The 137760-nt window shown below is 48.1% G+C and overlaps 10 protein-coding genes and 1 long non-coding RNA gene across 51 annotated transcripts; 7 read left to right on the top strand and 4 right to left on the bottom strand.

Annotated features, from left to right (window-relative positions):
- Nucleotides 1-22840: 22840 nt before the first annotated feature.
- LOC120646816 (glutamine synthetase root isozyme 5-like) lies at nucleotides 22841-26052 on the bottom strand. Its single transcript, XM_039923305.1, has 11 exons — nucleotides 25773-26052; nucleotides 25496-25535; nucleotides 25261-25364; nucleotides 25102-25150; nucleotides 24747-24853; nucleotides 24359-24446; nucleotides 23976-24104; nucleotides 23763-23837; nucleotides 23626-23679; nucleotides 23334-23531; nucleotides 22841-23248 (listed from the first exon to the last, which is right to left on the bottom strand). Exons 1-11 carry the CDS (start codon nucleotides 25844-25846, stop codon nucleotides 23093-23095), a joined length of 1074 nt encoding a protein of 357 aa, XP_039779239.1. The 5' UTR covers nucleotides 25847-26052; the 3' UTR covers nucleotides 22841-23092.
- A 3848-nt stretch (nucleotides 26053-29900) lies between these two features.
- Nucleotides 29901-43645, bottom strand: LOC120646815 (protein VAC14 homolog). Of its 4 annotated transcripts, none has more exons than XM_039923304.1 (20): nucleotides 43230-43645; nucleotides 43024-43137; nucleotides 42875-42940; nucleotides 41828-41917; nucleotides 41637-41756; nucleotides 41516-41544; nucleotides 41273-41415; nucleotides 41097-41191; nucleotides 40826-40912; nucleotides 40616-40723; nucleotides 40399-40490; nucleotides 40156-40237; nucleotides 39896-39961; nucleotides 33616-33731; nucleotides 33383-33503; nucleotides 33142-33303; nucleotides 32937-33065; nucleotides 32435-32503; nucleotides 31390-31656; nucleotides 29901-30382 (listed from the first exon to the last, which is right to left on the bottom strand). In XM_039923304.1, exons 1-20 carry the CDS (start codon nucleotides 43320-43322, stop codon nucleotides 30296-30298), a joined length of 2136 nt encoding a protein of 711 aa, XP_039779238.1. In that variant the 5' UTR covers nucleotides 43323-43645; the 3' UTR covers nucleotides 29901-30295. The 4 variants fall into 4 exon arrangements, with proteins under 4 accessions (XP_039779238.1, XP_039779237.1, XP_039779234.1 ...); XM_039923303.1 differs by having other exon boundaries at nucleotides 42875-42943; nucleotides 43230-43640; XM_039923300.1 differs by having other exon boundaries at nucleotides 41097-41415; nucleotides 42875-42943; nucleotides 43230-43641.
- A 1753-nt stretch (nucleotides 43646-45398) lies between these two features.
- Nucleotides 45399-48485, top strand: LOC120646814. Of its 6 annotated transcripts, none has more exons than XR_005664617.1 (4): nucleotides 45503-45908; nucleotides 46027-47482; nucleotides 47518-47947; nucleotides 48088-48485. It is a non-coding gene; the product is annotated as an uncharacterized LOC120646814 (long non-coding RNA). The 6 variants fall into 6 exon arrangements; XR_005664616.1 differs by having other exon boundaries at nucleotides 45512-45908; nucleotides 46027-46238; nucleotides 46799-47947; XR_005664613.1 differs by having other exon boundaries at nucleotides 45513-45908; nucleotides 46027-46254; nucleotides 46799-47947.
- A 2584-nt stretch (nucleotides 48486-51069) lies between these two features.
- Nucleotides 51070-54636, bottom strand: LOC120648211. Its single transcript, XM_039924948.1, has 5 exons — nucleotides 54544-54636; nucleotides 53162-54449; nucleotides 51808-51836; nucleotides 51260-51389; nucleotides 51070-51200 (listed from the first exon to the last, which is right to left on the bottom strand). The coding sequence occupies exons 1-5, from the start codon at nucleotides 54634-54636 to the stop codon at nucleotides 51070-51072; spliced, it is 1671 nt and encodes a 556-aa protein (XP_039780882.1).
- A 4891-nt stretch (nucleotides 54637-59527) lies between these two features.
- LOC120646813 (phosphoinositide phosphatase SAC7-like) lies at nucleotides 59528-68557 on the top strand. 5 transcript variants are annotated; one of them, XM_039923298.1, is made up of 19 exons: nucleotides 59528-59836; nucleotides 61101-61474; nucleotides 61555-61646; nucleotides 61829-61886; nucleotides 62329-62385; nucleotides 62582-62615; nucleotides 62748-62828; nucleotides 62992-63098; nucleotides 63237-63323; nucleotides 63443-63520; nucleotides 63918-63988; nucleotides 64078-64176; nucleotides 64918-65017; nucleotides 65573-65681; nucleotides 65780-65852; nucleotides 66396-66489; nucleotides 67087-67179; nucleotides 67352-67418; nucleotides 68143-68557. In XM_039923298.1, exons 2-19 carry the CDS (start codon nucleotides 61112-61114, stop codon nucleotides 68271-68273), a joined length of 1794 nt encoding a protein of 597 aa, XP_039779232.1. In that variant the 5' UTR covers nucleotides 59528-59836; nucleotides 61101-61111; the 3' UTR covers nucleotides 68274-68557. The 5 variants fall into 5 exon arrangements, 4 of the variants coding, with proteins under 4 accessions (XP_039779232.1, XP_039779231.1, XP_039779233.1 ...); XM_039923297.1 differs by lacking the exon at nucleotides 59528-59836 and adding an exon at nucleotides 59881-60158; XM_039923296.1 differs by lacking the exon at nucleotides 59528-59836 and adding an exon at nucleotides 60181-60801.
- A 1054-nt stretch (nucleotides 68558-69611) lies between these two features.
- LOC120646812 lies at nucleotides 69612-70768 on the top strand. The gene has a single exon (XM_039923294.1). It carries the CDS (start codon nucleotides 69750-69752, stop codon nucleotides 70413-70415), a length of 666 nt encoding a protein of 221 aa, XP_039779228.1. The 5' UTR covers nucleotides 69612-69749; the 3' UTR covers nucleotides 70416-70768.
- A 3412-nt stretch (nucleotides 70769-74180) lies between these two features.
- Nucleotides 74181-101987, top strand: LOC120646811 (nuclear pore complex protein NUP155-like). Of its 3 annotated transcripts, none has more exons than XM_039923291.1 (13): nucleotides 74181-74445; nucleotides 75487-75656; nucleotides 76240-76366; nucleotides 95324-95586; nucleotides 95671-97300; nucleotides 97387-97599; nucleotides 97733-97980; nucleotides 98095-98506; nucleotides 99162-99367; nucleotides 99447-99795; nucleotides 100417-100635; nucleotides 100734-101062; nucleotides 101293-101987. In XM_039923291.1, the coding sequence occupies exons 1-13, from the start codon at nucleotides 74284-74286 to the stop codon at nucleotides 101393-101395; spliced, it is 4431 nt and encodes a 1476-aa protein (XP_039779225.1). In that variant the 5' UTR covers nucleotides 74181-74283; the 3' UTR covers nucleotides 101396-101987. The 3 variants fall into 3 exon arrangements, with proteins under 3 accessions (XP_039779225.1, XP_039779226.1, XP_039779227.1); XM_039923292.1 differs by lacking the exon at nucleotides 74181-74445 and adding an exon at nucleotides 75934-76019 and having other exon boundaries at nucleotides 75510-75656; XM_039923293.1 differs by lacking the exon at nucleotides 74181-74445 and adding an exon at nucleotides 75934-76038 and having other exon boundaries at nucleotides 75510-75656.
- Nucleotides 101988-103752: 1765 nt separating this feature from the next.
- LOC120646810 (probable UDP-3-O-acyl-N-acetylglucosamine deacetylase 1, mitochondrial) lies at nucleotides 103753-111340 on the top strand. 4 transcript variants are annotated; one of them, XM_039923288.1, is made up of 7 exons: nucleotides 103753-103991; nucleotides 104068-104361; nucleotides 104543-104749; nucleotides 105206-105304; nucleotides 105773-105837; nucleotides 109864-110008; nucleotides 110991-111340. In XM_039923288.1, the coding sequence occupies exons 1-7, from the start codon at nucleotides 103929-103931 to the stop codon at nucleotides 111075-111077; spliced, it is 960 nt and encodes a 319-aa protein (XP_039779222.1). In that variant the 5' UTR covers nucleotides 103753-103928; the 3' UTR covers nucleotides 111078-111340. The 4 variants fall into 4 exon arrangements, with proteins under 4 accessions (XP_039779222.1, XP_039779221.1, XP_039779224.1 ...); XM_039923287.1 differs by having other exon boundaries at nucleotides 103756-103991; nucleotides 104068-104379; XM_039923290.1 differs by having other exon boundaries at nucleotides 103757-103991; nucleotides 104678-104749.
- Nucleotides 111341-118308: 6968 nt separating this feature from the next.
- On the top strand, nucleotides 118309-123578 carry LOC120646809 (two-component response regulator ORR21-like). 2 transcript variants are annotated; one of them, XM_039923284.1, is made up of 6 exons: nucleotides 118351-118754; nucleotides 120123-120275; nucleotides 120370-120768; nucleotides 120922-120998; nucleotides 121575-122908; nucleotides 123318-123578. In XM_039923284.1, the coding sequence occupies exons 1-5, from the start codon at nucleotides 118631-118633 to the stop codon at nucleotides 122883-122885; spliced, it is 2064 nt and encodes a 687-aa protein (XP_039779218.1). In that variant the 5' UTR covers nucleotides 118351-118630; the 3' UTR covers nucleotides 122886-122908; nucleotides 123318-123578. The 2 variants fall into 2 exon arrangements, with proteins under 2 accessions (XP_039779219.1, XP_039779218.1); XM_039923285.1 differs by lacking the exon at nucleotides 121575-122908 and having other exon boundaries at nucleotides 118309-118754.
- A 944-nt stretch (nucleotides 123579-124522) lies between these two features.
- LOC120646808 (glycerol-3-phosphate acyltransferase, chloroplastic-like) lies at nucleotides 124523-130625 on the top strand. 23 transcript variants are annotated; one of them, XR_005664601.1, is made up of 10 exons: nucleotides 124524-125040; nucleotides 125175-125186; nucleotides 125673-125753; nucleotides 125918-126950; nucleotides 127391-127468; nucleotides 127676-127744; nucleotides 127843-128072; nucleotides 128469-128547; nucleotides 128790-128909; nucleotides 129006-129411. XR_005664601.1 is itself a non-coding variant. In XM_039923281.1 (6 exons), exons 2-6 carry the CDS (start codon nucleotides 126943-126945, stop codon nucleotides 129023-129025), a joined length of 300 nt encoding a protein of 99 aa, XP_039779215.1. In that variant the 5' UTR covers nucleotides 124528-125040; nucleotides 125673-126942; the 3' UTR covers nucleotides 129026-129411. The 23 variants fall into 23 exon arrangements, 2 of the variants coding, with proteins under 2 accessions (XP_039779216.1, XP_039779215.1); XR_005664603.1 differs by having other exon boundaries at nucleotides 124525-125040; nucleotides 126376-126950; XR_005664595.1 differs by lacking the exon at nucleotides 125175-125186 and adding an exon at nucleotides 129886-130625 and having other exon boundaries at nucleotides 124525-125040; nucleotides 125673-126950; nucleotides 129006-129121.
- Nucleotides 130626-133525: 2900 nt separating this feature from the next.
- LOC120646807 lies at nucleotides 133526-135669 on the bottom strand. Its single transcript, XM_039923280.1, has 3 exons — nucleotides 135231-135669; nucleotides 134416-135146; nucleotides 133526-134317 (listed from the first exon to the last, which is right to left on the bottom strand). Exons 1-3 carry the CDS (start codon nucleotides 135522-135524, stop codon nucleotides 133897-133899), a joined length of 1446 nt encoding a protein of 481 aa, XP_039779214.1. The 5' UTR covers nucleotides 135525-135669; the 3' UTR covers nucleotides 133526-133896.
- Nucleotides 135670-137760: the final 2091 nt, after the last annotated feature.

Raw genomic sequence — 137760 nt, 5'->3', positions numbered from 1 at the left:
ATATTCATATAGTCCATATCTGGTAGAGAAAGCAGTCTTTGGAATATCACAAGGCTTGATCTTTATTTGATGGTAGCCAGAACGAAGATCAATCTTAGAGAAAACCTTAGCTCCAGCTAACTGATCAAACAGAATATCAATGCGGGGAAGAGGATACTTGTTTTTAATAGTGACCGCATTGAGTGGTCGATAATCAACACATAGCCTCAAACTATTGTCTTTCTTCTTCACAAACAGGGCTGGACATCCCCAGGGTGAAGAACTTGGACGTATAAAACCTTTGTCAAGAAGGTCTTGGAGTTGGACTTTCAATTCTGCTAATTCATTTGGAGGCATTCGGTACGACCTCTTAGAAATAGGGGCGGTACCGGGTTGAAGTTCGATAACAAACTCGATGTCTCTATCAGGAGGCATTCCAGGTAAATCATCTGGAAATACATCCGCATACTCCCACACAATAGGGATATCTTCAAGTTTAATTTCTTTTGCGGCATAAGCACAAGAGTTAATGTACTCTCGTTGTGGTAGATAGAGTATGGTGGCTCCTTGATGTGGTGAATCTATCTCGATAGCTCGGGAAGAGATATCTAACAGTACTTTATGTTTAGTCATCCAATCCATGCCCAGAATAACATCCATGCCTTCTAAATTCATTAAGATTAAATCTGTCTTGATCAATTTACTACCCAGATTAATTGGCACATGTCTAGTGATTTGATTGGAAGCTATCTTCCCACCAGGAGTTGTTATCATAAAAGATCCCTTAGTATGACAAAAGTCCAATCCTACTCTTGCTCCAAATTTTGCACTTATAAAACTATGAGTTGCCCCAGAATCAAATAATATTACTGCGGGTTTATTGTGGATAGAGAAAGTACCCGTCATTACTGGTGCTCCTGCTGGAAGGTCTGCAAGAGTAGTGAAATTAACTCGCCCTTGCCGGACTTGCACCATTTGTCTCTTGCCCTTGCTCTTGTTGTTGTTGTTGTTGTTGTTGTTGTTGTTCTGATTAGAGTTTTGCCCTGGATTATTCCTTCTGGGTTGTGGACAATTCTTGGCAAAATGAGAAGCACTGCCGCAGTTGAAACATCGATTATTACTATTCCCACTATTGAACTGTGGGACATTCGGCCTTGGGCTAAATTGCTGCTGTTGCTGTTGCTGAGGCACTGGAGGTCTGAATCCTCCTTGTTGCTGAGGTGGCCTAAAGACAAACCTACCCACTGGGGCATTTCTTTGTGGAGGCCTAGGTGGAGTATTTTGCACCAGGCGATACCTCGGTGGCTGGGCACTCGAGGGTCCCGTTGGTGCCTTCCGCTTTTTCTCAGCACGATGTGCAGCAATACAATCTTCCTGTGTAATGGCCATATTAACCAGCTCATTATAGGTATTAGGCTGAACCAAGTTTAAACGTTCCTTGAGCTTAGTATTGAGGCCACGACGGAAACGATCACGTTTCTTGGCATCAGTATCAGCATGATGGCCCGCATACTGGCACAGATGATTGAAGGTCTGTGCATATTGAAGAACAGTGCGGGTTCCCTGATCTAGAGCCAAGAATTCATTCAACTTTCTTTCAATTAGTCCATCCGGAATATGATGTGATCTGAATGCAGTTCTGAATTCCTCCCAAGATATGATATGTTCAGCAGGCTGCATTGCACAATAATTATCCCACCATATACGTGCAGGACCACGCAGCTGTTGGGCGGCAAAGGGGGCCTTGTTTGCATCAATACATGGTACCGCTAACAAAGCAAACTTGGAATTGATGGTACGAAGCCAAGCATCGGCATCCAATGGGTCATCAGCTTTGCTAAAAAGCGGAGGTTGGGTACCAAAGAATTCCTGGTAACCCGCTGGTTGTGCCTCCCTTCCTCCATACTGTTGGCGTGGCTGATTTTGTTGCCCTTGGACTAGCTGGCGAAGCAACTCTGTTTGCATGGCCATTAACTCGGCCAGATTCGACGGGGGGTGGCGGTGGTTGCTGAGATCCACTGCCAGTTTCATAACCAAAGCCATCAGGCGTTCCGCGTGTATGACCAACCATCTGTAATCATGGAAGACATCCATTAGATACTTATTTCTCGCTTCCAAAATCAATGGTACGTGCAATGATCATACATAGGATAAAACAAAATCAGCAAAATTTAACTAGATGCGGCGTAGCACAATATGCACAGCACATAACTGTGCAACCCACAAAAATCAAAACTGGTTAGCTGTTAGATAGCTTCATGCTCCATCGTATAGAGACTCAATGCTGAGAGCAAAGGGTAAAGAAAATAATCTATCAATTCGCTCTTCATCGCTATGTGCTATGTTGCTAACAACAAAGATCATAGAAGGGGTTGGACTAAAATTTAGTCTCACAGATTCAACATGCTAACATTTGATGAGCACATATGCCACAAAATTTGCAACATCTTTAGTATTCATCAAACGGCGTGAAAATACACAAATGAAGAGATTTGCTAAATAAGAAGATTATGATTTCCAAACTGGTAGACGCTACTTATATTACATCCAAAGCAGCATTTTTCTTACAACCTAACATCACTCACCCTTACCACATATAATACAACAAGTGGTACTCCTCCCTAGGGCTATCTTACAACATTTCTTTCCTACGTGCAAGCTACAACAAGATAAAACACGAACTTTCTAGGACTAGTCTAAGGCGCCTAGAAGTCGTCGAGGTTGCCCACAGAAGAGGCACTGCCGGAAGAAGAGTCATCCGGCTGAGGGTTAGGCTCAGCAAGTGCGTGCTCTGAATCTAAGTCAGATACTCCCTCAATCTCCTCTGGGTCCTCCTCTGCTGCTGCAGGCTCGGCTGGGGCATCTAGTTGCTCCTGGAGCATACCAACATGTGCTAAAGCATCAGCCCAATCTGCTTGAAGCTCATTCACCTGCCCCTGAAGAAAACCAATAACTATGTTGCGCTGCTCTATCTCAGCACCAAGCTCCATAGCCTGATGCTCAAACTGTGCAATGGCCAGATCCCTCCCAGCAACGGCATCCTGAAGTCCCTGAATCTGAGTATCCCTCAAACGAAGGCCTCGCTGAAAACTCTGGGCCAAGTCTATCACCTGGTCCATGTGTCGCTGCTGAAGTATCTGGTAGTGCGACTGAGCATTCATATATCTGACTACTGCCTCGATAGTCTCATCCGCTACATCTCCAATCAAGTGCCCAAAGTGTGTGACCCTGAACAGCCACTCTGCATTGCCAGCACTGACTGCTGGAAACAAACCAATAGGATATGCTGCTACCTCCTCGGGATGGTGCTCACAAAAAGTGGTGATAGCGTTGAGAGCTGCTTTCTCAAATGCATCCACAAGACGGTACCCAATCACCTCGATCTCAATCGGTGGCCACTCCAAAGTGGGGTGCTGAGGAATGGTCATTTTAACTCTGTTCTTTTTAATTCCATCCTCCGAAAACTGACGTCCCGTGTACTGGGGTGGATCTGGGTAGTGGAAGATACGAAGTGAATCCCAAAGAATCCTCGGAAAACCCTCCCAGTACAGACAATCGGTATGAGCATTTCCCTCCTCATCCCAAAAGATCTGGGAACAAGTCGCCATCTGAATCAAAAAGGATTCAAATGTGAGTAATACAATTATCTCAAGACTTCTCAAATAAAGCTTTAAGAAGACTGCGGTAAAACAAAAGTGATTCTAATTCACAAGATGATATGATTCCAAACTCAAAGAATAATAAACCACAATTGGTACTGGTTCATCATTTGAGATTCTAAGGAATGAAAAGATCCTTATAACAACAAGATGGGGCTTAGGAGGAAGGCATAACTCGAAACCATATTTTTCATCCAAGGAAACCTAAGCATTTTAACAAGCATGCTACTAAAATCAGAGTTTCACTCACTCATGTTTTAAGCACACTAACACTTATCTTATAAGGATTCATACTAGAAATTCCTTAACAAGCTCATGTAGCAACTTCAACTATTATGAACCAATCAAACATCAACCAAAAATGCATGCACGTCCTGACCGTCCTCACAAGATAAACAATTGCCAACTATGGTTGGGCTTACGTGGTTAGCACGGTGGTATACATAAATACGGCTCTCCCTATATAGCTAGTCGATACATTCTAACCGTTCTTATCTTATCGAATCGTGGTTAGTGTACCTGCATAAGATTGACAGAACATATATATATATATATATATCCAATGAACCTTTCATGCCAGCACTCATGAAAGCGTTCCCAAACATTACCGCTCACTATAGAAGCGGCAGCCATACAATTTCCGCCGTATGGCCAACGTTAACATACGCTACCCAGAGGCGTATTTACAAGTTCCTTTACTCCCAATATAGTCGACCGAGATCGATATATTGGCAGCAGCTCAAGTAGGCCACTGCTTGAGCACAGCGTTCGGTTCGCATCGCCGACGGGAAGGTCAGACTCTCTCAGCTGACTGAGTACACTTTACTTCCAATATAGTCAACTAACAGTCGGTATATTGGAAGCACCTCAAGTAAGCCACTGCTTGAGGGCAGCGTTCGGCTCGCATCACCGACGGGAAGGTCAGACTCCCTCAGCTGACTGAGGATCCTTACCATCTTACCTCAACGTAGGTGCGTCGTTACAGGAATTAAGAGTTGCTTGTGAGTATGGTTTGACAAAAAGTAAAGTGCTGGAAGTCAGATAACATAAACCATACAGAAATAACCACCTAGTAATTCCCATAAATTCCCTAGGACTTTACGTTCTATGCACAACCCTTAACGAATCCAACGTAATTTTTCGAAATACCCTGTTGTTCCAATTTTATACGGAAAGCGATTTTTAAGGTTCCAACACCTCTGATGTACGCTTGCAACTCTGATACCAGCTGTGGCAGAACCGCCTAAATTATCCCGGCTCAAGTGCGTAAACCATCACCATAAAGGCAACATTAGCTTAACCGCACTTCAAACGGAACAATTTTTGGTCTGTCGGGTAACGTCCCGATACAACCACCGATTCTCGGATCGAACAAGCATACCCCGCACGAAGGCGAGTTCAGAGATATTACAACCACAATTTTACAACTCAGGCATAATAACGATTACAAACCAGTTAAAAACCTTATTACAAAGCCAACTTAAATAAAACAGTTATACAAGCTATGATTATAAGTTCAGAGTCTAAACAGCGGAAGATGAAACACGATGACTACAACACGTCGCAAAAGTATACCAAGCTAGCCCAAGCATGGTATCACTCGTCATAGTCATTGCCGGCCGAAGACGTATCCCACTCTACGGACCAGCCAGGAGGCAACGAGCAAGGATAGGTCAAGCTAGCGATCTGATCCTCAAAACTCATACCTGAAAAAGGGTTTCAACAGCAAGGCTGAGTATTCTAATACTCAGCAAGACTTAACCGACAACGGGTATAAGTAACCCACCTTAGCTAGACTATGCAAGGCTTTGTGAGGCTCTGGTTTTCCTTTGCTGAAAAGCAATAAAGAGTAGGTCCTTACTTTCAAGTTTTAGCTTTCAAGATTTTAGTTGATTAACCATTCTATGTAAGCAACTACTATCCAATCAGGGTGGAACTTCTAAGCAAACATCAAGATTAATAAGAATATTGTTGCTCTTATTACTCTGTGTGGCAGATCAATTAAGCAGTCTCATTTCATCGTGAGAGGCGGACGATTCTGAATCGAAATTCAACCTTGCAAGGACAACCTAACACACACGTCTGGAACACCGTCGGGTCATTCCCAAACAACCGTTGACCTTTCTTTCCGGCTTGTGGATAGGGTCACTCTCCCCGACTACAGGGCTCCAAGGCCGAACCTTGTCCCTTGAAGTCGTAGTGTTGCGCAACATAAAATAAAACCTATCCCTACTGAGAGAGTGAAAGGTATATCCACTCCCCGGTCCAATCGGCTACTAGGCTTGCCGCGTACCATATTTACGGCATGTGGCTAGTACTTTCAAAAACTTAACCGGCACTACCACACACCGCGACCTTAGCAAGTTCATCAACACAGATGGGGTCTCACATAAGGTCATGATATCGAACACGACCCCGTCCGTCGTCCTTATATTGATAACAGAAAGTAAACATGCAATTCCTATAAAGCTCGCGAGTGACAGGCAATCACTCGACTTTTACCGGTCCTATAAGCTTAGCAATTATTCGAACTCAGGTCTAGTGTTCAGTACATAGGTTCCTAGGATCATGCATCTAGGGTTTCAATTCAACTCCTATGAACTGTAAATGCACAAGTAAAATAATACAGTAAATGATATTAATTTGAAGTATAGGTTATGTCCGGGGCTTGCCTTCTCGGTAGTTGCTAACTATTTCAGCGCTAGGCTCTTCCGAACTTTGGTTCGGGGCTTCAGTTAGTTCCGCAGTGTTTACTTGAGCGTCGAGATCACCTCCGTCAGATTCCGGGATTAGCTCGTACGTCCCGTCCGATAAGGCAGTCGTGTCTATATGTAATGCAAGAACATCATTATAAACAAACATGGGCAATCGTTTATAGAGTAGTTAAATAACAAATTTAACTACACAAGGCATCATGATCAACAGCACAAAAGAAGTTAACTAACTTCATAAAATGAGTGGTGGTGATTTCCTATACGATTAAATCATGGTTTGTAAATAAAACAACAACTCAGAGTACAAATAGTAATAAAATCTACCAAAATTACACTAAACAGAACATGAACAAAGTAATCTACCCTACAAAAATCATATCAAGACATGTAACCATTTAATCACAATAAATCATTTATGCAGGCAACACCTAGTACAAGCTTGAATTATACAGATCAAAATAGATCAAAACAGAAGCTCAAAATTTAACAGGAGATCTACACAAGTATGATTCATCTACTGTGAATTTTTCATGACTTTATCTACACAGAATTAATTCGGAGAAAATAAACAAAATAGACATCAGTTTAGTAAGATTCAATTTTAGCTCCCGTTCTAGTCATGAACTAAAGCTCAAACTTCCTGATCAAACTAATATACTCCATATGAACACTCAGGAATATTTTCAGGATTTAACAAGAACAGAAACTATTTATCATAAATAAAGTATACTAAACAAGGATTAAATCAAATAAATAGCTACAACAAGTAAATGATCATGAAATTTTTATAGAAAAGCTAGTATAACAAGAGTAAACTACCATCAAAATTTCAGCGCAATACCAGCTTTCAAGCATCAGATAAGAAAAAGATTAAATAACTAGTATTTATAAACCTAGTAACACAAATCAAAATCTACAGCAAAAACTTGCAACTAAAGCCTAACATATTATGGTTCTACTGCATAGAGCTCTTCAAGAGGATTCCAAAACATCAAGATTTGCTATTTTACGAATTTTCTATGAATTGATATTGAATTTCAAAGATCACAGCAAACTATTACAAACAAGTCCTTAGTGCACTATTCACATGAGTTTAGGTCTATTCAAATAACACCCTGAAGTTTTGTTTCTTCCACCCCGAGGTCCCTGGGCCGGGTCAGAGAGAGGGGGCGGCGGTTGACCGGCGGTTTCCCGGCGAGGGGCTCACCGGCGGCGAGGGTAGAGAGGTGTGTGAGCTTCACGGGTCCACGACGCACCTCTAGGTGGTCTAGGGTTGCGGGGAGGGGCTCGGAGGCGGCGGCTCGACGGAGCAGGGCGGCTTGGCGGCGGAGGCAAGCGACGGCGAGGTAGCTCCGGCGAGGTTTGGGCGATGGGAAGCGGCCTGGGAGCTGCGCGAGGTCGAGGCGCGACTAAAGGTGGGGGCTATTGGGGTGGAGCGGGCTTGTGGTGGCGGCTCCGCGGCGGGGTGAGCTCGCCGGCGTTCCAGCGGGGCGGCGGCGGTGTTCTGCGGTGTGGGAGCGAGGAGAGCGAAAAAGGGCGGTAGGAATTGGTTTCTGGGGTATTTGTAGGGCCCGGTCGCTCGCTAGAAGGGGACGGCGGCCACTGCAGCGGGCTCTCCACCGCGACGGCGAGGTGGCGGCAGCGCGGGCGCTTCTGGACTCGGCGGCGCGCGTGGCACGGCCAGGGAGCTCCAGCGCGAGGCAACAGGAGGGGGAGGAGGTCGTCCGCGACGCGTGGGTGCCAGCGCACGGCGAAGTAATGGCCGGGAAAGCCGGGAAGGCGTCGGCGGCGACGCTGTCGGTGGCGTCGGCGGCGAGAAGCAGAGCAGGGAGGGGAAGAAGGGGATAAGGGCGATTTTGAAATTTCCAAAAGTTCCAGGGACCCCACTGTAAAACAGCGATAACTTTTAAACCAAAGCTCAAATGAAAAAGCGCCCAACATGAAAGTTGTTCAATTTTTCAAGAGCTACAACTTTGATGTTGTGCAAAAAATTTATTTGACCAAAGGACAGAGAGCTAAATTTGAAAATACAAGAGGGATTTTAAATTCTAGGAAATTTGTCTTTTTCAATGCAAATTCACTTCAAAATTAGACTTAAGAACAAAATTGGATGCCATGCAATAAATGCACTGAAATTTTGCACAAACACCCTCCATAAAAGCTATAAACACAAATAACTTTATAAAGGACCTCACATAAAATCATAATTACACATATAACCTTTCATAATTACAAAAAGATCCTTTTTAAGCATTTCAAGCACAAGATGCATATCAACAAACACAATTACTGTGCAGACACCTATTTAAATTACTGTGCAAACACCCGGGGTGTTACAACAGCCACCCATGGTTGTAATCTAGTGACCCACATTGTCGAGAAAGGATGTCCAGCCCTTGATAAACTGCACGTTAAATAGAAATTAGTTTCATGTTATTAGTACATGGGTGCTCATAAATTTTTGTTACCTATGATCGTGGCGCTGAACACGATCCAACGCTGAAGGCACAGGGAAAGACTGGCGTCGACCGAACTGCCTCATGACTCTATCCGTGCCGTGGGCCTCAACTACAATGTCGTACACCAAAGCTGCAGTAGTCATCCATAGGCCCTGCTCCTGTGTGCACACCGAAGATATCCCAAGCGGTGCACGTGCGGCTATAGCCGAAGTACGGTATGGCTCCCACTCAATGTCTTCTGGGGCGAATCGATCAAATTCGGCAACAAACTCAGGATAAGACCGCCGGGTCTGTACATGTGCCCATGTTTTCTGTAAAAATAAAAATTATGTGTCCATAAGAAAGGTATTGAGGGAACAATGTATGACCATAGTATGCATAGAATATAAACTTTTATTGGGTCCATACCTGTCGAGAGTACCAGAGAGTCCCCATGGTGGGTCTGTCGTCCTCCGTGTCACCGTACATATCCGGCGTGTACGGTGACTGGTCAATCATGGGACGACCGATAGCAATCCTCTCGTAAGACCAAAGCTGTAGTAGAAATTGGGCACCCCGTTAGGATAACATTCCTATCATTCTGTCGTGATGCCTTGCAGAGCCCACGATATGTGCATGCAAGAACCGCTGAACCCCAACTATATAAGGGTATGACATCCTCATCTGCATTGGCGATCTCCTGTGCGTAGGGCAGAAGCACCCTATCTGCACAGTGCCCGTGTGAGTTGTTGAACATGATGTACCCAAATAACCACAGTAGGTATGCCTCGAGTGATCTAGTCACGCTGTAGTCATCAGCATCGGCTGCCAACAGATCCGGCTGCAATGAAGTACGAACATTGAGAATAAGAAACACATGAGTTATTTCAAAGCCATAAAATATATCAACAAATCGTTATGCACGAAATTGTACCTGAAACTGTAGGAGCCATGACTTGGAAGGGCCTTTCGACTGTGGGTGTTCATTGAAATCTTCAGGATCAAACATGGTGGCAACACCTGCAAAACGTTCCTCAAGATCCTCCAGCCACGTAGAAGGTACCACGCGGGGCCCGACAGCATCTCCGGTGATAGAAAGACCAAGCAGCATTGCAACGTCCTGCATGGTCGGTGCCATCTCCCCACAAGGGAGGTGGAACGTGTGTGTCTCAGGTCTCCATCTGTCAACGAGAGCTGAAAGTAGAGACCTGTCTAGCTTCACCAAAGCACTCTCAGCAAGACGAGCCACAGGGAGAAGACCTGCCTCGCTTAGCCTGCATCATACAGTGCTCAAATGTTAATACATTATATAACGAAATGTATAACGGATAAAAACAGAAAATAGAGAAAAAAAATTCCCTCCTCATTCCCTCATTGCATGTGTTAAATGTGTTAATACATTATATAACGAAATGTCATACAGTGCTTCACCAAATGCATGTGTTCTACCTCATTCCCTCCTCATTTGAGCCCAAAAATTCCACCAAAAATCCAGAAAAAAAAGAGAGAGGTGAGGAGAAGAAAAAAAGAGCCGTTTTTCTTCTCCTCACCTCTCTCTTTTTTTCTGGATTTTTGGTGGAATTTTTGGGCTCAAATGAGGAGGGAATGGGGTAGAACACACGCTGAGGGATTGATCCGAGAGTGCACGGGTGATTAACAAAGCGAATTAGTTTGGTAATCCTCTATAAATTGCTTTTACAATGCATACACGAGACACAAAAGATTAGGACTAATATAGCACAAAGATATATAGTACTACAGTACTGGATAGCCACTCTGCGTACTCTAGGGACCAAAGCTGCAAGCTAGGGCCCTGTCCTGTCGAGAACAGGCAACAGGACACGCACAGAGGACACGACACGAACAAGGGACATGGGTTGCAGGGCACCTGGACACAAAAAATTTAACAGACAACGAATGCACGCACACGGACCCCGGGCTGTCGCCCGCCCCTCGGGCGACAGGCCCGCGCCTGTGGGTGGGGCCCCCGGTCGCCCGAGGGGAGGGCGACAGGCCCCCTGTCGCCCGTGGGGTGGGCGACAGGCCCTCCTCCCTCCCGCGCGCCTCCGATCAGGGATCTCGTTGCAAATTTGAAGAAAATAAAAATTACATTTAAGGCCTGTCGCCCTCCCATAGGGCGACCGGGGTATATTTTTGAAATTTTTCCAAACGAACATATATTTTTGAAATTTTGATTTTTTTAAATATAAAAAAGAAAAAGACGCTGCGGAGAGGGCGTCAGCAGCAGAAGGTCTATCGGCCCAGTAGCAGCACGCGGCCCAGCGCGGCGGCAGTCATGATCGGCCCAGCGTTCACGCGTTTAGCAGAGCTCCAAACTAATTCTGCGCTGAATCTAGCAGGAGTTCTGTTAAACAGTTTTTTTAGAGAAATGATTCTCGGTTGATTTTGTAAAGTGATTCTATAAAATAAACTAAGAGGCTGTAAGTTGAAAAAAGTAGCTTTCTTTTTTATTCTGTGGAGTGATTCTCCATCCTAATTTTAAGAGGTAAGAGCTTGTACTAGATAATAGAATCACTTTTAGCCACAAAATCACTTGTCTCAGAGACCTCGCTCCCATAGAGAATCGGAATAAGATGAAAGTCTACCAAACATACCCTTACTCAGGTAGCCAGCAATAGCAGCTAAGGTGACTTAATCGTGATGTTGCTTTCATGTTACAGGAACAATGACTAGGCCATCATCGCTTGTTGAATTAGTTATTACATAAGCTTTGCATGTTTCTTATAGCTTTCTGCACCCAAGCATAATTCTTTTTGCTCTCACGGTGTCCATGCTATCCGAGTGCTCCCTTTCAAGTGTTTTTGGAACTATAGTGAAGTAGCGATGCAACTGTTAGCTCCTTTGTTCATTACTTGCTCGTACTAGTATCTTGTGGAAATTTACTTGCTCACTAAAGAGGTTTTAGTCCTTACATGCCTAGTAAAGTAAGCTCTTTTGCGAATCTGATTCGAAAAGCTTTTTCCGTACTTTGATATATAGATCGGTACTTCCGCTTCGTGCTATGTTTTGCTCAAGTATATTGTTTTTCGCTTGCTTTCGCTTTGCGTCGAACTTTACGAACTGTTCCTAGGGTAGGGTGAACTTGTCACCAGACACCAGTTGACTCGTTTCATCCTAACGGTGTAGACACATACTTTACAATGCTGAGGATACAATTGAAAAATGACTAATAAGGAGAGAGTAATTTGTCCTCAAGTTCACAGAAACAACGGCAGACGTTCTCCTTTTGTTTTTGCGGAAGCTTTAATCGCCTCACCGCAGCCATATACCTGAAGTTGCAATACAGTGCAACAGTGTGGTCAAATACATCTGTGAAGTGGCAGCATGGTTCACACAACAAAAGCAGTAAAACAATGGAATAATGCAAATGAGCTATTTTAAGGGTCTTTGGGTAAGTTTAAAACATTTAAACCCGAAACACCCTAGTAAGTGAAATAATGCAGTTGAAACAAAAAATGTGAATATAACTGCAATTCATACATAAACATACATGTTCGCCAAACACAATATTTTGTCTCTCGTGCACCTCGATTTGCAGTTTTTGTTTGGTTCAGCGAAAATGTTCGATAAAAAAAGAATGAAGCCTCAGCACTTGAGGTGCCTGGCGAAAACCTTCAACCCCCCTCCCCTCCCCCGCCATTCTTGTTGGCGACTCGGGGGCGTCCTGTGCCACCGCCCAACAACCCACCCAGGGCCACCTCCGGTGGTTGTCGCCGCTGTCCGGGCGGCTGTGGCAGCCCGTTGCCCGCACCACCACGTCTCTCTCTCTCTCTCTCTCTCACACACACACACACACCTCCTCCTCCTCCTCCCGGCCTACAACCTCATCGTTCGCCGCTGTCACCGGCCGCCGGGGCCGGATCTGGCATCCTCTGGGCCCCCATGGCCAGATCTGCCATCAGGCTTGGGTGTGGGCGCGCCACCGCCGCCTCGGGTGGCTGGGGCCACCTGGCTACGCCACTACCGCTAGTTCGGCTGGGGGCACGCTACGGCTGCCTCTGCCACCCTTGGGCCCTTGGCTTCTCACCCTCGGGTGGCCGGGAGCCCTTGGTCGCGCTGCCGGCACCTTGGGTTGCCGGGGCCTCCTGGCTGCGCCACCGCCACCGGTTTGGGTGGCGGCACGCTACGGCCGCCTCTGTAGCGCTTGGCCCCTTGGCTGCTCACCCTTGGGTGGCCGGGAACCCTTGTTCGAGCCGCTGCCGCCGCCTCGGGAGGCCGGGGCCTCCTAGCTGCGCCGCCGCCGCCGCATCGTCTGACCGAGGGGGCTGCGGCCGCGCCGCTGCTTACCTAGGGCGGGCCTCTTCTCGCGCCGCTCCCCGGGGCAGGCCTCATCTTGCGCCGCCCTCGTGGGGGTTGGTTGCCGGCCACCGGCCTCTAGCTTGGTGGCCTCCATTCGCCTGTTTGCTTTGGGTGGCTTGTGTCTCGCTGGACACCCTGGTTGTTGTGCCGGTGGGCTCTCCCTCCCCTGTGCAGCGGCGTCTGCTGCCTTCGGCTCTGGGTTGGGAATGGGGTGAAGGCAAAAGTCTTGATCCACTTGCGGGCTGGTGACGGTGACGCCCAAGGGCGCCGCTTACCTTCTTGAAGGTGTCGCTCTTTCCCCCTATTCTCTCCTCTTCGGTGAGCTTTCCAGGTGAAAACCTAGACCATGATGGTCCGACGACGACGGCACCCATTGCGCCGCTCTCTCCCTGGAGGCATCGTCTTGGAAGCTCTAGCCAATGGTGGTCGACTGCTCTTCTCGGGGAGGTTCCACTTCTGTGCCCGTCTTCACTTAGTTTCCTCTACATTGCTCAGGTTACGTTGGCCTTCAGTTGGCGGATGCATGCTTTGCCGCCTCTGTCTTCGTTGGCGGATACTTTGCCGCTGTGCAGCCCTGGCGGATACTTTACCGCTGTGTTGCTCTGGCGGATGCTTTGCCGCTGCCGTCGTTGGTTGGAGTTCACTCCGAGTTGATGCTTTACCGCCGTTGTTGGTCAGTCAGGTGGATGTTTTGCCACATTATTTGTGTTGTCGATCGTCGCACCTTTGGTGTAGTTTCTTTTAGCAGGTTAAGTGGTGTGTGGTTTTGGCTAGGTTCATGAGTCAGAGTGTGTTTGATACTAATTAGAAGTATTAAACCTAGTCAGTGATAAAATTACTATTTAACCCCTAGGCTAATGCGTGAGATTAATCTATTAAGTCTAATTAGTTGATGATTATTTGATAATATGATGCTACAGTAAACATATACTAATAATGAATTAACTAGATTTAGTAGATTTGACTTACGAATTAGTATAAGATTATACAATTAATTTTATAATTAGTTCATATTTAGTCCTAATTAATATCCAAACGTCGCATGCTAAACTTTAGCGATTAATGTAGCCCTCTAGTACTTTAATGTAGCCGCCCACGCCGGTCACAGTCAGCTGCTAGGGAATCGGGATCCCGCACTAGCCAATCGATGAGCGGATCAAGTTCAGACGAGGTTTCAAATTTCAATGCAAGCCACGGTGGACCTCGCTCTCCCCCTTCCTTGCCAATAGGGATGGCAACGGGTACAAACCCGTCGGGTATCACTAACCCAAACCTGCACCCGCCAGAATAAAATCGTACTCGTTAAAAAACCCATACCATCGCAGGTATGATTTCATGCCCCGTACCCGTACCCGTGCGGGGTTTTTGTACCCGCGGGTTTCCCGTACCCGATAGAAGAAGCAACAAAATTTAATAGAAAACATAAACAAATACACAATGCATTATAACCAAATGAGTCTATGAATAGGTAATCATTGATGAGAATGGAAGTACATGAGCCTAAGTCTCTCTTAGCATGTGATTGGACCTTATTTTAATACAAGATCTTGTGACATTAGTATTTTAGGTTATATGTTGTCGGGTTTATTGTACTCACGGGTTTGCGGGTTTGGGTACTTGAAGAACAAACCCACACCCGCAAACCCAACGGGTACGAAGTTTATCCCATTAAGAAACCCGCGGGTATAGAATTTAGTCTATGCCCGCACCCTAATAGAGCAAAAACCCATCAGGTTTCGGGTTTCGAGTACCCGTTGCCATTCCTACTTGCCAAATCTCCCACCTGAGAACTCCCTCTCCTCTTCCGTCTTCTCCCGAAAGCGCCGCCGCAACGCCGAACGCAGGCACCAGCTTGCAGGTCCGCAGACACCAGGAAGCGGTCGTCGGCCGACGGCCCGGCCTGCTGGCTCCCGGTCGGCCTTCCTCAGCGGTTTAGTAAGCTTTTTTGCCTCCCCGTGGACCGTGGTCCGGGTCCCTCGCCTCCAATTGACTCTGCCGACAGCATGCAGTTGAACCGTCTTCGCACAGCTAGCTCGGAGTTTGCCGGAGCCTAGGAAGAATTGCTGCAGCCACCTGTTGGCGCCAATCTAGGGCCAACACACGAATGCGCTTGATCGCGCAGCGAGCGACGGCACAATTTGCAGCGTCGATGGTCAGACCGGTCGGGGAAACCGGTCAGACCGGTTCGCCGGTGCAGAACGGCGAAATCTGACGAACGCTCGCCCGGGAGGGACCCCGTCAGGGCAAGCGCACGTAGGGTTGTTCTAGGATCGGCAGGCCACCTAGAACGCCTTCAGATGTCGCGGAGACGAAGGAAGAACAACAGAAAAGGGTTGGAAGGAGCTAGGGTTTAGATACAAAAGTAAAGACAATAAACATAAAGAAAAGTAATGTATTGATGTATTTTGATCGACTGGATCTCGCAATCGGCTGTGGCACTTTATATTTATAGGGTGGGTGGACTTGTCCCGCAAGAAATCCTATTACAAGATCTAAATCTATGAAAAATCCTAGTTGTAATCGGACTCCATCTGGACCGTTCAGACCGGTCGGACCTACCGGTCAGACCGGTCGGTCCCTGCCGGACAGGCCACAGTGCCTCGACCGATCAGACCGGTCAGACCGGTTGGTGCCAATTTTGGCTGTCAACATATGCCCCCTGTTTTTTGGTAAAGCTTGCTTGCCAAAAAACATTCTTCTGAGCCAAAATTATCTAAGGGCGATAATTAACACTACATCGGCCATTTTTTGTACTAAAGGCGATAAATAGTTATCGGCCATGTTTTGCTCAAATCGATGTTGAAACAACTTGTTTGGGCCGCCACACCTTCTTCATTATCGCTGACGTCTTCGGCACGGCCTCCACTTGCTGTTCCATCGACTCCTTCTTGCGCATATGTTGCAGCCTTCGCTTCTGAGTATGAGACAAGCCTGAGGGACACCACCTCGGCTGTAAATACTTTGAATCTTGCTCCTTGCTCTTTTCATTCCCTTTGCTGCAATCAACATCTTGTTTGACCGGATTATTGCTAGCAACAATCGGTCTTTGTAATAATGTATGATTTGGATACATAGGAGGATATTGAATATAATATGATTGCATATGCATCCTACTATAATACATAGGTGTATATGTAAGGATCACCGGGGTGTCCGACCCTAGAGGGGGAGGGGTGAATAGGGTCGCTAATCGCTTTTTAACCTAGGGCTCAAACTACTTGCATAAGATAAACCTAACACGTCCTACGCATGCTAGTTATGACTAAGGTTTATCTATGCTACTCTCTACTAACCCCTAAAAAGACTTGCAACCTAGCTAATCCTAATCAAACTAACTAGGAAAGTAAAGGTATGCAAGGTAGAGTAAGTGCGGAAACGTAATGTGGTAAGTAAAGAGGTAAGTGCAAGAGGGATGCAAACTCCCGAGTAGACACGGTCATGTAACGTGGTTCGGCATAAACGCCTACGTCCACGGGACACCGAGGCTCTTCCGATCACCGTCTTGCACTACGCCACCAATGGCGATGCCGGCAAGCAAAGGCAAGTGCCCACAAGACACCGAGTCTCGTGCACCGCCACCGTCTCTCTCGGTCACCCGGCCGAAATCCACTACGGAGCTTCTCCACCAAGGAGGGGGCCTCCTCTTCCCCCGCACAAAGTGTCGTTGCCACTCCACACCAAGACGGAGGGTCACACGACGGATCACAAGTTGCTTGCCGCAGCAAGACTTCTCTCAAGGGAGCTCTCGCAAGAACTAATCCCTATTACAAGCACTAAGCACTCTCACAAGTGTGCTTAAGCCTATATGATGTACAATGAAGCTCTATGGTGGTTGGAGATGATCTTTAGCTCTAGTATACTTCTTTTAACTCTAGCACTCTCAAATGGTGCGGCCTTGGGGGTATATATAGGCAGCACAAGCAAATATAGCCGTTGGAGAAAAGCTGCCATAAATGTGCTTAACACCGGTTAATCCGATGCTCCCCAAATCGCCATCGTCGGTTTAACCGGTGATACTAAACTGCCCACTGAAAACTAGCCGTTACGTGTACGGGCAATCAACCGACGCAATCGACCGGTGTATGTAATGTTAGCGTCGGTTTAACCGGTGAGTGCAACTGTCCTCTGATCCTTGAAAAACAAACTCTCTGGACAACTGCACCGACGCCATTAACCGGTGCATCATCGGTTCATCCGATGTATGCATTTTCCTTGGTCTGCTTCTGCCATTGCACCGACGTATTCAAACTTCCTATCGTCGGTTCATCCGGTGCCAAACCCTAGCCCGCAGGCCATCTCTGTCATTGCACCGATGAGTACATTTTGCCTTACGTCGGTTCATCCGGTGATACTAAAACTCCCAGACGTGCTCAAGTCAATGCACCGACGTGTGTAATTTGCTTGGCGTCGGTTCAACCGGTGACTTGATTTCTTTGCGGAGTCGCCAAAATATGTTGGCGCCAATCTAGGTCCAACACACGAATGCGCTTGATCGCGCAGCGAGCGACGGCACAATTTGCAGCGCCGATGCTCAGACCGGTCAGACCGGTCGGGGAAACCGGTCAGACCGGTTCGCCGGTGCAGAACGGCGAAATCCGACGAACGCTCGCCCGGGAGGGACCCCGTTAGGGCAAGCGCACGTAGGGTTGTTCTAGGATCGGCAGGCCACCTAGAACGCCTTCAGACGTCGCGGAGACGAAGGAAGAACATCAGAAAAAGGTTGGAAGGATCTAGGGTTTAGATAAAAAATAAAGGCAATAAACATAAAGAAAAGTAATGTATTGATGTATTTTGATCGATTGGATCTCTCAATCAGTCGTGGCCCTTTATATTTATAGGGTGGGTGGACTTATCCCGCAAGAAATCCTATTACAAGATCTAAATCTATGAAAAATCCTAGTTGTACTCGGACTCCATCTGGACCGGTCAGACCGGTCGGTCCCTGCCGGACAGACCACAGTGCATCGACCGGTCAGACCGCTCGGTCAGACCGATTGGTGCCAATTTTGGCTGTCAACACCACCTGCCGGTGGGCACCTCATGCACGCATGCATCTGAGCATCTCCATCTCCATATTCCTCCCCAGCCGCTAAGCTCTCCTCTAGCATGGCCCACCTCCTTCGCTCACTAGACAGGCAGACTCATGCCATGCGCCACAGCCAGGTAATCGATCAAGTACAGTCCTCGCCGCCGACCATTCCCCGCAGGTTAGCTCTCGGCCATGCACGCATGCATGCTCCCCAGCCCGGCGCACGCACCGCCGCCGTAGCCAACTTGCCGTATCCTCCACCGGTGATCACCACTGTTGATGTGGCCACGTGGCATCTATCTTGGGTCTCTCAGTCGCGATCGCGAATTTGCATGTTCCTGTAGATCACCGGTGGAGGCCGGGAAATGGCTGCCACGTCAACAAGAACAGAAGATGGCAAAGTTCGCAATCTTAATGTAAAAAATAAAACATTATTTTCAAAATTTACTCCGATTTTTTGACTCCTCTCACAACCAAGAATCCAAGATAGACGCGACGACCGAGTGCCAGTGGCACAGTCAAATTTTAAAAAGTTCAGCACCTTTGCTCTCTCTCTCTCTCTTCCTCGCATAAAACAACACTCTTTCCTATGCAACGACGGGTCACGGGTCTATATTCTTCTTGGATTGGATACGGTGCTGAAAGAATCTCTTTAGTTAAGTTTTTTTTGTTAAAGGAAAAGGTCAAATTATTCTTCCGGTCTGATTTTCAATCTTAAACTGTAAAATCAGATATCTTGCACCATTGAATTATCGAAATCAGACAAAATACCTCATTAATGGTTTGGGTTAATGGGGTATTTCGTCAATGGTGTTGGATGTCTGGTTTTACAAATTGAGGTTGAAAATCAGACGAACAATGGGGTATTTCGTCAATGGTGCAGGATGTCTGGTTTTACAAATTAAGATTGAAAATCGGACGAACATGATAACTGTAGGTTAAAATATCTGACTTTTCCCTTTATTTTAACGATTAACGGTGTTCCTGCAACGAAAGCTCTAGGTTCATTTCATTTCTAATACTCCATTTATTTCTAGTAATCCGTTTTTGCTGATGTGATTTGTGGATTCAATAGCTTGATTCTTACCCTGGCACCCGGCTGACAAAAATGCACATGGGCACATTTGAGATGGTTTTTTTTGAAGAAATACATGTGAGATTAGTCATACTAAGGTCTCGTTTGCTTTATTCAATTTAAGTCATAATGTCTACACACTATTATGAGTACTAAACATAGACTTATTACAAAACTTAGTTCATTAAGTCGTGACTTAATCACAATACGAATCTACTAAGCATAATTAGTTCATAATTTGACCACTAATTGCTACAGTAAACATTCACTAATCGTGCGGTAGTTATACTTAATAGATTCGTGCAGAGCTCTAATTGTCACTTATGCAATTAGTTTTAAATTAAGTTGGCATCTGAATATTCAAATGACAAACAAGGCCTAATATACTCGTGTTAATACTTCACAGCCAAATACTCTTAACAAAATAGCATCTTGCCCTTTTTTGCCGCAGGGTTCCGTCGGGAGCACCACTTCTCGGTTTCGCTAACACCTGACGTGCTAGTAGTCCAGCTGAGCTCCATGAGACCATGACTGCTTTCTGGTTGCTGCAAGTGTTAACTCTAGCCATCACTGCTGCCTGGGTACTTCGTACATGGAGTGCCCGGAGAAGGCTGGGCAAGAAGACCCGGCCGGCGACGACATACACTTACCCGCCGGGGCTGGAGCCGTACCCGCTGATCGGCCACATGCTTTCAGCCTGGGCAAGGAGATAAATGTGGCCACATACACTTACCCAAACTCTTGTTATCAATTCTGCTATAGGAACAAGGGATAAATGGCTCGATTGACACGGTTTCAGGCTTTCAGCGCCGTGGGTGAACGCACAGTGCGCCTTCCACACGGCGGCGTTGCCTCCGGTGACCACCTTGACCGCGCGGCGGCGAGCGGCGACAGAGTGGGAGCAGGGCGCCGGCCAGGTCGGGGTGGTCGGTATTTCATCCACGGATCCATCGTGACCCCCGGTCGGGGCTTCATTTACCGTCCGGGCCGTTGGGGGTCCACATTAATCGGCCCAGCCCATAACTCCATTATTCAGACTTCTCCGCGGAATACTCAACTTCTCGGATGGGCCATTTCGCACCCCGTGGGCCTGCTCGGCTGAGCGAGCTCTTCATTTGACCTATACGGTTCAACACTGCGAACTGGAAAAGGTGTGACCCGGTGGCAAACTGGGGGAAAAAAAGGCCGGGGCAAGATAAATGGGAAGACAACGATATAGCATAACAAAAGAAGAATAAAAGATAATGGGTAATCATAAATTTTTCTTTGTGAAAGTAAAGTGAAAAAAAATCTTTGTTTCGAAAACAAACATCAGAATTAAATTATGATACCATATTTGTATCTTTTACGTTGAAATCTTTAAAACTGGATCACATTTACTATGTTTGGATGATATTTTCTGTGGAATAATTTATTTGTGAAGTCGGAACTATTGTTCCACTTAGACAATTAATTTGTTCCATTTTAACAATTAAATTGCTCTATGTTTGTATGAAGATTGTTCTAGTTTCACAGTGAAATTGTTCTAACTTTCCGATTAAATTGTTCTAACTTTATGGAAAAAAATTTGGTATTTAAAAATGTAATAAAATGCCTATATTTGATCTTACTTTGCTGCATCAAACCTACGCATACAAAGATTAAAATAATTTAAAACAGATTTGATAAGAAGGAGGCCACTTAAACCAACTGAAATATGACATATGTCGCTGCTTCATATGTAGTCTACACTATCTCGGAACCTAAAAATCATGTGAATCAGAAAAAACTCAACGAAAAAAATCATAGGTCACCTCTATACTGTTGATTGAAGCTCCGACCAGTAGTATAAATAGCATCAACTACACTGGTCCGTAAGTTGTAAGAGCATACATTTTGCAATAATAGAACAAAACTCCATGTTAAGCATATTTGAAAAATATTAGAAAAGAAGAATTTTAGAGCATGGCTATGCTAAATCTTAATATAGCAACCAGGAGTGAAAGAAAAATAAGTAAGGATGAAATTTAACTTTATAGAAAAGAAAAAGAAAAGAAAAGGAACATTAGAAAGAGAAAAAAAGGACAAACCAGAAATATACAAGAGCAAGCATGCACTGCAGAGCTCACAAGTCTCACCAAGACGGAGTGGCCAGGACGCGCACGTGCAGCTGACAGCTAACGACATACATTAGGTCCGAGAGAGAGAGAGAGAGAGAGAGAGAGAGAGAGAGAGAGAGAGAGAGAGAGAGAGAGAGAGAGATCCTCCTCACAACGCAAAGAAGCGAGCAGACTGCCAGCGAAAAAACGATTCTGCGATTGAATCCATCGCACCCGCACGTGACCTTAACGTTAGTGACACTACAGTGCTGTCGTGTCACGTTATGAGCCCTCGACGCTTGAAACGCAACTAGCTCGTGTCTGTCATGGTTTTTTTCGCCCAAAACGAAGAAAGGCAGGCAGGACATTGAAGGTTTTCGGTCCAATCATAAGAGATCTTCACGTCAATCCATCAATCCATTATTGTTTTAAAAAAGAGTAGGAGCACTGCTATTTGTGTAAGATATGAAGCAGAATAGATGTTGGTTACACTGCAATAAGTCTGATATAGTGATGAAAGGATGCTAACCCAACACTCGGTTGGTCAGCTGCAGTGTGCGCGTAAAAGCGAACCGTGGACCAAAAACAGCGAACCATGCACACTGAAGGCGTCGAATGCTCATGTTAGAAGCTAAAAATCGAACTCCGAATATGAGTCGAACACATGAAGTAAAATTATCGTAAAGCTACTTAAAAGTACATGCTGGCAATGGCGCAATGACGAGCAGGACATCTAGGAAAATAATGTGGGGCCCAAGAAAATAATGTTTAGCACAGGGAACCGTGCAGAACCAGCCGAACTGCCCTTTCAATTTCGAACGCGACACTGGAGCTGCCCTTACCGCACGACAGGCTTGCTGTCTCAAGCCGATGTCACCCTATCAAGTTGAATACTTGATCCGGGCCGAAGAGTTTCCTTAAAAACTCGCCTTTCTCTTTCCTTGCAAACATGCCACGCCGTGTAGTGTGTTGTGTGTGCATAAAGTATTGCAGCTGCCTATCTTCTCTGCTTCAACGTCAAAGGCGCTACCCGCTAATGTTGCCGTCCACCACATCTCCACATTCTGAACGTTTCCCTCAGGTACAGCTCCATCCCCGGCCCAATTTCTGACCAACAGCCACACTTCGCCGGAGAAGGAACACTGCAGGCACAGCCGTCTCCTCTTCTTGACCACACAGACACAAGGCACATTGTGACTTGCAATGCTAAATCAACTCCGCCATCTCTTCAACCGAATCCATTCTCCACAGGCCTCGAGTTCAGTTATGATCAGGTTAGGTGTGATGTCCCAAGGAGCTCTTCCATCCAGCCAGCTGCAGTGCCAGAACATGGACAATGGTGCTAGCTCTGGAAAAGTTGCCTATCGACCTCCCCACGGGATGGCTCTGCCAAAGCCGATTCTGGCTCTGCCCATGCGAACCAAAGCCATCCCAACCCATCAAGCTCTTTCGGCAGTGTCACCTTCCTCCGCTTGACTAGGAAGTAACCCCCAATGGCCTGCTCTGCTCCTTTCCACACACACAAAAAAAGTACAATATACCCGCAAAAAAAAGTACAATATATTTTTTCATAAACAATAAATCACTTAAAGTGGTGAGCCCGATCAACGGGAAGAACGTAACATCCAATCCAACATACACCTAGGGCAAAAGCAAATTCAGTACAGCCATTATTCAGAGTACAGGGTGGTCACAGGGAGGCCAGGGTACGGACCATCAGAAGCCTTGCCGACGGGAAATCGAAATCCAAAAATCCAACGGACACCAACGTCGTCGTGCGATATGATCCATCGACTATCTTCAGTTTCCCTTCCACAGGATGGTGGTCTCGGCGATCATGCCGGTGACGACGTAGGGGTCCATGTTGGAGGCCGGCCTGCGGTCCTCGAAGTAGCCCTTGCCCTCCTTCTCCGTGTCGCGCCCCACGCGGATGGACGCGCCGCGGTTCGCCACGCCCTGCGCAGAAACGCAGCCGAGTGAGCAGCAGGAAAAAAATAAAAAAAGAAGCAAGAATCACTACCCCTTTCGAATCTGAACATACCCATTTGAAGGTGTTGATGTCGGCGGTCTCGTGGCGGCCCGTGAGGCGGCGCTCGTTGCCCTCGCCGTACGCCGCGATGTGCTCCGCGTGCCTCTTCCCCAGCTTCTCGATCGCCTTCTGGATCACCTCGTAGCCGCCGGGCTCCCTCATCGACTTGGTGCTGTAGTTGGTGTGGGCGCCGGCGCCGTTCCAGTCACCCTGCCGACACAACGAGTAAGCATCCCCGAACACGATGTCAGTCATCAGACTCCGAAACAGTTAAAAGCTTGCTCACTTCTTTTTCTGTACTTACCTGGATTGGCTTCGGGTCGAGGGACAGCACAACTCCGGCCATCTCGGTGATCCTCTGGAAGAACCAATCAGCCAACAGAAAACGCTGTTAATTTCAGCGTAATAATAACCCTCAATTCTGACGGGAGTAGAATGGACCTCGAGGATGTAGCGGGCAACCCATATCTCGTCGCCGGCAGAGATCCCAACGGACGGGCCAACTTGGAACTCCCACTGTCAGACAGGCACGGAACCATCCGGCTCAGAATCACCACCACGCATCCATCGCATAGAATATAGATATTCATGTGCCATGCTGGGCTTGGTCAGAGTGACGGCCTACAACTTGCAGAGTTGCAGGGGTTGCTGTACCTGGCCGGGCATGACTTCGCCATTGATGCCGCTGATGTTGATGCCGGCGTAGATGCAGGCCTTGTAGTGGGCGTCCACGACGTCGCGCCCAAAGGCCTTATCGGCACCGGCAGCGCAGTAGTATGGTCCCTGATAAAAGGAAAAGGGAACGCACGGCACTGAAGAGTTGAGAAGCTTGCAAAGCCTGTTTCTTTTGGGTTGAATTGGTCATCAGAAGCCCAAGTACAGATTCAGTATATATACTATTCCAGTATTAAAAGCTTCACTATGTCAACTAGTTCAAGGATTAATAAAGAAAATCTTACATCCAATAGCTTGTTTTATATAACTTGCAGAATACAAAAGCTGATGAAATGATAATTTTTCAGAAGAAGTTTTCTTGCCTGGGGACCAGGGTATCCACCAACAGGCCAGCCAATGGGCCAGTTCACATCCTTCTGAAGGAGAGTGTACTCCTGCTCAATACCGTACCTGTTTGAATTCAGAGATATGTCCTGATGAGAAGCAAGATAAGACAGAAAGGTACTAGATAGAAAGTTGAAAAGTTCCAAATACAGTGGTCCTTGAAAACTTTTCTTTTTCATCCTTGCTATTCATACCAACCAAATGTTCTAAGCTGCTGTATACTACAGTAAAAACAATTTACTTTGTTGGTTATTGCATCTTTTGTCAAATTATTAGTACTTTTACCCTTTCATCTGATACAGTATAAAAAAATAATGATATTTCTAGGTAGAAAAGTATAGACTTGGATTAGGCCAGTGCTCATACCATGGCACCTCAGCTGCAACATCCGGGTGGCTGAAGATCTTGGCAGCATTGTATCTCTTGTTAGTGGGGATTGGCTCGCCTTGTGGCGTGTAGCAGTCGCACATCACCTATGTAGAGTAGTTTGAATAAGAACATAGCAAACCAACCACATAGCTTGCTTGTCAAAAAAAGAATCACTTTTACTCACGTATTTCAACCTAAAATATTTTTTCTCAGACAGTTCTTTTTAACCTTACTTAGTACCAGAGCATTATGACCTTATTATGGTCCCTCTTTTCCTTCCTACTTTTTTACTTCTGGCCGTGTCTATGACTTCTAAGCGAAACGTAAAATAATAAGAGAACCGAAGGCTTACAAGGATGTTGTCACCCCTCCTGAACGGGTCCTTGAAAATGGCTTGAGGGCTTCAGAGTGAAATAAAAAGGCGCAACCGCATAAGCAACAAAAGAGCAAAGGTTCTATGCAAGTAAACTAAAAAACATGAGCAGATGGAGCAAGGAGATGAGGATCATACTAGAGGATGACTTCGCTGTCCTCTCCGGGAGCCTGCCCGGTGCTGGAGCCATCGTAGTTCCATTTTGGGAGCTGGCTCGCACTGGTGATGGGGCCTTTCACCGTCTGCTCCAACAACACAACGGTGAGAAACATATCATGGCAATAGACATGGTTCAGTTAGACAGTTACAGCCAACTACAAGAGCTGGCATAGGTCACGATTCAGAAAGACATGGCGTGAATGGAGCTACGGACCCTTGCTTTGCTCCTGAGGTCTATGCCGGACCCTCCAATCCTGCACAGAAGAGATGGCATCAGATAGATATTCAGACTTGGACAGTAAAGTAGAGCGATTGGTAGTAGAGTAGAATTCAGGATATGCTGCGTTTGTAGCCAAACGGTGAAGTTTCAGGTTGTGGGATATCATAGACACTGAATGCAACTAGCGACGACGGAAAAAATCGAAAACAATACAAACACAATCTTGAGACAATTCAGATCATTAGCAGTGCAAGAGCAGAAGGAGGCCAACCAGATGTACTCGGCGATGATCTTGTCGGTGCAATCGCTGAGGTTGAGGTTAACGAGATCGGTGAGGCTGGCCATCGCTCACAAGCAAAATCAAGAACGCGAGAGAGCTTAGTTGGCAAAGAAGAAGATGCGATGAGATGTGTAGCACAGGGGATGGGTCCGAAGCTGGGAGACGCGAGGGGTATTTATACAGCGAAGCTGGCTGCGGTTGGAGGATGGAGGGAGTACGGAAGCAGGGCAGGGCGTGTATCATTTAAAGTTAGAGATAAAATGTGGTTTGTTTTCCAGGTCCCTGAATAATCTATGCCAGCAGTTTAAAAAGAGATACTGCTCGCCATTTATCTCTCTATTTTTTAGGCCTCTTGTGCAGTTGTGCAAGTCATCGTCTCAACTTGGGAGACGGTTAAAATTTTCCTTTTTTTTTCAGGGAGAACAAATAGCAGATCTGACCACTTGACCAGACCCAAGTGAATTAGTTTGATCGAGCGGCTTCAGTTTTTTTTCTCTCTCTCTGGCTTTAGTTTGATCGAGCGGCTTTAGTTTGATACTGGCTTCAGGATTCTGCAATGCCCGGATAACTTAAGTCGGATGGAAACTACGAGTCAAAGTTTTACATTATGATCTACAACGTGCCGTATGAATTTGGCATTTGTTCATTGAGCGCCGTGTCTCTGGCCTTTGGGAGTAGCGTCTCTTCAGAAGGAATGTCCTTCAACTGAAAGAATACAACAATGCAAGCCCAGACCTTGTGTCGTGCTGGATGAAGCTAAAAAACAGCAAGCACAGTTGGATCTCGGATGGCCACTTATGACTTATCCTGAACCTGAATTGACGGTAATGGTGAACGAAAGCCCACTTTTCGCGGTCTTAAAAATTTCGTGTAAACTGGTCCAATAAACATGGGGCTGCTTTTCATGAGTATCTTGTCGGTTCTTCTAAACCACTCAAACGAAAAGTACACCCCGAAAAGGAACCATGCTCTTACTGTTATTTGCGTGACAAGAAGAATCTACCCAAAAGGATGGACTAGAGAAAACGGGTTTTTGTCACCGTCTTTATGCCTGTTTGAAGCAACAGAGGTCGCAAATCATGTATATACATAATACATCTGCAAAGCAAAAGTTATAAGATTGACAGTCAACTGATCATTATATAGTGATAGTTAAAGGATCATCACAGTTCTAGTCGTATTTGCACTGTCGATAAGCTTTGCGGAAACGGACAAGCAAGGCCCGTCGCATACAAGAACAATGTGTGCGCTGTATTTTCGCCATTCCGCCGCATTCCTGAAACTCCAATGGTGATTTGTGCCAACTTGTTAGTTGTTACAGGTCTTCGCTTCAAATCCTCAATCCAAGAAGTATACGACACTGGTTTGTTGTTTGATGCCACAGTGAAAGCTACTTCTAGAATAAAGAGTAGAGCTCTTGCTTAGAGATTCTTCAGAGCGGGGCCAGAGCATTATTGTTTTCAGCTCCACCAATCTTATTTTGTTCCTCAATCCGTTCTAATTGTTCAGCAAATCTGAACGTATTCGTTGATTCAATATGATGGTTTCTGCAACTGCCATGTTGGAAGAATTGAACACAGGAAACCAAGGCTAAATGGTGGTATTGTTTGCATCTTGTGGCATCTCAAACGTCTTCTATTCACCGCATTGGCTGACTTTGCTTCTACATTATTTTTTTTCCTTTCTTAATGTTGTTTCTTTTTCAGACGTTGACTTTGTTTGCGTATAATGATGTCATTTGATGTGTGACATATTTTTGACAAATTAGTGTTTGCGCTCATTTTTCTTAGCCTTTCACATGTCTCCAATTATTGGAGGTTCCAGTTTTCCGATATTGAGATCGAGGTGTATGTTATTTTCCTTTTGGAAAGTCTAGGTGTATATTCTTCTTATTGATTGAAAGGTCCAAGTGTATATTCTTATTGAGATCCTAAATGACCTGGGATTTAACAAAATCCTTAGGACAAGCTCTTTATTCCTGTTCTGATCATTTGCAGGCTGGATATTTACCATCATCGTTTAATTTGAATAAACTGTGGTCTGCAGCGAACCACATCATGCTGTCCGTCAGAAATTCTATCAACCGGAAGTCTTATTTGATTTTTGGTACATTAAGCAACAAGGCAACGATTTGTCGTATGTTCAGATACTCCCAACCCTTGAGACGCTGAAGAGAAGATCACCTGGGGATAATGCCCCTTTGGGCTCATAAAAGTCATGCCAAGGTGTGTCTGTGTGACACTGTTCCCCCATGAGACTCGGTCAGCTAATTTATGTTTCTCAATTTCCATCCAAGAACTCAAGTTGTAGTTTGGCACCAATTTTCTTTGCAGAATCTTGCATCTTCCTTGCACCTCTGGCTTGTCCCAATTGCCCATGGAATCTGTAGTCAACAATTCTTTATGTCCGTTTACTGGGTGCAAAAGTTTTATTTTTGAAGAAGAAAGGTCAACCCAGAACTCATTTCTTCCAATCAATCTCCGTCAATGCCATGTAAACTAACCACCCTACATCTTTCAATATTTTCAAACAACTGATGCAATCATCGCTCTTTAAAAAAATATATACTAGCTGATGCGGGAACTCGATATGCCGTCTTCCATCCAACCAGGCCTACTATCATGTAGCGTAGAATAATCGCAAGTAGAATTACTAGTTTTAGGAAAGCTAAAGTTAGAATAAACCAGAATAGTTGCTGTCATGTTCAATATCTCATTTTCGATACTTGTGTGCAAAATAGCTGAGGTAGGATGTACGTGGTGGATTCATATTTAGTATATTGAGTGCCTCAAGCAAAACCATCAACGCCCTGCTGCATCCTGTGGTCTGTGGAACTATACCACTGCGACGGCAAACCATGGTGAGTTCACGTGAAAACATTGCCACCCCAGCTACTGTAATGTAATGGCTTCATAGCCCAGCCGATCAGTCCGTTGGCACTTGCAGTCATCTACTCATCTTCTCCCAGCGACACATTCGCTCGTCTGCGAAATTGACGAGTGAGTGCGGCGTCGAGAATGGGACTCGGCAGTGACAATGTGCGGGTAACCCAAGGAATGTTGTCCTCCCTTTTTACTTTGTTTCGTTGGACGGCATCGGAGGAAGCGAGCAAGAATCATCAGATTTGGCCGTGCATGCCCGTTGGACACGATTGCGAGATAGAAATATGCCTTGCGGATGAATGTGCGTCGGTCATGGACTCATGGCAGATCTTCATCTTGTTGAGCTTTTGGAAATTATGCTCCGAATCTATACTCTAGATGGCTGGATATATTCCCAGAGAATCGACAGATCAGTTGCCGCTGCAACAAGCTGTTCGGCCATCCCGAGCCCTCTGAAAGTCTGCAGTCTGCGCAAGGGAAGTCAAGTGGTGGCTGGTAAGAAACAAATATACGTGAAGTGAATTTCGGAGCTCAGAGATGAGCCATATTCAAATTTGGCGAAGGAAATGCCCGAAAGATGAATCCATATGGATAGGAGAAAAATATTGCATGCAGCTTATTTTATCTCACGTGGATAATGCATTTTTTAAGTCAAGGTTCACAAAAGTATTGATCGTTCTCCATTTATAGGCACACCCAGGTAACCCAGGTGCACTTTATAACACGATCATAGTTTATAGGTGCACTTTATAACACGATCATAGTTTATAGGTGCACTTTATAACAAAAATTATGCTACTGTCTAGAAAAACTGAAAAAAAGATACTATAGTGCTCAAAAAGTGGAAACAGTGGCACAAAGAATTAGGAGTAATAGGGTGCTTGGTTGAGGAACTATCATGAGGTAGTCCATCCTGGAGTCATGCAATGAAGTTTGGTGAGACAACTCATTCCACATCACTCCAACCAAACCATGTACTTGGGGTATGGGGGTTGAGGTGATGATGGATCAACGAACTCCATTACACAAACCAAATAAACGTGCGGATGATGGACCATTCCATGCTTCACCAAACACGCCCTAGGTTTATAGAAACAGGGCATACCGAATTCTACCATGATAGATGACAGAATGTAGCAAAATAAATCAGGTGACTTTTAATGCTCCTATTGACTCAAAATTCAAATTTGCATGCAGCAATTTCACATTATGCGGATATGATAAGATATGAAAGGGCGAAGGCCAGGAATATCATATAGGCATATATTAAGAGCCAGGAACTGGAATTTACATTGCATTGCTGATTTATTGGAGATCGATAAGCAGAACATTAGTAACATATCTCCAAATACTACTTTGCTCATTTGGCCTTCAATTGAAAAATTACAGAAACCAGATGAGCAGTGAAACAGCTAGGGAAAAAAAATAAGAATGACTAGAGCGCGGAAACGAGCTTTCTCCAACAAATAATTGCCATTCCTCGACAAAATCTAGGAATGAAACAAAAAAGATTACACTCTATTTACCCTATGCAACCTCCTTTGAAAAAATCAAGGAGACTAACGAAAGCCCCAACAGATTTGTGATGATGCGTCCGGCAAATATATCACACATCCCGAGCAACCAAATGCATCATGAAATGCCTTTGGGTGCTCCTGATGGGAGCCTGCTAATCTCTGATAGCGAAGAGGAGTGTGCTTCTTCATATCTTTGTATCTCCTATATGTGATTCAGGAAGGTTAGATACATATCTTCTGTTTAGGCGATAAGCATCTTTACATTAAAAAAATATTTAACCAAGTTACAGTCATATTGTTAAAGAAAGCTAACAGCAAAAGTGCAAGTCTATGGTCTGCTACCAAAGGACAAATTGATGTCTCTGGCAGCAATAAGTTGCTATCTCTGGGGATGTTCAGCCAGCAATCTGTTTTCCAGCTGAAAAGAACCTCATAGCCAGAACAGAACTTCCAACACTAATAATCATAGGCTCAACAGGGCTTTTAAAACTACAAGGCAAATTTAGTTTCATTAAGAGAAGGCTTTTGCCAACAATCACTCTATTAAAATTTTTGGCACAAAGTTGATATTCAAAAATAGTTCAGTATATATATACTTTTGTATCACATAAATAGAACATTAACGAAGTAATTCTTGGTTTGTCCTAACGAAACAACCCTGTAATTTTAAACTGTGGTGGTGTTATACAAACTTATAATAGAGTGAAATGCACCATAGGCCCCTAAAACTATTCTCGCATCTTCATCTGGGTCCATGAACTCACAAACATGATTATCTGGGTCCTTCAACTTTCTATGTATTTCATTACAAGTGTGAATCCAGATCCATGATTGGACCCTGAGTGAAATCAAGAATGAATCACTATGAAAAGTTGAAGGACCTAGATAATCACTTTGAGCGTTCATGGACCCAGATGACAATGCCAGAATAGTTAGGGGCCTATGGTGTATTTCGCTCCTTATTAATATTCAATAGAGGTGCAAATCCAGGCAGACCTATAGACTACTTGATGCTTGACAGGTAGGAAACCTAAATACTTGTCCATGTGGAACAGGAGCACACAACCAGAAATTTCAACCACAACTGCAAAAAATTCAAAATATACGTGGAACTGGAGGGAGGGCACAACTGTTTCTTCTGTAGCAACAATACCTACTTGATCAAATATGTGAGAAATATGTGAGAATATGTGAGAAAAAGGAAAAGACCTGCGATAATGTTGCAGCTGAAGCAGATTTGCGGGATTGCAGTTGACCCTTCAAATGGTTTCGGTGCTGCTGCTGCATGTTCTCGAATTGCAGAAGAAGGGATGGGAAATTGATTGCACTATAGTTCTGTGTGTCTTGGTTTCGATTGCCGTCTTCTGTCACTTGCAGAATCTGAGAGTATGGATTTGCTGAAGATGTGCGCTTAATATTTTCACTGAACGGCACAGTTTTCAGTCGAGTCCTCAAGATCTTGAAGGCTGCACTTTGCTGCATAAAATAGTTGATAAAGGTATGAAGCCCAAGTTATTATACTTTAAGGGGTGCCAACTTCCCTTTAGTAAATGTTCAAGAGGGCACATGCAGATTGTGTAACCTCTCCAACAGAATCTGGTTACAAAATGTTCAATTCATTTTACCAAAAATCACATCCCACATGCAAAGTGGAGAAGCACAACAAGGTGGATGCAAGAAGAACATGGGGACCATGGAAATACAATTTTGTACATCAGACGCTATTCCAACAGATAGTTTCAATGTTTGATTACAATGTGTCTCCTTGTAGCGGACTCTCTTAACAATTAGTACCAAGCATCAAACAACCCTTACACTAGGAAACTAATCACTACTTTCAAAAGGTGAAGTCCATTCAAGAGATACATATCTTAATGCAAAATTACAACAACTATCTGTGTTAGAGTATATTAGGCAACTCCGGATATGGTTAGTTTAGGATTGATTGTAATCCCGGGTTAACCTTACTTATCTATAGGAGAGGCTACTTGCCCTCCAAGCCATGTACTCCTATGTATTCGCCCTAGAGGCTCAATGCAATACATCCCACACATCATACACAATCTTACAATCTGGTGTTTTGCCTATGAACTGGATTAAAACTGTCCTAGAAAATGTGCAAGAAGCTCAATTTTTACAGGGCTCAAGCACGCAGCATGAACTTTTTGTCTAGTTCATGTTACCCAAACATTCATTAAACATTAAGCAAAGAAAGGCTGTAGGAACCACAGTGGAGGAGAGATAATGATCATACCTGAGGCAACAGCATTAGGAGACCATAAAGAGTTTTCAGAAGCCAGGTGTGTTTTCCAGGCTCAAGAAGCTGCATTTTTTATGAAGTATGTTATGGAGCTCCCATGCCAAAATGATTAGTAAGAACAGTGTAACAGTTAAATCTTTGTACCCGACAAACAAAAGAATTTGCACAGCATACATGTTATCACAGTTTCCACAACATGTTGCACCACAAAAAAAAAACCATCATGTTTGCAGCTTCCAGAATGTCAAAGCATTGAGAGATGGCAAATATTTTGACTTTTGAGAGAACCTTATACCAAAAGGGCAGCTGGCATATAGCAAATGTACAGATGAACATCAGGGTACAGAGATTGATTCATAACGATCATGTCATGGATCACGTAGAACTAGAAATCAAATTAAAAGCCAAGTAGAAAGCCCACAATTTCAGAATTCAATGGCACATGAGAAACAGAAACATAACCTTGCAGGAAGGGATGATCATAAGAACAAGTTACCTGTAAACGCAAGTAAGCAAATACTGGAGTCTCCAAGAGACGGATCAATTTATCTAATTGAACCAAAAATTTAACATTTATGTCTTCTTCTCCCAGAGACTGAATAACACAGCTTGCGTGACTGTATGCCTTCACACATTAGAAAGCACATCCAAAGATCAAATGGAGTCCTAGCAAGCAACACAACTTGCGAATCAATCATTACCTGAGCAAGCAAACACAAGCTAATTGTAGCCATCGGAGAGTGGCGCCATGAAGCATATAAAGACTGAAACAAGTCCTTGCCACAGGAATCCACTAATGACTTCTTAAGAAGAGAGCGGAGCCCACCAAGTTCAGTTGATGTGAGCAAAATCAAATTCAAAGCCTGCAGGTAGTTAAAAAACAATACACAAATCTCACAATCACTTTTGGCAGTAGAAGAATGTTGTAAAAGTAGCACACACCTGAACCATGACGGATGCAAAATCAAGGTCAATTTCACTCTCAAGAATAGTGGAGAACTCCCGATATACTTTTTCAGCACCAAGAAGAACACAGAGTCGACGGACTATCAAAGCACCACGCCTGTACAAGTACCTCAAATCATTATTTTCTAGGATGCTCACCAAATATTGAATCACGCATCCTAAAACCAAGAGATATGATTAAAAAAGCAGAGTAAGCTTTAGTTACATACTTCTCGAGCAGAACATGATTGTTGTGGAAGGTGCGGATTAGGTAAGATACAAGATGATGGAAGTGGTGAGACTCTTCAGCTATACATGCATGAACTTCCAATACTAATAGGACGACCTGCACAAGTAAAATGCTGTGATACACAACCACCATGCTCAAAGCTACATTGGCAGAATGTATAATGTCATGTGGGGCATCGCGTACAGGCGCAGGCCGCGCGGCCAGGGGCAACAACCGTGCGCCACAACTGGCTAGGCGTGATCTGCGGCAGGAGGCGTGCAGCCGCATGCATTAGTTCCTAGATTGAAGGAGTTAGTTTCCAATTCGTTAGCAGCCCATGGGGCCTTCATATATCGTGTAATCAGCACTCTTTTGGGATCAAGCAATGAACACCTATCTCCTACCTCTCTCTCTACTCTTAATCTCATCCCCTTCACCATTGAGCAGTTAGGCAAAAACCCTAGCGCTCCTATCCGCCGAGACTACGAACTACGTAGTCGAGGTCCCGCTGTCTTGGGCGCTGAGGTCCTTGACAACCTGGTATCAGCTTCCAGGCGTTCCTCGTCTACCACACCACCGCCAAACCCTACCGCGCCGCCGCCGCCAAACCCCACCGCGCCGCTGCCGCCTTTTCCGTCCATCAACTCCATGGCCGAACCTACCTTGGCGGAGCTTGCTACCATGATCAAGCAGCTCGCCACGAACGTGGAGTCGCTGCAGTCCAAGGTTGATGGGCTCCAACAGGAGCGCACCGATGCGTCGTCGTCTGGTCCCCGCGCGTGGGTCACCGGCGAGCACCACAACGATCGCCCACCCCGGTTCCAGAAGATGGATTTCCCCAAGTTCGACGGCAAGTCCGATCCTCTCGCATTCATCAACAGATGCGAGTCCTTCCATCAACAACGGATCGCCGAGGAGGAGCAAGTGTGGATGGCGTCGTACAATCTAGAAGGCGGTGCCCAGCTGTGGTACATGCAAGTCCAGCGCGACGAGGGCACGCCGCCATGGCGTCGCTTCACCGAGCTGCTCAACCTCCGCTTCGGTCCGCCCCTGCGATCTAATCCGCTAGGAGAACTGATGGCGTGCAAGCGCACGGCGTCCGTCGTCGACTTCCAGGAGCGATTCGAGGCGCTCCTCCCTCGGGCCGGCTACCTGTCGGAGGCACAGAAGGTACAGATCTTCACCGCGGGACTCCAGCCACCCCTCAGCCTCGACGTGGAGATCCATAACCCACAGTCTCTCGCCATCGCCATGAGTCTCGCCCGCAAGTTGGAGCTGCGCGACCAATGCGCACTCGCCGTCGCGCCACCGGCTCGTCCTCAGCAGAAGGGCATCCTGCCGGCGCCCGCGCCACGCCTTGCGCTTCCCGCGCCCGCGACGCCGGCCGCACCCCAGCAAGCGCCGGTCCTGGTGGAAGGGCGCCAAGTCAAGCGCCTGTCACAGACAGAAATGGAGGAACGCCGCCGCCTCGGCCTCTGCTTCAACTGCAACGAGAAGTTCGGCAGGGGCCACAATCGGGTGTGCCAGCGCATCTTCCTCCTCGACCTGGCGCCGGACGACGACGACGACACGGCCTCAGACACCGACCACACCACGCCGGCCGACCCCCAGATATCGCTCCATGCGATCGCTGGCGTGCGCACGAGCGAGACGATGCAGATGCACATCATGCTCGGCGGCGTCTCTCTCCTCGCTTTGATCGACTCCGGCTCCACCCACAACTTCATCGCCGAGGAGGCGGCCGCTCGCATCACGCTGCCATCCCCCACCCTCGACAAGATGCGCGTGACGGTGGCCAACGGAGAGCGCGTTCCGTGCCATGGCGTGTACCGCGCCGTGTCCTTCCACGTCGCCCAGGAGGCATTCTCGGCGGACTTCCTCGCCTTGCCGCTCGCGGGCTACGACGTCGTCCTGGGCACGCAATGGCTGGCAACGCTTGGGCCACTCCTGTGGGACTTCCGCACCCTCTCCATGACGTTCTGGCGGGGTGACCACCAGGTGTGCTGGCGCGGCATTGCGGGTCCGCCTGGACCAGCTCTGAAGTCCTGCAGCGGCCGCGACTTCCTCGACGCCATCATCGCCGAGTTCGACGGCATCTTCGCCGAGCCTTCCGGCATGCCACCACCCCGCGCCCGCGACCACGGCATCACTCTGCTGCCCGGTTCTGCCCCAGTGGCCGTTCGCCCGTATCGCTACCCGGCAGCGCACAAGGACGAGCTGGAGCGTCAGTGCGCCGCCATGCTCGCCCAGGGCATCATCCGCCGGAGCTGTTCCGCGTTCTCCTCGCCGGTCCTGCTGGTCCGCAAGCCCGACGGGTCCTGGCGCTTCTGCGTCGACTACCGCGCTCTGAACGCCATCACCGTCAAGGATGCGTTCCCGATCCCGGTGGTGGACGAACTCCTCGATGAGCTCCGTCGCGCTCGTTTCTTCACCAAGCTCGACTTACGTTCCGGCTACCACCAGGTGCGGATGCGCGCGGGGGACATCGCCAAGACCGCCTTCCGCACCCATGACGGCCTCTACGAGTTCCTGGTGATGCCGTTCGGCCTCTGCAACGCGCCGGCGACGTTCCAGGCGCTCATGAACGACATTCTTCGGCCGTACCTGCGCCGCTTCGTCCTCGTCTTCTTCGACGACATCCTCATCTACAGCGAGACATGGGCAGATCATCTCCGACATGTGCGCACCATCTTCACCGCCCTGCACCAGCACCGGCTCTTCGTCAAGCGATCCAAATGCGCATTCGGCGTCGAGTCGATCTCCTACCTCGGCCACACCATCTCAGCTGCAGGAGTGGCCATGGATCCCGCCAAGGTGCAGGCGGTGGCCGAGTGGCCGCAGCCACGCTCGGCGCGCGCGGTCCGGGGGTTCCTCGGTCTTGCGGGGTACTACCGCAAGTTTGTCAGGGAGTTTGGCGTGGTTGCCGCGCCCCTGACGGCCCTCCTTCGCAAGGACGGTTTCTCTTGGTCGCCAGAGGCGGCAGCAGCCTTCACCGCCCTCAAGACGGCGGTCACCACGGCTCCAGTACTCGCCTTGCCGGACTTCACGCGGCCGTTCATCGTCGAGTGCGACGCCTCTACGTACGGCTTCGGGGCCGTCCTCCTCCAGGACCAGCATCCGGTGGCGTTCTTTAGCCGGCCGGCAGCGGCTCGTCACCATTCCCTGGCAGCATATGAACGGGAACTCATCGGTCTAGTGCTCGCTATTCGCCATTGGAGACCGTACCTCTGGGGGCGCCAATTTGTGGTAAGAACTGATCACTTCAGTCTCAAATTCCTTCTCGACCAGCGCTTGGCAACTATTCCGCAGCACCATTGGGTCGGCAAGTTACTGGGGTTCGACTTCACCGTGGAGTACAAGGCCGGCAGTACGAACACGGTGGCGGACGCCCTCTCCCGCCGCGACACGGAAGAGACGGCGGTCATGGCCATCTCCGGTCCTCGCTTCGACTTCATCGATCGACTACGGCAAGCTACGTCGGCCGATCCGGCGCTCGTCGCGCTGCGCGAGGAGATCACGGCGGGCAATCGGGAGTCGCCTTGGTCGCTCTCTGACGGCCTCGTCACTTTCAACGGCCGCATCTACATCCCGCCGACGTCCCCACTACTCCAGGAGATCCTCGCCGCCGTGCACGACGACGGCATGAGGGCGTTCAGCGCACGCTGCATCGTCTACGCCGCGACTTCCACGCGCCCAACCTTCGCAAGATGGTGCAAGAGTACGTCCGCGCGTGCGCTACTTGCCAGCGGTACAAGTCCGAGCACCTGCATCCCGCCGGTCTGCTTCTTCCGCTACCGGTGCCCACGGCCGTGTGGACTGACGTCGGCATCGACTTCGTGGAGGCGCTCCCTCGCGTGGGCGGGAAGTCCGTCATCCTCACCGTGGTGGATCGCTTCAGCAAGTACTGCCACTTCATGGCATTGGCGCACCCGTACACGGCGGAGTCGGTGGCCCAGGTGTTCTTCGCCGAGATTGTGCGTCTCCATGGCGTTCCGCAGTCCATGGTCTCTGACCGCGACCCCGTCTTCACCTCGGCGTTTTGGCGGGAGCTCATGCGCCTCACCGGAACAAAGCTGCACATGACGTCGGCGTTTCATCCACAATCGGATGGCCAAACGGAGGCTGCTAACAAGATCATTGTTATGTACCTGCGCTGCCTCACAGGAGATCGTCCGCGGCAGTGGCTCCGGTGGCTTCCCTGGGCCGAGTACATCTACAACACCGCCTACCAGACGGCGACCCAGGAGACTCCGTTCAAGATCGTGTACGGCCGCGACCCTCCCACTATTCGCTCTTACGAGCCGGGCGACACGAGGGTGGCGGCCGTGGCGAAGAGCATGGCAGAGCGGGACGAGCTGCTCGCCGACGTTCGCTATCGTCTGCAGCAGGCGCAGGCGATCTACAAGTCCTACTACGACAGACGCCATCGTGATGTTCGGCATGCCGTCGGCGATTGGGTGTGGCTTCGTCTTCGCCAGCGCGCCACGTCTTCTCTCAATTTGCCAACCAAGGGCAAGCTCAAGCCACGCTTCTACGGCCCGTACCGCATCTCCGAGGTCATCAACGACGTCGCCTACCGCCTTGAGCTCCCAGCGCGTTCGCGGCTCCATGATGTGTTCCACGTGGGCCTCCTGAAGAAGTTCATCGGCACACCTCCGACTACACCGCCGGCCCTTCCTCCGATCCACTACGGCGCGGCGGTCCCGAAACCAGAACGCGTGACTCGCTCACGCCTAGCACGCGGCGTTCGCCAGCTCCTCGTTCACTGGAAGGGCGAAGCTACATCATCGGCTACGTGGGAGGATCTTGACAGCTTCGTCGAGCGCTACCCCGCTTTTCAGCTCGAGGACGAGCTGCTCGTCGAGGGGGGGAGAGATGTCATGTGGGGCATCGCGTACAGGCGCAGGCCGCGCGGCCAGGGGCAACAACCGTGCGCCACAACTGGCTAGGCGTGATCTGCGGCAGGAGGCGTGCAGCCGCATGCATTAGTTCCTAGATTGAAGGAGTTAGTTTCCAATTCGTTAGCAGCCCATGGGGCCTTCATATATCGTGTAATCAGCACTCTTTTGGGATCAAGCAATGAACACCTATCTCCTACCTCTCTCTCTCTACTCTTAATCTCATCCCCTTCACCATTGAGCAGTTAGGCAAAAACCCTAGCGCTCCTATCCGCCGAGACTACGAACTACGTAGTCGAGGTCCCGCTGTCTTGGGCGCTGAGGTCCTTGACATATAAACAGTGGTTAAACCCATAAAGATATTGTACAGCAGGAAGTAGTCTGTCATGGCTGCATAGTTACCACAGACTCCTGCTAAAATAAAATACACCCGATCCGAGGTTCATCAAAGAACATCAGATTTTCAGCCTTGAGCAACATAGTGGATCTATAATAGCTAACAGCACAACAATCGGAATAATATTCAAATCAGCGATTACAAATTTGGCTGGTGATATGTTTAGATAACTGGCAGCATCACCCTCATCCTCTCAATTCACGAGGAGTAATTGAGTAGATACAAGTTACTCCGAGCCTGCCTTCCAGGAGAAGGGTGGAGACGAAAAAGCTCTCCAGGCAAACCTGGGGGCTTTGTTTATTTCTTTCTTTCTTGCCTCAACTCTAGTATTCATGGCTGCCTTCATAGTCATAGCCCATAGACCCCTTTCTAAAGAAAGTAACAAATCACCTAACAGATCTTATTCTTATCTAACCAAACCAAATCACCATATCTTAACTAACTTAGCACTCATCTTTAAGAAGCTAATTTATCATCTAAGCAAATTAGCAAACTAATATATTGGTGGTGCTAGGATGTGGTGCTACGGTGCCAGACCACACCACAGTAACCTGTGCCCTCCAAATGGATCCAACCCTGGCTTGAATTATCAAATATCAAATACTACCTCCATCCCAGAATATAGCTATTTTCAGGTTTTCTCCAGGTCAAATCTCTTAAACTTTGACTGTAGATGGTAAAAAAACGTAGAGATTGACAAACACAAAAATGATATTAGTTTATTTATAATGAAACCAACTATCATAATATGTAACCTTTTCTATTTAAAAGTAATTATTTTTGGAGATATTATTGGTCAAAGATGAAAATGTTTGACTTTGTCCAAGTCTAAAAGTTGCTATATTTTGAGACGGAGATAGTACTTAACTATAAATCACTGCATATACAAACAACAATATAATATCAGCCAACCAACAGCTCACAACATGCAGTTTCAAATATTCAAAACAAACATGGCAGTTTGGAAGGCTTTTAAAAAAACTCACCGCATCTGAAGGATCAGAAAGTGCATTTAGAAGTGGATCGAAAATATCGTTCAGGTACGCCAAGAACTGTTCCAGAAATTATGTAAATAAATAATAGGACTCTTAGTATTTTCTTAATCAAAATGAATTGCAACTCTTATATGCCCAACTCAAAGTTGACAAATTAAAACCAGGACAACATCGAAGCTTGAAAACATGCAGTCGTAACTTGATATTTATTGGAAATGCAGTCCAAAAAAAGCATCATAGTCTTTCAGTACCTCAACACGGTATCGAGCCAGTAGAGTGGAGAACCAATGTAATGCTTCAATTCGAGTGGCCTCATGTTCACTATTCAATTCTCTGAAAAGAAGGGGAGAAAATGTAAATGCCATATCACAATCGCCATGTCAATATAATTCTCAAATTACTTGCACAGGTAGGGTATAAACAATTCAAATTACCACAAAGAAGGTCCCTGACAGTTAAACTTAATTTCATATCCAAGGGATTGAGTAGAGAACCTTTTTCCAATTGAAAGGATTGCTCCGATATCAAATCCCTCAGCTGGATCAGCATTGATAGCACGAAGTTCCTCATTTGTTTCACGTGCAACCTTGCAAACAGAGAAGTCAATAAGTAGAAGAAAAAAATTTAAGTTTATCCCTGAACAGGCACACACCACAGTTTACATCTGCAGCAATTGTATAAATGAATCAAAAGCATAACACAGGAAAGTACCACTCGGATTTTCTCCTCCTCATCAGATATGCATGGTAAGATGGCGCCCAATATATCGGCGTAGTAAGGAACGAGTTGTTCCCCACCAAGCTTCACAAACTCATTGATCTGCACTTAAAAGGATAAACCATCAGATAAACATTCCTGCAAGTATCCAAATAGCCTCTATGCAGTCTAAGATAACAGAAAAAACATAAAAGACAAAATTACCCAGGTGATAGACGTCAACCGAGTGAATTCATCAGTAGAGCCTGCCCTCCGAACAAGTATTTCAGCCATACGACCATAATCTACATTCTTTTTTATTAAGGTAAAATAATCAGCACTGAATGAAAGCATAAAACATGAAAGAACTTAATACAGAGACAAAAGGATAATTGGAGGAATATCCGAATATGAATTGACAAAATGTCATTTATGTCTATGCTGTTAAAAGATTTGACACAGGTATATAGAGCAAGTTTCAGGAGAGCAGCCTTACTGGTGAGTTCTTTATCTCCTGCAGAAACTCTGAAAGTGCTGCATCGGCTTGCTGCCTTATCTCATGACTGGAATCACTCAGCATATTGAATAAACCTGCAGGGGTAGGCGGGTAGCGATAGAAATGTTGCTGAACAGTCAATAGAAGTAATGCACTTGGAGAAAGGGAGGGATTACCATCGAGAAAATCAGGAAGGAAACCAAGCATGTCAATATCAGGAACACTGTCCAACACTGTTATCCAACCCACCAAAAATTGTCTCACATAAGGGTTCAACACATTCATGCGCTCTCTCAAGAGCGGTATGAATTCTTCAATGCTAAAGAGAAAAAGCAAGATAAGGGCAAATCAGAAATCAACACTAGCATTAAGATAAGCATATTAACTAATATTGAAAAGGCAAATCATAAGCAGCATACCTGAACTGATCACTCTCAGTTACAATATCCTGGTTGATAAATAATTATCTTATCAGGGGTAATTAAGAAGAGAACAAGGGACAGGTTCTAGGATATGTGCGTAAAGTCGAGACGACTATACCTTGACAAGCCTGTCAAGAAGATGAGCTGCACTCTGCACATTAGCATCGGAATCTGCAGAAAGCTTGCATAACGCATCAAAAATCTTGTTGAAGTAGATGATGAAATCCCCTCTTACAACCTACAGATAGAAATTCATTTAGTGTAAAGCAAACATACCATTCATGTTCCATCACTGAACTAAATGTTTACCTTTGCTATGTTGTATAGTGCTTCACAAGCATAGTAGCGCACTCTGCTATCTTGGTCCAAGAAAGAACTAAGCACAGGAGGCACAATTTGCTGGAAGCACAAAACAACAGAGCTTAGTGTACAGTCAAATTGACAAAACAGAATAATTGCACAACCAGTTTAATGTAGACATTAAAATGGTTCATGTTAATGGTGCTTCTCTTCTGGGTGGACATGTAAGTGGCATAATAACAGTTTATGGTACATGTAACAGCAACTGTGAATTAAATGATTTGAACATGACCACACATTGTCATCTAACAATTTTGTCTACATGCCCAAGATCTAACCACATGACGAGAAAATTATGTACAACCTTGCAATATTTCACATAAATATCTCCTCGTGATACATCATATCAATTTCAATAGATGGCAGTAACATGCCTCCATAAAATCCTACGAGTTCACAGTATGAAGAACACCATACAGAACTAATATTTCCAATCCTCAAATGCAATTATTTTTTAAGAGAATGCCATAAAGGAAGTAGCTGAAAGTGGGAGGCCATCACAGAAGTTAACTATGTTAATGGTGTGAATCAGCAAGCATAATTTCCTTAAGCACTAATAGAATGGACCATATACAATTCATACCTAAGTCTCAGCTCAATAGATGTAAAAAAAAAGCTAAAATACTTGAGTTACGACCAGTAGAAATGAAGTCATTGACTTCCTGTTTCATCTACTAATTAGACTCCAGCGTTTGGTATCATTGACTAATAGACACTGTTCAACACGTTTTACACCAATAGAGCAATGCACGATCCAATGGTGGTGCTTGATAAGACAAGTCGATGCTACCGTTGACAATTCAGCCCCAGAGTTGCCAATTCCCATTTAAGGATTACGCAAGAGCTAATAAAAATCCAGCATGCAGGTTTAAAGCTAAACAGTCATCCGATTTCGGATTTCCTATACCCGTACAGATTCCACCGCACATAGGATGACACTGCATGAAGTTGAATATGAATAAACCAAACAGAATTTAAGAGTTAGCAGTAGCAAACCTCGAGATGCTGAGCTGCCTCACTGGTGAGTCCGACGGTAACTGCTGCGAGGCCAATCAACCCACCCTGCTAACATCAAAGCACCACAGAACTCAACAAATCTGACCCCGTCAACACCAGAAGCATGAACCACAGCGGTCTAAGCAAACCTTCCGATGGTTCGCTTGTGGCGAGTAGGTGAAATCGTTGATGAGCAGCGAGATGACCGCTGAAATCTTCTCATGCTCCCCAGCCGTTGCGAGCTGCTTCACGATCCCCTCAATCTGTACAAGACCACACGGCAACAAAAATTAAACCGTAAATCCCTGGCGATTGCTCGAAAACCATAGCCCCGCGAGGAATCGAAACCCCTCACCTCAAGCGCGGCGTTCTTCCGCTTCTCGTAGAGCTTGTCGGAGAGGTTCCGCAGCACGGCGCCCGGGATGATGGAGAGCGCGTCCGCGGCCATCGCCGGAGAAACCTCCCGGGAGATCCCCCTCCCCCGCCGCTGCTACAGCCTCCCGATCGCCGGCGATCGCCGCATCGGCCGCACCCCCACCCCACGGACCACGCAGCCGCGAGCCAACCCTAACCCGACGGGCCAGGCTCCAGGCGTTGAGAACAGGGAGCGGAGAGGCGAAACCCTAGAGCCCTGAACCCAACCCGAGCTCGCTCGCAGCAAGAGCACCAGCCTAGGAATGGATTTGGAGGCGGAGGCAACGGTGGTGTGATCTGGAGGCGAGGGGGCGGAGTGGGAAGGGGATCCGGCGCCGCTGCTATTTTCCTTCTCCTTCCAGGGGTAACGTTTACCGTTGTGGCGACCATTAACGGCGCCCGTTCCCCGTGGGTGCGGGTCCAGGGCGGAGGCCAGACTGGCAAGTGGGGCCGAGCTCCGTGACCTGGACTGCGGTGTACGAGGCTCGGTCCAGGCGTGTCCCGGGTGGTGCACTAGCTGTCTTCCTGCTGCAATTGGATACCGCAGCGCTGATGCCTGAGCTAGGTCCGGGTGGTCCATATGGCGGATGCCGGATAAATGGGAGGACAGGAGAGCATGGTGCGTGGACCAGGTCTATGCGATGCATGGGTGGGTTCGCGGTCTTTCTATACTACAAGCTAAAAAGAAGGAAGTTCTGTTTACCCAACCGTGAGTCTGCCTCTCCGTGGTTCTGCCCTACCCTCGCTCCAAAACATGTGTCCTGTCCACGTCCGCGGTCCGCCCCCACGCCTCTCAATGGTTACTTCTCACACGCCCGCCCTTGCTCCGCCGACCCCGGCGCCCCTCTTCCGCCGGTCCGCGCGCCCCCGCATCGCCAACTCAGTGCCACCGAACCGCTCCGGCGGCTGCGCTCCGTCGACCCGAGCGCCCCTCCTCCTCCTCCAGCTCGGCGTCACGACACTCGCCCCGCGCCTCCAGGGGCGGAGCTACAGGGTATGCCAAGTGGGCCGCGGCATACTCTGTGGCCCAGCCCACCTTAGGAGTAGTCGGCCAGTTTAGCAAATAAACACCTCCCCGTCCACTGCCGAGGCGCCCAAGCGCAATGCTTTGTTTCACTTTTGCGTCCGTTCGCATTCGATCCCATGGCCGAGACGCCGACACCTCCGTGAGTTCATGTGCTGTCCGTTCTCATCTGGCGGCAGCAACGCAGCGCAGGAAGCTCACCAGGGCATGCTCCTCCATGGCTCCGAAGCGGCGAAGCCTCCGATCCAATCTCCTGCAGGCTGCAGCTGCAGTCTGCTGCGATATCCAAAACCTTAACTATACAGGTTCGTGACCCTTCCTTCTAAAGTTCTAAGTTCCATCTAAGCCATGTGAATTTTGTTCACGCAAGGGAGCCCAATGTCATTTACCAGGAAAATTAAAGCACGATTGGTGCCCTTTGTTTCTTAAGCAACCTGAGTAACGGATAGACAAGCAATTTTACAGATTGATCAAATTGCCAATAGTCAGTAGGTAAGTTCATGCAATCACAGAAAAATATACATACGCTTAAGTAGTATTGTTTGAGAATCATTCATCATTCATCAATCAGCTAATGCTACATCTATCTTGCGCATTTATTTGTAGACTTATTGAACTATGAAGAGGAACAGAGACATCACATCTCTTTTTCAAAAACATGCAGCAAAGAAGGCAGCAGTCGCCACTGTTTCACCGCCTCCCCCGGCAACAGCTGCAACCATGGTAGAAGGTGAACCTCAAGAGCAGGGGATAATTGAAGAAATTGAAAATCCTAGACCATCTTCTCCGCCTCCAGTTCTGCCGCCGCCACTGCCGGTTTATGACATCAATCGGCTTCCACATGATCCCGGTGAAAGGCTTCCATTCAAAGCTATCCCGATCAAGATGCAATTAGAAGAGCATATATTCTCGGTGAATTTTGTATTATTTGATGAATTATTTAAAGCTATCTCGTTTAGTTTAAGACTTTGTATGTTATTATGAATTTCTCGGTAAATTTTGTATTATTTATGAATCATATCGTTAGTTGAAAATTTTTTTAGCGGCATACCTACTAGTAATTCTAGATCCGCCACTGCGCGCCTCCTCCGCCAGCTCGCGCGCTCGACGGCACGACCCGACCCGGCCGCTGCACGCTCGCCTCGCCTCCACCTCCTGCGGATCCACGCGCTCGGCTCGGCCGGCACCTCCCTTGCCGTCGGCGTGCTCAACGGCGCGCCGCCGCTGCCGGCGCAGGACGCCTCCCTGCCCTTCGCCCGGCGGCCGGCTCGAGCGCTCTCTCCCGCCGCGTTCCACGCGCCCCTGCCTCTGCTCGGCTGGATGCCTCCCTCCCCTTCGACCCTGTGCCGCCCGCCCAGCCAAAGCCACCCCCCATCATCGATGCACGGGTCTGGGGTGTCAGTTCAGGAGGATGGATCCGCGGAGGTGGTGGCCTGATGCTCTGCCATCCCCACCCGCTCGTCCTCTCGTCCCCATGGTTCCTATTCCTGTTGTCGGCTCCGTTCAGGATCCACGGAGGTGCTGACGGATGCGCCGTTTCCAGCCTCACAGCCTATCTGCATAATCACCGATCCAGCCGCAAGCGCCATCAAGGAGGTACCTTCAACTTAATCCTCATGGGGTCACCTTCTTCTACACCTACGATATCGACGACCCCTCACCAGCGACGTTGAGGTTCGTCCACCCCTTTGCTGATCTCACGGAGTTGTTGCAGGGCACGTGGGAGTATTGTTAACGTGCAGAAGCTATGGCTGGGCAGTCTGTGCAGGCACCCACGAAGCCATGGCTGCCAGTAAAGGATGCAGAACTAGGTGGCAATCAAGTATTCATGTTGGTCACAGCAGGGACATGGCATGAGGAAGAAAATACACATGATCTATATTGAGCCAAAACAATTTCTGTCATCTAATGGGAGCCAAAATAGGGGTAATTTTTTCCAAAGGTATTTCTGCTCATGGGGATGGCCGCAATGAAGTATTTCAAAACCATAGTTCTGATGATTTTTTGGTCAAACAGTTTCATCGTATTTTGTAGTACGCTAATACTCTAATTTGGTAGAATAGTATGCAAAGTAGTAGAGATTTTGATGTGATCTGGGGCATGAATTGACAATTACTAGGTGATTCCCCGCATGTTGCCACGGGAGACATAAAAGAAAGATTATTTTGGCTAAATAAAAAATTAATGACAAAATAGCTCTTGTAAGTATGAGACAAAATTTTCTTTTTATTTCTTTATACTTTTTTCTTCTTCTCTCTCATTTTATTTGTTCCTATTTATTTTCTCTACCTTTTCCTTTTCTCTTTTCATTTTCATCTTTTTCTTTTTTTCCTTTTAATCTTTATCCTTGTATTCTTGTTATTATATTATTCTTTGTCCACCTCTTTTCCTCCCCATCAGAAAACCATAAAAAAGGAGATTGAAAACTAAACACCTTGAAGATGAGCGTAAACACCACCAAAGACCTTTCATCTCCATTTTTCTAGATGCTGCTCTGGTTAGGGAGCGAACGACGGGCATGGAGGTTGCAACCCTGCATCACGGCGGCAGCGTTGCCGAAGATGAAGTCGACAGTACCCTTAGCTACATGCCGAGTAGGAAAGGGCATGCCAGAGGTGGAGTGGAGTTATTTAAACTCGATTGTTGGGACGATCTTTGGGTTTCTTTGTATTGCAGTCACGGCCTTTGGTTTTCTTCAGCTCCTTTCAGGTGTGTTTGTTGTGGTGGAAGAATTGATGGCTTACAATAGTGACTTGTGGTTGTGCATAGAAAATTAGTAGAAGGCATAAATAGAAGGTCCTAGTGGATGATGACGTGGATAGCTTGCATGTTGAGAGAAATAGAGTTATTGACTTTTAGTGGGGACTAACTTTATAGGTTTTATAGATTATGCATATACCATAGTTTGTTGTAGAAATATTTTTTATTCAACTTTCAGTTAGTGCAGCTCCTATATTACAAACACCGGTGACTAGGTAATTTATGTAGACATCATGGAAGCAACAAAAGCATTAATTTTAAAAGAGAAGTAATTTGGTCCTCCGATACCTTGCAATAAGGGCTCGGCGGGTTGCTCCGAATTTGTGATGGATTTAGTATCAGCGCTGTGTAATCTACTGCAACCTGAGGACACGATGTAAGTACCAATCTAACTGAGCTTGTTTCTAAATGTACACATACTCTGCTTATATTAACTTCTAGGCAGTGCAGAATGTTGTAGCTTGCTTAAAAATCATTGTGTACTCTTTCAACTATTCAATTGATCTTTTTTACTATACTGCTAGACATTGGGTCAACCTGTATCCTTGCATAAATATATTTCATTTGGAGAACAAGAGTTCCAGCTAAGTATAAATTTTTGGTTTTGGCTTCTACTGCATGGTAGATGCTAGCTGGACAACGGCAGGCAGTGCAGACATATTTTTCGAGACAAGTTATTGGGCTTTATGTGCTCAAGACAGGGAGATAATTGAACAACTGATCCTGCATTCCTCATCAATCAGCGAAGAAATCTGGTTCAGAGTTCAGAGTGCTCTAGATGGCAGGTCAGCATATCCGAACACCTGTGACTGAAACCTCATTCGCTCAGTGGTGGATGAAGGAGAAGTGAAAGAGCTGATTCACATTCTTCAACGGTAAGACGATCTTCTTGAAATGTGAAAGCTAATCTTTATCTTTATCAAGTCATGTTTCACATAAATTTATCATCAATCATCGTCTGAGCATTATTGTACTTACCATTCATGTGGCATTTGGCTATTGCTCTTCCATCCAGTGTTCATACAGTCAGTGGTGGAGCTTCATGTTAAATTCAAAGGCATCCAACACTAAATTTGAGAGTAAATCACTGAAAATTTCCTAAAGAGAAGGTGTCAACAAAATTTGCTCCTGAAGGATCAAAGCATACTCCTCACTTCTCACCAATCATGGGACTTTAGTGGAAGGGGCAATAGAGTACTGACCCCTGCTTTTCAGGTCATTGTGATTTGTGGCCGTTAACTTCCATGATGCATTTTTTTTCTTTCTTTGCATTTGTTGGCTAGAAGGATTTTCCTTGCAGGTGCACATCCCATATGCAAAATCTTATAGGATATTTCCCTTTCTCAAATTTGTGTATTTTAGGAATATGAATTGAAGGAAGATATGGCCAGAAATTGTATATTGATTGATGAAGAGGTATATAGGAGGTACATATATATAGGCAAGGAACCCTAGGGCTTATAAAAACAGAGCCAATCAGAGGGATCCTTGCCTAAACGATCAACCCTAACATATCTCCTAGGGCCGGCGCAGCAGCCAGGAAGGCTGGTGCGGCCAGGCGCCCAAGGCCCAGAGCTCTAGCCCAAGCACAACCCATAAAGGGCGACTACAATCTTCTAACACGCCCCCGCAGTCGGATCGGCAGCACTGCGAACGTTCAGACTGGACCTGAACTCACTGAAGATCGAAGAAGGAAGCCCCTTGGTGAAGATGTCGGCGTATTGCGATGTGGTGGGCACATGCAGGATATGTACATCACCTAGAGCAACCTTTTCCCGGACGAAGTGCAGGTCGATCTCTATGTGCTTGGTGCGCTGATGTTGGACAGGGTTGGAAGACATGTAGACGGTGCTGATGTTGTCGCAGTAGACGAGGACAGATCGCCGGAGCGGTACATAAAGCTCGTGAAGAAGTTGGCGCAGCCTGGATACCTCAGCAACAACATTAGCCACAGCCTGATACTCCGCTTTAGCACTGGATCTGGAGATAGTATTCTGGCGCTTGGAGGACCAGGAGACGAGGTTATCGCCGAGGAACACAGCATAGTCCGAGGTGGACTTGCGCGTATCGGGACAATCAGCCCAGTCAGCATCCGAATACGCTGTCAGCTCAGTCGTAGAGGAAGGGCGCAGGAGCAATCCCATATGCAGAGTGCCGCGAATATACCGAAGGATGCGCTTCAAAGCAACAAGATGAGGCTCCCGAGGGTCATGCATGTAGAGGCAAACTTGTTGAACCGCATAGGCAATATCTGGTCTGCTGAAGGTCAGATACTGAAGAGCACCAGTAAGACTCCTGAAGTCTGTAGCATCCTGAACGGGAACACCATCTGCACTGAGCTTTGGATTGCAATCAACCGGAGTGGAACACGGCTTACACTCGGACATGCCAGCGCGAGCAAGGGTATCAAGCATGTACGGGCGCTGGGAGAGAAATAAGCCATCACCTTGGCGCTGGACCTCCATGCCCAAGAAGTGATGAAGCTCACCCAAATCTTTCATAGAGAACTCCTGCTGTAGTGCCTGAATGATGTGCCGAAGAAGAGCCACTGAGGACGCGGTCAGGACAATGTTATCCACATAGAGGAGAAGATAGACAGTGTCCGAGCCTCGATGGTAGACGAACAGCGAAGTATCGAACTTGGCCTCCACAAATCCCAAAGACAGCAGGTGGGTGGCGAAGCGACTGTACCACGCACGAGGAGCCTGCTTGAGGCCGTAGAGGGACTTGTTCAGGCGACAGACGAAGTCCGGGTGAGCTGAATCCTCAAATCCTGAAGGCTGAGCACAGTAGACTGTCTCTGTGAGCGTGCCGTGAAGGAAAGCATTCTTCACATCAAGCTGGTGAATCGGCCAGTGCTGCGAGAGTGCTAGGGAGAGCACTGTGCGCACGGTGGCCGGTTTCACTACTGGGCTGAAGGTCTCATCAAAATCAATGCCAGGGTGCTGAGAGAAACCACGAAGAACCCATCGAGCCTTGTACCGCTCGAGTGAACTATCTGCATGAAACTTGTGCTTGAAGAGCCACTTTCCAGTCACAACATTGGCCTGTGGGGGACGAGGAACAAGGTCCCAAGTGTTGTTCTGAAGAAGGGTTGCGAACTCTTCTTCCATAGCAGCCCGCCAATTTGGATCAGCGAGGCCACTGCGGAAGGTCTTCGGCATTGGTGAGAGCGGTGTCGCATGGAGCAGTGGGCGAGGGGGCATCCAGAACCCACTCTTGGCTCGTGTGGTCATACCATGCTGGTTGACCACAGGGGCACGAGCGGCTGCTCCCTTGGGCAGTGGCGGTGTCGAGGGGCCCGGCGGCGGCGGCGGAGCCGGGCGGGCGCGCCGGGTGTAAACGAGGCGGATGTCCCGCGCCGGGGGCACCCAAGCAGCGACGAGTGCCTAGGGTGCAGGGGCTGTCGAGGAGGCCGCACGTGGCTGTGCGGGGAGTCGGAGCAGTAGGGGTGACGTCCGGCGACACACTGGCCGCATAGGGGCAGTGCGGAGACTGGCAAATCGGCGGGGCCAACACTGGCCGCACGTGGCAGTGCGGGCGTCGGCTGGGGACGAGGGCTGGCGGCCGCACGTGGCAGTGTAGCAAGTGCGGCCACCGGCGCGGGCGTCTGGGGTGGGGGGGTGACGCCGGCGCTGGAGGAGGCAGGGAGCGCCCGGTGAGCTGAGGGCTCGAGCCGGCGCTGCAACTGGAGTAACCTGCAGGGAGAAGAGGTTGTGTCGGTCCTATGGGGGCCGACACAATGTCAGTGCTATCCAGAAAATCAAAGTCCGCCGTAGATGGGGGAGTCGTCTGATGTGCGAAAGGAAAGTCGGACTCATCGAAGGTGACATGGCGAGAGATGATGACCTTATTGGAAGTAAGGTCAAGACACCGATAGCCTTTGTGGTGAGCCGAGTAACCTAGGAGGACGCACATGACAGAACGGGGAGCGAGTTTTTGTGTGACGGTGGCAGAAAGGTTCGGGTAGCACTTGCAACCAAAGACACAAAGATGGTCATACGTCGGGGGAGAGCCGAACAAGGCTGCGTGTGGCGTAGACATATTGAGTGTCTTGGTGGGGAAGATGTTCAGAAGGTGGGTCGCCGTATGGAGTGCCTCGACCCAAAAGGATGGGGAACCGGACGCCTGAAACAGAAGCGAGCGGATGACGTTGTTTGTGGAACGAATGATGCGCTCAGCTTTACCGTTTCGGGCGGAGGTGTAGGGGCAGGACATGCGCAGGTGAACACCATGGGTCAGGAAGAAGATGCGGGCGCTAGAGTTATCGAACTCTTTGCCGTTGTCGCACTGGATGGCCTTGACGGTGGCGTTAAACTGGGTGCGCACATAAGCAAAGAAACTGGTCAGTGTGGAACACGTGTCAGACTTGAGGCGTAAAGGAAACGTCCACAAATGGTGAGAGCAATCATCGAGTATGACCAAATAATATTTAAAGCCTGACACACTGACAATATGGGACGTCCATAAATCATAGTGTATGAGATCAAAATTATTGGAAGCACGAGACGATGATGCACTAAACGGGAGGCGGATGTGGCGTCCAAGCTGACATGTGTGACACAGGGAGGAGGCGCCATCACTGGGACACGTCGGAAGAGCAGAGGCGAGCTTGGCGAGAGCTTCACGGCCAGGGTGTCCGAGGCGACGATGCCACAGCGACAGGGAGGAGGTGGCGACCAAGGAGTGAGCAGCAGGAAGGTGCATCGGGTAGAGGGCGCCCGAACTATTGCACCTGATGATCAGCTTCCTGCTCATGAGATCCTTCACAGAACAACCAGCAGGGTCAAATTCAATAGAACAGTTGTGTCGGTACCCTGTAGCAGGGATACCCACTTCTACTGCAGCAAGGCAGGACCCGCGTAGTCATCCGTAACTACGCGGTAAAAGGCGGAGCAACCGGGGGCCACAGGTCAGGCTCTTACCTCACCGGGCCAACGGCCCCGGATCCGCTCTCCGCTCTGGGACGGGTCCGGAGGCGCCACGTGTCCCCGAGGAAGGGAAGCGCCGAGCCAACCACCGAGATCCCGGACCTCCCATAGGGGTCTGGGACCTCCTCACGCCCGTTCGGACCTCCCACGCGCGTAGAGCTAACATACCACCGGGGGGTTCGGAGCCACCACATATTCCGCGGGCGCGGGCGCGAGTCTTCCGCTGGAAGACTTGCCCACCCACCGCATTCAATGCGGGAGGTTGAGGCGTGCTCTGCCGCCGCGACTCGCGGGGCAGACTTTGTCAGTCCTCACTGTAGACCGCGTATTACCGAGGTACACAGTACAACCGCCTGCGCCGCACCCGCGAAGAGCCCGTCTACTGCATTAATTGGATACGATGGCACGACACTTTTCCATCATACCTCATATGCCGCAAGCTACACAGCCCGTACAGCTACGTGGCAGGCGACGCCGCTTGCTACGCCTGGCGTCGTTTCGACAAGACAGCGCCTGGACACGCTGAACAGGGGATTCCAGGAGCAGGCAAGGAAATCCAGGAGAGAGATCTCCTTCGCCTGCGACGCCATAATGTATGAATAGTACATTATTTTATACTATATCATTGGGCCCACCTGTCGGGGACCCAGCAGCCATGTACGCGCCTCCCTTGAGATATAAAGGGGAGGCGCTCGCTGCACAGAGGCATCAAAACGCACGCTGGACTCAGCTCCAACTCTTCGGTCTTGAGCAATACAGCACACAGTGGACGTAGGGTATTACGCTCCGGCGGCCCGAACCACTCTAAACCTGTTGTGTTCATCGTGTTCTTGAGCGAGATCGAACTAGTCGCTAGCTAACCCCCGAGTACTCACCCTCTGGGCTTAGGCGGGTGCATTCCGCTACCCGGCTGTGGTTTACCACACCACGGCAAGTTGTTATCGGTAGTAAACTGGCGAACAGATATAAGATTCTTAAAAAGCTGTGATGAAACAAGGACATTATTAAGACAGAAGGAACCAGGTAAATCAGTAAAGCCAGTACCCGTGACAAGTAAGAGGGAACCATTACCGACAACAATGGAGGAAGGTGTGAGACCCTGAGGTGGTACAAAATGAGACAGTGCAGATGAACAGGAAGTCATGTGAGAGGATGCACCTGTGTTGAAATACCAGTTGTTGTTCTGTGGCTGGTTCAGTGTGCCGATGCTGAAGGCGGACGCGAGCGATTGCTGGTCCCATGAAGGGAGACCAGAGAGGGGGTTGTAGAAACCCGGCGGAGGCGCCCACTGCCCAGCTGTGATGGTGGAGGCAGCAGACGACGAGACAGCAGGCTGCTGCTGTGGCGGAGAGGTGAGCAACGCCTGCTGGTAGGCCAGTAGCGCCTGCTGCTGCTGCTGTAGGTGCTGCTGGGGCGGGCGCGGCTGAGGGAGCGGCGCGAGGGGAGGCCTGGAGCCGGGCCACATCTGGATGGACCCGGTCCAGGGGTTCCAGAAAGAGGGCCACGGCTGGCCGCCTTTGGAGCCGGAGGAAGCCTGGCCGGCTTGGCCGGCCTGACCGCCGGTGCCGTCCTTCTTGCCGCCGCACTTGCTGCGGCGGTTCTTGGACGCCTTGGATGAGGTGCCCCCGGAGCCCCCACTGCCGCTGCCGGCGCTGCCGCCCCCCGTCGTCGCCTGGACGGGGGCGGTAGCGTGAGACACGACGAAGGCAGCGGGCGTGGAGGACTGGTGCTTCAGGGTGAGCTCCTCCAGAAGCAGGGCGTCCTTGACCTCGAGGAACGAGGGGAACGGGTGCCTGTGGCGAAGATGGAGGCCGATGTTGCCGTACCACTCGTTGAGGCCACGGATGTGGTTGAGGACGATCGTGCGGTCGATGACCGTTTCGCCGAGATCGCCGAGGTCGTCCGCCATCTGCTTGAGGCACCTGCAGTAGTTAGTGATGGAGAGGTAACCCTGGGTGAAGCCGCGAAACTGGACGTCGAGGTAGAGCGCCCGGGTCTCGCGATTGCTGAGGAATTGAGATTCCACGGCAACCCAGGCGGCACGAGCAGTGGAACCCCGCGAGGAGATGGTGTCGACGAGGTCGTTGGAGATCGTGCCGAGGATCCAGGATTTGACGATGCAATCCATGCACGCCCAATCCAGATAGGTGGCAACTAGTTCTTCGAGGAGGACGTGTCCCTGGAGGGAGAATTTCCCAACAGTGCGGAGGAACTGGTCGCGCCAACGAGTGTAGTTGCCGGAGGAGACGTCGAGGACGACGGAGATCAGACTAAGGATGTTCTGCACCGCCACGGCCTGTGCATGGAGGTTGATGATGGCGGCGGCCTCGTGCAGCAGCAAGGCCTGGTGCAGATCAGAGGGGCCGCCGCCGGCGTTGTCGTCCTCCTTGGCGTCGTCTTCGTCGTCAGAGGGGGGGCGCAGCGGCGCGCTCACGCTCGGCGTTCGCTAGGGCATCGCGCCAGCGAGCCGCAGCGGCATCGCGGTCGCGGGCGGCGGCAGCAGCCTCCTCCTCGGCCACGGTCGCGCGATCGTGGGCTGCCTGACGGGCAGCCTTGGCTTTGGCGTCAGCCTCAGCCTGGGCGGCACAAGCTTTGGCGGAGGCGGTAGGGGAGGAAGGTGGAGTCCCGGCCATGGGAGGGGGGAGCAACACGACAAGGAGTCGGCGCGCGCGCAGTCGGGGGAGGCGCGCTAGGGCAGCGGAAGGCGAGGCGGGTGAGGAACCCAGTCTCTTGATACCATGAAGGAAAGTATGGCCAGGAATTGTATATTTATTGATGAAGAGGTATACAGGAGGTACACGTATATAGGCAAGGAACCCTTGGGCTTATAGAAACAGGGGAGAGCCAATCAGAGGGATCCTTGCCTAAACCATCAACCCTAACATATCTCCTAGTGCTGGCGCAGCAGCCAGGCGCCCAAGGCCCAGAGGGCCAGCCCAAGCACAGCCCATAAAGGGCGACTACAATCTTCTAACATGAATTAGGTATATGCAAAAGTTAACTTAAAGTATATTTGGATGTGCCAATCAGTTGTTCCCCAGATGAAACCAACATTTCCTCCTGCAGGTGGATTACTCACTCTATTAGTCATATTGCTTTATTCAAGCATTTGTATGAAGTATATATGATTGGAATACTACTGTCAGATTTTGAGGATCCTCATCCGTTTGTGCATGAAGGAGCAAGAGCTTTGCTCGAATGTGTTGAAGTGAGAAATATTCATTTTGTGTCATCAGGGAGACACGAGGGGCCACGACGACTTTGATGATGTTGCCGGTGCAGGGTAGAATAAAATAGTAATATTTTTTCAATAAATGAAAGAGAGATTAATATTTATGTAAATAACTAGACAAATTTATGGGTAAACAGGTCAAGTTTTGGTAGTCCCACTCCCACATGGCTTTGTTATGTTCTTCATTTCTTTGGTGACAAGCATGTGTTAGTCAAGGTGGCTATCTATTCTTGTCTTTCAAATATTGTATGATCGCTGCGGGCTATGTATGGCTCCATGCCCATTCATATTCAGAGGGACCGCGCTAACGCGCGATAGGTCGCGCGATAGGCGAGGGCGCGACCTTGTCCGCCTTCCATTCGTACGGGGTAACTTAAATTTAACGTCATGCAGTACAAGACAATCAAATCACGTGGCAAGTGAGAGGTAGGTGGGTGATAGCACTCCATGTTTATATATTTATGCTTTTGTAGTTCTTCAAATGATAATATCTCTCCCATACGAGATCCGATTTTTATTCCGTTTTCGACTTTGTGTTCCTTATAACGAGACCTACGAAATAAGACCCACTTTGCATATATTTTAAGAACATTTTATTTATACTAGCAACTTGTGTACAGTGCCAATAACAACTTATATAGATGTTATGTAACAACTTAGGTATATATATATAGGATATATCAATTTAAGTGTATCAACTTATACAATGACAACATATCAACTTATTTGTTTTGGTACCACATCAACTTACCTAGTGTGAAGACAATCAACTTGCCCATAAGTTAGCTTACATAATAGTACTGTCAACTTATGTTGAGCATATGTATCAATTTGTTTGTTCACCAAGTAACAACATATAAAACTATCAAATTATATTATATGTATAGTAGTAACTTATATAGATCACGTAGCAAATTATATTTTATTTTGAATATATTAATGGGCATAACAACTTATGTTTTCCAATGTGATAACTTGTATAATTAATATAGAATTCTTGTATCAACTTATATAGATTGTTAAGCAACTAAATGTTATTACAATATACCAAGTTATATATGGATTTGAGTAGCAACTATTTGGAATTTCATATCACAATTTATGTAAACATGTGAGGGAACTTGTATTGAATAAAATGTTTTACAATATATGCAATACATAGAAATCATGTAGCATAATATAAAACTGATTGTTGTCAACATATCATGTGAGCTCACTCTCTTGCCTTTGAAAATCTAAAATAAGCACTAGTCCTTTATGATGGTCTTTAAACCAGGTTCACCAAGATCAATCGGTTTTGCTAGCCCTTTTCTCCTAACACCCTGAAAAAGGAAAAGGTGCAAAGAAAATAAGTTGACCATAAAATAGTTTTTGCTGGTGAGGGGAGAAAAGAACCAGAAGTTGCCACATAGTTTGGTGCATGTTAGTTGCTACCTATAAGTTGCTACACATGTTCTATACAAGTTGGTGGTAAAAAAAAAGACAACAAAGTTACCACATAGGTTGTTGGTACAAATTGTAAATGATGTCTCCCACATTTGAAATCTTCATCAATACTTTGGAGTTTGCTTTTCCATACCATGCCGAAAAAATAGAAAAAGTATAAAAATGCATTTGATATAACTGAGTATCCCCATCTACTGGAAGATGATTTTTTACGTAGGTTTTTGTGCTATACTATGCATAAGTTGCTCATGACACTGCAAATATAAAAGAAACAGCAGGGTATGTGTCCAATAAGTTACTACTTGATGATCCAAAAATAAACTGCTCTCTAAAAGTTCTGTTTGACTGTATAAATAGAGCAATTTTTAATATAGATTGCTGGAGGAAAAAGTATAAGCTGCCACATAATTTATTCATAGGTTGATGGTAAGAACCACAATAATATATTGCATAGTTTCTATGATGCCACATGTCACTACCGCTAGAAAAGTATGAAAAAAGCAGCATCTAATCAATTTTTTAGACATCCGCACATGATAAGTAAAAGTTGCCACACATAAAAATAATAATATTTGACTCGTACACTGATGATATGGCACTGCCATGTTGATCCAAAATAAAAATCACCTCGGGTAAACCAACTTCTAGTATTCTTAGAAAAAACTGATGTTACTCTCCAAAAATAACCAAAAAATGGCAGTGCGTGCTATGAGTAAGTTGCTACTTGCTGAACCAAATAAAACATATACCTCTAATTAAGTTTCTACATGTTTGTAAGTCGCCTATAACTTATATCACTTGCTTCTGGAGAAGAAATTTCATCATTCATGCATCTTAGTTCTAAAAAAACTAGTTTCTTAACTTAAAAAAATACAATAAGCTAATCAAGATGCGCTTTCATCTCTGCACATGAGTTCTAATCTAATTACAGGAGCACAGGCAATACAAGGTACCACAAGAGCGAGGTTCTAATCCACTATAACACCTCAATTTCCAACACACAATAGTAGGGGGAAGATGCAAAAGATAATCATATTATATACGAGCACTGGCCCCACAGGTTGCGCAGGCGCATAGGCCGCAAGAACAACACAGAAGCATAAGAAGCAAAGGCAGCACATGAGTACATGTATGCATTAAAGTTGTTACAAAATGGTCCAAAAATAAATGAAAACAACAATGCATGTGCTCTGAATAAGTTGCTACATGCTGGTCCAAATAAAAATTTAGCTCTAATTAAGTTGCTACATGTTTGAATGTGACCTATCACATATGATTTATATTAGTTGCTTCTGAAGAAGGAATTCCATCATGCATGCATAGTGGCTTCTGAACGAAAAATTGTATGCTCTGAATAAGTTGTTACATGCTGATAAAAATAAAAATCTACCTCTAATTAAGTTGCTACATATTTAGACGTGGCCTATGACTTATACTAGACTTATATTAGACATTACATCATACGGGCATAGTAGTTTTTTATACCAGTTTCTTAACAAAAACTGTACTAATACATATGCTACATCTCCATCCCCAAAAATGGATATCTCCTATATGAGTTTGACATGAGTTGTAATCCTAAAAAATTGCATACTCTAATCTCCAAAAATCAATCTACAACTTTCACGTGACTTCTATTCGGAAATATGTACATGAGATTCTGATCAAAATGGACTTTCATCCCCGTGAGTTCTAATCTAATCCCCATAGATTCTAATAAAGTTATAGGAGTGCTAGTTCTAATCCACGAGAACACCTCAATTTCAGCAAGGAGATGTAAAAGTACCGTATGCATAGGAGCACATACAACACCTTGATCGCAGAGGGGAAATAAAAAAATAGCCTCGTGCAGGATCGTAGATAACATAATTAACACAACAGTACTTACATCACAGGATAGGAGCAGCAAAAGGAAGCATAGGTATGATAGGAGCCCATGCAGAATAGGTAGCGTAGGAGCACAAGTAGCACAGGAGTACAGGCAAAGCAGAGGAGGGAGGCTCACCTCGATTTGTTGCCGTGGGTTGTTGCGCATCGGGCAACTTCCTCCGCACAAGCCGTAGCTTCCTCCGCCTGATTCCCACCGCCGCCACCCTCCACTTCCCTACCGCGGCATGGATCTCCGCCGTGCAATCTCCCCTCTTCCTCGCCGCCGCCACGCCGAGCAACTGCCCCTCTCCACTCGTTGCTGCTGGTGTTGGTTCTGGGAGGAGGCTCGTCCCGATCTATTTTGGCCTATTTGTAACGATCGGCACAGATTAGTAGAAAAGGCCGCGGATGTGGGAGGAAAGGCCGGCGGCCTGGTGGGCTGAAGCGTCGCGCGGTCGCGCTTCAGCGCGACAGGTCGTTTGTTAGAGTTTTCCTATTCAGAGAGAATTTGTTCCTCCTGTAGCAATGAACGGGCATTCAACTAGTCCACAAAAAAAAAGGGGAGGCTGTTCATGGGCCCGTTCACTTCAGATTATTGTGGCGGGCTGCTGCTTCAGCTGCACGGCCCAGCCAAGCAGCGTTCGGCTGCTGCAAAGATTCAAAGCCCAATCGTTTTTTTTTAATCCATCAGCTGCAGTACAACGGCGAATTGCGGGCTCCGCAGCTCTGTTGGGCCTCGCATTGCGGGCTGAATTGCGGCGATTCGCGGGCTTGTGGCGCGCGAGTCTATCCAGCAGATTTGCGGCAAAACCCGGTTTTACCGTCGCCCGTTCGTAAACAATCTCGCGGTCAATTCCAGTCCGCATTCATGTGGTGGCCTCCACCTACAGCGGCAGGCTCCCTCAAAAAAAAAAAAAAACTACAGCGGCAGGCTCATCATTTACTCCGATTCCTTTCGACCTCTCTCTCTTTCTATTTCATCTTCCTCTCTCTTTCTCTTTCCCTGCGGTATCCAACCCCCACAGGCCGCAGCGCCTGGGCGGAGCGGCGGCGACTGCGTGGGGGCTGGGGCGGCGGCTCGGAAAGGCGGAGCGGCGGCGGCTGGGCGAGGGCTGGGGCTGGGGCGGAGGCGGCGCGGCCCGGCGGCGGGCAGTGACGGCGAGCTTCCCCGGGCGCTCGCCCCCGACTGTGGCGAGCTCCCCTGCCGCTTGTCCTTGCCTCCACGGCGCGCAACAGCAGCGAGCGGCGGCGGCGCCCACGACGACGGGCGTTCGGGCATCTGACAGGTGGGGCAATTCATTTTTTAATCTTCAAGGATGAGCTCCGAGGCGATTGGGCTGGGCTGACTGGGCTGATCAGCCCCAGGTGGGGGCATCCAGAAAGACGAGATAGATCGTGGGGCGGGCGTAGCTTTCCGTGTCCGTGTCCGTGGGCCCCCGTCCAGCTCCGAGGCGGGTAGTATCTGTGGGCCCCCGTCCAGCTCCGCGTCGCCCGCCTCGAACGACCTGTAGAGCGGCGAACGGAGCCCCGCGGCGAACCTCCCAGCGATCCGGGGCGACCGGCTAGCCACAGCAGGGGGGCACGCACGGTACCCTTCTCATTGCCGCGGTACGGCTCGTTTCTCTTTCAACCTGACTGAATTCGTCGCTTAAGAATCGGGTGCACGGGGAGGGGTTTTCGACGTCGCCGCGGTGAGCCCGGCCGTAGGAGATTCGATTGGGTGCCGCGGGCGCCGCGCTGCTTAATTTCTACAGAACTGCTGTTGCTTGGTCCGCGAGTTATCTGTCGATCCCTGTGATTGGTCGGACGGCGTGGGTTTCTCCTCTCCTTTTTGTGCCAGCGAGTGATGCAAGCTCGGGGCTTCGGATTAAATCATTAAAGCGAGCAGGGCCTGTTTTTTGCGGGGATCTTTGACCAGTTAGTTACTTTCTTGATTCTCAGCTCAGCGGACCCTGATCTGTCTCCAACAACCTATATAGGATAAGACAAGCACCCAGATTGCTGATGGCCCAAGATCTCCGACGCTAGATATCTGGCTATGGGCCAATGGCCAGCGGTGCTGCTCTAGTTACAGGATGCGTTCTTCCAGCCAGCCCGCCTCGCGCGAATCATGTTCATAGCAGGACACGGGGCTGTAGATCTCTTCGGTTTCATCGCAGTCATGCTAGACCTCATCTTCCCTGCTCAGATACACGCCGCTTGTTTGCTTGTGCGCCTGCTCGTGGCCATCTGAAAGTTGCCCGTGCTGAAGGTTCGACTTGTCTATTTATTTTACCATTGCGGGTGGTGGTTGGAGCCATAATACACATATTTGTGTCGCAAAATTCCAGTAGGACGCTGCTCTGATGATTGACAGTACAACACTGGCATTTCAGTTGTTAGTGTTTAATTAAGAGGAATTCCAGTTCATAGTCTTCCCGGCAACCTGTTCCGTGCTAATTACCTCCACAGAAGTGTTTTTAAATAAATTTGACTGGTACTGTTAACGAAAATCTGCATGTGATTGTTACTCTTACCAGTTACCACCATCAGTAACACCAATTATTTCAGGTTATCCCACCATGGATGGGACAAACGATGGAAGCCCTCCATCTAAACTTCATACAAGACTGAGGCTTTGGGAGTTTCCTGACTGTTATATATTTGAACCAATTGATGGCCTTGCTGACTTGTTATTGTCAGTTAGCCGATCCAATGGAACAATGAATCTGGTTGAAGCACTGCCGCTGCGTGAATCATCGACACCTAAAGTTCAAATAGTTTATGGTGTGATAGGAGTGCTCAAGCTTGCAGTTGGATCATATTTTCTGGTGATCACAGACCGTGATTGTGTGGGATCCTACTTGGGACACGCCATTTTTAAAGTGACAGGACTAAAAGTTCTTCCCTGCAACAATGCACTCAACACAACTTCAGCCGAACAGGTGTGTCATCGCTTCCTCTGTACCCTGTTAAGTTGTTGCTATAAATATTCCCTTTGAACATTCAAATATACTGTTGGCAGAAAAAAATGGAAAGTGAATTCTCGGAACTCCTGGATGCTGCAGAGAGGACTATCGGCCTTCACTTCTCCTATGATATCAACCTTACTCTCTCGTGAGTATCTTGTTAAACATTTTCAGTTACATTCTTGAGTTCCATCCTTGAAGCATTTAGCTTTTGAATGCAGAGAGAAAGTTATTAAGGAATATCCATGGTCTCAATTAATTTAGTACTATGAACTTCCCTGTATTATTTGTTGTAATCCACAGGCTTATCTTTTGTCTGTTCTAATCCAGTGCACAAAGGCTACATGAACTTGGTGATGAATATAAATCACTTCCCCTGTGGAGACAGGTTTGCTTCCATCTCCTTTTCTAACTCGACAGTATCTCTATCCACTATATCTTGTCATATGAAGCCTCTGCTGCTTAGCCTTACCGGTTGCCTTTGCTAGTTGCTACTGTTAGTTTTACATTGAGTGCCATGATCTGACTATTCTATGGCAACAAACTTTGAACTGTCTGTTTGTGCTTAGTCTCCAAGTTTGCCATTCTGCTATTGGTAATGGCTAATGACTTCTGTAGCATGCAGCGAATTCACAAGATAATTCTGAGTAATCACATCCTTCAACATGGAAAATGTGCATGTTAATGTTTGGTAGAACTTTTATAGTGTGGTGTGGGAACTAAGAAACCAGTCTACTTGAGTTAAACTTGGTAAAATTGATTTTTAAGCTTTTTCACAATAGTGTTTCAGCATCCGTGCTTAGTATTACTATCTTGTGCTTTCTTTTCAGGCAGAACCAAGATTTCTATGGAACAGTTACTTGTTGGAACCTCTAATTGAGAACAAGGTAAGATCAATAAATCTTTTGGTGGCCTGTTTGGATATCAGGGATTGGTGTACAAATCCTTAGTATTTAGTTCAAATTCAGATTTAATCCGTAAAATTCCTAGACTATCTTCCCTTTCCAGACCTTAGTTCATTTCACTTTGGATTTTAAGGCAGCTGATCCAGTATTCTGATTTTTTTCCTTTCTCCCTTGACAGCTGAACCAGTACTTATTGCCAGTAATTCAAGGCAGTATCCTTGTCATATCATGAAATTTCAACTAGGGCACTACTAGCGACATAAGATGTGTTCTATTAAAATGTCGATTCAACTTTTCCTTGTTCATGTTTTATTGTGAACTTATGGAACTTAACTGAATATCAGGTTTTCAAAACATAAATGCAGAAGTTGGCTCAGAAAAGGTAAATGTGACCCTGATTGCACGTAGGTGTACACGGAGGATAGGTGAGCGTCGTTATGCATCAAAATAAGTTTTTCACATTTCTTACTTTCATTAATATTTTAGTTAAATATGTTATTACTGTGCATGGTCAGTTTTAACTGCATCATGTCTTCTCATTTTTGCGAAACCCAATCGTTTATGATTTCTTCATGAGTTTTTCTGAAGGCACTCGCATGTGGAGACGAGGAGCTGATGCAGAGGGTTATGCTGCAAACTTTGTTGAAACAGAGCAGATAATGCAGTCAAAAGGATTTACAGCATCGTATGTGCAAGTAGGTTTCTTCTCACAATTTGAAATCTACACTTAATATTGCTTTTTGGTTGCCTCATTATTATGTTGTGCTTCAGTCTTAATTAGTTAGCTGTTATATACATATTCCAAATACCTTGACAAATTATATGTTTTGCAGGTTCGAGGTTCTATGCCATTCTTGTGGGAGCAGATTGTTGATTTGACATATAAACCTAGCTTTGACATTGTTAGACAGGAGGAGGCGGTGAGCTTTCTTATATAATGTCTTATATCATTTCTTGTTTAGTTCTTTACCTTGTTACTACAAATTGTGTTCATTATTTTATTTTATTTTATAACTCAATCTTGCTTTCTATTGTTCAGCCTCGTGTGCTTGAGCGGCACTTTCATGATTTGCAAAAGAAATATGGAGCTGTCTTGGCTGTAGATCTTGTCAATACAGTAAGTATACTGCACTTGAACTTCGAACTAACATTAGTGCTATGACTTTCCAAAATTAAGAAAGTCAGGAGTATTTGCTCCATATAAAACCATTATTTGTGGGCTCTGATCCTCAGTAAGATGTCTGGTTTCCAAAATCAAATGATTCTTCATATCAAGGATTGAACTCAGATATGGGTCCTGCATACTTGCATTATTTTCTTCCCAAGTGGACATATTGCAACGTGTACTACAGTTATTCCTTCATGCTTATGTTGCATATAGTAGTATAATGATTTGTTCAGATTGGTCATTTTGATTGCATGTATACTTTTGCATCTACCCTTATGGTTCTTGCTTATTGGTTTTCTTCTATCTTCCATGTGATTGTTCACCTTGTTTGATTTCTGATATTTAGGGTGGCGGTGAAGGTCGCCTCCGTGAAAGATATGCAAAATCTATTGAACCTATTCTCAGTGAAGATGTAAGGTAACAATTTCTTTCTCCGCTGTGGATTGCTTACTGCTCCTATGGTGTAGTGTTGTGGCCAAATATGTTTGCATGCCTATGTCTTGCAGATATGTGCACTTTGACTTCCACAGAGTTTGTGGTCATATTCACTTTGAACGCCTTTCTCAGCTGTATGAGCAGATCAAAGACTATCTTAAGAAACATAGGTATGTTAAGTAACTGATATAGTTTTACTTCATGCCATACCATTTATCATTTTGTACAGTCTTGCAATTTGTCAAAGGAACATTGTTATATGGGGGCCGAATCAGCCATCAAATATACTTTGGTCTCACAGTCAACCACTAGTTGCACATCAAATCTGCGTACAAGACGAACTGCATAGGACTTGGCTTGAGGGGGTTATTAGTTCTTTAATCTAGTGGTCAATGGCTGAATTCGTGCTAACCAGCCTGATGTAGAATGAACTTTTCTAGCAAAAGCTATCAAATCTTGCATGTTGCCACTTAAGATTTTACCTTGAACCTTGAGGGAGTGCTAGTACAGATGCGTTAATGACCTACTTTATAGATTTTGTGGTATTCGAGTTCCTGTCTGAAGTGTGGGCCTGGCATTGGTGATAGTCTCTCCACTTGTGCCCTGGAGGTCCCAGATTCAAATGAGCCTCCACTCAAAATGAGGGTAAGGCTGCCTACAAATTCCCTTCCCAGATCCCACTTTATGTGGGAGCTTTCAGCACTGGGTATGCCATTTTTATTCGAGATCCTGGCTAAGCGGGAAAAGTGAAGTGCATTCAGTCACAATGTGTTAGCCATTCCATTTTTGGCTTATTATCATCATCTATAGTGAGGTTTTTTGTATATCTTAGTGATATATTCCTTTATATTTTGTCTCCAAAGACTCATGTATCCTTTCCAACTTGGTTTTCTAATACAGTTGTCTGATAGGTACTTCCTTATAAATGATAAAGGTGAGAAAATTGAGGAGCAGACTGGCACTGTCAGAACAAATTGTATAGACTGTTTGGATCGCACCAATGTGACTCAGGTACATACTTCCAAGCTTTATCACATTCACATTTTCTTCTGCAGTTATTCTTAATCAAATAATATGCCTATGCAATACCATTTTAGCCATCCAATTAAACCTAGTGGTATCCCTTTTTGTTTTCTAAACCAAGTTGAGAAATATTTGTTGTTTGGCTAAGGGCATTCATCATCCTTCTATTGTTGTATTGCAATGTACATGTACTGTCTAACAGATGCGGAACTTGCAAAAAATGTCTCTTTTGAACTGTTATAATCATTTCCAAACTGGCATACTTGGATAATTGATGTACTTTTAGGACATCATGTTTGATACTTATTATATGGTTTAAGTTGTACTCTTCATTTGGTTTCAGATTATTTGTTCTAAAACAGACATATGATGCAGTAAGAATCCCATGCCCTGACTTCATAGACTCATAGTAGTCAATCATTGTGCTATTTGTTGATACATCCTTCTAGGACGGACTATTACTCTTTTTTGGGTTTTAGTTCTCTTTTGGTTCTTCAACTTTCACTTATATATCTGAATTGAATTCTAACAATACCTAAACAGAGCATGATTGGGAGAAAAATTCTGGAGAGCCAACTCCAACGGATAGAAGTTCTTGGTGTTAATGATACAATAAGCAACCACCCAGCCTTTGATACAAACTACAAAGTTTGTGAGTATTATCTTCACCATTTAATTAATCTGGGTTCTTGTGTTTTCCATTCCTTTTTATAAGCAATGTTGTTGGAGTAAATCGAGTCCTGTTTTCAGTGTGGGCAAACCATGGAGATGCAATAAGCATTCAGTACTCCGGAACTCCTGCTCTGAAGGGAGATTTTGTTCGGTAATTTGTAGAACAAATTTCTACTTTACTTCTAAAGTGTTTTTTGCTGTATTTGTAGTCCCTCCCCTTTGGTTTTCTTAGCAAGAACAGGACCTAGTTCCAATTTTTACTTCAAATAAGAACATTAGTTATCTTTATCACCTCAAATCTGTTTAAACCTAAGAACTTATAGTTATGAGATGCTTTTGGGGTTATGAAGAATTGACAACCCCATGTCCACTGTTGATGTGAATCTCTATACCACCATAATCCAGATAATGGGTTACTGTAAAGCTGATGTGTTTTACTAGTCATCGGGTGAAAGGTCTACATCATACCAGTAAATGTCAGTGCAGAACATAAGATGGTCCCAGAATAATAATTAGACTGATCGAGTACATACTAAGTACTATGGTTTCTTCTGTATATATCATAGGTTACTGATGGTTAATTTATGTTCATTCTGTTTTGTAGTTGGGTATTTTAAAATAAAAGACAGCTGCAATATTGTATTATTTATTCTAGGCAACTTTCACAATATTTATGTTTGTTTTCGTCTCTTAGGTATGGGAAGCGAACTACTCAGGGAATTGTGAATGATTTGCGGAATGCACTTGCTAGATACTACTTGAATAACTTTGTTGATGGGACTAAGCAGGTAAACATTGATTTTGTCGATGATATCCCGAATGTCAACTCTCTATGACTTCACTTATTAGATTTTTCATGTTAATGATATATTAGCACCAGTGCGATTCTTGCAGGGGGGCTAAGCCTAGGTGATAAATTACTGAAATTTATGCTGAGTTATGGCAGCTTACATGATGTTGCATACTCCCTCCATACTCGAAAAGAAAGTCGTTTGGACAGCGACACGGTCTCCAAAGCTTAACTATGACTTCTTATTTCTATAAAAATATTTATCACCAAGTGATATATTTATATTTTATGAATGTATTTTTTAAGACAAATCTATTCATATGATTTTTGTATTTTGAAACTCAACAACTTAAAAGTTATTCATGATTTATATTCCCAATGTTTGACCCAAACCTTGTCCAAAACAACTTCCTTTTCGAGTATGGATGGAGTAATTGATTTGTGTGGTAACAGACAATGCATCCTCTATAAAACTGCTTGTTAACGTCTCAGACTGTCCACAATCTAACAAATATCGTGCAAGCTAAATAATTTAACTCAATTTGTTCCAATTTACCTTCAATTAAATATCTGCCCCGGTTATTATCTTGCATAGGATGCCATGGACCTTCTTCAAGGGCATTACTTGACATCTGTTAGTCGAGACATGGCAGTGCCAAGAAAAGGAGGACTTCTAGAGAGTTATGCGGTGGGTACAATTCGCTATAGCTTAGACTTTCTCTTTACATAAAAGTTATCGCATTTCGAATTGCTAATGGGAATTTCTCTGAAATAATTCACATTTTGAATGTTTTTCTGGGTGTAAACAGCTGGTTCAACTTCTGGAATTTGTCTCTTATGTATTTTTTTTCCCTTTACAGTCCTTCCGCCTTGCTTTTGCATTGGTTATGGGAGCTCTGATGTTCATGATGATGTCACTAAGACATGGTAAGGATTCTGGCTCCGCTGAAAGAAATATTGTTTAGTATTCTGCTATAAATTTGTGCTGATCAGTACTCTCCTGTAATTTGGCAGAAAGCAGCATTTGCTGTCTGTTTTCTATCCACATCCAATCCATGCATTAAATAAAGGACCAAATCCATAAAGTCTTCCATTTAGGCTTATTCCTTTGGAAAGAGATTTACTGCTCAATGGTGCTACCTTGATGTTTTGTTTATGCAGTGCATTGAGTATTTAAATATAAGTGCAACCAATGGAACAAAAAAAATCACTTGCACACACATTTCTTCCTTCTCTCATTTTTTATGGATTAGTGAGTGCTACCATTCAACTTAATGGGTGTGTGGTCAAGTTGATTACGTGCCGGTTAACATTAAAAAACTGACTGTATTTGCGAGACCACACAATTAGCGCCCATGAAATCAGCCTTGAGATGTGATTTACGCTGGTTTTGACATTTTGGGGATGTGAAGTAAACGGCTGAAGTTGAGGATGAAAAATTAGACTGCATCAATATTTTAAGAACCTTTTTGTTTTGTTTCGTTGTATATAATTAATGTTTGAAGAATTGAAATTTGTAAAGTCAAAATCTATCAATGTTGTTTAAGTTAGCTATCCTAATATGTGTTGACCTGTAAGGAGCTAGACTATTCAGGTTGATCGAAATTGTAACTCCATGTACACCCCTAACTTCCCTCAATTACCTTTGCAGCCCGGACTGATGTTCACCACTTGTTGCTGTCACTTCTGTGGGCTGGTCTTTGTATTGGTATCACACATTTTGTCAGAGCCAATGGTCGAACATTCACTAATCGACCTCGGTTTCACCAGTCACGCCATTGATAGGTGCAAAGCAATCATTTGGCTCATCAAGTGAGATTGTCATCATTCATCAAACTTGTTGACGCATTGGTTTGTGAAGAATATGTATTGCATGTTTTTGCACGCAAACACTTTGTGATAAGTTTTCTTCCATTTTGTAACAAGCTTTTGTTTCCTTCTCTCTTAACTTTTAATTCCTGTAGTCCTGGGTGCCATGATCTGCTTAATAGGATCCGTTTGTAAAAAAAAAAAAAACAAGTGAACATGCCTTTTGCAATTATCAGTGTATTTATTGATTTGACACACTTGGAGTTCTTGACAGTTTCACCAGCAATGACTGGGATTAGACTGAGGGAGCTGTACCCACTGCTCACTATAATAAGGCCATGTTTAGTTCCCACCCCTGTAAATGCAAAAACGCAAAATTTTGTGAAGGAATCTTGCTAATTTGAAGTACTAAATGAAGTCTATTTACAATTTTTTTTGTATAGATGGGCTGTAAATCGCGAGACAAATTTAATGAGCCTACTTAATTCATAATTTGCAACAGTGATGCTACAGGAACCATCCGTTGATTATTGATTAATCATAGATTAATTAGCATTATTAGATTCGTCTCGTGATTTACAACACATCTGTGAAAAAAAGTTTTGTAAATAAACAGCGATGCTACATTTTGCGTTTACAACGGCCTAAAGTATTCAGACTAAATCGCTGCCCGTACATGGCCTAAAGTATTCAGACTAAATCGCTGCCCGTACATGGCTCGTCAGTTATGTTTTCAGCCGTGGAAATGCAGTACCTGTTTCTCCATCCAACCCCTGCAAACGGTCATAAATTTCGTTGGCTTTCTTGACGTCCTGCTGAAGCCGTGGAAATGCATTTTATCTGCCAAACTCGAGTGTCTGGTCGAGTATGCCAACTGCATCTGTTCTGCATTTCTACTGTGCCTTGTCAGCTCTTTCTGCCCCAGCAACTTGTCCGGCCTGCACGCTCGTGTGCCTTTGGCTGTGTTTAGATGGAGTAAAAAGGGGATACGAAAAGTCGTATTGAACACTGTAGCACACTGTAGCATTTTTCGTTTGTTTGTGGTAAATATTGTCATACCATGACCTAACTAGACTCAAAAGATTCGTCTCGCAACGTACATCAAAACTATGCAATTAATTTTTTTATTTAACTACATTTAGTACTCCATGCATGGACCATTTGCTATATTTAATATTTTGATGTGACGGAGATGTGATGAAAAATTTGGATTTGGGGGGGGGGGATTTTGGGGCATCTAAACACACCCTTTGGTGGCAAGTGCTTCCCCTCTACCGGTTTTTACTTGACCATGACACAAGGCCTGTATTCTTCTGCTGCTGCCGCTACTGGTTGGTGTTTGAAGTAGAAGCCAAGACAAAGCCCGGGAACCATGTCTACTTCAACATCCTTTGCATTGGGTTCCCACCAGTGATCTCGTCCTGACCTGCAGTGGCAGCACCCTCACCCATGGTCGTCATGGAGGCAACCGCCGCGAGCCGCGCCGAGGTCGACACCTCCCGGCCGTTCCAGTCGGTCCGGCAGGCCGTCGAGGCCTTTGGAGAGAGGTACGCCGGTGGTGGCAACAACAGAAGCTCCAATGCGACCAGCGAGTCCAGCGTCAAGCTCAGCGCGCCTCCGGCAGCCTCGTCGTCCATGGTGCTGGAGCTGGACTGCCTGAAGAAGCTGGAGGAAGACCTGGAGGAGGCCAAGGGCGAGCTGGTGGAGCTGAGGCAGAGGCAGGCCCAGATGGAGGGGGCCATGTCCAGCCTGAGCGCGCAATTCAGCAGGGGCCTGGCCGTCTTCTCCGGCCTCGGCAAGGGGAAGGAGGTGGCCGGCGTAGGCACGCCGGCGGCGGCTGTCGGAGAAGACGAGTACAGTGGCCACGGCCGGGTCCGCAGCGACCGGTGGGACGAGAGCCGGGGCGAGGAGTGGATGGCGAGCCTGGAGTACCTGCCGAGCCTGTCGGAGGCGCTAGCCATCAAGATGATCGAGGACGACCAGGAGGGAGACGGGAAGGGGAGGAAGACCAAGAACAACAAAAACGAGGCAGCCAGGAAGAAGCACAAGAAGCAGAGAAGTGGGATCTCATTGGTTGGGGGTATGTTGTGCTCCAAGAAAGCCAAGTCCAGGTGATCAACACATACTTATACCGGTTTTCCAAAAAAAACACATAATTATACCAGAGATGTTTTTTTATATATTTGTGTTGACAACAAATTTTTTCCTACCTTAATTTTTGCTGAAGAATAGATGTAGTCTGCCTCATAAGCTGCATTGCGCAGCAGTTGCCGGTCTGGAACACGGGAATTTCGCAAGGATTTTATGGTAGCAATGCTGCATGGAGCGATTTGTTTGGCTCCTATAGAAAGAAATCCTGCGAAATTCCCGGTTCTTGATGGAGAGCTGGCCCAAGGGAATTTTGAAGTTGATGCTGCCTTGTAATACCAAGTTGATGTTTGTGCTAGTAGTTGGTAGGAGAGGTATGACCTCCAGCCAAGATGAATTCCACCGGGTGCTAAAATGATCGTCTTGTATTGTACCCGTTTCCGTTCGTATTACCCAACTATCTAACGAGCCGCGTATGGAGCCGGCAGAGACGGTTAGAATGACTCGACACGAATGATGTGTCAAGTGTCATGCAGTAGCGAACATACAAAATTTCGTTGAGTTGGCCAAGTCTGATCACGATATTTGGTTCGACATGAGCTCCACGATGTGTCATGTTCATCTTATCCTTTCCGACACTACTTTTGTACCTTAACGAAAACAAACATGGCTGAATCATATTATTTCTTGGATAAATGAGCCCTTGGTCCTTATTTCATTCACTTTGTTCGGTGCAGCCAGTTAGTAGTATTTTTCTCTCATACCAAATCAACACCAGTGTACTTTTCTTTCCCAACAAAACAGCACCAGCTACCAACCAAACAGAATGATAAGTCAGAATTCTCTAACTTTGGCCAAAGTTTAATGTCCACAAATACGCTCGCTTCAGCCTTTTCCGTCGCTGCGGCTGTGGCTGCACAGCCGCTGCAATTTGCCATTTTTGGTTCTAGCATATGGATGTGATGCATGCCTGTATTCATGTGCTGAAGTGCTAATGTCATCTGACATCTACTCTCTCCATTCTAAAATCTAGGTCGTTCTGACTTTTCTAAATTCATATATTTTGTTATGTATCTAGACATATGTTATATCTAGGTGCATAACAAATACTATGAATCTAAAAATACCAAAACGATCTAGACATATGTTATATCTAGGTGCATAGCAAATACTATGAATCTAAAAATACCAAAACGATCTACATTTTGGAACAGAGGGAGTATTTACTATTCTCTGTGTTATTTGCATATGAATGATGCATGGTTGTAACTATTGTGTCGAGCTAAATGTTTCGAGTGGTTACATGTGTCAATATTCCCGATTTGAGTTACTGATTCCCAATCATAATCGGCATGTTCCCAATCAATACATTCCGTTCTTAATATCCTGTAATATCTATTCCGTTTTCTCGTCCGTCTTTTCCGTTCTCGGAAAAAAAAACAGAATCAGAGACAGAGAGTTTTCTCAACGTTTTTAACCCTAACAGCAGCTGAGCCGATCGGTTGCTTGGTTGTTTTGGTCAAGTCCGTTCGTTATGGCTCTGTTGGTTGGAACTCGGAGGAGTGCGGAAACAATACAAACTCGACAGAATCTCTTTATTTTATTTTTAAAGTAAGGTTAAATATATGAACAGTGTACATATTTGTCCTTAAAATTTGTCAATATGTTACGCCTAGAGTTCCTAAATACACCTGTGATTAATGATATGGTATGTCAATGTGGAGATGATACAAGTCAAAATTATAAGGGCGCCTTCATTGATTTAGGCATAGATGATACATTTCAACAAGTTTGCAATCCCTTATTTGTATTTCCAAGTTCCTGGATTTAGTTGACATTTCATGATAAATTTAGGAACAAGTGCAGCTTTTTTCTACATAAAAGATAGACCTGCTACAAGAACTTAGATTAGCTTTATATCTAAAAAATCAAATTGATTCCCTAAATAAGGCCTTGTTTAGATGCCTCTAGTAAAGATTTTGAAAGAGAATCTTTGCACATTTGAAGTATTAAACATAAAATAATCACAGAACTAATTACAGAACTCGTCTATAAACTATGAGAAGAATTTATAAGACTAATTAATCCATCACTAACATATATTTACTATAGCTTTACTGTAATAATTTATTGTAATTATGACCTAATTAGGCTCATTAGATTCGTCTCGTAATTTACAAGCAAACTATGCAATTAATTTTTATTTCGTCTAGATTTAATACTCTATGCATGTACTACAAGATAATTTTGGAATTTTGAATTTTACATCTAAACAAGACCTAAGCTCATATTGCACTTCAATTTCCCCACTCAGGCACCGCATGGGGCGACTCGGCAGCCGTCTAGGCTCCGCCGCCGCCTAACCTCCTCCTCCTCTCTCCTTGACACCGCCGGGGGTCCGCTGGGAAGCCCGCACAGCTCCTAGGAAGGCGGCAGCGAGGTCTTCGCCCTGGCTGGCCGCGTGCTCCGCCGTTGCGGGGCGGCACTCGGTCGGCCGATCGGTGCCGAGCCGCGGTGTGCTGGCAACGCAATGGATCTGGGCTACTGGTGCCCGGATCTGGGGCTACGGCAGTGGCTTCAGCGGTGGGTGGCCTGTTGCGGTGCGTCGGGGCAGCGAGGTGGCTTGCAGCGCCGGATAGTTGGCGGGAGCACGAGGAGGTCATCAGCGGGGCAATAGTTGTGCTGGTGCGGAAGCGGTCCGGGGAGGTGTCGCACAGCTGCGGGTGCAGACGCAGGCGGTCCTGCGGCGCCCACGTGCGGGAGCAGTGCCGGCCGGCATCGGCCCAGCGCAGGAGCAAGGGCATGGAGGGTGGAGTTGCACACGCGCAAACGAGGAGACAGTGCACAGGCTTGGTGGGCGGCTCAGCGGGAGGGCTCTATGCTTAGCTCGTTTGGGAGGTGGGCAAGTACAGTAAAAGTCATATCAAATCTGCCGGCAAGATGACGGCGAAGTTTTTGGGAGCCGTTTAGCTTATTGAAAGTGCTGTCATGGTGTCTTCCAACTCCGGCCAGCTGCAGGGTTTGCTTCGGTTATGCCGTGGTGGCGTGGTGTGGCCTGCGACGGTTTGCTTCGGTGATGGCTGGTGACGCCATGGTGGCTTGAATGGTCCAAGTAGGGGTGCCAGTGGCGCCATGGTGGTGTGGCCGGTTGCACCTGGCTTCTTCTTGTGCTTCAAGTTGTTGAGTTTGGCCGGAGGCGATGGCCCCAAAAGGAAGGCTCGTGTTGATGACCCAATCTGATCGGGTGGAGTTCAGTTGATGCTCATTTTGATGTCCCAATCCAATCGGGTAGTTTTTTAAGCTTGGGCGGTGAGATCGCGTTAATGCCTCATTCCAATTGACCAGTGTGTGGCGTCTTTCGATGTCTCAATCCGATCGGTCATAGTTGCTAGTATAGTTTTAGGTGTTCTTGTTGTACAATTTTTGGGTCCGGTCTATTAGCTGGGTCAATTATATCTTCTTAAAATTAATATACGTCGAACCTTGGATCAATTTTTTTGATATTAATATACGACGAACAGTAAGGTTCATAATCTTTAAAACTATTTATCTTATCGTATTTCAGTCTCAGTAACAATTTTTTTTAAATAACGCAACATGGTTTAAATCTTGTGATTCAACTGACATCAGCCGACTTCTTATTTCTTACGGGTCCCACTTTGCTTGTCCACTGATGAAAAAGGAAAATTTCCCCAAAGCGCCAAGATAAAATCCGGAACCCTCCCGGGCGCCCATGTCAGTGACACCGGGTCGAGGTACGAAAAAGCTACTCCAGAACTAAACCTCAAAAATCAGCCAAACATCCCATCCCCGCCGTCCCCTTCCCTCGCGCTCTAGGGTTTTTCATCGCTCTCTCGTCCCCCGCACCTCTGCGTTGTGCCGCGGCGCTCCGACCATGGCGTGGGGGGAGGACGAGGCCATCGGCCCCGACGTGGCCTCGGCGGGGCTTCACGTCACGGAGCGGATCGGCCGCGACGCCGCCGCACAGCCCGACCTGGAGGAGGCCCTCGAGGCCTCGCGCTACGCGTCCCACCCCTACTCCTCGCACCCCAAGGAGGTAAGCCCCGCGCGAGCTGCCGTCCACTGCGTGTGTTCTGCTGGCTGCGCACACTTGAGCCGTTGATCTGTGTCAGCGTCCGTTCTGGGCGTACGTTTCCGTTTTATTCGAGTGGTACAGCAGTTGTTCTGGGGGATTCACGTCATTTTTCTGTTCCAGTGGAATGGGGTTGAGAAAACACGACGAGCTGGGATTTGGCCTGTTTTGGGGACAAATTTTAGGAAAACATTAGGTGAGAGCCCAGGATTGGTAGCATGTGTAATCGCAGGAGTAATTTACAATAGGGGTGACATAAGGGTAATTCGATAGGAGGATGTGAATCCTGAAGAAACATTCGGGGGCAAACAAGAGGAAATTAGCATACACCGAGGGTGATAGTTTTGAAATACTGAAAACAACCATGGGAGATTCCTATTTAGTGTTCAGCTCAACATTGGCTTATATGGGATCAAAAGTAATGATGTTGACCCTGAGACAAGGTTGAACTATGTTGGCACTTTACAGTCTTACTGAAAAGAAAACTCTGTAACATTTAACAAAAGTATAGATTTATGCTGAGTTTTTTTTTGATAGGTGACATCATTCACTCAAGTGACAGATTTTAAGTATGGGGAATTGAATTAATTAAGGTAGGAGGCAGGACTGTAGTAGCTGGTCAGTTTGTCTGGTTCGATTGGTGGAGCAAGGGGTGTAGTGGTCTGGTGTTCAGACCTAGATGGTCATTTAAGTGATTCTGCTTTGCATTGTTTTGTTTGTTGGATATACGAAATTGTTAGGGTGAAGCATGAAGAATGTCACACAGATTGGTGCATGCTGGATTTTTGCCTCAAATGCTGGAAGATTTTTGTTTATTTCAGAAGCTTTTATGAGATTGGACATGATGTTGTTGCATGGTCTATGAAATGCATTGCATGACCTACTCTTTTCTACCTTCTGTGTTCATTCTAAGCTATGCCTCACAAGTTAACTATGAAGTTGTTGCACAAACATGCTGAAAATGCACTATATGCCCTTTTAAGACATATTATGTCTCTGCTACAGTGGCCTCCTTTGGTGGAAGTTGCTGAAACTCGTCAGCTCCCTCCTATGTTGATTGAAAGATACAATGCAGCAGCTGGTGAAGGAACAGCCCTTTGTGGGATCTTTTCTGACATACACCGGGCCTGGGCAACGGTTGACAATTCATTTTTCATCTGGCGTTTTGATAAATGGTAAACCACTAAGATTTGTTTAATTTTTCTCTGTACATGTGCGATTAGTCTTAAACAGTTAAAAATGGAATACCACTTATGATGACCACGATGCTTACTTGGTACCTCAATCACTGTCAATTTGCCATTGATGCGGGCGTTAACCAGTCAGGAGTCCTTTATTATTTCCTTCCATGGCCCATTTTCGTACTTGTTATGCATTATATGATTGTGTGGTCTGTGAGATGTTATTCCTGAACTTTTGGCCATTGCTAAAATCACTTGTCTAATTGTACAGTGAGAATATTCTGTGGTCCATTGGAGCAGGGGTGGCCTGAGCATCGAGCTATCTCTGTCAAGCCTTCCATCTATTATTATCATGAAGTGATGCCTCTTTTAACATGTATAGCACATTTAATTGGCGGTTCTATTTAATAGTCTGAGGTTGATCTCATGTATTTAGGTTTACTAAATAAACAGCAAATTGGGTTTAGTTAGCAGTAAACAAATGATTCCGCTCTCATAAGTTATCCAATGGTACCTTTTTCTCAATGGGGACATGCCATACTTGTTGCTTATAATCGTTTTATGGTTTTGTTCCCAGGGATGGGCAGTGTCAAGAGCATAATGTGGATGAGCAAGCAATTTGTGCTGTTGGCCTTGCTAGGGCAAAGCCTGGGATTTTCATTGAAGCCATTCAATACCTTTTAGTTTTAGCAACTCCTGTTGAGGTAAGATTGGTATATGTTCCCTTTTGAATTGCAACACACATGCTGGCCTTGAATGTCACTTCATAAATTCATGCTTTTGCAAGCAATACATGATAGCTAATCAAATCAATATATGATGTTGTGCAAACTCCACAGTAATATTACATTTCCTGCGAAATTCAATCACTAGCACATGAAATGAAGCAAAATCATTCGGCAAATAGGTTCTGGGTAAAATTATAAAAATACTCTTTCCAGTACCCTTTAGCTATCTGTAGGTTTGAACTTTCATGGTGTATGCCTCTTCAACATTCCTTGGAGTAGTGGACCATTGGATGCCTTTATGTGTGGTTCACAATGTTTGATGTTTAGCTATCTGATAGGGCCTTTGTAGTCGCTGGCTAACGATACAAGGGAATCGAGTCCATCTTCACTATTCTTTCAGTGTAATAGCTTTGCTTATTCTTTCAATGTATTGATTTCATCGGTTGATCTTGTTAAATATTGTAAACTATGTAAAATGAAGCAAGAAAATATGGACCTCTTTCTCAAAATTATGGCCCAATCATCAATTGTCTTCTTAATCCTGTTGAAGATTTTGTATCCAACATTTATGTGGAATCTAATAGTCATGTTAACAGTATGAAATACTAAATACCTTTTGTTCATTAGAAATATTGGTGATACTTATATATGCACTGGTTATCACTTATCAGGCGAACCATATTGAATGGCCCTGCCTTGAATTTGTTTTGAACCATCTAACAGAATACCAGATAGCTGGCTGCTACTTCTGTAAGGATAGTAAATGCTGGATGAGTATAATGAAGGCATGAATCAAGTTTATTTAGTGGAGTATCATGTCTTTGATGGTTCACATTGCTCGTATGCATAGTAGAAAAGCTTCTTATTGAATTCAGATACTGTTGGTGTATATTGAGCCCATGTGTATAGAGGCCCATCTAGAGGTCCATGTATAAGAATTATATATACCCACCCTTCTAGGGTTGGAGGAATACATCCATTATTCTCTCCATCATGGTATCATTAGCCTAGGGTTAGGGTTCCCTCTCCTCCTACCTCCCTTCCCAGCCGCCGCCGCCGCCGTCAGCCATGGCCAGCCGCCGGCCGCCGGCGCCACCCCCCTCCTCCTTCCCTCCCCTCCCCTCATCTTCCTCTACTGCCGCGCTGAGCTCTGCTGGCGCCGCCGCCTCCTCTGCCTGGGCCGCAGCGGCTTCCTGGCCGCAGATCCGGCCTACTGCCGACCTGCAGCCCGCCGCCGCCACCGCTGCAGCAGCTGGCGCGGGTGTCGGGGGCCGCGCCGTCGCCTGGCAGTAGGCGCTGCAGTTGCAGCCTCCCCTGCAGCAGAGCGCCGCCGCGCAGGCGCTACAGCTGCAGCCTTCCCTGGACCAGGCGCTGCAGCTGCAGCCTGGGACGCAGCGGCCCACGGCCGACGCTGCTGCAGCTGCGGCCGCCGCCCAGAGCACCCGCGCTGCTGCCCAGCGCGCTGCCGCCGTCGATCCGGCCGTCCTGCGGGCCGCGGCACAGCTGTTGCAGGCCGCGGGCGCCGATCCGGCCGCCCTGCAGGCCGCGCTGCAGCTGTCACCGCGGGCAAGCAGCCCGCCGCCGATGCCGCGCCTGATGCCGCGTGGACCGAGCTCGGGATGTCGCCTACGGATGCGCCGCTCTCCGCCGCCGCCCTCCGCGGGTCGCAGGCTAACGCCCCTCTTGCGTGGCCCTCCTCGCCGCCAAGTCGGAGGCTTCGGCGGCCCAGGAGCGGCTCCGCGTGGCTGCTCTCGCCTGGGAGCGCGAACGTGCCGCGGCCGACGCCTCCGCTCTCCGGGTCGCCGAGGCGGAGCGCTTCCTCCGCGTCTCCTCCGGCCAGCCCGTCGACCCCGAGCCCGGCGCCTCTTCCTCCCGCCAGGCCCCATTCGCTGGATCTGGAGCCCGGCACGACCCGACCGACCCCATGGTCGCCCAGCTCCACCTCCAGGCCGCTAGTGTCCAGAACATCAGGGCCCTGGTCCCCGTCCTCGACCCGACGTCGTCCTCCTACGGACGCTGGCGGGACCAGGTTCTGCTCACCCTCCGCCGCTACGCCCTCGACGACCACGTCCTCCACGACACGCCGATCGAGGCGCGGGACGCGGTGTGGCTGCGCCTCGACAGCGTCGCCATGTCCTGGATCTTCGGGACCATCTCCCTGGATCTTTAGGATCTCGGCAGGACCCACGGCGGCACCGCGTGGCAGGCCTGGGTGGCACTCGAGGGGCAGTTCCTCGGCAACGCCGAGTACCGCGCCCTCCAGCTCGACGCCACCTTCCGCACCTTCCAGTAGGAGGACCTCTCCGTTGGTGAGTTCTGCCGGAGGATGAAGGGCATGGCCGATGCTCTTCACGACCTCGAGTGTCCCGTCTCTGATCGGGTGTTGGTGCTCAATATCCTACGGGGCTTGAGTAGCACCTACGACCACTTGAAGAGCTGGATCGCCCGCTAGAGGCCCTTCCCCTCTTTCCTGTAGGTCCGGGACGACCTCGCCCTCGAGGAGATCACCAGGGGTCTCGCGCCCGGATCGTCCTCGCCCACCCCCACCGCGCTCGTCGCTGCTCCTCCGGCCTCCTCCGCCGCTACTGCCACCTCGCTCCTTGGTGCTGCTCCAACCGGGCAGACCAGAGGTGGGGGGGGGGTGTGGACGTCGCCGGCGGGGGGGACGGGGTGGTGGTGGTACTAGTGGCCCTGCTCCTGGGAGTACCGGTACCGGTGGGGGTCGTCGAGGCACGCCGGCTCCGGCTCCTGCCCCTGCCCCTGGAGGTACGCCCTGGCTATCATTCAGCAACCCATGGTCAGGGCGCATCTCGATGTGGCCGTTCCAGGGTCCGGGAGGGGGGCCTCGTCCTCAGCTCCAGCCGGCGGCTATGTTCACTGATGCCGCTCCCCTCTTCGCGCCGTCCTGGACCCCGCCCGCTCAGCCCAGCCAGCAGCCAACCGGGCCTGGGGGTGGGACTAGGCCGCTCTGGCGCAGTTCTTCAGCACCATGAGACTGACGCCGCCGGTCAGCACCGAGTGGATCGCCGACTCGGGCGCCTCGTTCCACACCACTCCTGATGCCGGTATCCTCTCTTCTGTTCGACCTCCACACCCTTGTCCTTCTATCATGGTTGGTGATGGGTCTTGCCTTTCTGTCACCGCCGTGGGTTCTGCTCCTCGTCTTCCTAATGTTCTTGTTGCTCCTCAAATGGTTCACAACCTTCTTTCTATTCATCAGTTTACTGCTGACAACTCCTGTTCTATCGAATTTGACTCCTCTGGTCTTACTGTGAAGGACTCGGCTTCCCGGCGTCCGCTCCTCCGATGTGACAGCCCGGGGCCTCTTTACACTCTTCGGCTTCCTGCTTCCGCTGCCTCGCCTTCGGCTTATTCGTCTACTGCTTTTGCCGTGACGCCTTCCTCCACCACCTGTCACCGCCGGCTTGGTCACCCCGACCGCGACGTTTTGGCTCAGCTCAGCCGTAGTACCGATGTTCCATGTACTAGGGCTTCTGTTGAGAACCTCTGTCATGCGTGCCAGTTAGGTCGTCATGTTAGACTTCCGTTTTCTTCTTCTTCTTCGCATGCTGCGCATTCTTTTGATCTGATTCACTGTGACCTGTGGATATCTCCTGTACTCAGCATGTCTGGCTATAAATATTATCTGATCATTGTTGATGATTTTTCTCATTACTCTTGGACTTTCCCTTTGCGCGCCAAGTCTGAGACCTTCCCCACCCTCCTCCACTTCTTTGCCTGGGTCTCCACTCAGTTCGGCCTCACCGTTAAGGCCGTTCAGTGTGACAATGGGCGGGAGTTCGATAACTCCACCTCTTGGTCCTTCTTCCTGTCTCGGGGTGTTCAGCTGCGTATGTCTTGTCCGTATACCTCTCCTCAGAATGGCAAGGCTGAGCGGATGATTCGCACGACGAACGACGTCGTGCGCACCCTTCTGATCCAGGCTTCTCTGCCCCCGCACTTCTGGGCTGAGAGGCTCCACACCGCAACCTACCTGCTCAACCGCCTTCCGTCCACTGCTTCTCCTGCTCCCACTCCACACCACGCTCTTCGGTACCCCTCCTCGCTACGACCACCTCCGGGTTTTCGGGTGTGCGTGTTACCCTAACACCTCCGCCACCGCTTCACACAAGCTGGCGCCCCGCTCGACTCGTGTGTTCCTCGGGTACTCCCCTGACCACAAGGGGTACCAATGCTTTGACCTCACCTCTCGCCGCGTTCTGATCTCCCGACACGTCTTTGACGAGTCGGATTTCCCCTACTCCACCTCCTCCATATCTTCTCCTGACCCCGAGCTGGAGTCTCTGTTTCCGACTGACCCGGTGGTTCAGCCACCGTTACCTGTCTGTCCTTTTTCTGCAGGTTTTCCCGGCACACTGGCACTGCTTCCGGTGATCCCTGCTGCGCCGAGTGCGGCCCCGGTGCCCGCGGTCGCGCCACGCGCGGCCCCCAGACCTCCGATCGTGCCGCGCGCGGACCCAGGGTTTCCCGCGCGGCCCCGGTGCCTTTCCCTGCACCTGCGCGGTACGCTCAGCCGGTGCAGGTGTACCGGCGTCGTTCGGCATCGACACCGGCTCCGGCTCCGGAGGCTCCTACGACGCCGACACCGGAGCTGCCGCCGCCTCTTCCGACTTCCTCTCGAGCCGAGCCGGAGGTGTACCACTTACCAGTCATCCATCGGGATCCTCGGCATATTCATCCCATGGTGACTCGGCGGATGGCGTTTCAGGCCGCGACTATCTCCGCAACCGATGGAGAGCCGCGGGTCTCTCCGGTACCCTCGTCTGTCCGCAACGCCTTGGCGGATCCTCACTAGCGTCGCGCGATGGAAGAAGAGTACGCGGCTTTTCTTGCCAACCAGACGTGGGACCTCTTGCCGCGTCCGTCTGGTTGCAATGTGGTGACTGGCAAGTGGATCTGGACGCACAAGCGTCGGGTTGATGGCACACTGGAGCGCTACAAGGCTCGCTAGGTTCTCCGGGGGTTCACTCAGCGGCTTGGTGTGGACTATGATGAGACCTTCAGCCCAGTCGGGAAGCCCGCTACGGTGCGCACGGTCCTCTCGCTTGCGCTCTCGCGCTCTTGGCCTGTACACCAGCTGGACGTGAAGAATGCGTTTCTTAACGGCACTCTGTCAGAGACTGTCTACTGCTCTCAGCCAGCGGGATTTGTGGACTCGAGTCGTCTGGATATGGTCTGCTGGCTCAATAAGTCTCTCTATGGTCTGAAGCAGGCTCCTCGGGTTTGGTGCTCTCGGTTCGCCACGTTCTTGCTGACATTGGGATTCACTGAGTCCAAGTCTGACACGTCTCTCTTCGTCTACCGCCGTGGAGATGAGGCTGCATATCTGCTGCTCTATGTCGATGACATTATGCTCACCGCCTCCAGTCAGCAGTTGCTTCAGAGTGTCATCTTCTCTCTGCAGCAGTTCTCTATGAAGGATTTTGGTCAGCTCCACCACTTCTTGGGCGTCACTGTTGAGCCTCGCCCGTCTAGTCTTCTCCTTCACCAGCGGCAGTACGCACTTGATATCCTGGAGCGGGCTGGGATGACTGATTGCAAGCCCTGCTCCACTCCTGTCGACACTCAGGCGAAGCTGTCTGCTGATCTGGGTGATCCGGTGGCTGATCCTACTGCCTACCGTGTTAGCAGCTCAATTTTCACTCTCATTGAGCTGAGAGGATGACACTCAAGGTGGGGAAGTTTTCTGGGTTTTTCTTCATTCACTCACAATGCCATGCCATCCAACGGGAGGGGAGGCAACACATTTATACACAGCTGCAGGGCAGCCAACACTGAGGCATATTCTACTCCTAGTCTAAGATGCCAAATGAAAGGACTAACTGCTGTCCTATCTAGATGCTAAAGCAGTCCAAGATGCTGTCCTCTAGGGCAGCAATGGTGCTAGTGCATGCTGCAGAAAAATGAGATGCTGCAGCCTCACATGCTGCAGCCCCACATAGCCCCACAAAGACCACAAGTACAGAGATTTATTCCCTTCATTCTCCCCCTAAGTCTTGTGCATCGTCTTGTGGGAAGATTGGACCATCCCGGTCTTGGAGCAGAGCTCAAGGAACTTGATCCTCCCAAGGGGCTTGGTGAGCAGAATCCGCAAGCTGATCCTTGGTGTTGATGTAGCTCGTCTTGATGGTTCCTTCCTCCAAGCAGCCTCGGATGAAGTGATACCTGACCCGGATGTGCTTGCTCCGTTCGTGGAAAACGGGGTTCTTCGCCAAGGCCAGAGCGGATTTGTTGTCCACCCGGAGCTCCACTGCTCCAGTGTCTCTGCCGAGTAGATCACCAAGTAGTCGAGCGAGCCAGAGCGCCTGAGTCGACGCGGTGGAGGCCGCTATGTACTAGGCCTCACAGCTGGACAAGGCCACCACCTGCTGCTTGACCGACTGCCAGCTAACGAGGCACTCGCCGAGGAAGAAGAGGATCCCGCTCGTACTCTTGCTGGTGTCGATGTCGCCGGCGTGGTCGCTGTCGCTGTACCCAACGAAGTGTGCCGCCCCAGGGCACCTCGGGTAGTGGAGACCGTGGTCGAGAGTCCCCGCAACATAGCGGATGATCCTCTTCACGGCCTGCTGGTGCTCCGTCGTCGGTCGCTGCATGAACCGACTGACGCAGCCGACGGAGAACGCCAAGTCCGGCCGTGTGTGGGCGAGGTAGCGGAGGCTCCCCACAAGACGCCGGTACTGAGTAGCGTCCACCTCTTCCGTCGTGCTGTCACGGCTCAGCTTCAGCCTCTCCTCCATCGGAGTGAGAGCTGGGTTGCAGTCGGTGAGCCCAGCGAGCTCGACGACGCGCTTGGCGTAGGCGGTCTGTCGAAGTGTGATCCCGGAGTCGTCCTGGTGCACCTCGATCCCCAGGTAGAAGGAGAGAGGCCCCAGGTCGCTCATCTGGAAGGTGGCCTTCATCTCCTCCTTGAACGCCACCACCTCCGCATCCTTGGTGCCGGTGATCACCAAGTCGTCGACGTAGACACCCACCAGCAGGGCATTTCCGCCATTGCCCCGCCGGTAGATGGCCGCCTCGTGCGGGCTTTGCTCGAAGCCCATCCCCTTGAGCGTGGAGTCCAGCTTGGCGTTCCACGCCCTCGGGGCCTGCCGCAAGCCATAGAGGGCCTTGCGCAGACGTAGCACCTTACCCTCCTTGCCGGGGATCGCAAACCCCGGCGGCTGGTGCACGTAGACCACCTCCTTCAAGTCGCCGTTGAGAAACGCCGACTTGACGTCCATGTGATGGACACGCCAGCTCTCCTGGGCAGCTAGCGCAAGGAGGAGTCGCACGGACTCCATCCGTGCCACGGGAGCGAAGGCATCGTCGAAGTCGACTCCCTTCTGCTGCACGAAACCTCGTGCCACCAGGCGAGCCTTGTGCTTGACGACGGTGCCGGCCTCATCCCTCTTCAGCTTGAACACCCACTTAAGGGTGATCGCGCGGTGACCACGAGGGAGGTCAGCAAGCTCCCAAGTGCGGTTCTTCTCAACCGCGTCCATCTCCGACTGCATCGCGGCACGCCATGCCGCGTGTCCCTCGGCCTCTGCGAAAGACCGAGGCTCGCCGTTGTCGCACGCGAGGTGCAACTGCGCTTCCAGGTCGTGAGGCACCAGTCCCGGCACCGGCTGATCACCGAGAAGGTCCTCCATTGTACGGTCAGGCGCTGACTGGATCTTTAGGCTTCTGGGGAAGGTCAGGCGCTGACTGGATCTTTAGGCTTCTGGGGCCGTGTTCATCCTCTGCAACGACGAACAAGAAGATGAAGGAAGGCAGGGCGTCACCCACGCCGCATGCTGTGGCACTGGGGCGCCAGCGCCCTCTGTGCGACGGTGCACGGCGGCTGCGCCTGTTGTGCGTCGCCACTGCGACGCCTCAGAGCCGGCACGTTGGTGCGCGGGGGCGACGCCTGTCGCGTGCCGCCCCGCGCCATCCCGGTGTCGGCTCAAGGTTTTCTCTCAAGCAACAGCCACGCTTCCCCTGCGGTGGCATGGTGTCGGCTCAAGGCTTTCTCTCAACATGGAGCCTGGGGTCGTCGTGTCCGGCGCCGCCTGAGGTTCTTGGTGCTGTTACAGACAGCACCAAGGACAAGCCGGCGAACGACCGCACCTCTTCGCGCTCCACGTCCGGTCCATCTGCTGCGCAAGGGCGTCTGGCTTCCATCGGCAGACGACGACGACGGCTGGGGGCCTCTCCCATTCAAAGCCAAAGAATTTGTCTCATGCCATGTAAGCATGTGACAGCTCTTAGGCAAGGAGGGGTCCCCCGAGCTCCCGAGGTGATGCTGGATGATGCGGTTCAGGCACGTACAGGGCGCCTTCACCTCCGAAGAAGAACACGCTGTATAGCATGCAGCCGTAGGTTACTCCTAAGAAAAGACTAAGAGAATTCCTCCTTTGTAATAACGTGGCGCCTACGTGTGTGTCCAGAGCGGTCAAGGTCCGACCTTGTAAACCCGACCTCTGGCCCTATCACACAAACAGGCAAAAAACGGTCCGGAGCGGTGGAGGTCCGACCTCGTAATCCCGACCTCTGATGTATACCGTGACAACCACAATAATAAAGGAGATTTTCTTTCTCAGTTTTACCTAGGCTCCGCCCTGGGTTACATTTATTCGCCTTGGTTTAACTATTCTTCCATCTTGAACGGAGTTTCCCCTATTGCTAACAATTCAAGTTAAGCTGCTAGCTATGGTCAGGTGAAGACACCCCTTCTAGCTGGAAGGCAGTCCGGACCCCTGAGGACCTGCTCTGGAGAAGTGGTGCTTGTATCCTGGGGTAGAGAAGCTCCGCGTAGCTTAGCCTGGTAATGTACCCTAAGTTTACGTACTTCACTACCCTGTTACAAGTACTCTAGTATCCAGGACTGCTGTCCTTAGAGGTCCCGGGCTCCCTTCTAGTATAAGGCTTGGTTTCTTTGCACCTTACTATGAGGTCTGGTAGCATGCTTCATCAGATCGTCAGCACGGTCGCTCCAAGTCCACTCCGGTGGCCCGCACCGGCGGAGACCGCTCGCCACGGTCGCCCAAGTCCACTCCGGTGGCCCGCTCCGGCGGAGACCGCTCGCCACGGTCGCTCCAAGTCCACTCCGGTGGCCCGCTCCGGCGGAGACCGCTCGCCACGGTCGCTCCAAGTCCACTCCGGTGGCCCGCTCCGGCGGAGACCGCTCGCCATGGTCGCCCAAGTCCACTCCGGTGGCCCGCTCCGGCGGAGACCGCTCGCCACGGTCGCTCCAAGTCCACTCCGGTGGCCCGCTCCGGCGGAGACCGCTCGCCACAGTCGCCCAAGTCCACTCCGGTGGCCCGCTCCGGCGGAGACCGCTCGCCACGGTCGACAAAAGCCGAGTCCGGGAAGAGGTGCTTGCTCCCGGAGCGATCCGAAGTCTGTGTAGCCGTTTAGCTTGGTTCCGTACCCTAAGCCTACACCTTCGTCGCCCTATGGAGAGCACTCTAGTACCTAAATCTGGCAACAGGTGTACCGGCCTCAGGGGTCCGGGACTCCCGCTCTCTACACGAGCACATCAACGCGATCAAGTTGCGTAGAAACCCATCCTGATAGTGGCCCCACCCGCGGGTTCGTACCTCTCCCGAGGTGGGCCCGGGGGCCACTGTCGGTACCCCAGGACTGGGGTACCCCCTCTTGCTGTGTCCAGGCAAGATCTTGTAGTTATCCTTAACTACATCCAAACAGCCGGACCCCTGCGGTCCGGAGTCCTGTTCTCCCAGCAGCGGCCCGGACCGTTCCACATTTGGGAAAGGTCCGGAGACGCCACGTGTCCCGGAAGAGGCAGGAACTCGTGCGCAAGCAGCCGGGGCTCCGGACCTCCCAAGGAGACCGGACCCCCGCAGGGTCCCGGACCCCTCATGGGGTCCTGGACCCCCTGTATAGTAACCGGACCCCTCACTAAGGGAAGAAATCGGCACCCCGCGTCGGGGTGGTCTGGGGACGCCACGTGTCTGCAACATATGGCCGTTTGGGTTTCCTTACTAACGATCACCCACCATTGCATTCATTGCGGTTGGTGGACGTCTGCATTGATATGACAGAAGCTGAGGTGTTTCATTGACCAGGGGACACTATTGATCGCATATTACCAAGGCAGTGAAGCCGCTGGCGCCGCCCATACTGCATCTGCCAGCCTGCCGTGACAGATGGATACGACGGCTCGGCTTCGCCCATTATGACGCTACATAATAGCCTCAGCAGGCCACGCCGCAAGCTACGCTACTCCAACGGGCGCCTAACTGACGGGACAAGAAAAGACCCCCCTGAGTCAGAAGGGCAGCAGTGTGCATATCGGAGGAAAGATTCGCAACCACTGTAGCCACAGTCACGTTGGGACCACCTGTCGGGGCACCAACGTTCTATGTATCCGCTCCCCCTTGATCTATAAAAGGGGGGGCGCCGCTAGAAAACCTCAGGCTGGGCAAGAGCCAAGGCCAGCAGAGGATAGGTTCATACACACCACCAAGAACAATACATCTCCCAGTGGACGTAGGGTATTACGCTCCGGCGGCCCGAACCACTCTAAATCGTGTGTTCTAGAGTCCTTGTCTCAGCGTAGATCCAGCCCCATCGCCTAGTACTTCCCTGAGTACTCCCTCACTGGGAATAGGCGGGTGCGCTCCGCCACCCGGCTGTGGGTACCCCTAGAACCCCACAACAGTTTGGTTGCGCCGCTCGACGACGCCGTTCTGCTGCGGGCTGTACGGCGCGGAGTAGTGGCGCTGGATGCCCTCATCCGCGCAGTACACCGTGAACTCGGCCGCCGTGAACTCGCCGCCGTTGTCGGTGCGCAGCACGCGCAACTTGCGGCCGCTCTCCGCCTCCGCAGCAGCCTGAGTACGCCTGATGGCGTCCGCAGCCTCTCCCTTGCTGCCGAGGATCATCACCCACATGAAGCGGGAGAGGTCGTCGACGAGCAGCAGGAAGTAGCGCCGTCCTCCTGGTGTGACCGGTGTCACCGGGCCACACAAGTCCCCGTGTACGAGCTCGAGCCGCTCCTTGGCTCGGAAGCTCGCCTGCTGGGGGAAGGAGTGCCGCTTCTGCTTCGTCAACACGCAGACGTCGCAGAGCTGCTCCACGTGGTCGAGACATGGGAGGCCTCGCACCATCTCCTTGGCGCCGAGCCGCTTCAGGGCCTCAAAGTGGAGGTGCCCAAAGCGCTCGTGCCACTGCCATGCCTCGTCGTCCCTGCGAGCTGCAAGACAAAGAGGCTGGGCCACCCCGACATGGAGAATGTAGAGGCGGTTCTTCCCTCAAACCACCCTGGCGAGAAGTTGGCGACGGTGGTCCCAGATGCGGAGGACGCCGCTGTCGATCACCACGCGGGAGCCGCTCTCATCGAGCTGCCCAAGGCTGATGATGGAGTTCCGCAGCGCCGGGATGTAGTAGACTCCGGTGAGCATCCGGTGCTCTCCGGACTTGGCGGTGAAGATCACGGAGCCCACGCCCTTGATCTCCACGGCGGAGGAGTCCCCGAACCTGACGGAGCCACCTACGTCGACGTCCAGGTCGGAGAAGAACTCCCGCCGCCCGGTCATGTGGTGCGTGGCGCCGGAGTCGAGGTACAAGCCATCGACCCTGTCGTCGTCGGAGCCGTTGCCGAGGAGAACTCGGGCACGCGGCTCGTCGAGGTGGAGTAGAGCGGTGACAGGCGGTGCCGCCGGCTGCGGCTCCATGTCCCCGTGGAGTAGGAACAGAGCCGGCTCGTCATCCGGCTGGGTGTCGGTACCCCAGGACTGGGGTACCCCCTCTTGCTGTGTCCAGGCAAGGATCTTGTAGTTATCCTTAACTACATCCAAACAGCCGGACCCCTGCGGTCCGGAGTCATGTTCTCCCAGCAGCGGCCCGGACCGTTCCACAGTTGGGAAAGGTCCGGAGACGCCACGTGTCCCGGAAGAGGCAGGAACTCGTGCGCAAGCAGCCGGGGCTCCGGACCTCCCAAGGAGACCGGACCCCCGCAGGGTCCCGGACCCCTCATGGGGTCCCGGACCCCCTGTATAGTAACCGGACCCCTCACTAAGGGAAGAAATCGGCACCCCGCGTCGGGGTGGTCTGGGGACGCCACGTGTCTGCAAGATATGGCCGTTTGGGTTTCCTTACTAACGATCACCCACCATTGCATTCATTGCGGTTGGTGGACGTCTGCATTGATATGACAGAAGCTGAGGCGTTTCATTGACCAGGGGACACTATTGATCGCATATTACCAAAGCAGTGAAGCCGCTGGCGCCGCCCATACTGCATCTGCCAGCCTGCCGTGACAGATGGATACGACGGCTCGGCTTCGCCCATTATGACGCTACATAATAGCCTCAGCAGGCCACGCCGCAAGCTACGCTACTCCAACGGGCGCCTAGCTGACGGGACAAGAAAAGACCCCCCTGAGTCAGAAGGGCAGCAGTGTGCATATCGGAGGAAAGATTCGCAACCACTGTAGCCACAGTCACGTTGGGCCCACCTGTCGGGGCACCAACGTTCTATGTATCCGCTCCCCCTTAATCTATAAAAGGGGGGGCGCCGCTAGAAAACCTCAGGCTGGGCAAGAGCCAAGGCCAGCAGAGGATAGGTTCATACACACCACCAAGAACAATATATCTCCCAGTGGACGTAGGGTATTACGCTCCGGCGGCCCGAACCACTCTAAATCGTGTGTTCTAGAGTCCTTGTCTCAGCGTAGATCCAGCCCCATCGCCTAGTACTTCCCTGAGTACTCCCTCACTGGGAATAGGCGGGTGCGCTCCGCCACCCGGCTGTGGGTACCCCTAGAACCCCACAACATTTTGGCGCCGTCCGTGGGGAAGGTCAGGCGCTGACTGGATCTTCAGGCTTCTGGGGCCGTGTTCATCCTCTGCAACGACGAACAAGAAGATGAAGGAAGGCAGGGCGTCACCCACACCGCATGCTGTGGCACTGGGGCGCCAGCGCCCTCTGTGCGACGGTGCACGGCGGCTGCGCCTGTTGTGCGTCGCCACTGCGACGCCTCAGAGCCGGCATGTTGGTGCACAGGGGCGATGCCTGTCGCGTGCCGCCCCGCGCCATCCCGGTGTCGGCTCAAGGTTTTCTCTCAAGCAACGGCCACGCTTCCCCTGCGGTGGCTTGGTGTCAGCTCAATGCTTTCTCTCAACATGGAGCCTGGGGCCGACGGCCATCCCGGAGGAAGTTGGCCGTGTCGTCGTGTCCGGCGCCGCCTGAGGTTCTTGGTGCTGTTACAGACAGCACCAAGGACAAGCCGGCGAACGACCGCACCTCTTCGCGCTCCACGTCCGGTCCATCTGCTGCGCAAGGGCGTCTGGCTTCCATCGGCAGACGACGACGACGGCTGGGGGCCTCTCCCATTCAAAGCCAAAGAATTTGTCTCATGCCATGTAAGCATGTGACAGCTCTTAGGCAAGGAGGGGTCCCCCGAGCTCCCGAGGTGATGCTGGATGATGCGGTTCAGGCACGTACAGGGCGCCTTCACCTCCGAAGAAGAACACGCTGTATAGCATGCAGCCGTAGGTTACTCCTAAGAAAAGACTAAGAGAATTCCTCCTTTGTAATAACGTGGCGCCTACGTGTGTGTCCAGAGCGGTCAAGGTCCGACCTTGTAAACCCGACCTCTGGCCCTATCACACAAACAGGCAAAAAACGGTCCGGAGCGGTGGAGGTCCGACCTCGTAATCCCGACCTCTGATGTATACCGTGACAACCACAATAATAAAGGAGATTTTCTTTCTCAGTTTTACCTAGGCTCCGCCCTGGGTTACATTTATTCGCCTTGGTTTAACTATTCTTCCCTCTTGAACGGAGTTTCCCCTATTGCTAACAATTCAAGTTAAGCTGCTAGCTATGGTCAGGTGAAGACACCCCTTCTAGCTGGAAGGCAGTCCGGACCCCTGAGGACCTGCTCTGGAGAAGTGGTGCTTGTATCCTGGGGTAGAGAAGCTCCGCGTAGCTTAGCCTGGTAATGTACCCTAAGTTTACGTACTTCACTATCCTATTATAAGTACTCTAGTATCCAGGACTGCTGTCCTTAGAGGTCCCGGGCTCCCTTCTAGTATAAGGCTTGGTTTCTTTGCACCTTACTATGAGGTCTGGTAGCATGCTTCATCAGATCGTCAGCACGGTCGCTCAAGTCCACTCCGGTGGCCCGCTCCGGCGGAGACCGCTCGCCACGGTCGCCCAAGTCCACTCCGGTGGCCCGCTCCGGCGGAGACCGCTCGCCACGGTCGCTCCAAGTCCACTCCGGTGGCCCGCTCCGGCGGAGACCGCTCGCCACGGTCGCTCCAAGTCCACTCCGGTGGCCCGCTCCGGCGGAGACCGCTCGCCACGGTCGCCCAAGTCCACTCCGGTGGCCCGTTCCGGCGGAGACCGCTCGCCATGGTCGCTCCAAGTCCACTCCGGTGGCCCGCTCCGGCGGAGACCGCTCGCCACGGTCGCTCCAAGTCCACTCCGGTGGCCCGCTCCGGCGGAGACCGCTCGCCACGGTCGCCCAAGTCCACTCCGGTGGCCCGCTCCGGCGGAGACCGCTCGCCACGGTCGACAAAAGCCGGGTCCGGGAAGAGGTGCTTGCTCCCGGAGCGATCCGAAGTCTGTGTAGCCGTTTAGCTTGGTTCCGTACCCTAAGCCTACACCTTCGTCGCCCTATGGAGAGCACTCTAGTACCTAAATCTGGCAACAGGTGTACCGGCCTCAGGGGTCCGGGACTCCCGCTCTCTACACGAGCACATCAACGCGATCAAGTTGCGTAGAAACCCATCCTGATAGTGGCCCCACCCGCGGGTTCGTACCTCTCCCGAGGTGGGCCCGGGGGCCACTGTCGGTACCCCAGGACTGGGGTACCCCCTCTTGCTGTGTCCAGGCAAGGATCTTGTAGTTATCCTTAACTACATCCAAACAGCCGGACCCCTGCGGTCCGGAGTCCTGTTCTCCCAGCAGCGGCCCGGACCGTTCCACAGTTGGGAAAGGTCCGGAGACGCCACGTGTCCCGGAAGAGGCAGGAACTCGTGCGCAAGCAGCCGGGGCTCCGGACCTCCCAAGGAGACCGGACCCCCGCAGGGTCCCGGACCCCCTGTATAGTAACCGGACCCCTCACTAAGGGAAGAAATTGGCACCCCGCGTCGGGGTGGTCTGGGGACGCCACGTGTCTGCAAGATATGGCCGTTTGGGTTTCCTTACTAACGATCACCCACCATTGCATTCATTGCGGTTGGTGGACGTCTGCATTGATATGACAGAAGCTGAGGCGTTTCATTGACCAGGGGACACTATTGATCGCATATTACCAAGGCAGTGAAGCCGCTGGCGCCGCCCATACTGCATCTGCCAGCCTGCCGTGACAGATGGATACGACGGCTCGGCTTCGCCCATTATGACGCTACATAATAGCCTCAGCAGGCCACGCCGCAAGCTACGCTACTCCAACGGGCGCCTAGCTGACGGGACAAGAAAAGACCCCCCTGAGTCAGAAGGGCAGCAGTGTGCATATCGGAGGAAAGATTCGCAACCACTGTAGCCACAGTCACGTTGGGCCCACCTGTCGGGGCACCAACGTTTTATGTATCCGCTCCCCCTTGATCTATAAAAGGGGGGGCGCCGCTAGAAAACCTCAGGCTGGGCAAGAGCCAAGGCCAGCAGAGGATAGGTTCATACACACCACCAAGAACAATACATCTCCCAGTGGACGTAGGGTATTACGCTCCGGCGGCCCGAACCACTCTAAATCGTGTGTTCTAGAGTCCTTGTCTCAGCGTAGATCCAGCCCCATCGCCTAGTACTTCCCTGAGTACTCCCTCACTGGGAATAGGCGGGTGCGCTCCGCCACCCGGCTGTGGGTACCCCTAGAACCCCACAACACTGGGCCTCCGCGACGTGGGCTTGGCCCCCACGCCTCCGCTGCGGGCAGTCCCTGGCCTAGTGGCAGGCGTCGTCTCGTGCCGCCTTGGGCCTGTCAGCGGCGCCGCCCTGAGCATCTCCGCGGGCGCCGCCCTGAGCATCTCCGCGGGCGCCGCCCTGAGCATCTCCGCGGGCGCCACCCTCGGCGCGCCCTCGTGCCCCGACTTGGGCACCTCCGCGCCCCTTTCGCGGCTTGCCGCGCTTGCGGCCACCAGTCGAGGAAGAGGGCTCCCCCCTCTTCCTGTCACCGCGCCGAGCCTCCCACTGCTCCTGAGTCGAGGAAGAGGTCGCTATCGACGACTTTGAGGCGACCTATCGCCTCCTCGATCGTCATGGTGGAGAGGTCCAGCAGAGACTCGATCGAGCGAGCGGTCTGCCTGTACCTGACGCAGCGGAAGAGCTTCTCGACGGCTCTCTCCTCGTCGTAGGTGTCGTCGGCGAACTGCACCACCTGCAGTAAGTGTTGAGATGGAGGGCGAAATCATCAACATCCTCACCTGGCTTGAAGGCCAGGTTCTCCCACTCCTTGCGAAGTGCCTGGAGAGTGGTCTTGCGGGCGCGGTCGCTGCCGATACGTGCCGCAGCGATGGAGTCCTAGGCCTCCTTGGCAGTTCGCTTCTTGGAAAGCGTGAACTGCATCTCGGGCGGGGCTGCTGCGATGAGAGCATCCAGCGCCTGTCGATCCTCATCGTAGTCGACGTCGCCGTACCGGACTGCCTCCCACATATGCCGCACCTGGAGCTTCACCTCCATGACTGCGGCCCACTCGACGTAGTTGGTCTTGGTGAGGGTGGGCCACCCACCACCGGGACCGACGTCCCTGACCACCGCCTGGAGGCCGTGGTAGCTGGGGGCGCCCGCGCGCACCCCAGCCAGGAGCGCCGCCACCGCCCTGCGCGCCGCCGCCAGGGGCGCCGCCTCCGCCGCCGGGCGCGCGGCCCCCTGGGCCGTCGCCGGGCGCGCCGCCGCCGGGCGCGTGGGCCCCTGGACCGTCGCCGGGCGCGCGGGCCCCTGGACCGCCGCCGGGGTGGACTGCTGCCCACCGCGCGGTCCGCTCCCGCGCTCTCTCCCTCTCCAACTCCTCAAGGTCCTCGTCGGCGGTGGCGTCGCCGGCGATGGAGCCGCTGAGGCTGCCGCGCAAGGTCTCAACCTCGACCTCCGCCGCACGCGCTGCATCCTCCGCCGCCTCTGCTTCCACCTCCGCCCTGGCCGCCGCTAGCTCCGCTGCAGCCAGCCTGGCCGCCCTCGCCGCTGCTGCAGCGGCTTGTGCCGTCGCTCGCCTGCGCTCCTCTGCCGCGGCGAGCTCGGCATCTCGCTGACGCCGTGCGCTTGAGGTGACCGAGCGCTGAGACGGTGCGTCGGACATGGCGCGCCTCCAGGGGGCTGCTGCGTGGAGAAGACGCAGCCTCAGACGAGCTGCTGCTCGTCTGCTCGGGTGAGGAAGGTGGAGTAGAGGGTGCAGCAGGTGCTGCTGCGCTAGCCGCTGCTGCTGCGCTAGCTGCTGCTGTGCTAGCTGCTGCTTGGGAGGGAGAAGTGCAGGAGATGTCTAACCTACAGGAAAGTACGGCTCTGATACCAGATGTTAGCAGCTCAATTTTCACTCATTGAGCTGAGAGGATGACACTCAAGGTGGGGAAGTTTTCTGGGTTTTTCTTCATTCACACTCACAATGCCATGCCATCCAACGGGAGGGGAGGCAACACATTTATACACAGCTGCAGGGCAGCCAACACTGAGGCATATTCTACTCCTAGTCTAAGATGCCAAATGAAAGGACTACTCCTAGTCTAAGATGCCAAATGAAAGGACTAACTGCTGTCCTATCTAGATGTTAAAGCAGTCCAAGATGCTGTCCTCTAGGGCAGCAATGGTGCTAGTGCATGCTGCAGAAAAATGAGATGCTGCAGCCCCACATGTTGCAGCCCCACACAGCCCCACAAAGACCACAAGTACAGAGACTTATTCCCTTAATACCGAAGTCTGGCCGGCGCTTTGCAGTACCTCACCTTTACCAGGCCGGATCTCACCTACGTTGTCCAGCAGGTCTGTCTCCATATGCATGATCCCCGGGAGTCACACCTTGCTGCGCTGAAGCGTCTTCTCCGCTACGTCCGTGGCACAGTGGACCTCGGCCTGGTACTTCACTGCTCGTCCTCTGCTGAGCTGGTGGTCTACACTGACGCTGACTGGGCTGGCTGACCGGACACTCGTCGCTCCACTTCCGGCTATGCCGTCTTCTTGGGCGGCAACCTGGTCTCCTGGTCGTCCAAGCGGCAACCGGTTGTCTCCCGCTCCAGTGCTGAGGCGGAGTACCGGGCTGTCGCTAACGGCGTGGCGGAGGCGTCCTGGCTACGACAACTCTTGGCGGAACTCCACAGCCCGCTCGCCAAGAGCACGCTCGTCTACTGCGACAACGTCAGCGTCGTGTATCTCTCCACCAACCCCGTCCAGCATCAGCGGACGAAGCATGTGGAGATTGACCTGCACTTCGTGCGCGACAGAGTCGCCATCGGCGATGTTCGGGTACTCCATGTCCCGACTACCTCCCAGTTTGCTGACATCTTCACCAAGGGGCTACCCTCCTCGACCTTCTCGGAGTTTCGCTCCAGCCTCAACGTAGCCGGTGGCTAGTTGTGGCTGCAGGGGGGGTATTAGCCCTTTGTACTCTCTTTGTACTCTCTTTGTACTCTCTTTGTACTCTCTTCTTGTCCAGTCTTGAACACCGCTGCGCCGGTTGTTCAGACTGTGGGGGGGTGTTGGCTTTCTTGTCGTCCAGTCTTGAACACCGCTGTGCCGGTAGTTCAGACTGCGGGGGGGGGGGGGGGGGGGGGGGGGGGTGTTGGTGTATATTGAGCACATGTGTATAGAGGCCCATTTAGAGGACCATGTATAGGAATTATATATACCCACCCTTCTAGGGTTGGAGGAATACATCCATTATTCTCTCCATCAGATGCATCACATAAAATCAAGTTGTCATTTCCCATTTTTTTAATCTCAATGATATGTTTTTTTTCCAAGCTAATGTACATTTACCTACATCTGTTGTGCCAGCTGGTACTTGTTGGAGTTTGCTGTTCTGCTAGTGCTGATGGAACAGATCCTTATGCTGAGCTTTCATTAAAACCTTTACCTGAGTACATGATTGCCACTGATGGTGTCACAATGACATGCATCACATGTACTGATAAAGGCCAGATTTTCCTAGCTGGACGTGATGGGCATATATATGAATTGCAGTATACAACTGGTTCAGGCTGGCGTAAACGCTGTCGTAAAGTTTGTCTTACTACTGGCATTGGCAGCCTTCTTTCCAGGTATATACTGCTGTAAGATCAGAAATATGATGCTTTATTTGCTTAGTAAAGGCCACCTGCTTATTCAGTCATCATGATTTTCAGGTGGGTCCTGCCAAATGCATTCAAATTCTCAACAGTTGATCCTATTATTAATATGGTCATTGATGACGAGAGGAACACTATCTATGCTCGCACCGAAGGCATGAAATTGCAGTTATTTGATTTAGGAGCTAATGGTGATGGGCCTTTGACAAAAGTCACTGAAGAAAAGAACATTGTTGATCCACGAGATGCACCTTATGGTGGTCGAAGGCCTAATGCACGAAGATCTGCACAATCACCAAAACCATCAATTGTTTGCATCTCACCTCTATCGGCTATGGAATCAAAATGGCTTCATGCTGTTGCTGTTTTATCAGATGGGAAGAGATTGTTCCTTACTACATCAGGTGGAAGTGGCTCTTCAGTTGGATTGAACAGTAGTTTACAGAGGCCGACCTGTTTAAAAATTGTTGCTACTAGGCCGTCCCCACCCCTGGGGGTTGGTGGTGGGCTTACATTTGGTGCTGTTTCTGCGGCTGGCAGAGCTCATCCTGAGGATCTAGCTTTAAAAGTTGAGTCTGCGTTCTATTCTGCTGGTGCTCTTATAATGTCAGATTCATCAGCTACAGCCATGTCATCTCTTCTGGCTGTGCAGAAAGATTCAGCTGCACAGTTATCCCTTCCAAGTACCTTCGGAACAGCTTCTAGAAGCTCCCGAGCTCTAAGAGAAACAGTCTCTGCTTTGCCTGTTGAGGGTCGAATGCTTTGTGCCTCTGATGTCCTTCCACTTCCAGATGCTGCTTTCACGATGCAGTCTTTATACGCTGATGTGGAATGCTTCACGGGTTTCAGAAAACCTTCTGAGAAGGCATCTATAAAACTGTGGGCTAAAGGAGATCTTCCTACCCAGCATATCTTACCTCGGAGGAGGGTTGTTGTATTCAATACAATGGGTTTGATGGAGGTAATTTTTAACAGGCCTGTTGATATTCTAAGAAAATTGTTTGATGGGAACACCTTGAGATCACAAATCGAAGAATTCTTTAACCGCTTTGGTGCTGGAGAGGCTGCAGCAATGTGCTTAATGCTAGCCGCTAAGCTACTTTATGCTGAAGATAGTCTGATAAGCAATGCTGTTTCTGAGAAAGCTGCTGAGGCATTTGAAGACCCTGGACTTGTTGGGATGCCTCAAATTGATGGCACCACTGCTTTATCTAATACACGGACTCAGGCTGGAGGCTTTAGTATGGGTCAAGTTGTTCAAGATGCAGAACCTTTGTTTTCTGGTGCATATGAAGGGCTCTGTTTGTGCTCTTCAAGACTACTATACCCCATTTGGGAGCTTCCTATTATGGTGATTCGAGGACCTGGGGGTACTAATGAACAGGAGGATGGCATAGTTGTTTGCAGGCTGTCAGCTGGGGCCATGAAAATTCTTGAGAGTAAGATTCGTTCACTGGAAACATTTTTAAGATCTAGAAGAAACAAGAGAAGAGGCTTGTATGGTTATGTTGCTGGCCTGGGCGATTCTGGCTCCATACTCTACAAAACAGGGCCTATTATTGGTTCTGGGGTCAACGGGAGGAGTCCGTACAATTCCCAGATTCGAGATATAAACCCCACAGATCAATCTGCATCAAGTAAAAAGCCGAGGTTGCTTTATACATCAGCAGAACTAACTGCTATGGAGGTAGGTAACAGTTAGAAATTATTCAGCAGAGAAAGAGCATGGCTTAATTGTTCTTTTTTTCTGACATACATCAATTGTGTCAACAGGTGAGGGCAATGGAGTGTCTTAGGCGTTTGCTTAGGAGATCTGGCGAAGCACTCTTTTTGCTTCAACTTATTTGCCAGCATAATGTTGCCCGCTTGGCTCAGACACTGGGCAATGATTTACGCAAGAAATTAGTTCAACTAACATTTCATCAATTAGTATGTTCAGAGGATGGCGATCAGCTTGCGATGCGGCTTATTTCTGCACTCATGGAGGTAAATACTGTCAGCCCCCTTTCCTTAATCTGCCAATATGAAAATGGAGAAATTACAAGTGCAACATGCATGTTCAAATTTCTCAAGTGTTTGAATTTAGGTCTGTAATTTTATATAATTATGATTTTTACAGTACTATATTGGCCCAGAGGGCCGTGGAACTGTTGAGGAAATCAGTACTAAATTGAGGGAGGGTTGCCCTAGCTACTTCAATGAGTCAGACTACAAATATTACTTGTCAGTGGAATGCCTTGAGAGAGCATCTATGATTAATAACCCTGAGGAAAGAGATATTCTTGCTAAAGATGCTTTCAACCTCTTAACTAAAATTCCAGACTCTGCTGACTTGAGTGCCATATGCAAGAGATTTGAGAACCTAAGGTTAGTCACTTGCTGTGGTATTTTTCATCCTAAAATATATTAATCTCAATAACTTTGTTTTCATTTCATATCTGCTAGCTGATTATATTTATTTTCGTTGTGTGGGGGATTCAGATTTTATGAGGCTGTAGTCCGGTTGCCTCTGCAGAAAGCTCAAGCACTTGACTCCAATGCTGATGTTATCAATGGTCAAATTGATCCAAAGCACCATGATATGATACTGTTGCAGCGTGAACAGTGCTATGAGGTAGTTATGAATGCTCTACGCACCCTCAAGGGTGTTGGGCAAAGTGGAATGCAAGGTGCAGATAAGTCATCTGGTTTAACAACTGCTGTTGATCCAGCTTCTCGAAGCAAGTATATCAAACAGATCATCCAACTTAGCGTCCAATGGCCGGACACGGTTTTCCATGAGCATCTATACAGGACACTGATCGAGCTTGGTCTTGAAAATGAGCTTTTGGAGTATGGTGGTTCTGATTTGGTTTCCTTTCTGCAGAGTGCTGGTCGTAAGCATCAAGAAGAGGTGAGCCCTAATCCTTGTTTTCCCACTAAAATTTGTAACTATGGATAACATGATTAGTACTTTCATCAAACTGGAAACATTATCTGGTATCGGTGATATAATTATCCTATTCTGGGGTTTGTCTGTTGACATACAAGTGAATCATTCGGGTCCAACTATATTATGGATGATTTAATTATGTTGTCCATGGAGACCAATAAGCTCCTGCCATTGATCATGGTTCATGTTAGTTGAAGGTTACCTTCATTTCTTGTGTAGTTCGCCTGAATTTTATGGTCTATACTGCAACTCCATCCTTCAGAAGCATATTTCCCTGACAGGATCCAAGGCCTGAATTCTATGTTTTCACATGTCCTGTTTAATATCAATAAAAGACTTGCTGGATTTGATCAGGTTTGCCTATAGCATGCCCATCAAATACTAGGCATATCTGTTTTTTTTTACTACCATCTACTGGTACTTAATATTTGAGTCATTTTACCATTAATAGCTGTGAAGAACTTCCTTAAATACTGGTGATATGATTATATAAATGCCTTTCATGTCATGACATCCTTCCAAACCATTATCATTCACATGTCATTTAAGTCCTTGCCAGGTTGGTGAGACCAGCATGTTGTTCCTGACTTCCTATTTTTCCCTATATCTATATAAGGTTCGGGCGGTTTCTTCACTTACAACAGGAGCTTCTAAGTTGCAAGATTTAGGTGCACCTATCTCGACTAGTCAAACAAAGTATCTCGAGCTCCTAGCAAGGTACTATGTTCTTAAGGGGGAGCATATTGGTGCTGCCAGGATGTTGTTAATATTGGCGGAGAGACAGTGCTCCAATTCTGAAGAAGCCCCAACTCTTGAAAAAAGGTCTCCCTCCTTATTTTCTTTAATATTTTAAGCTCCATCATTTATATGGAATAACAGTATAACATCTACTGGAATCCAGGTATGAATATCTCAGAGATGCAGTGCTTCAGGCCAAAAGTGCAAGCATCGCTGCTGATTCATCTAGAAATCCTATTGATAGTAGTACAGTGGATTTGCTTGAAGGTAAACTTGCAGTGCTTCGCTTCCAAATGCAAATCAAACAAGAACTGGAGCTCATGGTAGCGCGGGTTGAAAATACTCCACCAAGCAGTTCCGAATCACCTAGTGACCCATTCCCTCGTGACAACATTCTTGCTGATGCAGAGACTGCTAAAGCTGCTAAGGATAAGGCAAAAGAGCTTTCATTGAATCTCAAGAGTATCACTCAACTATATAATGACTATGCTGTTCCATTTAATCTCTGGGAGGTATGGTTTTGTTTGTTTCATGAAAACTTTCTTGGCCTTGTTTTTGTGAATTTAATCTGCTTTGTTACGTCTCAATGATTTCTATATTCTCAAACTTGTGGAGGTGCAACATTATAATAAGCTCATCCATAGGACTTGTATTGCTCAGCATAATAGCAAAGTTTATGGAGGTGCAACATTTTGAGGATATTGTTGAAGTAGGAGACATAAGCGTTAGATGAAACTTGAAAGAACATGAATATAATCATTTGTAGCGAATAAAGCTAATCAACAAGGAGTCAAGCAGAACGCTGACGGATGTCAGAAAAGGCAATAGAAAGGTTAACTCTGGTTTAACTTTTCTTTCCATGTGAAACTTGATTTAAAAGGATTTCCTTAATTACGTGATGCTTGTATTGGGTACATCAAACCCTGTTTACTTGCTGTGCTGTATTTAAAACTCACAACTCTGGGGTTCAGGATATGAATTTTCAGTACAAATTTTTGATCGTCTGAACCTAATTTTAGACAGTGTCTATTGTCTATTGGTACTATGAGCACCTTTTACAAGATAAGTCTTGCGCATATATTGGGTTATTGGGAAATGATTTCTTGCTAAAATGACTTGAAATGTTTTATCAGGTTTGCCTGGAAATGCTGAGCTTTGCTAATTACTCTGGAGATGCTGATAGCAAAATTGTTCGAGAAATTTGGGCTAGACTCCTTGACCAGGCACTTACAAGAGGTGGTGTTGCAGAAGCATGTTCTGTGGTGAAAAGAGTAGGCTCGAAACTCGATCCTGCAGATGGAGCTTGTTTACCTTTGGATATAATATGCCTTCACCTTGAGAAGGCTGCATTGGTAATGTGTATTTTGTGTTCTTTATATACCTGCATGCTTGAGACTAGCTATGAGGGCATTCCACTGTGGTACTCACATTATCCTGCTCTTCTCTACAGGATAGATTAAGTTCAGGAGAAGAATTGGTTGGTGATGATGATGTTGCAAGAGCTCTTCTTGGTGCCTGTAAAGGTCTTCCTGAACCAGTTCTTGCTGTGTATGATCAACTGTTATCAAATGGCGCAATCAAACCTTCACTAAATCTTAAGTTGCGCCTTTTGAGATCAGTTCTTGCGATCCTTCGTGAGTGGGGGATGTCTGTCATTGCACAGAGACTAGGCACCACAAGTGCTGGGGCTTCATTCTTTTTTGATGGAACATTCTCGCTGAGCCAAACAGGAACTGCAAATCAAGGTGCTCGAGATAAAATAATTAGCTTGGCGAACAGGTAAGTTTATGTATGAATTGCGGTTGCAGTTATATTCACAATTTTCTCTTTGAATTGCATTATTTCATACGATTGTACATATAAGTTGTTTAAACGTTTTAAACTTACCCAAAGACGCTTAAAAAATTTCATTCACATTATTCTGTTGTTTTACAGCTTTTGTTGTGTGAACCATGCTACCACTGCACAGATGTATTTGACCAATCTCTTGTACTGTATTGCAACTTCAGGTATTTGAATGAGGTGAAGCGATTAAACCTTGCACAAAACCAAACAGAGAATGTCTACCGTGGTTTCCGTGAACTTGAGGAAAAATTACTCTCTCCTTATTAGCCATTTTTCAATCATATCCTCAGCATTGTAAAGTAGGGGTCCTGCATCTGTTGTATCAAGCAGAGAAAGAGCCAAAGGCCTCCAGATTCACCTGGCTTGATCTCTACTGTTCCTGTCTTTCACTTGCATGTCTGCAAGAACCCAAGGCTGCACTGACCATCAATCAGGCCTTCTTTTATTTGATTTCAAGTCAGTGCGACTTTGCGAGTTACAGATCTGCTGTGTGTTAAGTTATTTCAGAGCTCAATGTTGATTACTTGGTAATACCCGTGCGGATGCTGCTCCTCTGGTTTTACTTGTTTTGCCTGAAGTGGGAAAACAGCTGGAAAACTCAGGCTGGCTTTACGCGAGCAAAGATCTAGCTGTTGAATACTTGTTGGTTTTATATAGGAAATTAAAATTTAGTATGTACCATGAGATTGTACAGTTCGGTAGTAGATTATTCTTTCAGAGCTGAGAGCTGTAAGCTCCGTAGCTCCATGCGTTTGTTGGGATCGAGGTATTATTTCAGTAGCAGGAAAGGAAATCGCTGTATCAGAAATGCGGAAATTTAATGTCCTTTTTGCTCTATATATCTGTTTCGTTTTCGTTTTGCCCTTTTCCTGTGTTGATGTTAAGATAGACAGGAATTTGACAGGTTATCGATTTGGGTCGGCTATAGAGGATGTCAATTACGACATGGGGCATACGGCATTGGTCTGCTACTCGCCAACCATTCGGATTCCAGAACGGTGAAGACAGGTTCCACTTTCATAGAACGTGCTTGTGGTGAATATCCCAATTAGTGATGTCTCCGTCGTAATTACATTCCCCGCGAAGGCACACCAAAATACAAAGGTTATGTGCAAAGGTCGCTATCCGATTCATGGGCGATCGTGAATTCGTGATCCGATTTTGGGGTCCATCTGTAAATATATTCAGATCATGATCAACAATCGCGACCCGAGTTAGGGGTTTATTCAGGCTTTGCAAGCTGTGACTGCCTTTCTGCTGCTCGTCGCCGTATCGGCGCCGCCTATATAAAGTCCGTCTTCCGTGCTCCCTTCTCATGGAAGCAGGGGCGAAGCCAGCCGATGGAGCCACCGGTGTCAGCTACTTAGATGAGCGGTATGAAACACTAATTCGCTATTGATTTTGCAACAAGTCTTCGATGTCAACTGATAACAAAGGCTACACCTAGCTCCGCCCCTACATGGAAGCGGTGAGTAAAGTCAGCGACACTCTTGTGTTTGAGAATCTTTATCTGAAATCCATACAGACTAACCCCCTTCTACCAGACAGGGCGGCCGCAGCAAACGCTGGCGGCGGCCGTGAGCAGCTCAGGCATGGGGTTTCACTCGCGCACGCGTGTCACAGATACGCTTAATCCCGACGCACCCGGCGGGGGTACATATTCCTTGTGGACGGTGAGGAGGAGGCGAGGGTGGCGGCGGAGGTGGGGAACACCGAGCCACGGTCGTAGGCTCTGCGTTCTCAAAAGAAATCATGGCTCTGATTTCAGCCATTGGCAAACTTTGGCAATATAATCTCATCTTTAGGTGTTTTTTTAGTGGAAGATAGGAAATCTATGAGTAAAGTGCATGCGAGTCATCAAACTTATCTCGTTGTGTCACTTAGATCCCCGTACTCTTAAAATGCATATCTGGCTCCCTAAACTTAGGATCGTGTGTTATTTAGGTCCCTATACTCTCAGAACGTAGATCTAGCCCCTTAAACTTGGCTTCGGGTGTTGTCTAGGTCCATATACTCTCTAAAAGTATTGTCATCTCAACTAAATTGATAAAAACTTAACTGCACATAGATATAATGTACTAGTAAAATAAAACGAATTTCAGCTCAACGTGTGTGGAGAATAATGATATGGTGAACTGAGAAAGAATGATGATCTTTTACTTTGAAGGTAATACCTCAAATTGCTAGGTGGACATTACATCCGTACTATGTTATTCATGGAGGAGTTCAAATAACTTGTCGTACTCACTAAACTAAAACTAAAATTAGGGGCTTGTAAAATAAATTATTGATCGAATATGGTTAAAAGCTGACGAGCAATAAAACAAGTCTGAAAATGTGCCGGTGAAAGTAATGACACCGCATTTCAACAGTTTACTGACCTATATGATAGCCAAAGTCAAATTTAGGGAGTAAGATCCGCACTTTGATTGTATAAGGACCTAAATGATATCCGAGCCCAAATTTAGAGAGCCCGATATACATTTTAAGAGTACGATTGCCTAAGTGAAACGTCAAGACAAATAAATTTGAGGGCCGGCCTTTACTCGAAATTATATTAAGTGTGCAGCTAAGCAGCCGAGGCCGTCAAAGCCCAACAAGCCGTCCAACTCCAACCCTACAAGGCTACAACCAGCCCGTGTACCTCTGCAGTCGACCTGCACAGTGACAGGGTCACTGCACGCGGGCCCTGGCGCCCGTGGGGCCTACGTGGCGGTGTCGACCCGTCCGCGGACTCCCCTTCCTCTCGTCTCGCTGCTGCCAGAGCCTCCAAGTCGCACGCTGCGCCGCCGCCGTCGCCATGTCCTCCGCCGCCGCCCAAGCCCTCAAGTTCGTCTCCCGCGCTGCCTTGTCCTGGAAGCCGGTGAGTACAGTCAGCGACGCTCTAGTGTTTGAAAATCTTTACATGAAATCCATATAGACTAACCCCCTTCTACCAGACGAGGCGGCCGCAGCAAACGCTGGCGGCGACCGTGAGCAGGTCTGGCGTGGGCCTCCACTCGGGCGCGCGTGTCACTGCAACGCTAATCCCGGCGCACGCCGGCGAGGGTAGGTATTTCCTCGTGGACGGCGAGGAGGAGGCGAGGTTGGCGGCGGAGGTGGGGAACGCAGAGCCACGGTCGCAGCTCTGCACGACGCTTCGGCGGACCGAAGGCGGGGGCCCGCGGGTCCGCACGGTGGAGCACCTTCTCTCTGCGATGGAGGCGCTAGGCGTCGACAATTGCCGCGTCGAGGTCAGTGGCGGCGACGAGGTGTGTCCACGTTTGCTCTGTTGCCACCTCGTTTTAGCTCCCAACTGCCAATTTGTTACTGGTACTTTAGTTGCATTTGCATAGGTGTGAGTTTTCGATGTTTGGTTCCTAGTTGCAACTTGTTGTCTTCTCGATTTATGTGAAACTGGTTAAGCAATGACAGATTCCTTTGCTTGATGGATCAGCACAAGAGTGGGTAGAGGCAATACAAAGTGCAGGTTTGTGTGCGGCCCAGGATACAAGTGGGCGAAACTTGGAGAAACTGGCCCCCCAAATTAACGAACCTGTTTACTTGCAGAGAGATGACTGCTTCATAGCTGCATTCCCTAGCTTGCAAATCCGCATCAGCTATGGAATTGATTTCCCAAAGGTATATATATTCATCTCTTCCTTGGGTAATCAGGAAAAACTAGTCCGTTCTGGATATGCAACTGGTTCGTTTCTTATGAATCAATGATGCACAGGTTATAAAATTATCATTAACGGTATACCGGTATATGGAATAACGCAAGTGGGCTGAGGTCTTCGGTCACTATAAACTTTAAGATGGATCAGTGTTACCCAAATTCGACCTTTTTGGGCCTTATTTTGTTTCATGTTGGGAGCTTTTGTGGCTTAGCTTTGTTCTAGGATCATCAAATGTTCTTTTTAGAAAAAGGAAGAGGTGCGAGTATCCTCACTTGTCTGCATTAGTAAAATATTTGTGCATTGGTTCTGGCAGATGCCTGTCATATTTCCTATCTTTTAACTACTTTTGGACTATAAAAATGGTGAAAATATTTGAAACATGTTTGTAACTTTGAGCAAACTATGCATTGTATCGCAGGTGCCAGCAATTGAGTGTCAATGGTTTTCTACATACCTGGATCCTAATATATACTCAAGCAAGATTGCTCCGGCAAGAACTTTCTGTATATTTGAAGAGGTCTACTCATACATATACTATATGTTTGTCATCACTTCTTTCCATTATGTGCTATTAACTTGTATTGGATCTGCATTTACATGTATGAATTACTTGATAGGACCTCTTTTAATACTGTGTGACTAAGTTACTTGCCTAGTGCATGGTTTCATGCTAATGTACTTTGTCATGATTTTGTGATATATCATACATTGTTTTCCTCTTCTAGTGTACTTAGGTCATCCTCACAAGTTGCTGGTCTTAGTCCTGTGTTTGTTTTTCCTTTTTTTTTCTTGGAATGTTGCTGAAAACTATATCTTTCTTGTAACTTTGCTGGCCTTGGGCACTTGGCTTTTCATTTTTCTCCTTTTATTGTTTGGACAACACAGATGATTTCTTATGGGGTTCTTTATCGGTGAACATGTGTTTACAATCTTTTTCCTCATATCTCTGACTCCCTTCTGCTTGCTGTATTTTTTTATTATGCAGATCGAAAAAATACGTGGTGCTGGGCTCATCAAAGGAGGGTCACTAGAAAATGCTATGGTTTGCAGGTGAAGAATTAATATTCTGGAAAATGTTACTTGTCTGTTTAACTTTGTGCAGAACTACATATTGGTGGGCACCTTGTTGATATAGGTTCATAAACAAATTTATATTCTATTGCTATGTTGCCAATAACTCCGCCTATGCTGACTGGAAGACTCTCTCTCTCCTGAGTCGTCTCAGCATAGCCGGTCCCAAGCCCGGATAAAAGAGGAGGGTTGCGTTAGATTTTGTCAAACCAGCATAAAAAATAGCCACTCTAATGGATTTGAAACCCACAAGAAACTCGTTGGGGCGTAACCCTCTTAGCGACGCGCTACATCGGAACCCGGGTGTGGTGATAAATGGGCAAGGGCCGGGTCGCCATCCCCCCAAGGGCGCGTCGTATCGTGACCTGGGTACGATGATAAGTGAGCAAGGGTCGGGTCGTCACCTGAATAGCGCGCTACATCTACGCCCGGGTGTAGTGAAAAATGAGCAAGGGTCTTCGCACTTCCCTCGACGGGTGCGAAGGGTAAGGAAGCTAGCCGAGCCAACTAGGATTCGTATAGGTAGCTGGAACGTAGGGTTCCTAACGGGTAAGTTGCGAGAGCTAGTTGATACAGCAATTAGGAGGCGTGCAAATATTCTATGTGTTCAGGAGACTAAATGGAAGGGTCAGAAGGCGAAGGAGGTTGAGGATACTAGCTTCAAGCTTTGGTACACGGGAGCAACTCCGGGTAGGAATGGTGTGGGCATCTTGATTGATAGGAGCCTTAAGGATGGAGTCGTAGAGGTTAGAAGGCAAGGCGACCGGATTATCCTAATCCGGTTGGTAGTTGGAGATTCGGTTTTGAATGTGATCAGTGCCTATGCCTCTCAGGTAGGCCTTAGTGAGAGCACCAAGATGCAGTTCTGGGAAAATCTAGATAGCATGGTTAGTACCGTGCCTACCAGCGAGAGACTCTTCATAGGAGGAGATCTCAACGGCCATGTGGGTGCGACTAATGTAGGGTTCGAGCGAGTGCACGGGGGTTTTGGGTATGGTAGCAGGAGTCAAGAGGGGGAGGATGTGTTGAACTTCGCGTTAGCCTACGACTTGTTGATAGTGAATACCGTGTTTAAGAAGAGGGAATCACATCTTGTGACGTTTCGTAGTGGACAACACTTGAGCCAGATCGACTTTATCCTTGCTAGGAGGAAGGATAGACGTGATTGCTTAGATTGTAAGGTGATACCTGAGGAGTGTGTTGTCCCTCAACACAAGCTTGTGGTGGCGGACTTTCGTCTTCGGGTACGTGTCCACCGGGACAAACGTGCCAAGATTGCGAGAACAAAGTGGTGGAAACTTAGAGGGGAAGCGGCACAAGCGTTTAAGGAAAGGATGCTAGGTGAGGGGCCTTGGGAAGGAGAAGACGCGGATGGCATGTGGCTAAAGATTGCAACATATGTTCGGAAGGTGGCCTCAGAGGTGTTTGGCGTGAGTAGGGGAGGCAAACAGGAGGGGAAAGACACCTGGTGGTGGAATGACGAGGTGCAAAGGGCTATTAAGGAGGAGAAGGAGTGTTTCAAGCGCCTCCACCTTGACAAGAGTGCAGCCAACATCGAAGGCTATAAATTAGCGAAGAGGGTTGCAAAGCGAGCTGTGAGTGTAGCAAAGGGTAAGACGTATAATGACCCGTATCAGCGGTTAGGCACGAAAGAAGGGGAGAAGGACATTTATAGGATGGCTAGGATCCGCGAGCGGAAGACAAGTGACATCAACCAAATCAAATGCATTAAGGATGGGACAGATCGACTGCTAGTGAAGGATGAGGAGATCATGGATAGATGGAGAGAGTGATTCGACAAGTTGTTTAATGGGGAGAGTGAGGGCCCTACCCTTGAGTTAGATGACTCTTTTGACGATACCAACAGACGTTTTGTGAGGAGAATTCAGGAGGTAGAGATCGGGGAGGCTTTGAAGAGGATGAAGAGAGGTAAAGCGATGGGCCCTGATGGTATCCCCATTGAGGTGTGGAGATGCCTAGGAGATAGAGCAATAGTATGGTTAACTAAGCTTTTTAATCTCATTTTTCGGTCAAACAAGATGCCGGAAGAATGGAGGAGAAGTATATTAGTACATATCTTCAAAAACAAGGGCGATGTTCAAAGTTGTACTAACTACCGTGAGATTAAGCTGATGAGCCATACGATGAAGCTTTGGGAGAGGGTTATCGAGCATCGCCTAAGAAGAGTGACAAGTGTGACCCAAAACCAATTTGGGTTCATGCTTGGAAGGTCAACCATGGAGGCGATTTTCTTAATACGACAATTGATGGAGAGATATAGAGAGCAGAAGAAGGACTTGCACATGGTCTTCATTGACCTTGAGAAGGCATATGACAAAGTACCGAGAAATGTCATGTGGTGGGCCTTGGAGAAGCACAAAGTCCCAACTAAATACATTACTCTCATTAAGGATATGTATAAGGATACGACGACGTTTGTCCGGACATGTGATGGCAACACCACTGACTTTCCTATTAACATAGGCCTACACCAGGGGTCAGCATTGAGCCCTTATTTATTTGCTTTAGTGATGGATGAGGTCACAAGGGATATACAAGGTGAGATTCCTTGGTGTATGCTCTTTGCTGATGATGTGGTGCTAGTTGACGAGAGTAGGGCAGGGGTTAATAGGAAGTTAGAGCTGTGGAGACGCACGTTAGAGTCGAAAGTGTTTAGACTTAGTAGGACCAAGACCGAATACATGATGTGCGATTTCAACGCGACTAGGCATGAGGGGGGAGACGTTAGTCTAGATGGGCAAGTGGTGGTCCAGAAGGATACTTTTCGGTATTTAAGATCGGTGCTACAAAAGGATGGCGACATTGATGAAGATGTTAGGCATAGAATTTCAGCTGGCTGGTTGAAATGGCGGCAAGCTTCTGACATCCTGTGACAAGAGGGTGCCACAAAAGCTATAAGGCAAATTCTATAGGACAGCAATTCGTCCGGCGATGTTATACGGTGCTGAATGCTGGCCTACAAAAAGGCGACATGTCCAGCAACTGAGTGTAGCAGAGATGCGGATGTTGCAGTGGTTTTGCGGGCACACAAGGAGGGATAGAGTCCGGAACGAAGTTATTCGGGATAGGGTCGGGGTGGCACCAATTGAGGAGAAACTTACCCAGCATCGGCTGAGATGGTTTGGACATGTCCAACGAAGGCCTCCTGAGGCGCCAGTGCGTAATGGGGTTCTTGAGCGAGTCGATAATGTAAAGAGGGGTAGAGGTAGACCTAAACTGACGTGAGATGAGTCGGTTAAGAGGAACCTTAAGGATTGGAATATCTCTAAAGAGATAGCTTTGGATAGGAGCGCTTGGAGACTAGCTATCAATGTGCCTGAACATTGAATTTATTTCTTTCGGGTTTCATCTCTAGCCTATCCCAACTTGCTTGGGAAAAAAGGCTATGTTGTTGTCGTTGTTGTTGCTATGTTGCCAATACAGAGTGATACGATTTGGGTGTATTTTGACATCTGTAATGCAACTGTTACATTAACCTTTTTTTTGCTTCATTTCTCAAATACGATTTGTTAAAAATGGCTAGAATAGATGATCTTTTTGCTCTTAGAGAATTTATAAAACCGGGAGGTGCTTTGTTCGATATTTACCTTTTGTACGAACTAGTTTAGTATGGACATGTAGATTGAGCTTCAAACAATTTTATTTTTGTAGAAGCTTTTTTATCCGTACTCCCTGCGGTAGCTTCATGGTGAATCTCATCCTTTTGTACTAATTAGTTAAATATGAATATGTACTGATTTACAAAAGCCAAAATTCATATCAAGTCAGCTAGTGGTTGACCATCCAAAGTTGGTTTGCCATACATTGCAACTATTAGGACAATTGCAACTGTTGGTTTCTTTGCCCCCTTTCTTTCAAACTTTGCACAATGATGATGTCGCGACTTATGACTAGCAATGAAATTGCTGCATCTTTCAAATTCAATATTTTCTATTTTTAGTTATATCAAATAACTGTATACTACTTTGTTTTGACAATTGACAGCATGTCTGGTGGCTGGCTAAATCCACCAGTGCGGTTTGAGGATGAACCTTGCCGTCACAAAATTTTAGATCTTATAGGTGACTTCTCGCTTCTTGCACAGAATGGTAACCAGGGTTTCCCAATTGCTCATATAGTTGCCTATAAGGTATGTTTTTTAAATTCAACTATTTGTTTGTTGTATACTTCTATAGCAATTAGCAGCTGCCGTTTAAGACATAGGCTCCTCTTCCTTTAATAGGCTAGCCACCTCACAAGTTCCAGGCTCATGCTGCTCCGTACACTAGTTTGAATGAATGCTTTCTGAGCCTCATAAGTTATATTCTGCAGCTTTCTTCCGTTATTTGGATTTTGGATTGTATAAGTTCACCAGTCATCACTTCTGAAATTGCTTTTTTGTTGATCTTTGGGTTTGATTTGCTTATCTTCTTCATAATAAGATCTTAATAAAAAAGCATGAAGTTTCACCATATCTTAATGATACGGTGGAGGTTGGCGGTTGGCCTATGTTAGTTAAACCCTCGCATAAAGTTCTTGTTTGATGTGATTACGTGAAGTTTATTAACTTTTATAAGTTGCTCTCCCCTTTTTAGGGTGTTTAATTTTATGTATCATAGCTTTGCCTTGTCTTTTCTAGCTTTGGTTGATTACTCCCTTTACAAAGTTAATTCTCGATTCCATTTAGTAGTTCATAACAGTGAAAATAGCGGACACGTCAGATCGCTAATGGATCAGAGGCCTAGTCAAAGCTAGGGAGAATTACAGTTATCCCAAAGAGTACTGTTAGTCTGTTACTGTGATAGGCCAGTTCAACTAAAGCCTTGCAAGTTGCTTTGACACTCATTATTCTGATGTGACCTTAAACTATAGGCCACCCCTTTTTTTCATTAGCCCATCGCAACCTCTTGCTTTCAAGCAACATGTGGTTCTGAGATAATAGGCTTTATCTGAAACCATAGCATATTCTCTGCGCACCCTTTCCGTGCAAGAAGATAATATCTAATGGAAACTGATTGTAAATTGTTTTTCCCCCTGATTTTTTTTTCCTTCTACTTTGTTTCCTTGTTTTTGCTATCCTTAGAGCTCTGTTGTGGCACCTGAACTTATCTTTCCCTTTTTCCGTGACGAAGGCTGGTCATGCGCTGCACACTCATTTCCTGAGCTATCTGTCTGGAAAGATCACTGTGGACCAAGAAGAGCTTGCTGGACAATGCTGAAATGCACGGCTCTTATTCATCGTAGTAAGTTGTTGGTAGTGGTTAGAAAGCTGCAGTTCAGGGTAAGCACTTGACCCTCGTTTCAACACTTGAGCATTCTATTTGGAGGATTTCCTTCAGACTTGTGGGCTGTGTCAGCCAGCTGTTTGGTGTTCGCGTTGTACAAAAATCACTTTGCCGAGCTGCGTGCAAATTGTTAAAAGATTGCAACTTACTATTGTATTAAGGCATTCCTTTTTGTACCATACATAAGTTTGCAGGCAGTGATGCGACCGTGTATGGTTTTGAACAGATGAACATAGCTGGGGCTGGACACCTGGACGCGCCAGCAAGCAGATACCTCCTCTGATCCCGTTTAACCCGACCGGTGGCTGTGGCTCGGGGTCGCTGTAGCCTCGCCAGCCGCCACGTCGTGGTCGCCCCTGTGGATGGATAACCACGAACAGAGTTGAGGTGGCACGGCGACGCGGGGGTGGGCGACTGGACCTTTGAGAGCGACGTGCTCGCGCGCGTGGGGAATTTGCCCGCGGCGGACGATGCGGTGGCGGCTGATGGGGGAAAAGGCGACCGAAAGTGCACGGCGCCCGCGGCCCCTGGAAGCCGCCGGGCGGATGGGCTCTTTCCGCGCGGGCCGACTCACTAGTCACTTCGTCGCCAGGCGTGTAGCAGCAGTATCTTGTGCTGCTGCAAAGCCCGAGGAGATGCGCTCCTGCAAAAGGTGCTGCCTGTCAGAGATGGTGGTCCGCGGCCATGACGCCCAGTGTCCACTCTCCCGTCGTGGACCCGAGGCCCGGCCCGTTGGAAGCCGGGGCTCGCGCTGACGGCCAGCGGTTACTCCCGTCTTACGACAGCAACGGCCATCAGCCGCATGCCCGCGACGGACAGCACGCGTCTCGCTCTGGCTCGATTAGTAGTAATTCGCTTTTAGCGGGACGGCGACAAAGAAGCCACCGGCGTCCAACGAAACGAGCGCGTGGAAACGACGGACGACGTGGAGTAGCCACCAGCGGCGACCTGCCCCCTCGCCTAAACATGTGCACGAGCACCAGTTGCAGCCGCGGCACACTACACGGGCGCGCCACCGCCGGAACCACTTGTGCTGCCGCGAGTGGCACGCACAAAAGATTCGGTCGTCAGGTGGGGGGTTTAGCCACTGGCGGAGTTAAACTACTCCCGGCTAAAATCATCCTTTCTCGGGGCGCGCAGAAAAGAAATCGGGAAAGCGAGCGGAGCCGCCCCGAGATTCCCCAGGCCAAGCATCTCGTACCGTACGCCACGGGCTTGGCTCGGCTTTCCCGCTCCCACACCGTGGAGGCTGCCATACAAGGATCCAGATCTTATCCTCGTATTCTTTTCACGGCTACCGCTACCGTTCAGGCGGTCAGGCACTCGGGCAGTCACCCGGTCCTCGGCACAAGCGAATTCATGCGAAGCGCGATCAGGTAGGCACCCGGCACACACACATCTCGTAGGTATCTATCTTGCTGACACCAACACCTTTGTATAGTACTTGTCACTACGAGATGCTGTATTTTTCGTAGCCTGATGACCGGCCATTCCCTGGCTCGCAACTCGAACGAGTGCCCAGCACGTTACCACGATAGCACCAATGGAGGATATGTGTTGCTAATTGCTTTCCCGACGACTCGAAAAATGGAGTCGTGAAATCTCAAGGGCTTGTTCCGACCAACGGAGGGAGATTTGGTTCTAGGGAAGCGATTCCTTCTTCTTTTCCAGGTTTCTGCTGCTAAGTCCCTAGCTAGGGTTTAGGGTGGGCCGGTGACGGAGCTCACACACAGTGGAGCCGGAGGACGGTGACGCATTTGGTGGTGGTAGCAGTCAAAATCCGACGGCAGTTCCGATGCTCCGCCGTGGTGGCCGCTCTTTCGCGTTGGCAGCAGCCGATTTGCTACGCCTGGAAAGTGAAAACTGTGAGCTGAGCAGCACCCCTACCTAGAAAGATTGCTTTGGCTGCTGAATGCCTTGCTCAGTTTTGATTGGGACTAGGATGACACGCATCAGTGTGCGTGCCAAATTTTCTTTTAGAGATACTGATTCAGGTGGCAATAGCGTATGAATAGATCAACCCAACACCCAGGGCATCTCAAATAGTCAAATTGCAATGTTTGTTTAAGCTTGCACATTACTATTGGAGACAAGTAGTAGACCATGCAAGCCTGAGTAATCCAGCATGGTACATCAATTTGCAGTATTTTTTCTAAGCCTGCACAATATTTCTGCTAACAAGTAGGCCACGTTTGAGTAATCAAGCAGCCAAGTAGCTCGCCAAGTGCCAGGAGAACACATGATTCGTTCATCATGCAGTGTCCCTGGCCTGCTGGTGCCCATGCGGTCGTGCCAGCCTAGTACTACACACATCTGGCCCTCTCGTCCGCTTCAGAATCCGCCCCCTGCCGTGCGCTGCTGCAGCCGAAGCCGGGGCAGTCCAGTCCCGTCACATGCAGCGCATCACGCCCGTCACCTCAGAGGATCCGGATCCCCAACCGCGAGTAAACCTTGACCAATCATGGCCGCGTACACGCGCGGTCAGTGAGCGCGGGTCCGCGCCTCCCTCTCCCTGGCGGGGCGTCGTGTGACCCACCTTGTGGCCGGCTCGCGCCCAGGTGTTGGTACTTGGGAGCTCGTTTTATTTTCTCTTGAGCCGATTGCCGTGTTTGCTCGGCTCCAACAATAAGGATGACTGAAGCTGATGGTGTTGGTTTCTCGTACTAGCAATGAATTGACGAGTGCGTGCGAGTATGCTTCAGCTCGTAATCGGGGCGAAATGTTAAGACAGCTTCTGACAGCAACATGTAGTACTAGAACACAGCCAAAGCACTCAAAAGCTGGAGCGCCAAGAGAATTGGGTCCATTCGCTTACAGCTGGCGATCGCTAAGGAAATCGTCCTCCGTCTTGACGCTGCCCAGGATTTTAGAGAGTTAGCAACGCATGAGATAGCCCTACGGAGGAAGGCTAAGCTGTGTTCTTTGGGGCTTGCTTCTCTCCAACGAACGTTGATCCGGCAACGTTCTCGCATCACTTATCTGGCCGACGGGGATGCTAACACCAAGTTTTTCCATCTTCAGGCCTGCCATAGAAGCCGCAAAAATCACATTGCTAAGCTTTGCACTGCTGATGCCGTCCTTGTAAAGGACGATGAGATGGCAGATGCCATTTTCAGCCACTTCAATTTGATCCTTGGTTCCAGCGGTGATCAATCTGTCCACTTGGAACTCAATCAACTGGCACTACGTGGCATTGGAGATGCTCAACTGGATAAGTGTTTTAGCGAAGATGAAATTTGGCAGGCGATTAAGGACATGCCTTCCGATAAAGCGCCGGGACCTGATGGTTTCACAGGATTGTTTTATAAAACAGCTTGGCCGATTATTAAAGGTGATATTTTCAGAGCATTCCAGGCTCTTTGGTCTGTCGATGGTCGCAGTTTTTATCTAGTAAATCAGGCGTACATGGTGTTACTACGCAAGAAGCTTGAGCCTTCGGGTATTGGCGATTACAGACCCATCAGTTTGATTCATAGCTTCGCCAAACTGTTCACCAAGGTCCTGGCACGTCGATTGGCTCCATTGATGCAGCAGCTTGTCAGGCACAATCAGAGCGCTTTCATCCAATCCAGGCAGATTCATGAGAATTATAGGGCAGTTCAGCTGACGGCTAGACTCCTGCACCGTGCAAAGATCCCCAGTGCACTCATCAAGATCGATATTGCCAAGGCTTTCGATACGGTGAACTGGCGCTTCCTGCTACAACTCCTGCAACATCTCGGCTTCTCCAGGCGGTGGCTCGACTGGTTTGCGCTAATACTGTCCTCGGCAAGCACACGGGTGGTTTTAAATGGATCGTTGGGTAGGCGGATTTGCCACACTAGGGCCCTGCGCCAGGGGGATCCGCTATCCCCACTTTTGTTCGTCGTCGTCATGGAAGCTCTCAATGCCTTAATTAGTCTTGCTGACACCATGGGTTCTCTAAGGTCGCTACACCACAAGATCAAGGAAAGGGTTTTCCTATACGCTGACGACGTCGCGATTTTCCTTAAGGCCAATCGACAGGACTTGGTCATGCTGAGAACCATTTTGGAGATCTTTGCAGGAGCAACAGGACTTAGGACAAACATGACAAAGTGCTTGATCTCCCCAATCCGGTGCGATTTAGAGAGCACGGTGACGCTTCTCACCAATTTTCCTGCAAAAATTGAACCATTTCCCATTCGTTATCTTGGTATACCTTTGGGTATAAGGAGCCTCACGAAGAATGATTTACAACCTCTGGTGGATCGAGTGGCAAATCGACTGCCGTCCTGGAAGGCAGGGTTGCTTACTAAAGCCGGCAGAGCTGTGCTGATCAAGAGTACACTCTCGGCCATCCCCACACACACGGCCCTTGCTATTAACCTCTCTCCGTGGGTGATCAAATGCATCGATAACTGTAGACGAAATTTTCTATGGAAAGGATCCAAGGAGGCCAAAGGTGGACACTGCTTGTTGGCTTGGCCCCGAGTATGCAGGCTGCCTGAGCTTGGTGGGCTTGGGATTGTTGATTTACAGAAGTTCGGGTATGCTTTGCGCATGCGTTGGCTCTGGCTGAGAAGAAGTGACGACCTGAGGCCTTGGCTGGAGCTTCCTGCTGAGGGTGAGCGCCTTGTGGAGGCTATGTTTCAGGCATCAATATATGTGGAGTTGGGGGACGGCAAGAAGGCGCTTTTTTGGACGGATCGCTGGTTGCAAGGCCAGTCCCTGCTAGATCTGGCGCCCTGCTTATGTGACGCTGTCGGTTCTCGCTGCAAGCAGCAACGAACGGTCGCAGACGCTTTGCTCCATGACAAATGGATCAGTGATATCTCGGGACTCTCACTGTGCAGGTCCTATTGGAATATTTGCAAACCTGGGATCGCGTGAGGCAGATCAATCTCATTGCGGATCGGCCGGATAGGATTTGCTGGAGGTGGACTTCGGATCTCCACCTCGTCGGCTTACTCGGCGTTCTTCATTGGACAGCACCCGGTTGAGGGAGCCAAGCTGCTCCGCAGGGCTCGAGCTCCGGCAAAGTGTAAATTTTTCATTTGGCTCGTCATCCATGACAGGTGCTGGACCGCCGCTCGAAGGAAAAGACGAGGTCTGCAGGATGACGACAATTGCGTGCTCTGCGACCAATCCTATGAAACTATCTATCATCTATTGCTATCATGCCCTTTCTCTCATCAAGTATGGTTTCGGGTCTTGCGCCAGTTGGGATATGAGCGAGTTCTGGAACAGACTCAATCTGATTTCATCCTGGATTGGTGGGCGCATGCACGGAAGCTGATTCCCAAAGTTTGGCGTCGGGGTTTTGACTCTCTAGTGGTGCTCATTTGTTGGCTTCTGTGGAAGGAAAGAAACGATAGAACTTTTGATCGCCGTAGTCGCACGGTCCAGGATATCATGGGTAGAGTCTTTGATGAGATCATGGCTCGGTCCCAAGCCGGTTTTAGGCATTTAGAATCGTTTGCAACTTCGGTTGTACCAGGTCGCGAAACTTTGGCCATGTAATAGGGACCAGAGAGAACTCTTAGGGCCGGTACCAACTGTGACTGGTTCTTTTTGTAGCTACTTTCGTTCTTCCTCTTAATGAAAAACGTGCCGAGTCACGGTTGCGAAAAAAAGTACTAGTAGTAGAGCAGATGGGATTGCCAAAGAATTTGCCAGCTAAAAGGAAATAGTCATGAAACTTCTGGACATAGCAATTCACTTCGAACCATATTGCTGCCTGTTATTTTCTCCTCCAAAATAGAACATGTTTTATCCAGTTGGATTTTTTTTTTGTTCTCTGTATATTTTTAGAACCGAGAGTACCATGCACATGTTTACAAGCTAGAACACGTGGCAAGTGGACACCACTTGCAACCAAAAAAATATACTATACTGGTATTAATAATTCTCATTTCCTAGATATTAGAGATATGTTTTAGGGCAAATGGTCGTGTAAGGTTGCATTTTTTTATTTCGAACTTGCTCTCAAATAATCAGATTTAGTAATAAGTTTGCCCACTTGAGCTGTTTGTCAGATATAATTAATTGTTCTCGAATTCTAGGTTCACCCTCCGCTGGTAATCTTGAAGGATAAAAGCTGACGATAGAGTGTCAGGTCATGATACAGACTAGTACTTGACTAGCATGAAAGGGAAAAATAGGTATCCATCACCATACAAAAGACAGGGGTCCTCGAGTTAGCACCTTCATTTGTTGTCTAATTGGAGAGGAATGGAATTTTTTTTTGAGGGAAAAGAGGAATGGAACTTTTAGTGTAGATAGTTAAGCCGCTTTCATTACATCAATAGGACTGGATTGTCTTTAGAAAATATGGAGCGGAAGAGATACAGTTAAATTTTGACTAGAATAGATGTCCTAACGCAAGAAACAATGAAAAGAGAAAAAAAAAACTACTAGCATCGATGGACCAAAGGGTCAATGCAATCAAGTGTTGTTGTCTGCGCCAAACCATCAATGGTTCCGCTCGTAAACAATGTTGAAAATTTTAACAAGCCTACAAAATAGAGCTCACCTATGGTTATCACGTACAATTGTGAATATAAGCACCGCTAATCAGTAATCACTTAAGCAGAAAATGCTTTCCATACAAACGGTTTTTCCACACACCTCCGGTAACGTATATTTAAAATTCTAAACCACCACAGCTATGCATTAGTCACCGTTTGCAAGTGATTCCACCCTTCCAATTATGACTTACTGGATCAGCGTATGATCCCACTACAGTCGCTTAGCATGCGCTTAGGCCGGAAATTTCAAATTCCAGAAAGTAGATGCACAAATCACATCCTAAAAATAGGCAAGAAAGGATTTTCCCTAAACAAGCAGGCATAAAAAGGAAAGCAGAAGCTATACAGCAGCACTATTCCTCCTCACCAACTTCAACCCAGGCGCTCCAGCAGAGTCCCATGTACGGGGGGCCTCCAAAAAATTGGAAGGAAATCAAGACAAAATCAACGCGAGTTGTTTTTAAAAGGAAACACCCGGTAGCGGCCAGCTAAGCGCGCACGCAGCCATCTCGAGAGAGAGGAAAGGGCGCCGCGGCCCGGCCGCCGCAAGTGGAAAGCAGAGACAGGGGGGGGGGGGGGGGGGGGGGGGGGTGAGGACGCGCAGCCGCAGCCGCAGCCGCAGCCGCAGCCGCAGCCCAGCAGGCAGCAGCAACGGCCGCCGCGGCGTCATTAGCAGCAGTAACTCCTAATCGCTGCCTACCTGCCCCCGGCCAATCGCATGATTTACTTGCTTTGCTAATCACGCTTAGCGATTTAGTCTCCTCCTCCTCCCTCCCCTACCCCCCCCCCCCCCCCCCCCGTATCGCCGCTCCGTTTCTCCCCCCTGCCTGCGGCCCTGTCCCTGAATCCGCGGCGGCTCCTGAGGCGGGCGGCGCAGCGGCGGGCTCCCGAGGCGCCGCCTGGTGAGCGGCGAGGCGCCGGATCTGCGGCGGCGATGGAGGAGTGATTTGGGCGGGAGGTAGGCGAGAGGTGGGGTGCTGGTTTTCTCCCGCGCAGGAGATGGCGGCGACGGCGGAGGCGCGGGGAGGGGACTTCCCCGTGGGGATGAAGGTGCTGGTGGTGGACGACGACCCGACTTGCCTCGTCGTGCTCAAGAGGATGCTCCTCGAGTGCCGATACGACGGTGAGCTAACTCCCCGGCCCCTCTCCTTCTCGCCTCGGCTCGGTTTCCTATGGCGTGCTTCGTTCTGTAGCGGGCGCGAAGTGATTGGTTGCTTCGAATCGATTAAGGAAAATAGGTTGGCTTCTGTTTCGTGCTTTGGTACGATTATATCTGTACGGAGTTCGCGACGGCGCTGCTTTGTGCGATTGTCCGATTGATACACCCCTTACGTAAATTCTGGGGAATTTTGAGTTCTTCTATCAATCTAAAAAAACGGGGAGATTCCTAACGAGTTCTGAAGTAAATTTTGACCTGTTTGTATCTGGACGTGGTTTGATGGTATGTATCTGCATAAGGAGGGTGGCTAGAGATCTGAGTGGACGAGAAGTCTCTGAACGCGCATGTCAACTGTTGCATCCTGCTAACTCAGAGTGCCTGTGCATTTGAAGTGTTAACATAAGATTTCGAGGATTCGACCCAGCTAAATTCAGATTCTACCAGTACTATATCTGTGGTGGATCGTTGATGCAGCCATCATGCCCTCTTACTTCCTGATAATCTTATGTTGGGCATGTATTTAAATGCAAATACTCCTTGTCTGCCATGTCACATTTACTATGGGTGTATTTATATATGAGAAATACATAATTCCTTGAAATATTTGTGAATTGTGATTCTTTTGTGGACACATTGCCCACATGTGTGCACAGTGAAATAGAGTGGGGGGAGAATCAGGTTGTATTTGTATTGGGCATTGATGCTACTGTATTTCTCCATGTTATATTTGAGATTGTGGGCATATCCTGTTGTAACTTAGAGCTATGAAACTATAGCTGTTGGATGCTTAGTTTCGATGGTTATACTAGTTCGATAGAAATATAGAATATATAAGTAAGTGCAAGCTACAAGTTTATTTCAGTTTGCTAGATATAAGGCTCTGAATGTCGATTGAATCCAAGGCCCTGGGCATGCTTTCCTTGCCCATTGTTGCTTCAGTTGATTGTCTTCCCATGAACAAGCCAAGACCCGCCAGCTGGATATGCATGAATTAGCCGCAATAAGCAAATAGGCCATGATATGTTTCTATTTCATTTCTATGCAATACAAATACACAGTAGTAGGTGAATTATCCAACATTTGTTGTTGCTTTTGTGGTTTTGAATGTAATTCGGTCCCTTGTTGCTCCATGACACAATGCTGCATGCTATGGATTTTATTTGTTTTCTTTTAGGTCCACATTTTCAGTGACTTTTTCTATTTGTTATTTGTTTGTTCTTGCGTAATAAGGATGTCTCAGTCTCAATTTTTTCTTGATTTGTGCTGTTGAATTTCCTCGTATATATTCTTTAATGTTTAAGCCTTCTTGACTTTTCTTCTTTCATTTTGCAGTAACAACGTGTCCTCAGGCTACAAGAGCACTAACTATGTTGCGAGAGAATAGGCGCGGTTTTGATGTTATAATAAGTGATGTCCACATGCCAGATATGGATGGATTCAGGTTACTTGAACTTGTAGGCCTTGAGATGGACCTTCCAGTTATTAGTAAGTATATTTTCTGTTCATTTTGTTTACTTTATGTTGCGCATGCTAATCTGTGTTCCTGAAACACATCACTAATACTTGATGAAACTTGCAGTGATGTCTGCTGATTCAAGAACGGATATTGTAATGAAGGGAATAAAGCATGGAGCGTGCGACTATTTGATAAAACCCGTCAGAATGGAGGAATTGAAAAACATCTGGCAACATGTTGTTAGGAAAAAATTCAGTGAAAACAAGGATCATGAGCATTCAGGTAGCCTAGATGACACTGATCGTAACAGACCAACTAATAATGATAATGAATATGCTTCCTCTGCGAATGATGGAGGCGATGGTAGTTGGAAATCTCAGAAAAAGAAAAGAGAGAAAGAAGAGGATGAAGCTGATCTTGAAAATGGCGATCCTTCTTCTACATCAAAGAAACCAAGAGTTGTTTGGTCAGTTGAGCTTCATCAACAATTTGTAAATGCAGTCAATCACCTTGGAATAGACAGTAAGCTTTTGCTACTTGCTTTTATAGTTCTTTTATAGATGGTATGCGTTCTTGATTGATTTTGAGCGCTGTTGATTACTGTTAAAAACCTGACCCTTGGAACTAAGTCATCTCTCCACCATCTTGCTTACATTTATTTTATATTTTCTGCAGAAGCTGTTCCGAAGAAAATTTTGGAGTTGATGAATGTCCCTGGCTTAACTAGGGAAAATGTTGCCAGCCATTTGCAGGTTTTCATTCTGGCCTTCTGATCGCGTTACCTTTTTTGAGTACCTTAACATGATTTCGCGACTTGAGATTCTGCACATTTTGCGCCTCAGGCTTTATTAGTGATATAAATAGAGGGCTTTCTGCCGGACTGAACTCAGATTTGAGCAACTTCTGCTTTTATTATTGCTTCAGGGCTTCTCCATTCTTTTGTTGTAGAATGCAATGTAATTGCATCAAAGAGTCAAACTCTAAATTTTTTGACCAAGAACATTGTGAAAATATGTTGGTCTGAAACTATTCTTACATGAGGGCGAAACTCTCCATGCCACACATCATCAAAACATAAACAGCTTTTGGCAGCATTTTCAGAAATGTTTAACTGCAGGCTCTGAAAATGTTCTTAAATGAGGCTCATCTATCCTCCTTTTATATCACACTATGGATGACTTTCCATTAGCTTTACCAATTTCTGTTGTCTTATCCGTTGAGCTTCAAGCCCAACTAATCCTGTTAGCCTCATTCCTTTTCGACTTTTTCGTAGATGAAGACATGGTATAAATTACATTAAATAGTGATGGAATTTTCTCTATGTGCAGAAATTCAGACTCTATCTGAAGAGAATAGCTCAGCATCATGCAGGAATACCTCATCCATTTGTTGCGCCTGCTTCTAGTGCTAAAGTTGCCCCACTAGGAGGATTGGAATTTCAAGCTTTGGCTGCTTCCGGTCAGATCCCTCCTCAGGCTCTGGCTGCTTTGCAGGATGAACTCCTAGGTCGACCTACAAGCAGTTTGGCGTTGCCTGGAAGGGACCAGTCATCCTTACGACTCGCTGCAATCAAAGGAAACAAGCCCCATGGAGAGAGAGAAATAGCATTTGGTCAACCCATATACAAGTGTCAGAATAATGCTTATGGGGCATTCCCTCAAAGCAGCCCAGGAGTTGGAGGATTGCCATCTTTTGGAGCTTGGCCGAATAACAAACTTGGTACGACTGATTCACCTAGCGCGTTGGGAAATGTGAGCAATTCTCAAAATAGCAATTTGCTATTGCATGAATTGCAACAACAGCCAGACTCCTTGCTGTCAGGAACCCTCCACAATATTGATGTCAAACCTTCTGGCATAGTTATGCCCTCTCAATCATTAAATGTGTTCCCGGCTAGTGAGGGTATCTCACCTAATCAAAATCCCTTGGTGATGCCTTCTCAATCACAAGGTTTTCTGCCATCCATTCCTCCATCCATGAAACATGAACCTCTCCTTGCATCTTCACCATCAAACAGTCTATTGGGTGGGATTGATATGGTTAATCAAGCTTCAACTAGTCAGCCTTTGATTAGTACCCATGGAGCAAATTTTCCTGGTCTCATGAACCGCAGCTCAAATGCAATGCCTTCACCAGGAATTAGTAATTTTCAAAGTGGGAATAATCCTTATGTGGTTAATCAGAATGCTATGGGAGTTAGCTCAAGACCACCAGGTGTTCTGAAGACCGAGAGCACTGACCCGCTGAGTCGTAGTTATGGCTACGGTGGCAGCAGCAGCGTGGACTCTGGTTTGCTCTCTTCTCAGTCCAAAAATCCACAGTACGGTTTATTGCAGAATCCAAATGATGTTACGGGCAGGTGGTCTCCTTCACAAGATATTGATAGTTATGGAAATACTATTGGGCAAGGCCACCCTGGGTCCTCTTCATCTAACTACCAGAGTTCCAATGCGGCCCTTGGGAAGTTGCCCGATCAAGGACGAGGGAGGAATCATGGGTTTGTTGGCAAAGGTACTTGCATTCCAATCCGCTTTGCAGTGGATGAGGTTGAGTCTCCAACTAACAACTTGAGCCACAGCATTGGAAGCAGTGCAGACATAGTGAATCCGGACATTTTCGAATTTAGTGGACAGATGTGAAACTTTCTTGAATTTGTAAGTAGGTGAGCACAATTTCCAAATCCTTGTAGCCGATATATTCCTTCTGTAAATATTCTTATTAATTCGTCATAGCGGTGGTAATTTCTAGTGCTATCAACTTTGTCATTATTCATGTTATTGTTTCCTTTTTACTAAAACGAACTTGGTTAACTCTATCAAAGTCTTAAGTTGCTTGTGCTTTTACGTTTACTGCTTTTGCCAAATGCTATCATTGTTCTAACTGTTGCATTTGCAAAGGTCCTGCTTATCATTCTTGATGATTTTGTCAGTAGTTATTCCTTTACTTTTTTATATTGCAAGCCACCTATGGGTGTGTGCTTACTCTGAGTTTCTAACATGATGCCAGAATGCCAAATATGCTTGGCCTTTTGAGTTCCACATAAACTGAAACAGATTTTTGTCTTGCTGCAGGGTTGATCAGTGGGCACTGGAAAGAAATTTAGTGGTTTGATGAATGGTTGCTTCAATTTTCATTTCATCCTTTTCCTCTGTAATTGGTTTATAAAGGGAATAATTTATGTGACAGCATGTGGAATCTTGCTTTATAGAAGTTTGTTCAGTTTAAAGAACTTCAAATTATTCAGTCCCTTGTTACTAGCTGCTCCACCTAGCTTTTCATGTAAATACCGATTGTTTGATCATCGTAATTCAGCGCAGAAAATTTAATGTCCAGGTCGGGTTATCTCTACTTAAGTAGAAAACATTTTTTGCCCCTTTCATGCTTCTTGGTTTCACAGATAATCATTAGAAGAAACATAAACTTCAAGTGAAATACTAAACCCTTGAAGTTTATACATGTGCTAGTGTTCTGCATTCGAACATGCATCCTACAAGTATATGAAATCCTTACGACTTCGCTGAAATGTACGTCGAACCTGTCCACAGGTTATCTCTACTACTAAAAAGAGGCTAAGGGTGACGTTTTTTCGTCTACATCGTCGCCCCCCTCCTCTTTGGTTAAGCCTCCGATGGTGGCACATCGCTATCTGAGCGCTCTAGACCCTCCCCCAACCAGGGTTAAAAAAACCGACTGGAACCGGTCCGGTTACCGCGGTAACCGGTCCGGACCAGTTCCGGTTTGGGGCGGTTACAAACCGGCCCAAATTCAAATTTCAAATTTGAATTATGAAAAATGGAAAAATCCCAAAAAATTCTAAAAATACTTCAAGTTGCGACGTATCTAATAGTATCAAAATTTTTCAAATATTCGTTCATTTGATATACTTTGCGGGCATTTGAATTTAAACAAAAAAAGCGTGCATACAAAAGTATACAAATACAATGTAAAACATATTATACATTATATTAATGTAAAAGTAGTTCAAAAGAGAGTTGGAGGGTTCATTTAGGCTAAAAACATGTTATACAAAAATTCAAATTTTGAACTAAAATCAGTTTTCTTGTTCAACGGACCGATTTTCACTCAAACCGAACCGGTGTACCGGTCAAACCGGTCGGCTAACCGAAGGAAACCGATTGAACTGGCGTCTATAGTTTGAAATTTGAATTGGACCAGTTTTTACCGATTTTCCATCAAACCGCTCTGGTTTACCGGAACCGGACCCGGCGATTTCAGGGGACCGGTCGGTAAAAAATCCCTGCCCCTGCCCCCGACCCCGCACGCCCTCTCCCTCGCTACAGCTCATGCCCGCCGCCTCCCCCCTCGCTCAACCCTCCCCTCTCCACGCCCCCAGCCGCCGCCGCCGCGGTGCCCAGCCCCTCACCCTCCTCTCACCCCCACCGATGCGGCGGCAGCGTTGGCCATTTCCTCTTCGTCCATCCGTGTCGCCTCAACGATGGCAGCGGCGGCGGCTGCTGCCCGTCCCTGACCTCAGTTGCCTCCGCCCCGCCAACCCGCCGCCTCCGCATCCCCGCGCCTGCATGCGGCGCTCCGCCGCGTCGGCTGCCCTCTCCGTCGCGGACGGCCCACGCGCGGTGCGCTCCTCGCCGCGGCAGCCGCCATCTCCGCCATGCGGCCGCCCTCCACTGCGAATCCCCCCCCGCACGGTGCGCGCCCCGCCGCGCGGCCGCCCTCCCGCACGGATCCCCCACGCGTGGTGCGTTCGGCCACCGCCCTACAAGTCGTCCTCCCCGAAGCTCTGTCGCAGCAGCCGCACTAATCATTGGATAACAGGTACCTGTCGAGGAAGAAGCTAGCAGGAATTAAATTTCATTGGCTGCATTCTAATAATTATATTGCTGCAAGGGATGGGATCGTGCCCTCCATTAGGTACTAATTAGATTGAATTTTGTTTCTCCTGTGTGCAGCTACTTGATCAGGTTAGCACATGATTCATCAATCGTGAGCTTGTAATGATATCCTTATTTGCTTTTTCAATTGCAGCGCAACCAAGTCTAGACATTGCGTGTTATGCTAAAAAAAATTAGTATGGCTTGTGCATTTGGGAGTGCTAAAGTCGAGATTTGATATTGTTAGCTGACAGTCGCAGTAGAATGTATCCATAACAATTATGGTCATGACACATCATAAATTGTATATGCCGCTCTGTTGTTTGTCTCCCCATCAGACACATCCCTTCACCAGCCAGGATACACGCAGGTCAATTTCTTCACCGGATTAGGACACATGCATGTACCTGTGCTATGCATACATATACAACAACAACAACAACAACAACAACAACATAGCCTTTTTTCCCAAGCAAGTTGGGGTAGGCTAGAGATGAAACCCGAAAGAAATAAGTTCAAGGTTCAGTCACAGATACATATGTATATTCAAAATGGTTCTTTTTTTTATGAAAATAGGATCGCAAGACCTACCTGCACCAAGCTACCGAGGACCACAAGTCCACAATTCGTGAGGGAATGAACTGAATACAAGAATATGTAAGCCTCCCAAAATCCCATCCCAATTCTCTGGTATGACTGACCAAACGGTCTATTTGTTCAATCCTGCTTATTTATGATTACAAGAAAATGTAAGTCCAAACTTGCTGCTTTCCTTGTAAAGTGTACATGAGGTTGAATTGGTTGGCCTTTATTTACTGCAGTCATTCTCTAAGGATAGTGTACATGGCGTCAAGGTCTTTCAGAAGAAGAGGATACTGTAAACCATCATTGTGTATTAAGGCCCAATAACTGCTTATTAACACTCTTAATTGAGATAAATGAATATCACTCTCTAAGGACTGAATTGGAATTGATACATTTGTTTCTACTATTTAAGTATTCTTTAGAGATATCTGTTGAAATTAGTGATGTGAAATTGCGAATACTGCTTTCTTATTTTGATATCATCACCCAAAATTCTCAAGTTTGAGAAAAGGAAGTATGCTGACAGTTAGCACGCATCATATCATACTTTGGAAACCATTTATTCTTATGCATTTTGTTAGTTCTATTACAACTTGAAGCACTAGGCATGAGGTTGTTACAGTTCTTGTCCTGGGATACTCATTCTTGTAATTCATGGTCCCAAAGATTCTTATTCAAAATCAATGTTCTTAAGGCGTCGCCTAGGCGACGACTAGGCGTTCAGGCGCCCTCGAGGTGGTAGGCGTCCCCGTCGCCTTGCCTGGATGCATATGGCGTCCGCCTCAGGAGCAAGGCGTCCGCCTGGGCGTCCAAAGGCGTCCTCTGGGCGCCATGGAGGATAAGGCGGGTGCCATCCTGGTACAAAGGGAAATCGAGCGGGCGCGCGGCGGGAAATCGAGCGAGCGGGCGGCGGGAAATCGAGCGGGCGGCGTGAAATTGAGCGGGAAACAAAGGGAGGGCGGGAATCGGGCGCGAAATCGAGCGGGTGCTGGCTTAATCGACCGAGTAGAGAGGGAAACACGAAACAGAGAAGAGAGCGCGGGAGAAGAACTCACGCGGCGGGGCGGATCTCGGAGAGGCGGCGACGGCGACCCCGCAGCCTCGCGCATCTCCCCGTCCGCGAGGAGGAAAGCGGCCCTGCGCATCTCCGCCGGTCTGCGAGGACCCGCATGGCCCTGCGCATCTCCGCCGCCCGCGCGGCCCTGCCTCTGTGCACCTCCTCTGCTGGTCCGGTTCCTCGTGCGACCCCTGCAAGACTGCAATGGCCAGGTAATTCCTTCCCTCTACTCTGCTCTCCAGTGTTCCTTTCCTCTGCTCTGCTGGTCTGCTGCTCTCCGGTCTTCCTTCCCTCAACTCTTGTCTAGTCTTTGCTCTGTTTTATGCCTCTACTGGTAGCTTTAGTAGTGCGTGGCTCTGTCTGTTAGTGGCAATGTAATTTGTGTCTCTTTTGTTTACTAATTGAGCCATGTGATGTTGCTTTGTGCTATGGACTAGCTAATGTATACTTTATTCTGTAATGTGGTCCAAAACTGTGGACGGGGACCTATTAATCATGCCCACTAGATTCTAAGCTTGTGGACTGAAGTGCTGAACTAATGATATTAGTTATATTGTCATTCCCATGCATTTATGTTGCTAATGTCCAGCTTTCACTTAATTAGGTTTGTTGTTGGTCTTGCTGGTTGATTTCTTGCTCATTCTTTATGTAGCTTGCTGCTTGGGAGAAGAGAAACGATGGCAGGAGCAATTGGGAAGGGAAGAATCTATGGTACAACAGCTCAACAAAGGTATGTATATGCTACTAATTTTTTTTGCTGTCATAGTATATGTAGGATATGTCTATGGCGTCGCCTCGCCGCGCGCCTTATACGCCTAGGCGTTGTGAGGGGGGTAGGTCGCCACGAGTCGCCGCAGCACCGTGAGAACATTGTTCAAAATAGTACTAAAGTATGTCATTGCTGGGCCACAATGTTGTTTTGATGTCAAACCATCAGACAGAAGCAGATCCAGCAATTATCGCCTTGCTGCTTGAAAGAAGCAATCCGCGGATTAGTGAAAACATGGTGAGGCCATTCTTCTTAGTATAAACTGTTGAGTTAATGAACTACTTGACCCAGTCAAATCAGTTTAAATTTTCACCTGATTTAGGTTTATGTTGCAGGCGATAGGGTTGTTACTGATCCGCTTTGCAAGACATTTAGCATAGGAAACCTCATGCCTGGTGCTTCAAGTTGTAACAGAACTAATAAAGTGCAATTTTTCCCATCAGCAACCTGATTTGCGTGTACTCAAAAAAGAATATGAATGATTGCCCTGAGCTAATTGAGATGAAGAGGAGATCGAATACTAGAAGTCTCAAGGAAATGGTCTTATCTTCCCTTTCAATAACATGTTAGTTTTTAATCCTTTTTCCTATGAATATTAAGTCTCTCTAGCTCATGTGTTTAACCATATACTTGACATAGTGATACGAATCTATCTATCAAGTGTAAAGAACTATACACTTTGTGCGCAAATTTACAAATGATATTTTTGTGACCAACAAACTTGTCATCCAATGCTTCTTCGGTGGATATTACTTATTATGCTCAAATGATTGTATATTCTTTTGTAAAAAATGATTGTATAGTTAATATTGTGAGTATAGATTTTTAAAAAAAGTTTTTTTACACCATCAGTCCTTTACTAAGTTGGTTCTTGACTTCTTGTTCCCTTGTGAGGCAAAATGTATGTAACTGTCTTTATTGTTTTCTTGGGCTTGATCTCATGCATCTTACAACTTTGCAGAGCGGTGGTTCACAGTTGTTCGATTACACCAAGTGGTGGTAGAGACTGGCCAGATCCTTCGACCAGAGAATTGTACCCGGTATATTCTCTTGCCTGCCGGTCTTGTTCTTCCATTTTGACTGGCTCGCCATGTTTCTGACTTTGCTATACATTATTGTACATCTTTTCTTTCAATGTAATTGCATTGTTCACAAGCATAGAAAATGAGATGCTACAGTGGCATTGTGGACAAGGCTGACATGAATTATCCTTTTACCAAAGAAACAGCTTTTGTGCGTGCATTTTCTTATGTTTACTTTGTCTGCCACTTGCAAAAACAAGGGCAGTCGCCATTCGATTCATCCTCAGTGAATAACATGAGGATGCTTCTGGAGCATGCTGGTCTTCTTGGGCACATATATCCATTATCATTGTTGTGCTATGAGGTTATCACTTCAGCAGGTAATATTACTTAATCAGTACGTGCTCATCATACTAGCTTAGATAATTTTTCTATGGTACCTCTTTGAAATTTCCTTTTCTCTTCTGATTGAATAGGTCGCGAAAGAGATTGGTGAGCAAAGGGTGATATCCTTCCATGGAGTAGGCTTATCAGTAACTGGGTCATATGCCCAGTGACATATTATTCAATTGATCATCCTGGGAGATTTCTGGTGATCCTCTTTAGTTGTCAAGTTTGATCATGTATTCATGCTTGCCTTCTAACCCAGTGACAAAAGTGTGCATTTATGTCACTTAGATTGATTAAATCGAACATGCTAGGCTCTTTTGCATAATATGATTGATTGGAGTTGCTATTTGTTTTGCCCGTTGCAACGCACGGGCACGAACCTAGTAGACATAAAAGGTACTAGTCAATAATGTCATGTGGAGTCAGTAACCTAGCTCTTGTAAATACCGATTGTTTCTGACCATCGTAATTCAGCGCAGCAAAATTAAGCCATAGTCATAGAAATTTTTTGGTTTTTTTTGTTCTTGCCCCTACTTTGAAGTGCAATAGTGATTTTGCCCTTATTTTCTTAACTTTATGACTTTGTCCTTTATTTTTCACGAGTCATTGTGATTTACCCTTAGTCTGCGCGTATTTGCCTCTCTTTTAATTCTTGACTAGGAGTAAAAAGTGTTGACTTGTGAATAGTAGGGGGCAAATCACAAAATTATATAAATGAGGGCTAAATCATAATTACACTTTGAAATGGGGGTATGAATACAAATGCTCCAAACTTTTTTTATCCTGTCCGTGTTTCATGGTTTAACAGAGTCAGAAAGTACAAATCTCACCCCAGTTACGTTAGGATGAAACAAAACTACAAGTGAAATGCAATTTGGAAGTACATACATGCACTAGTGTTCTGCATTAAAATAAACGGCCCACATATTATCTCTTCATTTTTACTGCTACTTGCATGTTGTCTAGGCTCCTCCATGGTCTCCCTTCCGCACCGCTGGTACCCTCTCGTCAAACGGTGCCGACAGCCGTCACAACCGCCGCATCCCGCGCCAACCGCTCCGGTTCTGTGCAGAAATCCAAGAGAGTTGGAGGAAAGAAACGAGGCACCAAGGCCTCAAAGCAAAAAAGAACACAAGAGAAAAAAAAAGAATCCGGATACTAGTAGTAGCCGCCGCAGCGATGCCAACAAGGAAGCATTCGCCACTGATGCTGATGCAGTCTTTGCTTCGTGCATGTTGAATGCGCCAAACCTAAGCGGCCATAGGAAAAGAACCGAGCAGCGCTCGGGTGGCTAGCGCAGCCGGCGCGAGTTCCATTCCCAGAATTGCACTCGCATCTCTCATTGGGGTCCGGCCCCAATAAAATTTCAGTTGTCTCTCACATGTGGAGCTACAAAGAGACTACGGCGCGCTCATGGCCTACGGAGCTTTGGTGGTTCCGGTAATCTCTCGAAAAACGCGGTCTTCGTATTTGTTTGTAGTTGTAGGTCTGATTGTACAGGGACTACGACACGCTCGTCGTCTACGGAGCCTTGGTGGTTCCGGTAATCTCTCGAAGGACGCAGTCTTCATATCTGTTTGTAGTTGTAGGTCTGATTGTACACGTGTGGTATGCGTCTAAGGTGGTGCGTGCATGCATGTATGAACAGATACTATAACTGTAACCAGATGAGAGGCGTAAAAAAAAGCGCTGCCTTTCCTCGGATCCTCCTCTGCTTTTAACCTCTGGCTGTCAGGCATCTCTCCATCGCCATTGGGCCATTATCCATTCGATGAACGATGGAATGCCGTTATGCCGGCATGGGTCGGGATTCGGGAAGCACACCGTCTGCTGAAAGGGTGAATCAAGCCAGAGATACTGACTCCAACCCTTTTGATTGGTTGTTTTGCTATCATAGTATACGACTGCAGTCAGAGAGGTCTTGAGTAGTAATAGGTGAATGCAGTTTTTTTGCTTGCCTGTTGCGTGGTCACCATAAAAATATTTTCTTTCTATATATCCACATGCATAGGACATTTTGTAATAAGGATATAACACATTCGTGCAAGTTGCTCCTTATTAATCATGGTGCATACTCGTTCAAATGTTCTTCATTGCAACCATGTAACATCTCTATAGTGTTATGCCATACTAGAGAGTTGTTAGTACCTTATTACAAAAAGTTGCCTTGTCAAAGCCTAGATTTGATCGTCCATTATTGTCGTGGGCTTTTTGGGATACCCACAGCCGGGTGGCGGAACGCACCCGCCTATTCCCTGAGGGGGAGTACTAGGGGAAATGCCAAGCTATTAGGCCGATCTAGCTCGGGGGCAAGAACGCAAGAACACACGAGTTTAGAGTGGTTCGGGCCGCCGGAGCGTAATACCCTACCTCCACTGTGTGGTGTATTGCACTTGTATGAATGGGTCTATCCTCTGCCCTGCCGGGACTTGAGTCATTCTCTAGCGGGCGTCCCCCTCTTATAGTGCAAGGAGGGCGCGTACACGGGTGTTGGACCCGACAGATGGGCCCAACAAGGAGATATTCTATACTAAATAGACACTAATGGTGCTACAGTGATGGAGAATCTCTTGCCGGATACGCTTCGCCGTCCTGTAGACTCTCTGACCGAGGGGGTCTTCTCCTTTCCCATCGGTGAGGCGCCCGTTGAGACAGTGTAGGTTGCGGCGTAGATTGTTGGGTCTACCGCCTAGCCGTTATGATACTCTGTCACCGAGTTGTCATGTCTAGCCGGCGCAGCGGACTGACGCGTGTGGCATAAGTGGCGCCAGCGGCTGTACTGTGCACCTTGGTAACGCGCGGCCAACAGTACAGCTTGTCAAAAAGTCTCCTTGGGCTCTGCTATGGCAGAGCACTTCTGAGCCATCTGCATTAAATGCGGTAGGTGGGCAAGTCTTCCAGATGAAGCTTGGCTGTCGCGCGCGTGCTTGCGGATACGTGGCAGCTCCGGACCCCCCAGGCGGGGTGTATGATCCCTCCCGGCGAGGGGTCTGGATAGTATATGGGGTCCGGGGGCCCCGGCCGTTTTGGTCCCGAGCGCATTCTCCTCCAGGGCACGTGTTGACACCGGACCTGTCCCGAGCGGGAAGCGGGTCCGGGGCTGTTGGTTCGGTGAGGTGGAGCCGGACCCCAGGGATCCGGCTGCTCAGCTCCTTAGGGCGTAGTTACGGATAACTACACGAGTCTACACGAGTCTTGCCATAGCAAGAGGGGGTATCCCAGTCCTGAGGTACCGACAATTATGGACTAATCTTTTTTTACTATTTTTTAATGTGAAGTGAACCTTATTTTACGTTTTACCCATATTGACGTTCGTTTTTCATGCCAAAGAGATCTTCCACTTAGGCCGGCCTCAGCGAAAATTTCATAGGCACAGATACCTAGATTGAGAATTAGGTAACCGTGCCAGATAAGTTTTATGTTGATAAAACTCTCCTCACATCCCATGAAACTCCATCATTCTCTTTCCTTATCATGTTAGCAAAATTGATGATATTTAATTTCATGAAACTCTCCATAAAACTCCCATTGAGACTGGCCTTATATAAACCCATAGAATGTCCAAGAGGAGCATATGAACGGGACCAGGTAAACAAAGGGCCTGTTTGGATCTCTGGGCTCTTTTTTTTTGCCCCCCTCCTCAAATAGCCCAAATAGCACTAGAGGGCCAATCAGGAGGGCTATTTCTAGGTTATTTGCAAATAGTTCACAAAAAAACTATCCACTCCAAAAGGTGTCAGGTGGAGCCCACTTATTTTCTCTTTCTCTTGAAAAAATGACAGCCAAATGGTTAAAAAGTGATTTTAAGAGCCAAATATCCTTTGGATCTAAACACCTGAAGGGCTATTTTATTGAAGGACTATTTTTTAAGCTAAACTTTAACCTTCAAAATAACGCTACTCCCTCCATTCTTTATTTATAGTCCTACTTTATCTTGACACAATAATCAAGGAAAAACAACTTTACTTATCATCTAATTAATGCAGTACAATTATATGACTTTTTGCTAGTCCTCCAATGCCTTTGCTAGAAACTTCTCATAATTGATATTATTTATTGCTATGGTCCTTATCAAAAGCAAATTAGACTTTCATTTGTGAATATTTTAATTTTGAAAATAAAACTATGGAAAGAGAATTGAGGAAGTATTTCTCCAAACAGGCCAAAGGAGTTGTTCCTAAGGACCGAGCTAGAACACTCACTCTTTTAAAACCTGGAACAATTGTAAAACCTGCCATGTTTCCCTGTCAATTACTATATAGTATTGTAGCACATTTCGTTGTTACTTGACAAATAATATGCAATTATGGACTAATTAGGCTTAAAAGATTCATCTCGTTTTAATCAATTAGACTGCATAATTAGTTATTTTTTCAACTGCATTTAATGCTCTATGCGTGTGTCCAAAAATTCAATGTGATGGGCATTGTAAAAAAAAATTGGAAACTAAACATGATAATGCATTGGACAAGCTTGGTTGAGAGTCTAGCCTGAGCAAGTGCTGCACTGGACTCTATAAAGTACCAATAAGGCGCCAAGATCAAGTCAAGGAATTAATGCATGCTGGGTTGACAGGGAACCAACTCTTTATGGCTCATCTATATTATCACGTGAATTGTTTTTGTTGACAAAGTAATGGAAACTAGCAAGTGTCTGCATTTTTGCCATACAAGAAACACGCAAAGCGAAAATTTTTATAAGCTAAATTACAGCATGCTTCATTATTGGTGCCAAGATGATCAAACCAAGGCATTGATACATGCTACTTGAGTGGTTGACAGGAAACCGCCTCTATGGTTCAACAAGACCATATTACCTCTAGCAGTATCAGTTCAACCAACTATATGTTCTAGTAAAATTAAAATGCCCATTGCAAGGCACAGGCATTTAGCTAGTACAGTACAAGTATTTGAAATCCTTCCATGCTAGGCCGAATCTGCCCATTAGTTATAGCCAGGCAAGTAGAGAGCCTCTTCTTCATGATTTGCTACTTGTCCCGGGTAGTAGTAGAGCCTGGTCCAAGCCATCAGCTGCTGCAGCATGCGCAACCACACTTGCTTCGCAGTCGTCGTCCTGATCCTCCGACGCCGCCTGCAAAGCCGCCATCTGGGCCCGCCGTCTGTCGGCGGGGTAGGTCCAGTACATCGCGGTGTACGTGAGGCAGCAGATGATGAAAGGTCCGGCGATCTCCGAGAAGATGGCCCTGCTCAGCGCGTCGGCGTTCTTGCGGTCGGCCTCCGCGCTCTTGCCGGGCGTGCCCGGCTGGTACCCGAACACGCGCTCCGCCAGGATGCCCACCAGGGGCGACCCGAACGATCCCAGCACCGACTCGAAGCACTTGTCCAGCGCGTACACCATCGTCCTCGCCTTCTCCGGCACGATCTCTGCGAAGATAGGACTGCAATTGGATGGGATTGAGCAAGTAATTAGCTACAGGAAGAGCAAAATTTTGCCATTGCCATTAAGGAGATGCCGTGATGCAATCAATGGTCTTACTTGGTGGTGGACACCGGGGTCCAGGAAATGGTGAAGCCGAAGGCGAAGCACACGGCGGCGTACGGGACCGCCGCCGAGGGGTCGCCGGGGAACGCGAGCAGCAGGGCGGCTGCCAGCGGGACCGACACCGCGTTGACCGCCTGCGCCACCGCGACCCGTCCGGTGCTGGGGAATCGCCGCGCCACGGCATCCCCGAGGAACCCCGCGAACAGGATGCCGAGAAAGTTAGCGATGCTGGCAAGGCTGATGATCAGGCTGGTCTGCCCGTGCGAGAACCCGATGAGCTCCAGCCACATGGTGATGAAGCTGAAGGCCGCGAACGGCAACGACCCGACCACGCCCATCGCCACGATGAGCTGAAACGTCGGCACCCTCAGCACGTCCCTGGCTTCTCGGACGAGGTCGGCAAGCGTCGCCGCTGGGGCCGCTTCGTCCTTGGCGACGACGGGGCGGGGGTCGGCGGCAAACAGCCACACCAGGGCGCCGATGAGAAGGCTGATGAGCGCGACCGCGAAGAACGCGAGCCGCCAGCCAGAGACGCCGAGTAAGCTTGTGGGCGCGAGCAGCAAGGCGATGGAGCTCCCGGCGATGAAGCCTAGGCTCTGCGCCATCACCACCCACCCGAACGCCCAGCCGCGCGTGGTGTCGTCGGTGCAGTCGGCCACCAGGGAATAGATCGCCGGCACCGCGACCGCCAGCCCGACGCCGTTGGAGCCCCTCGCCAGCGCCATCTGCAGGAGATCGAGGCCCACTGGTCAGTGGGTGACGGCACGGATGGATTAATCACAAGGGGGCGGGCGGCGGCGGCTGCGCACCTGTAGGAAGGAGCCCGATGCGCCGACGAGCAAGGTGGCGGCGGCCCAGAGGAAGGCCCCCGCGGCAACGACGCGCGCGCGGTCGTAGCGCGCCGCGGCCCACGTCGCGAGCGGGTAGCACAAGGTCTGCACGAGCGCGCGGCACATCGTGAGGTAGCCCAGAGCGGTGGGCGACGCGCCCAGCGCCGCTCCCACCTCCCTGTACACCGCCGGCAGCAGCGCCTCGTCCGCGCGCTCCAGCAGCGCCGCCACGCTCACGAGCACCAGGGTCCACAGCCGCCGCCGCCCCGCCATTGCTGCTCTGCTCCCGCACTCGCGCACCTGCCTGAGCCGCGGGCAACGAGCTGGAAAACAAAGCCGACTGATTTGGTTGCACAGCGTTTTGGCCTTTTGGGAGGGGCTCCTTTCACCGTTGAAGTAATTTTATCCCGATTCTAGTTTATTTTTAAACCGACTTATAAAACGGTTTCACAGCAGTCTCGATTTGTGCAAACAAGTGAAGCCGAGGCCGATAAAAGCTCTTCCAAACTGAATTTGTTACTTCTCTTTCCCTTCTCACAACTCCGAACCAACAATAATTCCCACCACACACACACACACACAATTAAGCGTACTCGTTGGCACGTCAACATTATTTACTATGTGCGATAATGACATCGGGCCATCCAAGGATGATGCCGTGTTTTTGCATCTCCTTGTACAATCAACCAAACGCTCTTCTCTGTGAATTATACGGATCCACCGGTGCAGGATGATGCTCATGGTTGCTCCGGTGATAGGCTCTTGCGGTCCGGAAAGACTTGTGTGACGACTGACGAGCCCTCCTACAAAGACTTGCAGATGGTGATGGTGAGGGGCATCAACAACGCTGGCTGGCGATCGCGGTCCTCAAAAAAGATACAGTATTTGTGACAAGCCCCTTTCAATCTTCAGATCTGGTGGACAACGAGTAATTGAGTGAAGAGGGCGGCCGTAAAAGTTAGAGATAACTTCGGACTTTGACCGCCATTGGATAGGTTATACAGTAACATTATCGAATCACCCCTGCCAAAATATAGTGTCCATTTTTTGAGAACAAACGCCCAGTGCTCTAGCACTCTGAAAAATGTGAAGTCATGGTGCAGTTGCTCTTTTTTTATGGTCGGTCGGTCACATGGCGCAGTTATTCAGTAGTACTTCTGAATTTTACTTATTACTCGGGCATGCAGCTTGAGCTCGTAAGCCTCGAGGTGAATCTTCCTGCTATCTTTCTCCTCTTCGTCTTCCTTTCTATATCGAATTATAGGCATTATCTTATGCCAACGCGTGTTCCTCGACGAAGGCGCAATCGCTGCTAGATGTTGACACATACTTGTAGTGAAGTGTGTGCTGATATAATTAATGATGGACTGGAATTTCAGAATACTTTAAGTGCCTGTTTGGATCAATGGAATTGAAACTCATTCCAGAGATCAGATTCTAGGAATTATATTCAACAAGAAATGAATTACTCAGAATCTGATTCAAATCAATTTTCTTGTTTGGATGTACATGGAATCCTTTTCCAAGAAACACTTTCAAATGTTATTTGGATAATTTTGCATATATAATCTCCAAAGACATCTCTCTCTGATGACACACACGTCTCTCTATCCCTACAGAAAACTCGGCCTCCCTCTCTCTAAAAACACAAACAAACCTTCTCTCGCCACAGCAAACATGATATCTGTCTCACTCTCTCTCTCTCTTTCATGGAGAACTCAATTTCTACACAGAATAATACACACAAAACTGAATCTAGGCGGTCATGTTTTTCACCAAACTCTGAAATGGACTCCCCGCGGATCCAAGTTTAGGGTCGAATGATACCCTTTCTGGAAATGCGCCACAAGCATATAGATCTCCCTCAAAAAATTTGAAATGCAATACAAACAAAGCATACTTTTAACTTTAGTATACATTATTTCTTACATTAAATAAAAAATATCAAATATTAAAGCTAAAACGGTTAAATATCAAAGCAAAAAACTAACCTTCATTTTCTACTAAAAAGCATCATCTCACGTTTGTCTATATTAAGTTCAAGAGTTTGGGAGTATGGGAGATGAACATGCGGAAAATGCTTTTTTTTCAGGAAACAGACGGAAAATGCTTGCTGTATGGGCTTTAGTGCATCTTTTATTTTTTTCTAGTATAGTTAAGCACTTAATTAGGATTTGGGGCCCCAAATATTTGGGGACCTGCGCGGGTGCCCACCTTGCCCCTGTTGATGTACGAGTACGACCCTGTTGGCCTTGGCGAAGCCCTTACCTCTGAAGTCTGAACAGGTTAACTCATCAATGTGGCAGTGTCACGAGGCAGCCATCAGTCCTTGTCCCTTGGATTGTGAGGCTGTGACCGGTGCGTGTGTGGCTGGGAAGGCACGAAGGACGCGAGATGGGCGGGCAGGGTTGGAACTTTCACTAGTAGAACTGTAGAAGAGAGCAGATATCGCTGGCCACCAACTGGCCATGAAGGCAAACGAAGCAGATGAACGAGGAGAAACGCATCA

The sequence above is a fragment of the Panicum virgatum genome, chromosome 9K (assembly GCF_016808335.1).
Source record: "Panicum virgatum strain AP13 chromosome 9K, P.virgatum_v5, whole genome shotgun sequence".
In the NCBI taxonomy this organism is placed as follows: domain Eukaryota; kingdom Viridiplantae; phylum Streptophyta; class Magnoliopsida; order Poales; family Poaceae; genus Panicum; species Panicum virgatum.
This window is presented reverse-complemented; position numbering and strand designations above follow the sequence as displayed.

What these genes read in the sequence shown, in the direction of transcription:
- LOC120646816 (XM_039923305.1), bottom strand. Translation starts at nt 25,846, where the DNA reads ATGGCCAGCCTCACCGATCTCGTTAACCTCAACCTCAGCGATTGCACC. An exon ending in GCGAAGTCATGCCCGGCCAG is followed by an intron (nt 23,838 to 23,975) that starts GTACAGCAACCC and finishes CCTGTCTGACAG; the next exon opens with TGGGAGTTCCAAGTTGGCCC. An exon ending in TTGCCCGCTACATCCTCGAG is followed by an intron (nt 23,680 to 23,762) that starts GTCCATTCTACT and finishes TGGTTCTTCCAG; the next exon opens with AGGATCACCGAGATGGCCGG.
- LOC120646815 (XM_039923300.1), bottom strand. Translation starts at nt 43,322, where the DNA reads ATGGCCGCGGACGCGCTCTCCATCATCCCGGGCGCCGTGCTGCGGAAC. An exon ending in CACAAGCGAACCATCGGAAG is followed by an intron (nt 42,944 to 43,023) that starts GTTTGCTTAGAC and finishes CTTTGATGTTAG; the next exon opens with CAGGGTGGGTTGATTGGCCT. An exon ending in TTGCATCCGTCATGGTTCAG is followed by an intron (nt 33,304 to 33,382) that starts GTGTGTGCTACT and finishes AACTACCTGCAG; the next exon opens with GCTTTGAATTTGATTTTGCT.
- LOC120648211 (XM_039924948.1), bottom strand. Translation starts at nt 54,636, where the DNA reads ATGGCCGGGACTCCACCTTCCTCCCCTACCGCCTCCGCCAAAGCTTGT. An exon ending in AGCAGGAAGCTGATCATCAG is followed by an intron (nt 51,390 to 51,807) that starts GTGCAATAGTTC and finishes GTGCGCACCCAG; the next exon opens with TTTAACGCCACCGTCAAGGC. An exon ending in CTACACCTCCGCCCGAAACG is followed by an intron (nt 51,201 to 51,259) that starts GTAAAGCTGAGC and finishes CTTCTGTTTCAG; the next exon opens with GCGTCCGGTTCCCCATCCTT.
- LOC120646813 (XM_039923296.1), top strand. Translation starts at nt 60,597, where the DNA reads ATGGCCAGCGGTGCTGCTCTAGTTACAGGATGCGTTCTTCCAGCCAGC. An exon ending in TAGGTGTACACGGAGGATAG is followed by an intron (nt 62,829 to 62,991) that starts GTGAGCGTCGTT and finishes GTTTTTCTGAAG; the next exon opens with GCACTCGCATGTGGAGACGA. An exon ending in TGATACAAACTACAAAGTTT is followed by an intron (nt 65,682 to 65,779) that starts GTGAGTATTATC and finishes TCCTGTTTTCAG; the next exon opens with TGTGGGCAAACCATGGAGAT.
- LOC120646812 (XM_039923294.1), top strand. Translation starts at nt 69,750, where the DNA reads ATGGTCGTCATGGAGGCAACCGCCGCGAGCCGCGCCGAGGTCGACACC.
- LOC120646811 (XM_039923291.1), top strand. Translation starts at nt 74,284, where the DNA reads ATGGCGTGGGGGGAGGACGAGGCCATCGGCCCCGACGTGGCCTCGGCG. An exon ending in AAGAGATTTGAGAACCTAAG is followed by an intron (nt 97,981 to 98,094) that starts GTTAGTCACTTG and finishes TGGGGGATTCAG; the next exon opens with ATTTTATGAGGCTGTAGTCC. An exon ending in TTCCATTTAATCTCTGGGAG is followed by an intron (nt 99,796 to 100,416) that starts GTATGGTTTTGT and finishes ATGTTTTATCAG; the next exon opens with GTTTGCCTGGAAATGCTGAG.
- LOC120646810 (XM_039923287.1), top strand. Translation starts at nt 103,929, where the DNA reads ATGTCCTCCGCCGCCGCCCAAGCCCTCAAGTTCGTCTCCCGCGCTGCC. An exon ending in CTGCCTTGTCCTGGAAGCCG is followed by an intron (nt 103,992 to 104,067) that starts GTGAGTACAGTC and finishes CCCTTCTACCAG; the next exon opens with ACGAGGCGGCCGCAGCAAAC. An exon ending in CTTTCTGTATATTTGAAGAG is followed by an intron (nt 105,305 to 105,772) that starts GTCTACTCATAC and finishes TTTATTATGCAG; the next exon opens with ATCGAAAAAATACGTGGTGC.
- LOC120646809 (XM_039923284.1), top strand. Translation starts at nt 118,631, where the DNA reads ATGGCGGCGACGGCGGAGGCGCGGGGAGGGGACTTCCCCGTGGGGATG. An exon ending in GATGGACCTTCCAGTTATTA is followed by an intron (nt 120,276 to 120,369) that starts GTAAGTATATTT and finishes TGAAACTTGCAG; the next exon opens with TGATGTCTGCTGATTCAAGA. An exon ending in ATGTTGCCAGCCATTTGCAG is followed by an intron (nt 120,999 to 121,574) that starts GTTTTCATTCTG and finishes CTCTATGTGCAG; the next exon opens with AAATTCAGACTCTATCTGAA.
- LOC120646808 (XM_039923281.1), top strand. An exon ending in GGTACAACAGCTCAACAAAG is followed by an intron (nt 127,469 to 128,468) that starts GTATGTATATGC and finishes ACAACTTTGCAG; the next exon opens with AGCGGTGGTTCACAGTTGTT. An exon ending in TGAGGTTATCACTTCAGCAG is followed by an intron (nt 128,910 to 129,005) that starts GTAATATTACTT and finishes CTGATTGAATAG; the next exon opens with GTCGCGAAAGAGATTGGTGA.
- LOC120646807 (XM_039923280.1), bottom strand. Translation starts at nt 135,524, where the DNA reads ATGGCGGGGCGGCGGCGGCTGTGGACCCTGGTGCTCGTGAGCGTGGCG. An exon ending in CATCGGGCTCCTTCCTACAG is followed by an intron (nt 135,147 to 135,230) that starts GTGCGCAGCCGC and finishes GATCTCCTGCAG; the next exon opens with ATGGCGCTGGCGAGGGGCTC. An exon ending in ACCCCGGTGTCCACCACCAA is followed by an intron (nt 134,318 to 134,415) that starts GTAAGACCATTG and finishes ATCCAATTGCAG; the next exon opens with TCCTATCTTCGCAGAGATCG.